This window comes from Mytilus californianus, unplaced genomic scaffold, assembly GCF_021869535.1.
Source record: "Mytilus californianus isolate M0D057914Y unplaced genomic scaffold, xbMytCali1.0.p SCAF_6, whole genome shotgun sequence".
NCBI lineage: Eukaryota > Metazoa > Mollusca > Bivalvia > Mytilida > Mytilidae > Mytilus > Mytilus californianus.
Window position 1 is genome coordinate 104866951 of NW_026262712.1, and position 144179 is coordinate 105011129.

The following is a 144179-nucleotide window of genomic DNA, read 5'->3' on the forward strand; positions in this document are numbered from 1 at the left end:
CTAAATCTACCACTTTTTTTAATAAAAACCCCGATAAAACAGTTATGTGTGGTGTTAGAACTTTATTATTCTAATTTAAAAATTGAAGCCAAATAGTATCATGACCAATTTCCAACGGAGCTTGTTTATGTTATCCATGCCCACCGTCATTTTACACCAAATTTATGAAATTTTGGAAGCCTTTTCGAATAATTCTCTAGAAAATATTTCAATAGGTTTTAAAATTTATATTGTAAATATACACACTGCAGTTATTCATAGATAAATAAAAATATATATTGTACCCTTACATCCAATCACAGCGCTCCTAATTTGACTTCCTTCACCTGCCTTGGTTACACAAAAGGCCAACCTAATGCTGGGAAAATGTAATAGTACCGTTTTCCCTATACACGTCATCTTGAAATAATTACTAATCACATAAAGATTCTGATTGGTTGCTTTATGATGCGGCTGAGATACAGCAACAGCTATTGGCTTAAATGAGGTAAATAATTACAGACTTTTCTCGTCTCAGGATAAGACATCAAATGCCGGAAAATTAACTATGTGTATTTCAGTTCCGATAAATTGTCATTAATTCATGTTCGTTTTATCATGCATATATTGCACACTGAAATTCAATATTGAAAAATCAATTATTAATACGTGTTTATTTGCTTTGTTAATCTGCAATATGCACGATTTGTTTTGCTAACCAATGTTCCAATAAAATGTTTACAAAAAAGCATTATCTATATTTTATAACTTCTGCCAATCTAGGCACACCTCCAGAATACTAATTCAACAACCACGTGCACATGCACACATATTACCTTAAATTTAGAAAGCTCAAACTTGTTACAATGTCAAGACGATCACTGAAACGACACACATAAACATCCAATGGAACACGACTGAGACTTCATACACATGAAACAGACCAAAACAATTGAAGCATGGTAGACAAACAAAACAAAACTATATATACCTCCCAAAATATTGGGACTGACAAAAACGCGTCGGAAAGTTGACGTACACTGTTCATGCGCATTGACAGTAATGAGAACAAGTTATAAAATACATCCGAAATGATAGAGAGAAGGAAACGTCATGGATGTATAAGTCTTCAAATATGAGTTATAACATTTGTTTTTCTTATGTGTCAATTTCGTTTTCATTATTTTATAGTAATCTGTCAGTATAATGAAATTGTTTTGCGCTGTTTTCTATGGCTATTACTGTCACATATTGACAGAAAATTCATTAATCAGACTCTCCCTTGAGATTATGATCGTGCAAATTTGACAGACATGAAAAATAGAGTTTTTTTTACACTCGCTTTTGGACTGAGACCTATATACGATTAAAAAACTATTAAAATTGCAAGAGAATAAGAAAATGTTTACTGCAATATCTCGCTATTTTCACGTGGAAAACTTGCACAATCTCTGTACAACCCTTCCAATATTTAAGGCTACGTGTAATAATAATCCAGTTTCACCAGTCTCCCTTGAATTTCATTGACAATTGAACATGATATGTCGATTATCCAAAATTTTGATAATTATATTCATGCTGTGTTTCAACCAGTTACCTTAGATCAGCAGACACAATTAAATCCGTAATTTTTATTGACTTCTGAAGATGGTAGCAACGATTTTATGCATTGTTGCAAGGTCACCTTCATCTGACGTTCCAAAAGATATTCGAATATATCCTAAAATTATGATTGGTCGGTTTGCGTGCATATGTTATACCGGTGTGTCAGTTTGAATTTATTGGCATATGCAAACATAAGCGTATAACATTATTGTACCATGAGGAAATATCGTATTCGGATGTTATCTATGTGCAGTAATATTTAATTTAAATTTGATTCCATTAACGATACATACATGGATTTTAGTATGATCTCTTGTTGATACATATTGTCATTGGCAAATTATTTTTTATCAGTGATATCAGTTTCATTAAGTTACATTAATAACTGTAATTTTAAATTGAAATTTGAACGGAAAGTAATTTAGATATTGGGATATTCAAATAATTTGAATATTGCTTTCTACAATCAACGTGGATTAGTAGCTGATATATATTAATAGAAATATGTATTGTAATTCAGATTATTTTTCCATCATGTGTATCGAAGGAAAAACATGATCCTTCTGATATTTTCTTCAGTTGAACAAAACAACAAATATGTTTGAATCTAGCTTGAAAAAAGTAAGTATAAAATTATTATATTATATAAATAAAGATCGCTATTTTACGAAATTTTCCTTTGATCTTACTGATTGATAATTTCTTTTCTCAGCACAGTATACATTATCGCTAGAAACTAAGGGCGCACGTGCCGTTGTCAATGAAATTACTAACGTTGTCATAGGTAAAATAGCGATAAACAGATTATCATTGGTCATCTCAACTCGATTGCTTTTCTCACTTTAGCCGTACCGGCTCAAACAAGAAAATCAATCTCTTTGAGATTACTAACGATAATCTATATATATACAAGTTTTAAAAAGGTGCAAACAGTAGTTTTGGTAGAGTTCGTGTTGTTCAGTCGTTGTTTTTGGTCGAGTTCGTGTTGCTCAGTCGTTGTTTTTGGTCGAGTTCGTGTTGCTCAGTCGTTGTTTTTGGTCGAGTTCGTGTTGCTCAGTCGTTGTTTTTGATCGAGTTCGTGTTGCTCAGTCGTTATTTTTCTGTGTAGTGTTTTGTGGACTTGTTTGTCTTTTCGACGTAACTAGGGGGAGGGGCTTAAAATTGTCGGGTTTTCTTCGACATATGATGTTTTACTGTCCCTTTGTTGTATCCTGAGAACCTTTTTTTTAACCAATGTTCTAATCTCGTAAATTCATAAGGATAAACCAACTGATAGAAAAAAAACTAGCGGAATCGCATGAACTACAAACGGGGCGATCGGATGCGTAGAAATGGTAAGCGTCTCATGATATGCATGCATTACTCGCCATGCGAAGCCAGACTCGGTCTAATATGTCAAAGCGGGAATATGACACAATATGTAAACTGTTCGATCAGACGACTTGTTTGTGTTTGTATTAGCGGTTTCTTATTGGATCTTTGATTCATCCAATTGTTGAAAAATTGTTAAAAATAGCAAAATATTATCATTAGCATATCTTACAATGAAAGCAAGAAATGATCTCAACCATTAAATATTTCCCTTGATAATACTTATATGCATATCCCTTATGATATCACTCCGTCTTCTTATAACAAAAATGTTCTTTTTATGTTGTGAATCATGGATCAACTGGATCGATCTAGTTCCCCCCCCCCCCCCGGAAAAAATTGGCATTGTCCCAGTTTTCCCATTAATCATAATGGTGGGGGGGGGGGGTACCAGGACAAGGCCAATTTTTCCCCTCTAGTAGCACGAGAAGCTAATTTTCCCCCTCTTGTAGTAACGTCGGCAACGTCAGTAGGAAATCAAATATAGTAGGTCGTAAGTCCATATAGTCAAACCCATGTTCTAGTTAAAGCCCGCATGAAAGCTGGAAGGAATTTTATCGGATGGTAACAGTTGTTGAAACATATGATGTGCCCTTGGATATGATTTCTTTATATATTTTTCGAGACCGTCAGGATATGACTGCTTATTATAAGAGTCGTTTACTGATGTACTGAAATCCATTTGTATCTTGTTTGCGTGTTGCATTGGGTAATTTTGTGCCGTCTTCGTACCATGGCACCATATCCGTTCCATTTCACATTTTACCCGCAAGAGAATGGAATTACAAATCAGCGTAATTTAAAGGAATGACGCCATGAAATATAAGGGCGAAAATACTTTTTAGTTGAAAAAAATCAAATTAAAATTTAATCACATTAAAGAAGACATCGTTTGACATGCCGTATATAAACTTGTAAGTACATATTCAGCAACTATAATGCGTACCCCGCGTAATGAGTTTGTTGCAACCACGGCGGTCACTTCCTAAATAAGTTATAGACGGCCATGGTCACCGATGTCCGTTTTTCAGGATGTTAAATATATGAATGGATGCAATTTTATTTAACAATATATCAATGGGTCAAAATATCTTTATGAATATATAATACCTTTATTTCCAGCGGTAAAAAAGTGTTACTCCCAAATTTTACGGTAGCATTTTATCATTCACAGTAAATATGAATAGGAACACATGTTTATGTCTGCCATACGAATAGGTCGGATTTTTAGGCAGAGTCAATAGATGAATGGGGGTATTTATTCGAATGCAAACAGCACCCTTGTAACAAAATATAGGTGCCAAACATATACTGCCTGACCCTAGACCATTTAAGTGATACGCGTATCGACAACAACCGAACACAATTTGTACCAGAAATTTCTTCTATGCAACTGAGATCTAAAGAAAATACCGTGAAAATATATGCAATAAATGGCAGTGCAATTTTGATGGTTATAAAGTATCACCTCCTCCAAAATATCTAAATATATGATATACTTATATAATATGAATGTTGGTTAACTTTGAATATTGTATGTTTGTTAATATTGTCATGTTTGTCTTGGTAACAACCCAATATTTGGATTTTACACAATTACAAAGACTTGATTTAATTCGATTTGGTTAAATATTCGGGGGAAATGTTGGCAATGGGGAAAAGTGGCTACATGTATACGTATTGTCAACTTTCCGTGAAGGAAGAATGGCAATGATCCAAAATTTCCCCGGGGGGAAATGGCTATATAACACGGGCACTCAATTGATTAGACGCCTATTTAATATCCTTGTAATGTACGTATTCGTCATCAAATTATTCGTCTCTAAGGTAATATAAACAGAATTGTTTAGAAATATGTGTTTTATGCACGGAAATGACATCATATTTTGTTTTCGACGCAGTAGATATAGTTTCGGTGTGAAAACCTTTGACCTTTATGATGCTAAACTATGAAAACAGCGTTGGCGTAATCGCCGATCTGTCGTATGATTTACGAAAAAAATGTCATTGTTGATGTTCGAACATACTTTTGTTTAATATTTCGTGAGCAGGTGATAGTTTTGAATATACTTTGTATATATTGGTAGATATCTGGGATGAAATCTATATTAAAACAATGGTATAGTTTAAAAATGTGTTCGTGATAAAAAAAAAATTACTAGGATTGAAAATATTTACCAGTGGGAAAATTTAGATTTTCAATTAAAGTTGAAACCCTATAACAACAGAGTATAACCGTTCAAGTATATCTCCAATTGATTTTTTCTTCTTGGATCCACTGCCGATTCTGATGCCAATGTCGTCACGCCTGCTCTAACACTCATAAGGTTTAACCGGATTATTTTATTATACTTTATAACCCCCCGAAGATTGCATTGTAATTCTTAATAATACAATTGGAATTCAATGAATCCTACCAAATATAACTTTTATTGGACATTGACGGAAAACATGCACAGTAGAACGATAAGCAAATATATCAATAATTATTTTCTGTAACTCCAGATGGTGTTTCCTTAGCTTACATATATATCCTCTGTGAGACAACTGTTCAAACCGCAAACTCTAACGACTTATATAATAAATCCACTAACTCAATATTTAATCCTTCGTAGAAATTGATCCAATATCAAGTCTAAATAAGTACAAAAATTATTTAATTTATACTTATTATTACACGTGTGCGCGTAACAATCTTTAGAAGGAATAAAAGTATGTTGAAAACGAGATGGAACTGTTAAGGAAGTAGTATGGTAATAAATCTCGATGAAAGCTAATGTAAATTAGAAAAGCGCTTAAATACAGCAAAATCTGTATTATTCACTTTTAATGAATTTAGTATCGAACTATCGAGCTTTTTAGTTCCTAATTTTAATAAAGTATTCGTTGGACTCTTTACTTCTCCATCGAATAATTTTTTGAAAACAACGTTTTAGCTTTGATGTTATTCTTTTTACGTATGATTAATTTCCAAGTCTATAATTCAGCTCTTTCAAAAATTAAACGAAATGGATATATGTGGTTTAACCTTTTCAGTTATGCAGTGCTGTGTACGTACGCATTAACTACTATCTTATTTTTGGGAAATATTTTTACAAATTCAAATGTGACGTCACTTTGTGTGTTTTTTTAGAATTTCAAATGTGACGTCACTTTGTGCGTTGAGGCTTTGGCTAACTCGGCTGTGTATTTTTATGTGTTGGATTAAGTTGTTTTATGTAATGTATCCGTTTTTATTCTGTAGTTAGTCCCCACTTCGGTTTTATCATGTATATCTATTATATAGTCATTTTATAAAATTTACTGTTTGCAAAAGTATAGATTATTCTAAATAATAAGGATGTTCTTGTCCCAGGCAGAAAACTCTGGCCGTGTTAGGCGCAACTTTTTGGAAGTTTTGGTCCTCGGTGCTCTTCAGCTTTGTACTTGTTTTGGCTTTCAAACTTTTTTCATCTGAGCGTCACTGGTTAGTCTTGTGTGGACGAGACGCACGTCTGGCGTATTAAATTTTAAACCTAGTACCTTTTGTTAGCTATAATTCGTGTGTTTCTTTATCCTATATGTTCTCCCATTTATTTGTATTGTAGTCCTGTCATGTAATGTTGTCATTTTAATGTTATATTTAACATTGCCATAAAAGCGGGAGATTTGGCATGCCACAAAACCAGGTTCAACCCACCATTTTTTTTCTTAAAATGTCCTGTACCAAGTCAGGAAAATGGCCATTGTTACATTATAGTTCGTTTCTGTGTGTGTTAAATTTTATGTTGTATTTTTTTTTGTGCCGTTGTTCTCCTCTTATATTTGATGCGTTTCCCTCAGTTTTAGTTTGTAACCCGGATTTGTTTTTATCTCTATCGATTTATGAGTTTCGAACAGCGGTATACTACTGTTGCCTTTATTTAACCTAGTTTGTGCCCATCAAATCTTCCCATCTACACCCGCAAATCTGCAAATGATATACACTGTTATCGCTTAATTGGGCTAATTTTAATCATATTCTCATGTGCATAAGATGGTGTTTATGAATGGAATTAAATTTGATTGAATTTCGAGTGTTCTGTCGCATCAAAAACGCAATTTTGTTTCTCTGTTGTGAGAGAGTCAAGTATCAAATCAATAGCTTTAAAGCCTGGTAATATTGCTGAGCTTTTACAACCATTGGATCGATGCCACTGCTGGTGGATGTTTAGTCTTTTATGATATCACCAGTCCAGTAGTCCACATCTTTTGCCTTGACATGCAATATCATCTATATGTTAAATTTCTGTAAATTAACTGATATATATAATATTAATGTCTTCGAAACACTAAGGTTATTCTTACCCCAGTCATAATGGTTTACTTTTTATACATTGTGACTTGGATGGATATTTGTCTCATTGGCACTCATACCGCATCTTCTTATTTATTGCCGTAACCGTATTTGGCACAACTTTTCGCAAATTTTTTAATGCTCTTCAACTTCGTATTTAATTTGCCCTTTCACCTGTTTTGATTTGAGCGCCACTAATGATTCATATGTAAACGAGCGTCTGGTATACCCAATTAAAGGCCTGGTATCTTTTGTGATTTTTTTCAAAGTATCAAATTGATTTGTCCAAACTTTCTCTTGCACCAGGCAAAAAAGTAGTTCATTCTATCAACAATTGTCCACTTCATCATATACTATCAACACATGAAAAAGAACAAATATTCAAACGTCAAATAGTAAGAAAACAATAAGACTTTCAAGTGAATAAGCTATTATATAACAACCCGCAGAAATACAATAGGATTTAGTGTTAGAACCGATATGAGCAAGAACATCTCAACAAATGATCACTATCCAACTGCCTGATGACTTTATTAAAAAATTCAGATTATTACAGTAACTGGAGATTCACAAGAGGGATTGTATCATAATTCCAATCAAATTGTCAATAATGCATGAACATTTTCAATTTTCCCATCGTTATTTTAGATAACTATTGTCTATGTTAGAAACTGTAATTAAAATCACTTTACACGAGTACATGTCATTTAAAATTGAGTATTGTCTGATGTCAGCAAGTATGTACATAGTATATGCAGTAAATGGTATACTTATTAGTCTTCATGGATGATCATCTTTTATATCATAATGCAACAAAAGCATCTAGAAATGACACCTTTTGTTGCAATGGAAATTATATAGTTTTTATTGATGATATAACCGCGGGATTTATCCCTGATCATGTCTGAGTATAGAGCTTTAGAAAAAAACACTGTCAGATATGTGTCAATTCGTGAAGCATCAACGCCTGTAAACACTACGATATGTGTCAATTCGTGAAGCATCAACGCCTGTAAATGGCCATTAAATCATCCGCAAAGCATTTAGTAAATTCATACAAATTAAATGACATTGTTCTTGGTTTTTCATTCGAAATATAAAAGGATTATTAATTTCCAATAATTTACTTCTAATTCTTTAAGGACTGATTTTCTACTGTTGACAATAGGTAAACAATAAACAAAGGACGATTTAAATCCATGCTTTTAAAATTGTCGTAGTAGGCGACAGCGTTATGATCCAATGACGTCTCAAATATTAGTTTAATTGATGTTACAAGCAGTAAAGTGTAGATTTTTAGCTTAACGCTAACAAGCGTATGCAAGGTCAATTATTTAAAATATAATAATATGATAGTACTTAGGAAATATGTAGTTTATAAGTTTTGTCCTACAGAACTTTAAACCACAAAACATTTGACCGAATCAATTCCAATAAAGAATGATATTATACTTTTACTAATTATTATTTCTGATATTATCTGTGTGTATTTTGTACATTCTCTTAAATACTTTTCTTTTTTAACTTATAATTTCGTTTATAAATTTGCCAAAAAAAAAGTAAAATAACAAAAATACCAAACGCCAAGGAAAATTCAAATCGAAAAGTTCATTATCAAATACAAAATCAAAAGCTCAAACACATCAAACGAATGAAAATATCTGTCCTTATGTAGAAAATGATGGATTAAACCTGGTTTTATTGCTAGCTAAACCTCTAACTTGTATGACAGTCGCATAAAATTCCATTATATTGACAACAATGTGTGAACAAAACAAACAGACATAATAGGTAAGAATGTCAAAAATAGGGGTACAGCAGTCAACATTGTTATAATTTAATCACTATAAAAACAAACAAATATGTCAACAAAGAAAAACAAAATAGCATATAGACAAAGCACATACGCAAAAATGAAAGACAAGTATACAAAAAATGACCACAGCAACACAATACATTGGCGGGATGCATAAGTACCCAAAATGATATTACCAAAAATGGACTAAACAGTAAGGGTTAATAATTTACAAAGACAAATAAAAGAACACTATAACACGTAATTAAGATGATAAACAACGTCAGTACCTAGAATCTATACTTCAAGACTATCATGTATTATGTGTGAAGTTGATACGGAATATTTATCAACAAGGTCTTGGTATCTTCCGATGAACTTTTTAAGAAAAAGGACGAGACGTTCTTTGACATAACCCTGGTTCATCAAAACTTTCTACTGAGACACTGGTGACGTTTTATAAAGTCTGGGTAGCAGCTGCAAGCTCTTGAATACCGAATGAGTTGGGAAATGTATATAAATAAAGGCAACAGTAGTATACCGCTGTTCAATAGTCATAAATCGATTAAGTGAAAAAAAATTCGGGTCACAAATCAAAACCTAGGAAAACACATTAACTATAAGAGGAAAACAACGGAACAACAGAAACACTGAACTGCAACAAAAACAAACGCCAACATACATAGAAACGGACTATTTGATAACAACTGCCATATTCTTGACTTGGTACAGGACATTTTAAAAAAAAAATGTTGGATTGAACCTGGTTTTATGGCTAGCCAAACCTCCCGCTTATATGGCAATATTAAAAATACCGCTAAAATGACAACATTACGTGACAGGAATACAGTACAAATATAATATCACATATGCAAGTGAAGTTGGTATATTGCTAATAAGGTGGAGGAAATTGATATTTAAAAATTAAAATCGTCTCGTTTGTCATGGATTATGGTACTGAGATGACCGTTTATGTCACATTCGAGGTTATAGTCTAAAAATGAGGCGGAAGAAGCTGGCTGGGTCTGTTGTTTCTTTAATTTCTAGTTATGGAGGTTATATTAATGGAACCCAATCAGAAAAGTTTGGATTGTTAATGGAAAGAACATCATCAATGTATCTGAATATGAAATTAAATAATCTGGCTTCTTTGATCTTCTTATTTTTTGACTGTGTCTGAAGGAACTATGATAGATGTGGTAGTCACCATATGCCGCGTGAGTCTGGACGGTGGCAGGGTTTACCGAGAAAAAAATAGTCTGCCGTCTTATAAGGAACAATTACTTCATGCATGTGTGAACAATACAATGAAAAAAATTCTTTCTTTTTAATCTTATAATTTCATTTATTCATTGTGCAAATATAGATGTGGCAGTCACCATATGCCGATTGAGTCTGGAAGGTGGCAGGGTTTACCAAGAAAGAATGCTGGTTTTTTTTAGCCTGAGAGAAAGAGAATATTTTTGACAAATCAAATCTCTATGACTCAAACGACATTTGGTGACGAGTACCATTACATTTGCCTAAGAGAAAGAGAATATTTTGGATACATTGTGCAAATACAGATGTGGCAGTCACCATATGCCGATTGAGTCTGGAAAGTGGCAGGGTTTACCGAGAGAGAATGCTGGGGTTTTTTTTTGCCTGAGAGAAAGAGAATATTTTTGACAAATCAAATCTCTGTGACCAAAACGACATTGGAGAAGAATACCATTACATTATGATTGTAGAACATTTGAGGTAGAAAGAAAGAAATCTTTACCACAATACTGTTGGTAAAATCCTAATATCTATAAATTTGATCAACCGAATAACGCATCCAATATTGTAATATTAGAAAAATTATGTAAATTTATCAAAGTTATGAATGTGAAAGACAATCCTCCAAGTTAATTTCATTGTATTGTTCACACATGCATGTAATAATTGTACCTTTTAGTTATGTTTATATCTGTTCTCTATAACTATGTAATTGTAGTTTTTTGAGAAATAAGGTCATTCATTCTTCGTTTTTCTACAAACAATAATGTTCAGATGTAAAATATCCAAGACAAAACAAAAAATATGTTGAACAAAAATATAAGAACAGTACTTATTCTGATCTATTTATTAATTTAAAAAGATAAATCCGATTTTTATTCACGTATTACGGTAATTTCTGTTAATTACCCAAATTACCTTTCAATCTGATGTACAATGCGTGTCTTTTAACTAGCAAATGTCTGAGAAAACATATTTTTTTCTTTCTTTTTTGTCAACTTACTACATAAAAAGTAAAAGATAATTTGGTTTGAATTATGTTTTTGAAATCATTAATAAATGGTTATATATGAACTAGGAAATTTGAATATCGGTGTATTTACACAAAATGTCTTTAGTCTTTGATCAAATCTATTGGTAATTTTATTAGATGTTTACCGGTTTCACGAATCCAATTAAATTTTCATTAATGTAGAGAATTTGAAAACAATTATGGTTATCTAAGACCTGAGGTGTAACGAGGCAGAATTAGCCTACAGATACTCTATCGATTAACGATTCCAATTTCTGTTAATGAACAAACAGTTTGACTTTTTTTCTATTCCCACGGAGAAACAGCAGACAACTTATACCACAGTTCGCATCAGTCTTGTTTAATTAAAATATAAACATTTCTGAGCATTTAAATAACAGTTGCAGTACACAGTCGTATATTGAAATATGTTCATTCTGTCAGAAGGATATTTGTCAGCAGCTTAGGAAAGATAAACTGATATGACTGTTATGAATGAGGGTCTGGATGGGGGTCCTTCATTGCTGTATTCTTTAATTTTTTAGGCCATTTTTCTGTATTCTTTATACTTTTTGACCATTATTCTCTATTCTTTATACTTTTTTACCATTATTAATAAAATTGAGAATGGAAATGGGGAATGTGTCAAAGAGACAACAACCCGACCATAGAACAGACAACAGCAGAAGGTCACCAACAGGTCTTCAATGCAGCGAGAAATTCCCGCACCCGGAGGCGTCCTTCAGCTGGCCCCTAAAATAAATTCTCTATTCCTTATAATTTAGCACCTAATTATTCTCTATTCTTTATTATTTTGCTCATTATTCTCTATTCTTTATACTTTTTGCCCATTATTCTCTATTCTTTATACTTTTTGCCCATTATTCTCTATTCTTTATACTTCTTCCCATTATTCCCTATTCTTTATATTTTGGCACCTCGTTATTCTCTATCCTTTAGTTTTTGATCCATTTTTCTCTATTCTTTATATTTTTTGCCCACTACTCTCTATTCTGTAAACGCCCATCCACACCCTTATGCATATGTGTTCCTATAATTCTTTATATAGAATTGATGCTTAACTTTATAATTATTTTGAGCAGAGCAGAGAAATAAATTAATTTAAGCTCATATGAAACATTGATTATATGAAAACATTGAGAAGTAAATAAATTGAAGTCGTTTTTCATCATTCTATTATATCACTATAATGACGGGAAAAAGGGCGGGGGGTGTCAGCTAGAAAAAAAATCGCAAAATTGCATTGTATTAAAGAAGGGAATGCTTATTCTTAGCCTTATTTAGTCAACAGTTTTATAATTTTAATGGAATATTAAAAAATCACTTAATATTTTACGATGTTTTATAGGGTTACATAATAATGCATATAGCAGTTTTAACACTATATTGTCTCTAAAGTAATAACATCACAATTTTCCAAATTACACCAATATAGTTGAAATTAAAATCGATTTTTTTAATAGTTTAGTTAATATCGTGCTTTGTCATAAAATTAATCGGTAACGGAGCTTTTTTCAAGCTGCAAGTTTTACAAAATTTATAGATTTTGAATAATTTACACATGGAAAACAATTCTGTGTGATAGAGAGAAAACTGAAGGATAGAATTTTTAGATAAAATATAAGAGATGGATGGAAAAAAAATGGGGTCAGGTACTCGTTTACTTGCTACAAAACAAAAAAGCTAAATTTACTACACATTCCTTGATAAAAGATAGATTATCTGAGTTATATCCCCTTATTTCTGCATAAGTTGGAAAAAAATGAATCAAACAAAAAATATTCTGTATTTGTAAAAACAATCGTAATAGTAAGATAAAACACATCATTTTATATATCTAGATAAACATTTGCATATTTCATTAAAGATCTTGATCTATTGTTTTCTGCTATTTTGCAATCCAATTCAATTCAATTTAATGTTTATAATAAAGTCTCATCACTGAACAAGTACAATCGATATTTATAAATTGTGAAACAATACTCCATAAAATGAGACCCATTCGATGCATAATTATAAGAGACTATTAAAATTTTATTTACAAAATATAACATTTCTACGTCTTCTTAAATTTTGGCACACACGCGTAAAAAATTAGGTCTAAGAATAAAAACACTATTTTTTGGCTACCATGTAAAGCATTGAAATTTTCATTAAAAGTTTCAGTAATATAATATAAATGGTTTCAATTTTTTGTTGTGCTTTAATTTTAGTTATGCTTCAGTTTTTGGCATGTTTAGATGTGTAGTATAGTAGTGCTTTGCATGCTGTGCTGTATCTAACCCATTGAAATATAAGCTCTCTGTTTTAATGGTATGTATATGTTATTTATATTCGGTAAAAAGTTCTCAATAGCTTATGTTTGTACTGTTATATGTAAAGCTTTCGTATTCGTATTTTGCTGTTTTATAACAATTAGGTGATGTGGTATGACTGCCATTGAGACCAATTCATTGTAATGGCTACATTCAACACATTCAGATCAGCTGTAAAAAAGAAATCTTTCAATTAAAACAGATTCACATATTTAAATTTTATAATTTTCGAATAGATATATGGTCAGGATTTTTTTTATGGGTCCGACATGACTGTTCTTTTTTTGGTTTTAGTCGAACATCAGTGGTATCGACCCACTGCTGATTTAATCCCGGAGACTGATCGTCCACCATCAGTGGTATCGACCTACTGCTAGTAAATGAAAATAAATTTTTCTAAATTAAGTGTGGCCAAAAATCATGAAACATTTTGAATTAAGTACATTTACATATACTTCATATGAGTTTGTACAAGTTTTACAAAGGAAGCATCACATTCTTCTAAGAAGATAAATGTACTTACTTACATGATATCAAACATATTAATTGAATTTTAAAATTAATTACATTTCGTAAAATTCCATAGATACAACAATTTACTGCAACATTGGTTTAGGAGACCGGGAAGACACACAATGTTTAGTAATATGATGATGAATTTGAGACTACATAATCATAAGTGAAAAGTCTAGGACAAACGAGACGATTTTAATTTAGAAATTATATATTTCCATCCTCTTACCAGCAACTTCAGCCGTGTATGGAATATACGTTTCTAAATTCATGCGATATTCAAGACCTTGCAACTGCTTCTCAGACTTAGTAAAACGGCATCGGTGTCTGAGCAAAATCTTAATGAGCCAATGTTTTGTCAAAGAACGTCTCGTCCTTTTACTCAAAGAGTTAATCGGAAAATACAAAGACATAAAAGATGAATATTCAGTGTCAACTTCACAAATGATACAGGATGGTCTCAGGTTATATATTCTATGTGCTAACGTTGTGTATCACATATCAACTTTTGCGGTTTTCCCTTACATTGTCTTTGTACAATTATGTCTATTTTGGTCGTATTACTCTTGAAGTGGTTCGGTATTTCTGCACCCGGCTTTCGAATTTTTGGTTTTGGGCGTTTTTTGGTACGTGTGGATCTAGAGAGGCGCTTTGGACGCATAAAATTACTCTATAGTGTTATTTCCATTTTGTGTACCCTCGTATGTATATTTTAATTGATTTGTACTTTATCGGGAAAATGTGCTTTAATATACTGTACTAGATTTTAATTTCTTTCAACTACAAACACTTTTTTTTGCTTCTTTGTTAGATTTATTTGTATGTTTGCTTGGATTATTTATTTTAGTTATGTTGTATATCTATGATGTATGTTTACACATTTTTTTGTCAATATAACGGAACTTTATATACATGTTCAACTGTCAAACAAGTTTGCGGTTTAGCAAGCTACCACAACCATATTTCAAAAATGGCGTGTTCAAATAACTTTCTTATCCAATCTTATAGACATTATATACGTTCTGAATATCTTTAGTGTGTGTAATTGGATTTATATGGCGTGCTCAAATAACTTTCTTTTCCAATCTCCTACACATTATGCACGTGCTGAATATCTTTTGTGTGTGCAATTTGGTTTTATGTTTGCTTGGATTATTTATTTTAGTTAATATGTTGTATTTCAATGATGTATGTTTACACATCTTTTGTCAATATAACGGAACTATATATAAATGTCTAACTGTCAAACAAGTTGGAGGGGTTTAGCAAGCTAAAAATAAATCGGGTTTAACCCAACATTTTCTTCGGCTTCTGTAAACGCCGGTTTCGTGAATTTTTAGGGACTTCCCCTTTTTGAATTATACCTTGGAAATCGGTATATGTTATTGAATTTTTTTTTGAAAAATTGTAAGATACAAATGAAACTTTCTATTAACAATTGTATTTTCCACTAAACACATATGAATAAGTACCACAACCATATTTCAAAAATGGCGTGTTCAAATAACTTTCTTATAGACATTATATTCGTACTGGATATCTTTTGTGCGTGTAATTGGATTTATATGGCGTGTTCAGAAATCTTTTTTTTTCCAATCTTGTACACATTATATACGTGCTGAATATCTTTTTTGTGTCCAATTTGTTTTCTTGTTTATTGGGGGTTTTTTTAAGTTATATTTACCACACTTCTGTAGTGTTTTGGACCTACTTTGATTAGGACATTGCACTAATTTATTTCTTACTTTACTATCTATTATTTATTCATTCTACTGATTGATAATTTGTGGACTTTGTTTATCGAAATTGGTTTTCTATCACTAGTAGACGTTTTAGGGATTTGCGAAGAAAAATAGCCCTTTATTATTTTTTTTTTTCTATCTTACCATTGCGTTTGTTTCTTTACCAAAACTGATAACAACCTAAATTGAAGCATTGTTTCTGAATAATTGGTTTTATTATAACCAATGGTTGATATCTAATATTTATATCAATCTAGAAAATAAGTTTCCCACTAATAACATGATTGTAGAAAACGTGAAAAGAATTTATACCCTGAAACGTGCACAGGTGTACATTCCACGAACATTTCGAAACAAAGCTTTGGTGTCAAATTTAACAATCTCTTGACGCTACACTCTCGCGTATCTATGCACTTTAACATAAATTGTCTCTTCTATTTAACCGGAGATGTACTTGTGCTAAAACAGGGTGGGATTCTGTTATGACATATCATTTTACGTGATAAAATCTGAATAAAATTTCACTGTGAAGAAATTGATCTAAAGTTAATTGAATTCCATTTACAGAGTGGTCTGGCGTAAACTAATGTAAATATGATCGCCTTTTTGTCCTGACATTTCTGACGAAATAGACACGCACAATGAATTCTGATATCTCATTGACTTTGTGTCCGATTTCAAAACAGAAACAAAATTAATTAATTGATAAAATGCAAATAAAATATGATCAAGAATATAGACGATACACTTGAAGTGACAAACCACACTGGATAGAAAAAATGTAATTGCTGTTTAGGAAACAGATAAGAATTACATAACTAAAATATATGTTTCACTCCGATAATTGTTCGGCAACAAATCTGGTAAAATAATACATTCCTAGATAGAGCATTGGTGTTTTACTGCGTTTGTCAGAGAGAAATATAAATAATCCACACGTTTATGGGTTCAGAATCTTGTTGAATTGAAGTGTCAGTAAACTGTTATTGACAAAACTTTTGAAGACACCACTGTTATTGGCTCGTTTTGAGGAAACAGCTATTTCGATCGAAAACATACAAGAGGCATCCTTCGGTCTATCTTTCAAAACCTACCTTTTGAATAAACTGTAAATTATGTTTGTTATCGTCTTGAATACATGCCACTAGACGATTAGCAAATAACAATCAACCAATATAAATAAAGAAGGTCCTCTTTTATTTATTATCTATATTAATGATGTTGATGAAAGTCTTATCCTTTTAAGTAGATTATTTGCAGATAACACATTTCATAGCTTCTCTGATCAATACAAGTCGATAGATCAGTGATTGGTCACAATTTGTAACAGTTGACCGATTGCTCTCAGCAACACTTGATGTTTTTAAGCCTCCACATCCACATCATTTGGTAAATTTTGTGTAAATGGTTGTACATTCAACATAACCTTATTAAGTGAATGATACTGGTCTTTTCTAGGGAATGGTGTCATCAACCCTTCTGAGTGTTATAACATTGTATCTTCATCTAACAGACGCATTAGATTGTGAGTATCTCTTTATTTGGAAATTGACATTTAATTTAAGTTCAATAATAATTATCATTATAAGAAGTATTATTTATATTGTTGTTTTTTTTGGAGTTTTTTTTTTTTTTGTTTTTTTTTTTTTTCTTATTAATATAAAATCAGTTAAAGTAATCGTAGTTGCTTCTAGTCAGAAGTTTAACAACTGAACTAAAAAAAGTTAATATTTCCGGTCATTATTTTTGTTTGCTACATAGATGCTACATAACTATAATATGTGTACTTTAGAGTCGTCCATTTTGAACTATAGTGAAATAATTTAATTTTAAAATCGTGTTTCTAAGAAATCTTTATAAAATAAAGAAAAACCTGATAGTTTCTGACTTATTTAAAGCTTGGAAGTATCTGGACATAATATTTTAAGATTAATATAACTACACAAAACGCAATACTGGAATGAAATATCACAGCTAATTCTAAAATTCAATTGATAAAATTGACAAGGAAGACGACCCATATACCATGTGAACAAAAATTATTTGAAATCAGTACACTCTAGTATATTAATATAGTTGTTATTCAGGCTTCACATGTGATATGGGATCATATTCCCTGTCAGGACCCTATCTATTATTAACATTTTAGATACACGTCATTTGTGTCGATACCATTACCATTATACGGCTGTATCATGGGCATCAGCTCGAGAAATATGTGAAAGGACCAACAGAACTTTACTAATCATCGATAGTTCTATTGAAATGACGAATATATCAGATACTATTATGCCTCATGTTGAATCAGTCAGACCAGACGCTAATCCAATCAGGTATTTAGTTTAATAATAGAATGGATGTTCACATAACAGGACTTACTTATACATAATTTAATAATGTGTAATTTGGTTATATCCAACCTACAAAAATATGAAAAGCTAACAAAATTACAAAAGAACAACATGTGACATCCAACGACGTATACACTACAATATATACGGAAAGCTTTTAATCGCTTAAAACCAGACAGGTTCATAAATAGCTCAATGGACGAATGAAGTTATGAATATTTAATTTCATGAAATAGATGAAAAAAAAATACTGAGTCGGGATCACATATTAAGATGACTTTTGGGGATATACACATACACACCGAATTATTCTCCCCATACGTATTCTGTTTTAATTTAGCTTATTCATATGCACATCTAACAGAAACAACCAACATCACATTATCACTGTCTAAATAAGAGGATATAAGTATGCCTTGTTCAGACTAATTAAGAGAAACATAAACATTTGTTGAAAGATACAAATAGGATAAAACTAAAGTATTTAAACAAAAATGCCGAACTCCAAGGTAAATTCAAAAAATGGGAAAGTCCATAAATCCTAACAAAATCAAACGCTCGACTATATCAGCCAACGGAACAAATGTAAAAACTCTCATATTCCTACTTGTTACAACCATTTTCTAAAGAAAAAAAATGGTGTGCATTTTCTGAAGAAAATGGTGTGTGAAACCTGGGTGTATAGCTAGCTAAGCCTCCCATTTTTATGACAGCTGCTTATAGATCCGTTATATTGACAAAATTGTGTGAGCAACCCAAACAGACATAATTTTCAGACGTGACAATAATTTAGATCCAGCAGCTAAAACTTTGTAATCACACATTACAATAGTATTAAAACATTTGACTTTTCTACACTTTACACAAGTATTCCCCATTCCAAACTAAAAGACAAAATGAAAGAGTTGGTATTACTTTGTTTCATTATAAAGAATGGCGAACGTAGATACAAGTATCTTGTCTTGGGGAGGGATAAATCCTACTTTATAAAGAATCACTCTGATTCAAACAAAAAATTCTCTGAAACTGACATTATCAAGATGCTTGATTTCTTGATTGACAACATATTTGTTACGTTTGGAGGACGTGTTTTTCAACAAACTGTCGGAATTCCAATGGGAACCAATTGTGCCACTCTTCTTGCCGACTTGTTTCTTTATTATTATGAGGCTGACTTCATACAGGAACTTCTTAGGAAGAAAGATAAGAAGTTAGCAATATCCTTTAACTCTACGTTCCGCTATATAGATGATGTTCTCTCACTAAATGATACAAAATTTGGTGACTATGTTGAACGAATCTATCCCATCGAACTGGAGATAAAGAATACTACAGATACAGTTAAGTCTGCCTCATATCTTGACTTACATCTAGAAATTGACAATGAGGGTCGGTTGAAAACAAAACTTTACGACAAAAGAGATGATTTCAGCTTCCCAATTGTGAACTTTCCATTTCTATGTAGCAACATTCCAGCAGCGCCTGCATACGGAGTATATATCTCCCAATTGATACGATATTCCCGGGCTTGTGTTTCCTATCATGATTTCCTTGATAGAGGATTGCTGCTCACAAGGAAGCTATTAAACCAAGAGTTCCAAATGGTGAAGTTGAAGTCATCCCTTCGTAAATTTTGCGGACGCCATCACGAGTTGGTTGACCGTTATGGAATAACCGTTTCACAGATGATATCGGATATGTTCCTTATGTCGTAACTACAATACCCTCCCTTTTCACGAACGTGACTTACCGAATTAGACTATTTACCGGATTTGTAATAACATAAGCAACACCACGGGTGCCACATGTGGAGCAGGATCTGCTTACCCTTCCGGAGCACCTGAGATCACCCCCAGTTTTTGGTGGGGTTCGTGTTTTGATTAGTCTTTGGTTTTCCATGTTGTGTCATCTGTACTATTATTTGTCTGTTTGTCTTTTTTATTTTTGGCCATGGCGTTGTCAGTTTGTTTTCGATCTATGAGTTTGACTGTCCCTCTGGTATCTTTCGTCCCTCTTTTACAGACATACAAACACAAATAAAAAAAAATAAAATTCAAACAAACATGCAAAAAAATCTGACAAAAACGCCAAACAAAAAGTTTTTATAGTTGATAGTACATACAGTATAGTAAGATTTACTCACTTATGAAGTATTTTTCTTTACATAATATAACAATTACAATAATTATATAGAACATGCGCAGTTGAGTAGATCTACCTGAAGATATTTGTAAATAGAGGTAATTTCACCCAGTGCGAAAGATAAAACCAAACATAATTAGAAAAAAAAATGAAAAAAAAAATAAATAGAAAAAAATAACAAATAAAAGGAATTCTGTGGACCCGTTGATAGTTGTTTGCTTGTGTCTTGTGCGATTATACTACGAGGAATCTTTTTGATTTTTTGATAAATGTAAAGACCTAAGTCTTCTTCACCGGTTTCAGTTTTCCTTGTATCTTAAATCTTGGCTACTCTAAGTGAGCAATTGTCGATTTAGTTGTCATTTGAATGCGACGAATGTTAGTTTGTAGATCGTTCCTAATATTGATGTATTTACTGCAAACAAAGAAGAAAAGAAAAGTATCCTAATGAGTAGCACCACATAAACAATTTGGACTATATTATATTTGATTTAAATAGATCATTATTTAGAAATGAGACTAGCAGCTGTGTCAAGGTTACGTTCAATTTCCATGGACCATACATGAAATGTCCAGGTACATGTACAATCTTTGTTTCGAATGTATTATTCAACAAAGTTCGTTTGAACTTAGATAGGGTATCAAGGGTACGGATAGAATTTTCAATTTGTTTCATTCTCTGATAGACGAATGGATAAACGAAGAATTTGCTAAGGAGAGTCTACAAAAATAGATATTAACTCATTGCCGTTACGCAGTGGATAAACAGTTGTACTTTGTATAGTTGGGGGGGATTACATCCCACAAATATTGTGGGCAAGACTATTGTATATAACTTATTTTAGTTTTCTTGTGTATCTTCTAGTATGTAAGGGTTCCCAGTCAGTCTTTAGATATAGATATTGTTTATAAATTAAAATTGGCAATCCGGTTATAATCTGGCAGTTTAAAACTTTTTAATTTCTTTGAATAGCAAAGACCACAATTGTCCCGCGTTCAAAAGCATACTGAAAGATAGGTAGAATATAGACCAGATACAATGTTTTTTATAAGTTCTGTCTGTTCATCTTAAATTTTAATTTTCTTATGACTACTACGTAGTCATTTAACTTTTCGTCCTGGGATTACCTAAGTGTTTATGACTTGGTGTGTTAGATATTGATCTTCGATTGAAAGAAAAACTTTTATCATTTGGAATCTCAATTTTTAAACAAATTATTATTTCCGTTTTATCAGGGTTACACCAAACCTAATGCTTCTAAGATTTTCAACCACAAGAGGTTATATAGGATAAAAAATCCAAACCAACCGATTGCTCTTGTGCATTGTCCCCATACAAATATTGTCCCGCTGGTCATGTTATAACTGGTGACCTTGGCATCGTAAACAATGTACAGCATAGTGAGTTGTTAGCCATAAGTCCGAAATATTGAATTACCCAGCCCATTAACTGGAAGACGATAACAAGGTTACTGATGGAAGCAGGTGAGGACTATGACAAAAAATGCGTAAAGCGCGAGCCAGATGAACCAAAACTGGTAACTGTTTCTGACCCTTTCAAGAAGAACGAGGTTGTGGATGCTTTAATCTCTCTTCACGACAATATGTTGTTGTTAAAACAGAAAAAGCCTTAAACAGTATAGTTTTAATTGCAAAACCATTATTTTGAATAACTTTGAATTCACAGCAAAACTGGGTATCCAATATATACCCCTGCATTATACTAGAAAGAGGAGATTTTTGAAAATCACAAAATCCGAGCTTTTTCTACAAAAATGAGAAACGACATTTCTTGTTTTAGGTCATGCAAAATCTTACTTTCTGAAGAACCACACTGATTCCAAAAAACAAATTCACCGAAGATATCATCAAATGTTGGACTTATTGATCAACATCATTTTGTTGAGTTTGGTGGATTGATATTTCAGCAGACAGTCGATATTCCAATGGGTACTAGTTATGCCCTACTACTGGCCGACTAATTTTTGTACTCATATGAAGGCGAATTCATACAAATTGTTCTTAAAGACAAAATAAAAACCCAACTTGCAAAGTTCTTAAAAATAACTTTCATATACTAGTATATTGATAATTTTCTGTCACTCTACAACCCACATTTCGATGAGTGCTTACATCTCATTCTTATATATCCCTGTGCACTTGTGATTCAGGATACTACCGAATGTAGGTCTGCTTCGTATCATGATCTTTCCTCGATATTGACACAGATGGACGACTAGAAACTATGACAAACATATTCCCGATTGTGACGTGATGCATGCATAAGTAGGAGACGCTTATCTTAGGCTTAGACGAAATACTAAGGATGTTCTACCCCAGGAATAGATTACCTTAGTTGCTGTTTGGCTAATCTTTTCGGAATTTTGGCTCCTCAGTGCTCTTTTTACTTTTTTATCTTTTTTAACTTTTTTTTTATTTGAGCGTCATTGATGAGTCTTTTGTATACGAGACGCTCGTCTGGCGTACAAAATGTTAATCCTTGTATCTATGATAATTTTTTTACCCTGTCGACGCACCCGGTTTCGCTTTTCGTGCAATTTCCTGGAAATTGACCATGTATGTATTTTGTAATAATTGATATTATAAAAGCTAAAAAAAACCTAATAAATGCACCTCTATTTTCATTATCATTCAAACCATCTTTTGTATATATATATATATTTTATTTACATTCTAAATTCTTTTTTTATGTTATTTATTTTTTATTGTATCAATATGGTTATTTACTCACTGTCGTTATTCTTCAAAATTAGTAAAAACAAGCACATGATATCAAACATGTTGTTTTGGAAAAATGAATTTTTATAATAATAATATTGAACAGCTCACTGGAGCCATTTTAATTTAATGTAAGGCCTCTTAATCAACTTGGAGTTTATTACTTAGAATATTAATATTTTTTTTTCTGAGTTAACTATTTGAAGCATCCTTCCAGTCAGCTATGAGGTAGTTTTGAAAAATAATTATGTGTTGTCATTATGTTTGTGTATGTGTTGTTTTGTTTGAATGTAATATATTGTATCTTGTTTTATGGAGAGGGCTTACATAGGCTTTGCCTGTTGCCCAATCCAATTCAATTTATTTGAATAAAATACTGTTTAAGGTAGCACTACAGTCTAACAATGATTTTTTGAAGATATTTTTTTTATCACATAATTTTGAAGTAAGTATTATTCTGCACAGTTTGTAAAAATCCCAAAGTCATTATCATATCACAACAGGGAGTAAATTGATAATGAACGTATGTAAATAAAAGCACATGTAATTAATCTAAATATATAGGCATTTGGGAGGGGCTAATATGTCAATCATCTGTTGGTACCAGTGTCCAGCTGTTAATCCCTGACCACAAGATAAATATCTCATTGCATTGCAACAAAACTAATTTATAAAACATGGAAGTTTAGAACAGAGAAAAAGAAAAAGATATGAATAGGAAAAAATTTAAAGGGAAAAAATCTACCAAAATGAAAAAAAAACTATGGAAAAGAGTGTGAAAGTATCTTTGAAAGCCTCTGACTGCCTGTATAAATTTCTCGTCTTTGGTCTTCTACATTTAAAAATAATTTTAGGCATTTTAACTAATTTTAAGTTTATGTGAAATTTTTTAATTCCATGAAACTCATAAATCATGTTGGACAGTCTATTTTCAAGAAGGGGATGGTCTTGATCTTTTTATGGACATGTATTTTAATTTTAATATTTTAGCTAATTTCAGTCATCATGGTCATATTATATTTCTTTTTAAAATTCAAATGAAAATTATTCTTTATTGTGAGAATAATGATGTTAAATATCAATTATGATGCAGCTGGCCAATCCTGTTATTCTCTTATCTTAGACTGTCTGGACAGAGGCGGAGCTTTGTCTTTATTCAATTACTACATCACAGATGTTGGTCAAATCTGTGACGTCAAACTCCCGCCAAATGCCAAGTTAGTGTTATACAGTGCACACAAAATGCAAATTTTACAGCATTAGAGCATCAAAGACACAATGTGTGTGGTTCTATTGATAAAGTAATGGTGTCAGAACACTCCTGGGGTGTTCCCAGTGGAATTTTTGTATTTATGTGGCATTTATAGGGGTTCTTAAGAGGAAATTCAGTTTTAAGGTCATTTCTCAGAACAATTTTTCATGAGAATTGTAAGGAAAAAATGAAAATAGAAACTTTATGGGTACCCCCTTTGGCTTGACTTTGATATATGTGATTGAAGGGAGTATTTTCTACAATACCGTGTCCCAGTTTTTGGATAATTTGTTTCTAAATGATTTTATAGGTCTCCAAAGATGAAATGTGAAATGAGGTTTGGCATCCAGCAGTAAAAATAATATATCTTATTACTGGAGGCATATATCAAAAATCTGAGACACGGTTTTGTAGATTGTGAATGGTTGATTAAAGGGATGAAAACAAGTTTTTACTACCATTTGACCTGAATGTGCCGTTTTCATCCAAGTTGGAAGACCACTTTTTTGGCAATTAATGAGCTATATTTTGAGATTAATCATACCAAAAATAAATTTATCTATAGATTAAGAAAGAGTTATATTTCAGCTTTAAAATGAGTTAAAGATTTTTAAAATCCATTGAGTAGTTTTGGAGAAATTAATCTGTAAAGACTGTTGGTTGGAGTCAGAAAATTCTGACTGTAGTGCTACCTTAAACTAAACTATGTATTTTGTATATTTCTAGCTGCAGAACCGTAGCTCTTAGGTCCTTGTGATATCTATGGTTCGCTAATTGTCAAAAAATATCACAAGGACCTAATAGCTACGGTTCCGCAGCTAGTATATTTCATAAGTTTAAGAGGAATGCCATTATGATTGGTGGTTTTTGACAATTAAATCAACATTCGATTTAATGTCCATGAGAGAGAGATGGGATGTTAGATGAAGACCGTTATAAATATTGTGTATATTTACAATAGATTTACATGGTTTTCTTTGTCACTGTTTTAGTCAAACATTATGGATTGGACTTCATCAAGAAATAAATCCAGTTCGCTTAGTATGGGATACATGTGATGAGTATACTATAAATCCTAATCAATGGTCAACGTCAACTGGAAACTCAGAAGGTTGTGTGATATTTAACTCTACAGACAACACGTTTTCTATACATGCATGTTCCAATACTCAACCATTCATATGTGAAGATACGTCAAATGGTAAGGATGGGTAAATATGGTCTCAGGAAGATGACATATTTTTACCTGCGTAGCTAAAGGCAAAAGCAGGTCTATTAACCACTCGACTCCGTCCGTCCGAAAGATCTTGGGTAGAAAACTTTCTTCGAAGTGTTTTTGGTTTCTATGAAAAGGAATGAACTCATATTTAGTCTGCAGCTTGAAAATGTTGAGTTGTAGCGAGTCATTAGCCGTGCATTCACTTTTTGTCGATCGTTGAAATTTTAGAATACTCATTGTGCAAGAAAAATTTGAGTCAAACTTTTCTTAGATAGTATTGAATGAAATGATTTCGTATTTTGTCTGTCGCTTAACAATGTTAAGTTGTAGCGAGTAAGCAATTTTTATCCACTGTTAAGTCACTTCCTGTTTGCCAATTGTTTGAAATTTTTCAAAACTCATTGTACAAGTGAAATCTTCGTCAACTTTTTCTTGGCTACCTTTTAAGGAAATGATTTAATATTTGATCCAGCTTTATAATGTTGAATTGAAGCGAGGAAGCAATTTTAACATCCGCCATGCATCCATTTCCTGTTTGTCGATAGTTTGAAATTTTACAGCACTCATTGCACAAGGATCATTTAGTGTCAAAGATTTTTAGCTTCAGTGAAAGGAATGATCAGTTATGATCAGCGTACATGTTACCTTAAAAAACTCGGCATTAGTCTTGTTTTGTATTGAATGTGACTAATTGTTGAATTCTTTACAAGTAAATCAATGATCGGTTAAAGTAACGTAACGAATATCTTATTAATCTGAGCTAAAACGAATCCCAATATGTTATATACTAGTAACTAAAAAGTTAAAGTTAACTTTTACATGTTTGTTGTCTACGAAATATCGTATGACTATATAAGTATAAATAACGTTTTTTCCTGCTTTAGATGCTGGTGATTGTTATGACGAGCTTTCGATTGAATCAACAGATGTACCCTCTGGGATAGGGTCTAATGATGATATAGATAATACCGCATCGTTAGAAGAATGTGCTAAATTGTGTTATAATGATGGCATGTGTTCAGCATTTCAACGAAAATTGGAAACTGGAAATGTTAAGTGTTACAGGCACTATTATGATATATCTGGTGGCGTATCTCTCACGAGAACACCTCAGGTTGTTTTCATAAAAAGTATGTTTTAAAATTTTCATATCGGTGTTGATACAGCTTATCATTATATTCGTCTTTCTTGTATCTTAGCACACATTTGATAGACCATATGTTTCAGGCTTTATTCCTATCTTCTATACTTGATGTAATAGAGTGACTTATTAAAACGCAAATATTCTACCACCACACGATCAATTTCAATTACAAATACTGTTGATATGTAATATTATTATAGACAAAGATTTGAGTGTTTTTGTAGAGGAAGTCATATTTGCTTCTTATGTCAATATGAATGTACACACTATAAACCCAAAGACAAAATTAACCAAAAGACATCTTGATATCAAAATACATTAATTATTGACATGTATATATGTTATAGTGAAGCTGCTAGAATAGTTACTGGTTTGTCTATATTTACAAGAACTGGAAGTCTGTATGAAGAAGTTGGGTGGGCAACTTTAGCTTGGAGTTCGATATTTTTGTTATACTTTTTCAATGCTTCGTTTTTACAGGGTTCATGTTGCTTGATATGGAGTTTCTTCGGTAGTTAGTCTTTTGTGACCTTTTTAGTCTTTTCTTCGTTCTTCCATTTTGCCATGATATTGTCTGAGTTTTTAGTTATATGTTGCTCCCTTGGTTATTTTCCTCTTTGTTCTCCGTTATATGTTTTTTTTATTTATTTTTCATATCGGCACGTTTTTAATTACCTGAGCAAAAATTAATAAACCAAATGTGTTTGTCAATTTAACTGTATACAAAAATACACCCCATAATAAACATAGAAATTCAAGAATCTTTATTTGAGTTATTTTAATTATTTATTCATGGAGGCCTAAAGGATTCTAACGGACTATAATTTGGAACACAATATTCATTAACCTAATAAACCATGACATAACTATGCAAGTTACGAGATAGCAATACCGAGTCATATTTGTCATAAACATAAAAGACACATTTAAACTTAAACATCACGCTGGTAGCTTGTAAAGTTGAGCTTTTTAAATTTGTAGACAAACTCTCTTTAATGACATACGATATAGTTTTGATCCCACGGTGAATTTTTTACGACAATTTGCATACAAGCTATTTTTCACTTAGTTAATTCAAATATGTAATAAAAATTATACCTTCATGTGCTAAATTTAGAGATAAATGGGGTCGAAATTTTAGACATTTACTTAAAATTTCGGTTTGTTAGACATTTCTATCCTTTGGACAGGCATACTTAACTTTTTTGTTTTAAAATGAAAAACACATGCGGATTTTTGTAAAAAGATTTGGAATATCTGCTTTTCAAAAGTATGCTCTTAATTTATGTAACAATTTTTTGAAAATAGTTCATTTTTATTAAAATTTCATGATTTTGGTAAAAAACGGCTTTTTTGCTGCATATTTATCTACTTTTAAAAAAACCATCGGTGATTTTTTCATAAAAACTGGAACAAATAGTCTTCATCCAGTGTTCAGTCAAATGTCCTTTTTAAAAACGAGTGGTCCTTGTACTCGTTTTTCAAGCTAATGATTTAAAAATCACTCGAAAAATGTATGTTTTCCCGATATGTCGCCGTTTGACGTCGCGAAAAATAACATATTACGTTAGCAACGTCATTTCTTCCCCTGTAACTGTATCGTATGCCCTTAATAGAAGTGTACATTTGTATAAAGAGAGGCATTCCATTTATAAGTCTTCCGTGTGTCAATCTTCGAAACTCTTATTAAAATTGCTTAATACGGCTTTGTGACGTCAGATATGCATGACCCTCACCCCGCTTGAACAATTTCGAACTGGACTCATCACCGACGTAATACTTTTTTTTATCTGAATTTCAAATAGTTTAGTGTACAGCAAAAACAGTTTAAACAGGACAAAAAAGAATTTGCTTTAAATGATGTTTCTTTAAAACTTTTTGATTTAATTCTGGAGGGTAAATGTTCCACTTGACAGAATCGTTTAGATTTTAAACACAATGGTATTGACCGTCATATGAGTATTACTGATAATCGGAACATATCTTTATGATATTGAAGTAATAAAACTGTTAATGTCATTCTTTATTTGGCTTATATTTCAGATATATTCAAATTAAATGACGCAACTTCATCCACCACACCGGTAATATCAAATTATTATTGCCCAATGTATTCGTCTTCTGTAGTTCCAACGTCATCATCATCATACATCAGCGATATAACAACGTCAACATTGAGTGAAACTACACATATTGCAGTCTACAGCTCCGATCCGACAATGATATCAACTGAATTACTCAGCAGTCAAAGTATGCATGTATAAGTATAATATATATTTTTGAATAAGAAAATGAAATCACTACACCTTTTCCTCCATTTATGACTTGTAAATGTAGACTTCTGACATCAGACTCGGACTTCTCTTGAACTGAATTTTAATGTGCGTATTGTTATGCGTTTACTTTTCTACATTGGCTAGAGGTATAGGGGGAGGGTTGAGATCTCATAAACATGTTTAACCCCGCCGCATTTTTGCGCCTGTCCCAAGTCAGGAGCCTCTGGCCTTGTTAGTCTTGTATTATTTTTAATTTTAGTTTCTTGTGTACAATTGGGAGTTTAGTATGGCGTTCATTATCACTGAACTAGTATATGTATTTGTTTAGGGGCCAGCTGGTGGACGCCTCCGGGTGCGGGAATTTCTCATTGCATTGAAGACCTGTTGGTGACCTTCTGCTGTTGTCTGTTCTATGGTCGGGTTGTTGTCTCTTTGACACATTCCCCATTTCCATTCTCAATTTTATTGAATAACAGCTGCAATGCATTTAAAATAAAGTAAACAATGTACATGTATGCGTTACAAACAAAATATAACGACTAAAACTGTTTGTAGGTATTCTTATTTGTTTTCAAGGAACGAGTAATTTGTGTAGTCAGATTTTTTTGTCACACGAAGGGTAGACGTGTCATAGGCGGATCCAGGGGCATGGGGGGCGCCCCCCCCCCCCCCCCCCCCTTTCGTGGGAAAAATTTGGTTGATTATATAGGGAATCACTGAAGCATGACTGTACCAGGCCCCCTCTTATGGCAGTCAGTGGGCCCCCCTTATAAAAAATTCTGGATCCGCCACTGCGTGTTAAGTTTGAACTAAAACGATAGCTCATCAATAACTTAAACATAGATGAATATGTTTGATATGACACACCTCTTATTGTCAAAATTCTCAAAAGAAAAGAGCAAGTTTGCTTAAAATTTTATCTAAATTTGAAAAAATGAAAAACAGCAATAAAAGCTTTATTATAGACTTTGGTTGTGTATTTTCTTAGGTTTTATGTCTTTGCACCCTGGACATTATACGATCTTCTTTGTAGATAAAAAAAAGGGGCAGTTTATCTAAAATGTGCACATTCATTTGAAGAATACACATCTGAATTAAGAGCAACTTATCGTTTCTTAGCATTTTTAGCTTTTCTCATCACTTGGTGTCCGTCGTCCGTCGTCGTCTGTTAACTTTTACAAAAATCTTCTCCTCTGAAACTACTGACCCATATTCAACCAAACTTTGTCACAATCATCATTGGGGTATTTAGTTTAAAAATGTGTTTGATGACCCCGCTTGCCAATCAAAATGGCCGACATGGCTAAAAATAGAACATAGGGGGTAAAATGCAAGTGTTGCCTATTATTTTGAAAACCGCTATAAATAGAGGAAATCTGACAGGCTAAAATGTTCAGAATGGTTAGCTCTACCTATTGGTCATGTAAGTCAAAACAGTCACACGACTTCTTGTGGGAGTTATTGCCCTTAAATGATGAATTTTACCATTTTTAAAAAGTTTTCGGCTATTATCTCGAAGATTATAATAGATAGACAAAAACTTTAAATTGCAAAAATGATCAGCATGACAAGATCTACAAATAAGTCAAAACATTGCCGAAATCCTTAGTCGACTCTTTATTAGAGTTATTGCCCTATAATGACGATTTTTATAATTTTTTTACGTTTTTTACTAATATCTTAAAAACTATATTAGATAGATAGAAACTTTGAATAGCAAAAATGATCAGCAAGACAAGATCAACAAATAAATCATCATGACCGAAATTGTTAGTCGACTCCTTATTGAAGTTAATGACGATTTTTTTCCATTTTTGCCTATTATCTTAAAAACGGTAATAGATAGATAGAAATTTTAAATAGCACAAATGATCAGCAAGACAAGATCCACAAATAAGCCAGAACGGCTGAAATTTTTAGTCAACACCTTATTGCCCATTTTATGATAATTTTAACATTTTTTGCATCTTTTGCTTATTATCTTGAAAACTATTATACTAAAAATAGAAACTTTAAAAAGGAAAAAATTTTAGCAGGATAAGATCTACTGATATTCCAACATGACTTAAATTGTCGGTTAGGTTCTTTAATGATGATTTTTACTAAAAAAAAAAAATAGCCATTGTTGAAAATGCAGGTGAGCGACACAGGCTCTTTAGAGCCTCTAGTTCAATTTGCTATACAGTGTATATATAATCTATAATTATTTCCCGCCTACAATAAAATGGGGCATTAAATGTTTGGGTTTTATTTTCTGGGTGTCCGCCGTTTGTACGTCTCGTATTATGTCAAAGTTTTTGTTCAAGGTAGTTTGAATAAGGTGAAGTTGTGGCCATATCAACTTGAAACTTTGTACACATGTTCATTTTGATGTGATTTTTTTAGTTATCCCAAATTACAGTTTTTACCTCGATTTCACGGATCTCTGATCATGGAAATTTCTAAATGGAAAAAGGTACTGCGTTCGGGGCAAAATGTCCTACTGATATATGTTCTTGCTTAGAATTATATTGAACATTTTTACAGTCAGTGTGGTTAACTTTATTAAATGAATACCTTTTTATGCTTTTCATGAGAGCGGTTAGTCTACAAAAAGATGTAGAAGGTATCTAGGGAATAATCTATTATAAACAATAAATGTACGAAATTAAAGATATTAACAAATGAATCACACATAAATCTGAGCATTAAATATTCGTGTAGATTTGGGTTGGAATATTATTGGAAGCAAATCTATTTGGTTTTATTTTTTATATAACTTTGCTTTTCCCATATTAAACATTATTTCATCATAAAAATGGATGATATTGATTCTTTGCAAAATTCTCAATTGGGCCTTCTCACACATTCAGAAGCTTGTTTTTAACCAAGTCATCTGTTGGTATATATTAACTTTAAGCAATTAACTCCTCATATTATTTGAACCGCCCATTGCCTATTGAATCCTTAAAGTTAACAGAGATCATCATTACTAGTGTGCTGACAGGAAATTAATAAAATATTTATATTTCAGCTACTACTTCAAGCAGTGGAGTTATGACGTCATCCCTTGTTGTGAGTGGGACAGCTTCGTCTACATGCTACTGTCCCTGTTCTCTTACTGTTGCTAGTAGTTCTATTACAACGGAAGAATTACAAGCAAAAATAGATCAAATACAGACAGAACTAACAGTTGACAGAAAGGAAACGTCATCGTATAAAAGAAAATTAACGAGCGCCCCCGATAACCGTGTTTCTGCTCAAAGCATTGGATATGTTGGCGTAGTGATATTGACGGTTGTGATAGGACTGCTTGTTATAATTGACATTCCTACTCTTGTTAAGGACACAAGACACTTTTTTAAAAGGTGTTGTTCCTTGTGCAAAGGCAAATGAGCATAAATGAGTCATTTGGTAACTGCTATATTCATTGTTTTGTGACCAGTATTTTGCCTGAATAATGTAAATACACCTTTATAATGTGACCTTAAAAATGTCAAAATGCGGGAGGTCGTCGGTTCGATCCCCAATCAGGTCAAACCAAAGAATTGAAAATCGGTATTTGCTGCTTCTGCGCTAAGCATGCGACATTTAGAAGGGAGAGCAAAGACTGGTCGGCTCGCATTCAGATAGATGTTTCCTGAGTGACATGTCTTCCTGTGGACTGTTGCCTTCTGAACTAGCACGTTAAAACTCTGGCTCAGCGTGTTAGTCTAGTCAGGAACAGTCTATACTAAAGTTAGTATAGAAAGTCCCTGGTCTAGTATATAGTAGGTTTTACATTCATATAAGATTAACATGTTTCGTCCTGATAAAGCATATACTATATGCCACTGGACGTTAAACACTCAATTCAATTTTCATCATCATTACCATCAACAGAAACAAATTGAGCCAATACGAGCACCGAGCATAGCTAACATTTATTACCCAAAACAAACTCAAGCATAGATAAAGTATACAAAACCAAAATAATTTACTTCAGAAAGATAAAATATGAGCGGTATTAATCAGCGAAGAAAGTGATAGGTGGTATACGGTGAAAACCCGAAGGTAAATTTCCTATGGATAACTGCGCTTCGTTGTTCTATTAATATTAATTCATTTAATTTTGTGAACACTGGAATATTTAATTTTGTTTAGTTACTAATAATTAGTATTGGAATAAAAATTAGTAAAGTATTTTTATTTTTATTTTTATTTAATATAAATAAAAGTACATAATTTCCCCTAATGTCATGATTGTTTAAAGATTTCAAATAGAATACGATAAAGAGAAAGATTTTAATTTAGATTTATCATTATACGTGTCCGTTAAATTATTGTTTATTTAAGGAATGACTGTAATATTTTTACTGTCTATGAAGAAATAACATAAAAAATGTGGTGCACACTGATTAACCTGCGTAGCGGGTTATTTAAAAGTGTGCACCACATTGTTTAGATTATTTCGAATAGACAGAAAAAATATTACAGGCATTTCTTAAAAAATTAATTCTAAATTCCATTTTAAAGGAGTAAATCATGAAAAAAACTTTAATGACGTCACGGTCACATGACATCATTATGTCTATGAGCTGATTGACAAAAAACTTTCAGCCAATCAGATGGTGTGTTGCATCCATTATTAAATTATTGATTGTAGATAGACATGTTAATTATTCTTATTTGAAAAAACAATGGAACTGTTGGCTATTTCAAATTAGAATAAAACGATCGTATTTATCTCACGAAATGATAAAACGCTTTTAAATGAAATATTTATCTTATAAACCTAAAACATTACAAACTCTAGAAATCAAAATGACACTAACGAGAACGCCCAAACTTTAATATTGGAAAGACAGGGATGTATAGATACGCCACTGGACGTAAGGCAATCAATAATCAATCCATTAATCATTTTCAAAATCCTTTTTTTTTCTCCTATTGTTACGCTGTTTTAGCCTGCGTAAATGTGACATCTTTAGAACTCTCAAAATTCTCTAAATCAATAGAATGATTTTCTTAAGGTACCGACCATTCACTTTCGGGGGACAAACCGTATGATTTTATTACTTTAATAAAAAAAAAATCAATAACATACAGGAACATCAAAAAGTCTTCAAAGGGATTTAATCAAGTGTACGAACAATTGGGCTAAGATAGAATAATTATAAGGGAAAAAAGATAGATAAACAGCTGCTTCTAACATGGATGCATTGTCCATAATGTATACCACCAAACATTTATAATGCATACTTTTAGTCTGAGATACATGAGTTTTTGTATTAGTTGATATGGGCTTTGAACGAGTTTTTAGTAATTGCGAGTACTCTCAGATCTGTAATTTATGGTCTTTTGAGTTTTTATTAGTTTTTTGTGCTTTTTATCGATCTGATGAGTTTTGCCCTTTTAAACTGATTTTTAAAATTCGTTCTTATGTTGAAATGTTACACCTTTGTCCCAGGTTAGGAGGCGGGTTTGGTGCCAGCAAACATGTTTAACCCCGCCACATTATGTATGTGCCTGTCCCAAGTCAGGAGCCTGTAATTCAGTGGTTGTCGTTTGTTGCTGTATATCATATTTGTTTTTTGTTTATTGTTTTGAACATAAATCAGTCCGTTCGTTTGAATTGTTTTACATTTGTCATTTCGGGGCCTTTTATAGCTTACAATGCTATTTAGGTTTTGCTAATTTTTAAGGGCCTTACGGTGACCTATAGTTATTAACTTCGACGTCATTTGGTCTCTGGTGGGGTGTTGTCTCATTGGCATCTTCTTATTTTTTATTTAAACATGAGCTGCGTCGGATAGAAATCGACCTTATGCAAATAAATATACCAATACATCTGTTAGCCTATTTCGGGTTGAAATAATCTCTACGGAAAGTCTGTAACTGTTTGAAAATTGAGTTGTTATAAGAACCCTACAATATAGACCAAAACTCATCTTCTATTTCGTATTTGAATGTTCCAAAATTAATCAAAATCTTATACATGTACATGTATACGTGAACTTGCATAAGGTCGATTTCTATCCGACGCAGCTCAGTCATAAAGATTGAATATCACAAATGCTGTCGATAACTTTTATTTCACGAAAATTTCAAAGTCCAAAGCCCGTAATTTCGGGAAAATTAGCGGAGCGAAGCCAAACGTAAACTCTATTTGTAACTCATCTATTAGACTCACATACTAAAAATCAGCTGAATATGTGAAGGCGTTCAGAAAAAAGTCCGTACAACTGTTCGTTGCGGAATGACGGAATGACAGAATGAAGGACAAGGGTATACCTGTATGCCCGACCTAAGTCGGCGGGGCCATTCAAACATTACCTTGAATTCGAAGTTAATCTGTCCTTTCATATTTTTGGCTCCATGGTGACTCAGATACCCGTATTTTGCAAGGGAAAGTCTCTGTCTATCTATTATCCTTATCGAGGTTGTACAGAATCCTTACGTCTCATATATTTAAACGATAGCAATTGAAGGTCTTGATGAAATGAGATATTCAGTGCATCTATGAAGGATATAACGCCGTATCTTACTAGAAATATGGATTGTTATTTTTCTATAGATTTGCTACGTTACACTACTAGTATATGGATTATTATTATTCTAAAGATTTGCTACGTTACACTACTAGTATATGGAGTATTATTTTTCTATAGATTTGCTACGTTACACTACTAGTATATGGAGTATTATTTTTCTAAAGATTTGCTACGTTACACTACTAGTATATGGAGTATTATTTTTCTATAGATTTGCTACGTTACACTACTAGTATATGGAGTATTATTTTTCTAAAGATTTGCTACGTTACACTACTAGTATATGGAGTATTATTTTTCTATAGATTTGCTACGTTACACTACTAGTATATGGAGTATTAGTCGGTAGCATTAAAGTAAACACATAGTATTATACTTTTACGTACTATTCTGTAAATTCAGAAATTATTGCGAGGTTTTTATTAATGCGAATAATGTGACTTGGTGACTATCGCAATAATATAAACTCGCATTCTGAAATCTGTTACATATATCTGTATGCAGATTTTCTGAAATCGCAATAATTAATCTCGCTTTTTTGTCCATTCTTCAAAATTGCAATAATAAATACATGCAATAATTTCTGAATTTACAGTATTCAATTTGAAAAGGAAACTTAATCACTAGTTTCCAGAAAATGGAGCATAACATATTTCAATGGATTGTTACCCAACTTTTCCCACTTATGTCTTAAATTGAGTATAGGTAGAAAAAGGTCGGCACTTTTACGTACGGAAGGTGATTCATAAATCAAGAGGAACAATTTCCATTTCATGGGGATAACGTTGATGCATAATAGCCATGTACCGTTTCCTTTTGTCACTGCATAATTTGATTTAACACATATTAACCAGTAATCAGTGATTCGTAACAACAAATGTACACATTAATTTCTGAATTTACATAGAAGTGTTATCGTTTATCAGCAAACAGTTCAGATTTTGGCAATTAAACCAGAAAATGGCAAGATAGTACAGCGATTCATATTGTCATACAAAAGCAGTGATAAGGTATCTATTTGATGACAGAAAATAGACACAATTAAGATTTCATTCCAAATCCATAACTATAAAACATCTTCTGGAAGTGCTAGTGCATCAGGAAAGTTTGAGATAATGACACTTTTCTTGTTTTATCAAAAGTAATTGCTCTTTTTATAACAAGAAAAACGACAAAACAATTATTTATTACTATTATGTAAATAACATGTAATCGTCTCATAGCTTCGTGGCTGACTCCATTCAGATATGAGAATGCTAACAGTAAAATAAAATGTGTTACATCAAATTATACACTGACAAAAGGAAACGGTACATGACTATTATGCATCAGCGTTTTCCCCCATGAAATGGCAATCGTTCCTCTTGATTTATAGATATCTCAAGGTAACGCTATGACAAGAGAAGTCCTCGTTGTTACTTTACATCAAATCAAACACCATTGTAAAGGAAATAACGCATGTGGATAATTGACTTTACTAGGAACATTATGAATGAACAAAATAACAATTTCACAACTGTCAATGAAACAAAAAAACAAAATGGAGAGGAATTAATCTAGGTGATTTCTAAATACAACATGAAACAACTTATTTGTATTAGGTAATGGTGATAAACATCAAACTTTTTAAAACGCTCACAATGTCACTCACTCCCACATTACTCCCACGTTTAAGAAAATATAAAACTTCACGAAAGAAGACTCAGCCCATGATATTTGTCAGGGTAAACCAGCAGATAACAAGTGTATTACAAATTGAAAAGAATAATATGGATGAACAAATATGAAACTTCTCCTCAACATGGCAATATACCGGACTGGAGAATCAATTTATATCAAATGATGTTTGTAAAAATATCAGTGTGAAATAAGGAGAAACGATATGATTGCCAATGAGAGAACTACCGAACAAACTCCAAATGACGTTATTATAGGTCACTGACGGCCTTCAACAATAGAAAAACCATACCGTTAAGGTAGTATGGGTATCTTTCACATTCTTACATTGTAAAATAGCAGAACATAGTAGGTCTAGATTTTCAATCACCAACACAGAATCAGGACATGTAAAAACTGAGAAAATACAACAATGTTGATAAATTGCTACGGTTTTTTTACAAATAATATTTGTCGTGCGGAGTTTGGTATAGAGAACGAACTCTAGATACTTTTTTTTTGTTCTGATGCTGTGTAAAGGAGCACTTTTGTGTTACACATACTGAAACAGCGTATATGGCCATTTTTTTATTGCTTGCCTTTGAACTGTTGAACACATCAGAAACAAAATTAGAACATTTTAAAGACCAGCACAAGAAAATCTTTCCCAGGACAAACTTAACCAACGTGCGCGCAAGACATTTTAGAGAATTTTTTTGAACTACTAGGGGACATTTTAGCGCAGACATTAAAGCCCATTTTAGCGCAGGATTAATCCGTTTACCTGTATTTTTGATAGCCCGTTTTAGCGGGAACTTACTTGGTTAAATAATACTCACCATTTTAAAACTATGAACAGTAATTTATGTTGGCTTAATGTGCAAGTTGTTTTATTCGTCATAGCATTTCTAGATGATCAAGACATATGCATCTAATTGTTTTGTAGACTGAGAGTTCATGTCCATTGCGCCAGAAGATATCTAAGAAATGTGTTGGAATTCGCAGATTATCTGACCAAATACAATGTTCTGAAGATACTATGTTTCCACTTAAGCTTTGGGCAGAAATTCCATGTAATTCAAAGCGAGGAAATAATAGTCCAGAGTCGTTACCTTCTCATTATAATCAGCGATTTTATAGTTGTCATCAGCCATTTACGTTTTTCTGGATACTATCATCAAATTGCAAACAACAGCATACAAATGTATATCAAAATAAGAAGTAAAGATGAATATGCATCTTAATCTAGACGAGATAAAGAGAAGATACAGTCCCTATTGCATTTTATGAACAGTATTGTGCAGGGGGTATATCAAGAGCCCGTCATGTACATTCCCTAGGATATAAATTCTAGGCTAGAACGGAATTTTGAGTTAACCTTTTAGACTCTTAGTGCTGTATTTTTAATGGACATACTATTGTTTATATTGTGGTGTCTTGATTCTATTAAAACTTATTATTCTATTACGAATTGATTTCTGTCGCTGAAATCAGCATTAATAAATACACTTTTCGCTAAAATGGGTTAAAAAAATCTTGCGTTAAAATGGATTATACTTTGGCGCGATTTTTTTTATCTAAAATGTCCTCTCATTGCGCTAAAACCTTTTATACATTTGTCTTGTTTAGACAAGTTGGCTTTCTTCCAAAGAAAAAATGTTGTTGTATTTCTGGCAAACCGCTTAAGAGACATTGTCAATGTTAGCAACTTTTAAAGCATTGCAAATGCAACCAGTTTGACCATCCAAACATATTTGTCATTCTTAAAATTGTCTACTTGATAGTAACCAGCTGCGAAAGTGAGCATTCAAATTGTGTGCTCATTTCCTGAAAATGTTTTGCGTGCATAAATAGGCGAGAAAACACTGATGCATGATATAATCTTTTACGCTTTTGCATGCAGATATCAAAGAAAAATGATAATGATGAAAAGGGTGGTTGGCTGTTAAATGTCCAGTGGCAAATTAAATGCATATTCAGAATTAAAACATGGTAATGTGATATGCATATAAACTTTGCTTTGTACTAGAGGTGGACCGGTAGTATGCTACAAATGCATACAAATAACAAATAAATAAAGTACAGAAATCCTACCTTTTCTCTGTTTGTAGTTGGTCCGTCACCGTACCGGATATTAGATACTATCTAGATCAAACATTTTTTGCCGAGGTACTTTAGACACAGTGTGATTTATGTATAAAACAATTAAAGGAAAATAGATATGATATACAGAAACAAACGACAAACACTGAATTACAGCCTCATGACTGGGACAGGCACATACAGAAAGTTGGGGGTTAAAATGATTCCAGACGCCCAACCCATGAGGCGGTTCCAGAAATTTTTCAAGGGGTGTTATTAAAACGAATTTTCAAAAGATTTCAATTTTTTATTGAAATTAAGGTCATTAGGGTAGTAACAAAACAGATGGTAACACATGATGGTTTACAAAACTGATTTTAATTTCAATTTTTTACCACCTCGGTGGTTTTGTTGTAGCGTGCTAGTACAGAAGGGCGTGGTAACGAACCCAGGCGGATGAAACCAAATATTTGCAAATTTGTATTAGCTGCTTCTCCGCTAAGTACACGGCACAGGATGTTTTTTTTCAGTGATTGGAAACATATGATGGATTCATGTCTTGCAGTAATTATAAAAAAAGTATCTGAATAAATTGATCACAAACCGAAAACATAAGAAATAAAAGTGGAGCATTATTTTCTTTGCTTTCGCTTCGAACGTCACAAAAAAAACTGATTAAAAAGTATGTTGGCTCTAGTAGAGAATATTAATACATGTTAGTCTAATAGACATTAACAATATACCTACAGATAACGGTGCTGTTTCACTAGTTTCGTAGCGAATGCTAATGCATCTGAAATTTTCCGTCATTGCATGTGTATTGGGGTTTTTTTCTGCAATTTATTTCTTCATGCTGAATTTTTACTGAGTTTCATAATTCTCAGCTGTTGTCCTTATTTTTTAAGAGAACTCGACATCGCACCAAAATTATATATGGCGTTAAAAGTAATTTGAAATTTACAATTATCTTATTATAAAAGCGATATACAAGGACACTACATTGTACGATCAGTCGTTTAATGATATTTTTACCTGGACATTATTATTAGTTGATTTTTAGAATTATAAATAATAAAGGTAATTTCTATATAGACTGTTGATGTATACAATCCGCCTTAATACCTCCCACAAATTTAATATCAAGTCTCGTTCATTGTGGGTGAGTTGGTCAAATTAAAAAAAAATCTTCAAAATAACTGTTTAGTCATTTTGCTATGATTACTCTACAGTATATTTGTAACTGTTATTTGCCAAATAAAGGGCCGATTGCAGAACAAAACTAGTTTCTAGAAAGTTCATTTAATGTGATATTTTGAAGACAAGAAAAATAATTTAACTAAAATTAATATATAACTTGTTGAAAATACATTTTCGCTTTGGTGGATCATTTCTATCCCGTATAATTGTAATTTTGGCTTGTATGTCATTCATATTTGATTCAGATATTGTGTACGTATGTGTTACATATTTTATCATTTGACTATTGAATATAAGAAATTATATTTTTTATGGCGTTCCAAACTTTTTAATAAATACCTCTAATTTGTGTAGAAAATTATCCTTTGAGACATACATCAATGAAATTTCAGTACATTTTAGAATTGTAGCACATAAATGACCTTTCGCATTAATATAATACAAAACTTAAAGCAAAGAAATTCATTTACACCCATTTCCCTTACTGGGCCTCATACTTATATCATGCACGCTGTTATAATACGTAATTAACAAATTGTTGATTATATACAACACTTTGAGTGGTGAAGTTTATTTGTAAACGCGCGTGGAAGTAAAGATGACTTCCAGAGAATATAAGAAAGTTATATGGACAGCTCTGTTAATCTTGTTAGCGTTTATAATAGGCGTTTTGATAGGTTATTTTTCACGAACAATAGTGTTTCAGCCGGATTCCAGGACGAAGTTATTAGACAAACTCAATCGAGACGGGGACAATAGTATAACACAAAAGTTATTTGATAAAATAGATACAGGACAGATAGACAGTAATTTAAGGTATGTTGTTTTAGTTTTTGAAAGCCATACAAGTAATAACAATTCTTTAAATTTAATTACAAGGAAACGTGAGTTATTCTTCAAAGAGACACAAAAACACAACAAAAAACATAAGTGACCATACAATCTTAACATTAGACAATAAAATTAACGGTACCAATATACATATATATATACCTCTTGTCCAACTCTTAGGTGCTCTGAATATAGACCAGTGGTGAATAGATTTAACACAGACTCCCAAAAAAAATTCTGCTAGTTTAAACAATATTTTATTTTTCAAAATTGCAAAAATGACAAATATACAACAGAAATACAGAATTGCTAAGCAAGAAAAACTCTTATAAATCCTATGTATTACCCTCAAGAGTATTTTCAATATAGTAGCATGAAACCACTATTATTGCGCATAATACGTATTTCTGGACTCTCAAGACCAAAATTTCTGAAAGCCAAATATAAAGCGTTAAAAATCACTAAATACGAAAAGAACAAAGCGAAAGCAAAATAAACAATGGATCATCTAGAAATGGTTGGTATGGCAAAAAAAATTCCATTTACATGCATTTGAAATGTCATATGTTTGTTACATCATCATTAACACGCTATTGTTCTGATAGTGTTTATTAATCCATATTCTGCCAGGCAAAGGAATTTGCATTAGTGGTACTGTTTCAGAATACTAACAGGAAAACCCCGGTTAGCAGGGACAGAGAACAATAGAGAGAGTGGCGATTTTGTTCACCGACAGTTTCTTCAGTATGGCTTGCAGTCTGAAATTATAGAATATAACGTTACTTTATCATACCCTGACAAAACTGCTGATAATTATGTAAGTGGAAATTTAGCTCATACACATACTTTTTCCTACAATTTTATTTGATAAATGGTTAAAACATAGTTTTTTGAATTGAATCATAGTTTTTGATTTGTTCATATTCAAAATTTCATTTCAGATTCTTTCGTTGAAAAAGTAGTTTAATTTATCCGTTCACTCCATTAATATTTCTATTTTCAAAAAGTCCTAATTTTTAATTCCCCCCGGAAATATTAAGTTAACAAGAATGTTTAATTCGTGGAGATAACAAAATGCACAAATAAAATTAACAAAATTACGACACAAGAAACTAAAAGATTAAAACATAAGTTAAGGTAGTAGTGAATTATATAAAATATCAAATTGAATGATAGACTTCAATGATACTCCGTGTAATCTGAATTTCTTTTACTTTTTTTCATTTTAGGTTTCTGTAATCGAGGAAGACGGGACAGAAACATTCAAAACAGTTGTTATTGTTGAAGGAGATGAAGTACAACCATACAATGCATTCTCACCATCTGGAAATGTTATGGTAGGCACAAAACGTTGGTTATTTCATATTGGACAGCAAATTCGTTAACTTTATTAGAGTCACCCGCCTCAATAAGAGAACACAAGTTTGAGCTTTCTAAAAAGCTGGTGACTGCTTCGCTCTATCCTAATTTAAGGTAATATGTGTGCATGTGTTTGTTGATTTAGTGTTGGAAATGTGGTATTTTTAGATATTGATTGATATAAAATTGATGTCTTAGACTTGGAATATCAATTTTTGTATATATATTAGGATGAACTTTTCTGAAATTTTAAACTGGCTATTCAGTGTTTAGTTGTCAATGTGTTTTTGTGGAGTGTGGTTTTCTAGTTCTTTCAGCTGGTCATTGACATGCTATTTTGATTTCTAGTTCTGTAAATAATTTATTTATATATATATGAATGTTTAGGTATGTTGATTAAGAGTAACATGATTTCGAGTGATGAAGACAATAACAATCAAAACCAAGGAGTAAACAAAGACCTGTACAACCAAAAGATATTTACAGCAGTTAAAATAAATAAGAAACAGCAATAAATATTTCGTTTCAGTGAAAATGATGTTGTTCTACTTTGAGTATGCGTTATTCACCCATGCTTTTAACATTTTGTTCAATTTACTTGTTGAAAATTAAAACATTTACAAATAGACACGACTGTGGAGGTGTGCCTCTCTGGAGTTGTGACTAGATTGGCAGAAGTTATAAAATACAGATAATGCATTTTTGTAAACATTGTATAGAACATTGTTTAGTAAATCAAATCGTGAATATTGCAGATTAACAAAGCAAATAAACACGTATTAATAATTGATATTTCAATATTGAATTTCAGTGTGCAATATATGCATAATAAAACGAACAAGTTGCTTTCTTTAAAAAAGAAATGCAATCATGAACCTCTATGCCTGTTTGGAATGAAAGATCAGATAATTGTTCTATAAAGATACATGATTTTACGTCATTTCTTTATATATATATATACAAGTCTAAATTGAAAACAACGTTCAAACCTATGATTGCGTTGGATAAAAACCGCAATTTTTATACGTATATATATATATATATATATATATATATAAGATGTAGATAAACTGACATGGATTCTTTATGAAACTGATGTTCTATGTTAGGCATAATTTTCTTGTTAAAGAAATAATTTCTCTCTTTCCCACCCCTCAGTCGCTTCCGATAGATAACATTACAACATGATAAATAAGAGGCAAACACTGTATGTTAATTCTTTTCTGATGTGCTATTTTGGGAATTAGAGGTAGCTTCCTGGCCGAAGTCGAAATGTAACTGTGAAAAGTGTCTTTGTTGTAAAGAAGTTTAATGAAATGAATCATGATTATAAGTTGTTGTAGCCTGTTTGAAAATAGTTCAAAACCCTAAGTTATATTCTTATTTGTTAATCCCGAACTAAAACCATTTGGGAAAACCAATTACACTGGTTTGTATGGGTTGGTAATTGGCTATCATATTCAAGATATGCTTGATCTCAATTTATTTATACCCAGGCAACATACTCCAATCAGTCAGGTATTTAGAGTAGAAACAGTTTGAAACCTCAACTTTATACTTAAATCAGTTTGTTCAAACAAATCTCACTTTTTCATTTCATAACATGTTCTTTGTAAATTAGCCAAAATATAACGAAGTTGTTCATTTTTTGTTTTTATACGAGTGTGCGACAGACAGAGGGAAGCAGGAATAATAGTGCCAATTCAGTATAGCCCATGTCCAGTACGCAATTGAAAAATCATGTTTTTGCAATCGCATGTACGTTGAATACGGATATTGATTTTAAGAAAAAAAATATTTGGTTACTAAGTTGTGCTATTTTTTCTTATGAATACAAACGTTTTTGTATTGTCTTATTTGTTATTGTATCGTCCTATTTTGTCGCCAAAACGCTGTAGGCCTCTGTTTACTAGACACTCTAAATTCACTTATGAATACAGATTGCCTCGACTTCTTGAAAACAAATTGACAGAATTCCAAGAAACTTGCACTGATTCTTCTTTAGGGTGGACATGAAGTTGTGCACCAGCTACTTCAACTTTAAATCTGATTTTTTGGGGGGTCTACATACCAAAATCAAAAGAATTGGGTTTTTTTTTTTTGGGGGGGGGGGGGGTGTAACATAATAAAAACAAAAGAATTGACTAGCTATGCCATTTATAACTATATTTTTTGGAGAGAGTAGTCGACACACGTGCTTTTCCTATAAACGATTAACATACTCATCTCTTAATTTTATAAAATAATCTGGAATAGATAATATTCATCTCACTGTTATTATAATTCTTTGGACAATTGCTAATATTTTTGCAATCACATACCGTTAGTAACTTAAGTAAAATATTTTTCAATCCAAACATCGAGGAATATATCAGACCTCATTTTTTTTATTCCATAGACCATAAGTTTTAAATAAATAGAGAGTCATCACCTCAACTCCAAAGAATATCACTCAGTGTCAGAATTATTCTAAGGACTCAAACGCATATTCATTTATGAACTGTTTCGATATGACATATAATTTCTGCATTTAACACACCTAAAAGGTGCTTTAAATTTCGTCATACTTTCCAGTGTTGACTAGTATTTTGCAATAAGATTACGTATGGTTTCTTTATATAAAAAAAGAAAATGTGGTATGATTGCAAATGATGGTATGATTGCCAATGAGACAATTCTCCACAAGAGACCAAATGACACAGAAATTAACAACTATAGGTCACCGTATGGCATTTAACAATGAACAAAACCCATACCGCATAGTAAGCTACAAAATGCCTCGAAATGACAAATGTAAAACAATCATATGAGAAAACTAACTGCCTGATTTCATTGCGTTGTCTTTTATTCTAATTGCTTTTTTCCCCTTATTTATATTTAAGTTTGATACAAACGTAGAGCTTTAATTAATATAAATAGAAATTCATTATCTTATCTCTGACTGTATCTATCATCACCCAGTCTCTATAAAAGACAATCGTTATTTTATCTCTGAACTTGTATTAGTATTTCACTCCTGCTATTGCATAATTTATGCATAATCAACTTTTCTGTTATCCGTCATCTCAGATATGAAGCCTTAAAATTTAATTATTCTTTCAGAATCCTCATCATACCGCTAAAAATATTTTCATAAGTTAAATGTTTATCAGAAATGAAATATCTCATATCTGCATTTCACACATCTCAACGATTCTTTAAGGTTCAGTTTGTTTTTCTCTAATTTATTTTCTTTTTATTTCAATTTGTATTTTGATAACGATAAAAGATATTTTGTTCCAACATTTTAGCAATTAAATAAATTAAAATAGGAACATTTTTTTTAAAACTCCTTAATTACTGCATAACCATTGACGATAAATTTTTCGTTTAAAATCTAATGTCCAATAGATCGGAACTAAAATACACATTGTTAATTTTCCGGCATTTGATGTCGTATCCTGAGACGAGAAAAGTCTGTAATTCTTTATCTCATTTAAGCCATTAGCTGTTGCTGTATCTCAGCCGCATCATAAAGAAACCAATCAGAACCTATATATGATAAGTAATTATTTCAAGATGGCGTGTATATCGACTGAAACTAATAGCTCTGCAACGTGATGCGAAGCAAAATGAAACCGTTCCCTGAAACTGTGACTAGCTGTTAAACAAGTTTCAAGTTAGGCGCCGTACACTCTGGTTTAATCAATCACTCATATGCGAAGTGTCTTAATTTACTCTACAGTATAGCATATTATAATGCATTGTGTTGTATGTGACAATTGGTTGAAAAGGTTTTCATAAATTGACCAGTATATACTGGTATGTAGACAGCTATATTAAAACATGAACATATATACAATAGCTCATAGGTATAAACAAGAGATTACAGAACACTTTTACAAATATTTCAATGAAAGTAGGAAAGCATTCAATAATATCCGATTACAAATTTGAATTAATTTTTAGATTTAATTAGTCCTATCAGAATATTGAAATTTTCGTTTCAGGGAAATTTGGTTTTTGTCAACTATGCTCGGGAATCAGATTTTCAAAAACTTAATGATATGAACATCAATTGTTCCGGTAGTATTGTTATAGCAAAGTATGGAAAAGGCTTCCGAGGTAACAAGGTAAATACATAAACAAAAGTGCTGTTATTCTTTGATCTCTGCATATTGTATCTGAGGTTAGAATTCTCTAAATGAAACCCCATTGGAGTTGTAGCAGCTTAATTACAATTGGGAAATTACCGTAATTACTACGGATGTGACTAAGTCAATTCCCCAAATTGTACTGATATGACTGCACACATTGAAAATTCAGTCGGCCTTGCTAACTGAAGTTCTATCTGAAGTTAAGTTAATTTAGTGTGAACCTCTCTTTTCCTCTGTGATTTTGTAGGGTGAATGTAAAATCAATTCTTTGAAATTTTGCCTTAATGGTAATTTCACAATTTTGGCACAATTTACCCGAATTGAAAGTGGTATGGATTTGATAGAGGTATTTTGTCAAAAGTCCTTTGATTTCACATTTTAGATGTTGTGTGTCGATCTTTTAGAATTGAATAACATGCATTTTTTCTTGATTGATTTTAAATTAAGTTGCGAACTTCAATAATCATATTCAGTTGCTTGCGTCTATTATGTCATACATTGTTTATTTAATGGCTACGAAGAGCTTAATACATATACCAAGTGCAAACGTCTGTTCATCAATGGTGGTGATACCGTTAACAGATATAAGAAGATGTGGTATGAGTGCCAATGAGACAACTCTCCATCCAAGTCAAAATTTATAAAAGTAAACCATTATAGGTCAAAGTACGGCCTTCAATACGGAGTCTTGGCTCACACCGAACAGCAAGCTTTAAAGTGTCCCAAAAATTACTAGTGTAAAACCATTCAAACGGGAAAACCAACGGTCTAATCTATTTAAAAAACGAGAAACACTTATGAACCACATCAACAAACGACAACTACTGAACATCAGATTCCTGACTTAGGACAGGTGCAAACAATTGCAGCGGGTTTAAACGTTTTAATGGTACCAAACCTTCACCCTTATCTGAGACAATAGTGTAACATCACAACATAGAAAGACACACTATAAAATATCAATTGAAATGGCTTAACTCAATCAAAAGACATATTAACACCAGTAAACATACACTGAACAAATAAATTTGATCTATGATACAATGCAAATACAAAATAGATAAACTAAGGGAAGAATAATTAAAGTAACATGTTATACCGCTGTGAAATGTTAAACAATATGCTGCTTGAACAAAAATTTGCAATAACTTTAAACACGGGTAAATGAAATTTTTTGTTAGGTATACGTGTACAGTTCAAATGGAGAAAGGAAATATTTTTACAAAATAAATAATTTTGATGTTCATAGTACGAAGAAGTGAAAATTTATAGTAATACCAAACACTTATCAAAGCTGGTATATAGACCAGATATAACCCTGAATAAGTAAACATTAAGTAACAAAAAAGCATTACAATTAGTATCAACAGGTCAAATAAACAAGAAAGTACGATTTGAGAGTACTCACAGTTACTGACAGCTAGTTAAAAGCCCAAAACAATTAATAATAACAAATCATGCATCAGAGACTAAAATCAACTAAAAACATCCCAGGGATTTAGTATTTTAAGAGACCTATTTGTTCATACTTGTTCCAAGTGTGTTTTAGTGTGTTTTTACGTCTACCGAAAATTGTTTTTATTTTATTTTTTAATTCATTTTAAAAACATGTTCTCTATTATTTCCGTCGGATTTCATTGTGTACTAATGTAATATGTTGAGGGTCAACGCAAAGTTTGCATATACAGTTGTAAACTGCATATGCACATAAGCTAGTATAACAGTTCAGTATTTGCTATTCAATATTGGTTCGAATCTCATGACTAGTGATGCATGTATTGGAGGAAGGACATACCATATTGACTCATCTGCCCTTACTTCATTTAGAGTTCATGGTATTTCGATTGTTTCGGTAATGTTTGAAATATTTTTACTGACGTCTGTAAACAAAAATCTTCATATCTTAACTTTAAATTAAACACCAATAATATTTTAATATTAATTATATATGCAATATCTATCACAAATACAAGGAGATGTAAGAAAACGTCAAACAGCAACCTATCAACACAAAAATGGAAGACATCTTAAGGTTAACATACGGTCTTTAACAATGGTCTTTTTCCTACAGGTTAAGAATGCATATGAAGCAGGAGCTGTAGGTATAATACTATACTCTGATCCTGGTGATTATGCCCCTTCTGGTACAAATTCAACATATCCAGATACAGTTTTCCTACCAAACGACGGATCACAGAGAGGAAATATTGTTCTTAATAAAGGGGACCAGAGTACACCTGGATATCCAGCTAATGGTGAGTTTAATGTTGATTTTTTTGTAAAAAGAAACTAAACCGCTGATTTGTTGACAAACATATACTTAGACCGATTGGTGTAAGATTGTGCACGCTACAGTCTTATTCATGGAGCAAACGGATCTGATCCCTTCAACACATTTAGTCGATCAATAATGTTCAAAAATATTCTTTTTAATTAGTTTATTCCTTAGTAGAACTTCTATGTAAAAAACAAACCGAAACACAACTAAAAGTTTACTACAGTGTTGTGATTTCAACGGATACGTATTTCTTATACTGTTCTAAGTTGTAACGGCGTAGTTACCATCAGCTAATCAATTTCAGCTCAGATCTGAAACATTGACAGCAGTGTCTTCTTACGTCAGCATTACATGTCTACCGTCAACTAATCAATTTTAGCTGAGATCTGAAACATTGACAGCAGTGCCTCCTTACGTCAGCATTACAGGTCTACCGTTAACTAATCAATTTTAGCTTAGATCTGAAACATTGACAGCAGTGCCTCCTTACGTCAGCATTACATGTCTGACAAGAACATTCTGAACAATGATTGGTATCAGAAATAAAATGTCATTCTCGATTTTTACAAAAAAGTTAAAATTGTGATCGAAAACATTCTTGTCGTTATTGATCCAACGTAAAATGGAAAAACTTGTATAATAGTCATTTGAATTGAGTTTGTTATTTGTAATTATTGTTTTCAAATTACAGAATATTCTTACAGATTAAGAGAACATGAAATAAATGCTCGGCTACCAAAGATCCCGTGTTTACCCATCAGTTATAGTAATGCGTATAGCCTGCTGAGGTATAAGTGTGTACTATTTAATGGCGTTAATGACAAAAGTATGTGCTTTATGTAATCTTTGCCAAAATACTATGTGTAAATGACTTAACTGTTTTGTTGTCTTCTATCACATTAAGCTTTGGGAATAAGCTTTGGGAATGTCGATATTATTCTCGTCAGTCATATCAATTTCTGTTGGCATTGTTGTTTATTATCAAATTCGGTAACTTATCCTTTCGAATGCGATAAGCAAAATACAAAAATAAAATTGTCCTTTCAAAATAATGAAACGTATAATTTTTATGGTTACTCAAATCATGAATCACAAAAGTTTCCTAAATCTTCAACTTATGAAAACCATAATTTGAAACATCAACACAATCAGTATCAAAAACCTTTAAATGTTCGTCCCAGTTGCTATAAAATTTACTTTGCATAGATCATCCATTTAGGAAAATGTCTTGTTGTTGTGGATACGTAGATGGTGCTTACAAAATAGCAACCAAATTTATTAATTATAATTATGATAATAACATTACAATTCTAAATTACAATCAGTTTGTCCATCCGTCTATCTGTCCGTTAGCCTAACAAATATTTTCCTCATATTTTTCTTATGACTTGTTACGCGAAAGCGCTTTTCGGACTTGTCAAACGCTTACTCCCTGCTTTCCGATACTTTGAATTACGACTGTTGGTATGCTAGCATGTCAAAGCGTGCAGCTTCTTGTTGAATAAACATATCATATAAAGAATCAAGAGTTTGGAAATATATCCAGAAAATGAAGCGGACAGCAACAAAAGTAAACCATTTTCATACTGACACAAATAACCGTAATGTATGCTTCAGATAAAACATAAAAACGCTGTCATTTCATCTATATGTACTATTAATTAATTATTTCAATGCTATGTCAAAGTCTGATGACTGGTGACCAAGTACCAGACGAATGGAAAGGTAGTCTAAATATCACCTATAGAATTGGTCCAGGTTTAACTAATAAAAGGTAAGCTATCTAAGTTGAATAACACATTTCCAGGTGCTTTTAACACGAATAATGCATTTCAATTGAAATTTGCAGGAATGTTTCATCCTTGTTTATTTCCATGTTACTGTATTATTATTAGCAGTAGTATATTTTTGGTTTCCACTGTGAAATCTGACTGTCAACAACAGTAATAATAGATAATAAATTAGAGACAACGGTTGTTTACCGATGTACAAATATCATGAACCCATTAAGAAGATACAAATCAAAAATCAAAAACTGATGGAATCGCACGAACTCTAAAAGGGAATAGACCGGACGCGTCGACAGGGTATGTGTCATTCGAATCCACACTCAGTCAAAATGTCACAATCGTTAATTTATGGATCAGACAATTATTGTGGTATATAAAGATCTAATAAGATGTTCAACAATTATTTGATAAAAAAGACACCATTTGGGAAAAATCGAAAGACACAATTCTCTATTTATAAAAAAACCTACAAGGACGTATAAACCATCAATGGTCAATTAAACACACTAAATTAAAAAAAAAAGAGCAGACTAGAACTCACATTGTCTAAACAATTGAACAGTTCCTGCTCTATTATTATCACCCCGTCTTGCAGATTATGTTAAAAATCCTAAAATGAGTTATATTTGACGCAACAGCATCATGCAATAGTGATTGGTAAAAGTGTCTTTTATAACTTGGATTTTGTAATTGATTCAATAATTTGCATTTGTGATCGCTGTCTTCAAATAAAATTTATAGTAAAGATTATCTCCTTACTCAGGGTTTATCTTGAATTCAAGTTATTTTGTTGATTAAATGTTTTCAAGAATATGTTTTCTTCATTTGTTTTTGTATTCGATGCTTCATTCATAACTGGCCATCATTTAAAGGGGACAGTCAAATTCTATTCAAATTTATGTGAGATAAAAATGTGTTTATTATTCTAGGAAAATAAATCTCAAAGTTAGTAACACACTTGAATACAAACGTATCTTTAATGTTATTGGGAAAATTAAAGGTGAACTAGAACCGGGTGAGTCAACTTTATATATCTTAATATTATTTATGTATATTCAAGAAAGCTGATAATTTAATGAAAAAAAAGCAATAGGCAATATGTCAATCAGAATGAATATTAGCAGCCAGGAGTATTTAAAATTAATTTTGAGGGCTGTTAAGTAACGTTATCAAGTCTTACATATGGGGATATTTCATACATACATAGCATATAGGATTTCCTCAAGTATATCCTAAAACAGATTCAAATGCTTATCAAAGTATGTTATGAAAGCACCTTTTATGTTTCAAAAATAAAAATACAAACTGAGGATCTAAGCTATAGTGAAGTTTTATGCAAAAGAACGTTGCATTGAAAGAATATCATACTGTTCAACAGAACGTCGCAAACAACTTCATTATGCTTTCAATTTATATTAAAATGTAAATGATTTAATGTTCATATTTCAAGTAATTTATATTGATCATTGTCATTTTGCTTATTCTAACATCGGACTCTGACTTCTTTTAAACTGAGTTTTAGTGTGTGTATTGCTGTGTGTTTGTTTATTTCACATTGACTAGAGGTATAAGAGGAGGGTTGAGATCTCACAAAACACGTTTAACCCCGCCGCATTTTTGCGCCTGTCCCAAGTCAGGAACTTCTAACTTTTGTTAATCTTGTATGTTTTTTTTTTATTTGGTACATTAGTAAGTTTCAGAGTTTAGTGTGACGTCCATTTTCGCTGAACTAGTATACATTATTGTTCAGGGTCCAGTTGTAGTCCGCCTCCGGGTGCGATATTTTCTCGATGTGTTGAAGACCAATTGGTGGCCTTGAGCTGTTTTCTGCTCTTTGGTCGGGTTGTCTGACACATTCCCCGTTTCTTTTCTCAATTGTATTGTCAGAAAATATAAGGGCTCAAAAATTGTTGCGCCTGACTTGCGTTTCGTTTACATCAAACCAATTAGTGCAGCTGGAATTAAAACAATTGAAATGTCAACTCCAGTACGAAGATAAAGAGCTTTGAAAACCTAAGTTGTTAAGATGTTATGGTTGAAACACTTAGTGTTTCTAAACATGAAACACTTTATAAACAGTATACAAACATATACAATACCTATTTTTCACCTACGTAGAAAAATGAAAAGTCTTCCAAAATCAGCAAATTAACCTGTCTCATACAGAAAGGTGTTTTTTTTTTTATTTGTTTCATTTCTTCAACCAAGTATCAGATAGTGCTATTATTATTGTTGTTGTTGTGTTATATCTGCAGATAGATATGTGATGCTCGGTAACCACCGGGATGCCTGGGTTTTCGGTTCAATAGATCCGATGTCGGGTACCATAGTTATGATGGAAACAGCCAGGGTTTATGGACAATTATTGAAAGAAGGTTATTTCTTATAATCCATTATTCAAAATATTAATTTAAATTACCTATTAAATATAATCCAATGCACTGCTACTTATTGAAGTTTGGAACCGTTAATTCTCTCCTTAAATTTCTCTTTATCGGTTTTTGTCAGGTTTTAAAAGCCATTTATCTTTTAGGCAGCATTTTATATTTTGTATTTTTAATGTTAAGAGGTGACATTTTAGCTTCTAACAATAACTAGCCAGCATCTTACATTTGATACAAATAATATCTAATGATTTACAACTATCAAAAGAAGCGTAAGCGAATGGTTTGTACATAATTTTACTGGACCCATTTATTCATTTGTTCCAGCATTACAAAAATTTGGTTTCGTCTCTCGATTTACAACACAATAAAACAATGAGAAAGTTTTGACATAACAAGATTGCTCTATATTCGCAAAAGTTGCTGCTTATTATGAATATTCATAGCTTTGAAAATGAGTCAATATCGAAAAAGCATAAGTAAGGTAGATGTTCATAAAATAAGATGTTCACGCATCGTTGTAAATATAACGGAATTTGATAAGACTGTCGTACAAGTGAGAGGTTTAGCGCTATAAAACCAGGTTCAATCCACCATTTTCTACATTTGAAAATGCCTGTACCAAGTCAGGAATATGACAGTTGTTGTCCATTCGTTTGATGTGTTTTGTCATTTGATTTTGCCATGTGATTAGGGACTTTCCGATTGAATTTTCCTCGGAGTTCAGTATTTTTGTGATTTTACTTTTTATATATGAGTATCGTAAACAGTATATTTATTGTAAATTAACTGCTTTCTTTTGTTTATCATAAATTGCCTCCGCAGTTGTTGGTCACATATGCCTTAATTACCTTTTTACGATCTAATTACAGTTGATTATTTCTTAATCACTTTTATTATTTTTGTAAACGGTCTGCCATATTCAATATATATTAGTGATGGACTATTAACTGGTGTTGTACTTTTTAATAGGATGGAGGCCCCGACGATCGGTGTTGTTTTGTAGTTGGGATGCCGAAGAATTTGGATTAGTAGGATCTTTTGAATGGGTGGAGGTATTTATAATCTTTTTATATATTTGTTTTATGTTTCGAACACTTCAGGTCCTTCATTAAATAATTAAATTGCAAAAACATAGTAAAATGGTCATAATAGGAGGAAAAGATACCAATGGATCAATCGAAAAGCAGAAGTCCAACATGGACAAAGGGAAAACGAAGAAAAATAAAATAACAGTCAAAAAACATAACTTATGTTCTTCGAAGAACACTAGTTTCGGCTCCACTAATGTCACCGTTTTGTATTTATAGCAAGTTAAAGTTTGTTACATTGATGTTCTCATTATCTATATTATGGACCATTTGTTCTAATTATAAAAATATGGAGAAATGATCTGAAGGCCAATAAAACAACTATGCAGAAATGACCAAAGGATGAAGATATAAACAACTATAGGTCATCAGTGGAAAATTATTATTAAATACAGTTAGACATTTTAAACTGGGGTTGATAATTTTCCCCCTTATTGTGATTTTAAACTTATATGCTTAGTCTCAGTTATGATAATGTGTCAACCAAGACACTCGTCACTTATGCTACCATCACTGATAAAAATAAATTCAGAAACACTTATACCAACATTTACATTAAGAATATACACCGTTGGACAATTTTACGCTTATTTAAAGTTATATGCATTTGTGCCATTTTCGAAGCTTTTAAATAGCTTTTTTTTTATTGTATATTCATTTGAAAGATATCAAAAAGAAACATATTCTGTCACTGAATGTTCTATGGTGTATTTCCTCTTTATTTTATGACACCACAAAACATAAAAAACGATTGAATGAATTACAAAATTGCAAAATAATTATACATTTAGAATGAGGACTGTTTTACAGGATAACAGCAAATGGTTGACATCTCAAGCTGTTGCATATATAAATGTAGATAGCGCGGTATCAGGTAATATTATATACTCTTCAACGTAGTAACCTTCATCCTTAACTTTATAACATTCTTTTAATAATTCATATATCATAATTTCATTAAGTGCATATTGTTAAATTTAAAGTACATATATATCCAAAAAGGAAAGATAATTAAAGTGCTTCCAAGCACTGACTTAGATAATCCTTATTGAACAATAATAAGAGAGAGGCGGAAGATACCAAACGGATATTCATAAGACCATGACAAACTGACAACGCCATGGTAAACAACATCTTTAAAGTGATTTGAATACACATGAACTATACAGACCGTACAGATTGTAAATGTGACTGTCTCGAGTAGGCTTAATCGTTATTTATATTTTTATCATTATTTTATGATTGACCGTTCTGTTATAATTTTTGCCATTGTAAATTGCATCTGAGATTACCCTCGGTTTTTGGTGGGATTCGTGTTGCTCAGTTCTAGTTTTCTATGACGTATTTTGTAGACTGTTGTGTCATGTGTGTATTTTTGTCGCTTTTCATGTTATGCCATATCATTGTCGGTTTTTCTTCGACTTGTGATTTTTAAATTTTTTCTCGGTATCTTCTGCCTCTATTTTCAATATAAAAATGGTATGGTATTTACTCTATTAATATGTAATTTTCTGACAAGGTCTGTAACATACATCTTGGTATGCCTCCTGGTATTGTTTTTGAATTTTAGATTTAGAGTGTTGGTCAATTTAGAGAATTATTTGTTAGTTTTCTGTGTCAAAAAAGTAATAACAAAAATAACGGATCCAAGGTAAATTCAAAAAGGGGGAGTCTAATAAAACTGACAAAATCATACTTAGACTATATCAACCAACAGACGAATGGAAAACAACTATCATATTCCTGACTATAGAATTTTTTTATGTAATGCCGTTCTCTACAATGCACGGATGAAAAGAAATTGACATTTAGTAAAGAAATCCGCTCGAACTGTTGCTAGAGATATTGAATTTGCAATGGGCGGAGAGATTTTTGCTCCATGTTTAAGTCCTCTCAGTGACTTTGAGATGATTTTGAAATACATCAGTAAAAGTGTTGCGTGGAGCTAATAAAATGGATATAAGCAAAATTGAAGGTGGCAACTGTTTTCATACAAAACTAGGAAATTAAGAAAAAAAAGCTTTGAAATATGCAGGAAACATCGACTGCATTCATTCAACAAAATTGTAAAATAACGTAAAAATGTAATAAAACTTTGATTTTGTTTTCGTAAAAGAGAGGCAAAAGATACAAAAGGGACATTCCAACTCATAAGTTGGAAATAAACTGACAACGTCATGGCAAAAAAAAGAAAAGGATCAAAAGACAAATAACACTATACAAAACACACCATAGAAAACTAAAGATTGAGCAACACGAACCCTATTCTAAACCCGGGATGATCTCAGATGCTCCGAAATGGTAAGCATATCCTACTCCACATGGAACACCCGTCGTGTTGCTCATGTAAGTACAAATCCAGTGATAAGTCTAATTTGGTTGGTCACATTCGGGGTTACAACAAAAAAAATGTTTTTCTAAATGAACAAAAAAATACAATATGTACAAATATATGATTAGTAAACTTGAACACCATACTAGAGCTCTTAAGAAATGCTGATTGTAAAGCACAACACATCGATTTTTAGTTTGAAAGAACCTGCGTATGATTAAGTCTTGCTGAGCTGAAAAGCTGAGAAAAACTATGAAATAATTTAATGTAATTTTGTGACGTGCAGGGAATGACACAATTCATTTAAAAACGGTGCCATTGCTTCAAAAGGTGTTTGAGGATGCATCAGATAAGGTAATTCATTTCTTAATTGTTTTGGCATGTTATTTAACCATTCTTTGAAAGTATCTTATATCAACCTAAAAAATCGATATTTTACAGTACATGGACGAAAGTTATTCCTTTTCAGTATTTTCCTATATATTTTGATAATATCAAACATTTCATAATAATGAGTTTATAACTAACAATTTTTTGTAAATTGTCAAAACAATAATTTTAACTCACCAATTCGTCTGTTTTGACAACTGTTTATTTTTTCTTGTTATGTTTTTTTTCATAGTTTTGTTTGACATTGCTTTCAAAATTTTAGAAGTATAATATGGACCTATTTTTTTTACGTCAAGAGTTACTTAAGGTATATAGGATTATTGTGTGTAAATCCGATAAATGTCCGTGCTGATATTTGAATCCTGATCTCGCGATAAAAGATGTATTTTACAGACATCTTAATCAGTTATAACGTTTGTTTCGTTTCAAATAGATATTGAACTTGAGGTGTCGAAAATTCTGCAACTTTGAGCAAGAAAATATGTTTCTTCAATGAGTTTATATTATGAAGAAGAATATATTCTTATGTACTTTTAAATATGTGTAACACCCGCGCGCACAGACAAAAATAAGAATTTAATTTCAACGTTACTCGTTGTCGATGATGATTTTAGTGAAATGTTTTGTGCTGCTTTGTCGCATTAATATCAAATCTATATAAATCATCTTTAAATGTATAAACATGACCAAATACTATATCAAATAAAACATTTTTACCTTTAGTTGAACCACAAACTTCATAAGCCGAAGAAAAAATTGACATATATTTAAAATTGAGTGCAAATATTTCATATAGAACTGACACTCATTGATATAGCTTTTTTATACGCAGGTACCTGACCCTTATGGCAAATACAAAAGTGTATATGAAGCTTGGAGTAGTCACCCAAGGTTCAGGTTTGTACATTTTAATTCAAATGTAATAACTAAACGCATGTGTTTCTCTCCGATCAATCAAAATACCGGACATCAGATTTCACAAAAAGAAAAAGGAAAGAACAACAAGAAAACGTTTGAGTCATACACAACTTTCGAGCACTGCAGGGCCGAGGACATGTTAACATATACGTAACAGCACAAACAAAACCATCTATACTACTCAGTTAATCGTACATTTTTCATAAGGTTCATCTTCATTCTAGATTTATACATATACTCAGTTCAATAAACAACGTAAAGATCACTTTGACTCGACTCTTTATTTGTTAAAGAAATAGAAATATGTCAAAACTCAAATTAGGAGAAAGAAGAACACACAACGCAAAAGCAAATAATAAGGACGAAGCAAAAAAATCTTTAAAATATTATATATTAATCTAAAGATTACGCGACAAGAACACCTTTAAGGGTGTTCGCTCCTCTTGTTTCTGAATTTTTGCCAGATATTTGGAATCCTCTGTTTTTATCCATGTACTGCCATTAAAAAAATATTTCCCCGCTAACCCCTACTTTTCTTTCCATAATTTTATTACATATAGTTTTCAAAGCCATATTTGAAAATGCTATAAAATCCTTGCTATTTTTTCATATTGTTTTAAAGAAAAAGGGTGCCAATGTTAAATATATGAAAAATCTAGAGAGAATTATTTCCCGCCAAATTTTCAATGGCTTATATCTCGAAAACATGCACACGGACCCTTCATTTTTTTCTGCTTTTTTAGTTCCTTTATTTATAGACTATCAATTTATAAAAGTCTTTAAAAAAGCTTGTTATTTTGAAACAGAGTAGCGAACATCCTAATACACCGGTGACATTTTGATATATAGTTTTGTTGAATGCTTATATTTTAATTTTTGGTTCAAAGAGTGTACAAAATGGGTGGTGGTAGTGATCACGTCCCTTTCCTCGCAGGACTTGGAATACCATCTATGTACCCAAAGTATTCGTACTTGGTATGTATACTTCTTTTTAATAATTTTATCATTTACCCAGTCACGGTAAAGTGTGAGTAATACGTGATGGAGTTTCACAATTTCTGTATTATAACATATTACCGTATGATTCCGCTGGCAATACGCAGAAGTGTTACTGAAAACACCATCATTACACATGCTAGAGATCAAATTGAATAAAAACAAAATGTGGAAAACGTTTAAAGGATTAAAAATTGTTAAAGAGAGGCGGATGACACCAAATAGTGTAATTAGTATACACAGTTGCTGTTTAATCATATAATAATGTTGTCTAATAAAATCAAACGATACCATATATACTAATAGCCAAAAATGGACAACGAATCAGAGAGATATGCATTAAGGAGATACATTCCTTAATTACAAAAGATTCTTTTTCATAACAGCAAATTTCAATAAAACAATATCCACAGTTCCTAACTGAACTACTTAACTGCTGATACCATCTAGCGTATTTATCCGCTGGGTACTGGCATTCCGCAACTACTGGTATCTACTCAATGGTAGTAGCATGAACGCTCGATACTAATTTCAATTTGGTATTTCTTTTGGTACACTAGAGACCAAACTATTTGATAGCAAAATATATAAAATAAAGGGTCTTTACCGAACAGCCAAAGCTTCTTAACTTAGTGAAAGCCGTTTATTTATCCACAAATCCTAAATCAGCGCTTAACAGTTCATGATAACATTTTGTTTCCATTTTATGTATATTATACTTTGAACGGTTTTCGGAGATTTTAACAGATTCATTTGTCTACTTGATACCTGTATACAACGGGTTGCAGTAATATTAATTTTAGCATTGCTGATGGAACGAAAATTAAAATTCTTTTACCGCGGATATTGTCAAATCATCGAAACAATATGTCATATTTCGTCGACTTTTAAACGGATTCGTACATGCCATGGCAAACAAGACGGTGTCAATAGTAGAGCAGGTACTTCTTATCTACTTCCTTGGACGCTTAAATTTCCTTTGGGGTTTTGTTGGAGTTTGTGTTTGCTCATTCTTTGCTTCACTGTGTATTGTTTTGTAAGCTGTTGTTTTTCTGTTAATCGCTTCTCTTTTGACAGTGGTGTTTTCTGTTTTGTTTCGACCCCGGGAGTTCGGTTTTCACCATCAGAACCTACCCTTCCTTTTTACGCCTCTGATGAAATTGAAAACTAACAATTACCCTCTGATAGACACTAAAAATTAGATATTTGTCCATATGTCTGTATTTTTTTATGTACTGTTTGTTGAATGGCCTCCTTCAAACATGTAAAATGTTTCAGAAAGATATTTGGGACTCTACAACAACACCACTTTATCATTCCCGTTATGAGAATTATCATGCATTCAAAATGATTGATCCAGAACTGAAGTTTGCAAAAACGATGACATCCATTATATCTGAGAGCATTAGAAATTTGGCTGATTCCCGAATAATTCCGTTCGACGTTGATAGATATCTTGAATATATTTCCAACGCAGTGGAAGAACTATTGAACCATTTAGGACAAGTAGTTGGACCAAAGATGGAAGGTTTGTATGGTATTAGTTTACCTAATGTAGAAGGTTAGTTTTGTTTTATCAAGTCCGGTAAGTTTTGTCCCATTATGTATCTCAGGTTTTAAGATCAGATTGTTTATAAAACAATTAAGCGTACCATCAACTGTGAAGATAAATGATAACAATGAAGCTATGTAAGGCTGTTTGTATATCCATGTATTTTAGTTAGATTGTTTTGTCGTGAATATCCATTTCATACCGCTTATTTCTGGATAAATAATGTGTTCAACTGCAACTTTTGATAGTATAACGTCTGAGATCGATTACATAGTTAACGGTCTTGGTAATTGCAACAACTTCGTACACATGAAAAAACGCCAATTTCAAATGTATATAAATATGTTCCGAAATGCCTGTTCTATTGCCTCTGCTCCGCTTCGCCATTGAATTTGCATTTGCGACCGTCATAACACAGATTGCCTGATTTATTTCGTGAATCATTGACATGTTTCCTGACAAATGTTAAAAGAATGTGTCAGTGATGTTTTGTTTTTATGTATTAAGGATATGTTACGATATGTCTCAAGTGTGCCATTCTATAATCTCATATCATGTATACTACCCATTCCGTTTATGTATGTATTTTTGATTCATTTAAACTCATTGCATAATGACCCACTATACCGTATGTAGTAAGCTATAACTACAATTGCTTGATGGATTAAATTGGAATAGCTAGGAGCTGTTGTCGTTGACGAAAACTAAGTCGCAATATTTTGCTCTATTTCGGTTTTCTGCTATATGATGGTGATGAAGAATTAGTAGGTCTACTGAACAAATGCCATGGAGTGTTTTCTTTTTTTGCAGAGTGGATACATAGATCTGTTAACGCCTTTCATGTATCAGCTTCTCGTTTGAAATCGATCATCGCAGCAATAAACAATGACAATGATGAGTAAGTTCATATATTGTATATGGTTAAAATTAGAGTCAGTATAAATCAATCAAAAAAGGGTTAGAAGTTTGTAATGAACATACAAACATTATAGTAGCAAAAGTTATCTTACTGCAAATGTTGGGTTTTTTTTAATTCAACAGTTCATTATGTTTCGATACAATAAAAATTTTCAGTTTCAACATTGAATGCCCTGTAGTTCAGAGCCTACAAGAAATGCGTAGTAAATTTGTTTCAGAAGAGAACAAAGCTTATGCGAATGAAAAAGGTCACAAATCAATTCACAAATCTCATTAATTAAAATCAAACACCAACATACGATTCTAAAGCTAATGAACTATATCAGTTGGATCTTACCCTTTTAGAGGAGAAGAGTGTACCGTATCATAAAGTTACGACATTGTTGGTAATTATCATCTGTCATTTAAATGAAAAGAAGAAATAAGAAAAGATACCAAGAGGAAATAAAAACCACAAGTTTGATACATATATTTAAAAGAAATGAACTAACAAATAAACAGTAGCCACCATGAATAAAAGATGCACAGAAAACTAAAGATTGAGCAACACGAATGAATTCCGATACTTCAGAATGGCAAGCTGATTCTGTTCCACTAAGGTGAAATATTCAAAGATTGAAGTATATCATCAAGACTGTTAATGAAGAAAACGTTTATTTCATACGAAGTGTTTCATTTGCCTTTATTATATCAGCTCTTCATACTTAAACATTTATATGCCAATGAAATATGAGCAACTGATTCGTATATTAGGAAATCTACTTTTATTCCATCTGTTTCTCGTTGGTCAATATAATTGATTATTTGACAAATACCCTTTTTTTGACTTTATATATTTTTTTAACTTTTCACAGTCCTTTGTATGCTAGACAAGTAAATGACAAGTTGTTATGGTTAGAACGTACTTTTTTGATCGATGAAGGATTGCCAGGAAATTCTATGTACAAGTGAGTAAAACAAAGATTAAGGTGATTGCATGAATAATATAGATACGCAATCTAAAATAAAAAAATACAAGTGCATCATAAGGAGTTAAGATTTTTGTGAGCCCTCGAGATTTAAAAAAAAATGAAACAAACAAATATTAGCAAAATTTACATATATATGTTAGTGTTAGAGATAACTTAAAAAAGATAATAATTTCAGATAAGACCCTTTGTCATTAATATCAAACAAGTCCGTTAACTTTTACAAACATCTTCTCTTCTAAAACAACTAGGCCAAATTTAACCAAACTTGGCCACAATCATCATTGGTTTCAAAAATGTGTACGATTACGAAGCCGGCCAACTAAGATTCCAACGTGGCTAAAAATAGACCATTGGGGAAAATTACAAGTTTCAACTATTATCTTGAAATCTGCTTAAAAAATAGAGAAAATCTGACAAGTGCAGAAATGTTCAGAATGTTGAGATCTACCTATATTCTATCTTCATTTAAACTGTCAGACGACTTTTTATAGGAGTTATTGCCCTTAAATGACGATTTTCATCAAGTTTTTGCGTTTTTCCTTAATATTTTGAAAACTATAATAAATAGATAAAAACTTAAAGAAGCAAAAACGATTAGCATATATGTAAGTCAAATGACCGATATTGTCCGATGACCCCTTATTGGAGTTTTTGGTCTTTAATGACGATTTTTAGTGTGTTTTGGCCTATTATCTTGAAAACTAAAGTAGATAGATAAACTCTTTAAATAGCAAAAATCATCAATATATTAAAATCTACAAATAAGTCAACATGGCCGAAATCGTCAGTAGACTCCTTACTCTTCACAATTTTTACCAATTTTTGGTGTTATTGCCTATTATCTTGAAAATTGTTAAAAAATAGATACACACATTAAAATAAAAATCAAAGCCTTAAAGGCTGTAAAAGCAATTGCTGCCATGTTAATGTTTTGGGGACTTTTATTTTTCATCCACATATATATAAGAATTAAACCTGACAGGAGTGTTGTCTAGTGAGAAGTAAGAAGGTTTTAACTTTATATCAATAAAAGACTTTAGCAGAAAGTCATTTGTTTTATATTTCACAAGGAGACAACACGTTTACCAGGCTAAAGTTGGGGTCAAATTTACATGTGCTGAAACATATAACTCAAAAAGAAATTATCCCCTGGTAGTGTTTGTAACTGGGCAATAATTTCCTTTATTGATTTAATTTTAACAATTATCATAATTAATTTAAATTTAACCATTCAATTAAAACATTTCAACTTTCCAGACGCAAATGTTGAAAAACGGGAAAGAAATAAAATATCTTTAAGGTTCATCTATACACTTAAACAAAAATGGCTGTTTTCACCATGAAATTTTCTCTGCGTACAGACAAAACTGTGTAATTTTAAAAGTTTTAATGCCTGGCAGCACCTATATAAATTTATGTTCCATCCAATTTATGTTCTAAAAAGTTAAAACACTTTATAGATTTTGATGAACATTTTCTTTCCTTGCCACAGAAGATGGTGAAATAAACAAACACCTGAGTTCTCTTTGATACAGTCCACTCATTTACACTATTTAAATCACCTGTGTTGTGAGTAGATTTCTATTGTCACTCTATTATCCATATCAATCAATATGATACAATACAATCATTACCTGAGGGGGACCATCTCAAAGATTTCACATGACTTTGTAGATTTTTACACCACCTGTGGCAAGGAAAGAAAATGTTTAGCAAAATCCTCAAAAGTTTTTTTATTTTTAAAACACAAAATGAATACAACTTGTATATATCTAGGTGCTGCCAGGATTTTAAACTATTAGAATTACACAGTTTTGTCTGCATTTAAAGACAATTTCATGGTGTAAACACAGCCATTTTTGTGAAAGTGTATAGATGAATCTTAATACAAGACATAAACATGTAAAAAATAAATATATATTTCAGCTTACTAAAAATATTTTCATAATGTTACTTTGTCTTCATTTCTTACAACTAAGTCCCAAACATTATTGCTCAGTTGATATGTGTCATCCTCATGCGGTACGAGATAACTATAATTCTCAAGAATCCCGAAAAGGTGGGTCATCACAGACAAACATGACATTAAATCGTCATTATACGAACAAAAACAAACAGCTCTTCGTTGCTTTGATATTTATCAATTTTCAGGAAACATTGCGAAAAATTATCTTCAATATTTCGAAAACATGTGAAATAAAATTGTAAACACGGTGGACCGTCGAGTGTCAACACACGTAGTAGACTCGTCCACTGGAAAGACGAGGATAATGGTTTCATCATTTGTCATGCATACCCAGTTTTGATTATGATATCCAACAGGACGTACTTTTTTCAATCTATGAATCTATGAAACTAGAAAATTCCAAATTGTAAATATCTCTTCATCTGGACTTGGAATCTACCACTTTTTGACGGGTCCATTTCATTAGTAAGGTGATCGATAAATCTTACGGAGTTATGACAAAAAAGGAAAACGAACTTATTGTTATGTGTTTTTAATAAGGGTTTCGTTCCGCTAAATTATTTGCGCAAACAAATCAACAAAATAGGTCAGTTAAGTTTGCCTATTTTTCATATTACAGGTAATCATTTGACACTACGTATAACCTGTGTAGTGATTTTGATTTTACGATAAATTTATGAATGAACGATAATTTTATGAATGAACAATAGCACCTGGCCTCTTTCTTAGAGAAACACCAATTAAACATATAAAACCGTATTTAATAAGAGATAATTCAGTAAAATTTTCAATACTGAATCAACAACTGAAATTATTCCATATTTTGTTGTAACATCGTACGAAAAGAGAACGGAATCGCAGGTATAAAAATGCACTTTTTTTCACTCGGACTTATATGTTTTTTGTTAGTCAAACGGTTGTCCCCCTAAATACAAAAATACATCTACAAGAACATATGCTGAAACCTCTTAAATCCACTAACGTTTTTCAAAAGTTTCAAGCTATGTATTGCATTAGAAAACATACATAGTTGTTTAAGAATGACAGACCAGGAGACTGTTTAACAAAATACTATGGCTTGATCTTGGCGGAGTCTCTGATTTGCGTCACAAAGATGGCCATACGCGATGGCATTAAAGCAATTGCTTTGAAAATGACCAGCAAGACTAGATCTACAAATAAGTCAAATTTTGCCGAAATGGTAAGTAGACTCTGTATAGGAGTAATTGCCATTTTTTTTAGGGGGAGGGGGGGGGGAGGCAAAAACTTAAGAAGATAGAGAGAAATTGTAAACAGAAAAAATGATCAGTAATACAAGATCAAGATTTTTTTTTTTGTGTCATCAATTCTATTCTAGTCCTTTATGTTTGAGGGTCTATTGTTGAAGATGTACATAGACCTAAGTGAGCGACAAAGGCTTATTAGAGCCTCTAGTTTTATAATGAAGAGCTTCAGCGTAATTTTCGTATCATTTCTATGATGTTTGAAAAGGAAATTGAAATCTAGACTGTATGTGAATATTAACTGGAAAAAAAATAAATGCACCTCTCATTTAAATAACGAAAAATGAAGAAAAAACCAATGTATTTTTAAATTTTGCTTCCGATGCTATCTCTAAATGAAAAAGCTTCTGTCCCAAGTAACAACAATCCTAAGAAGGCGACGGAATGTAGGATCGCTTGGTCTCGCTTTCCTGACTTTCATCGCAGCCAAGACAAAAAATTGAAGTTATATGTGTCCAATTGGTATTTCATAATATACCGCTTTGAAATTTTAAAAAGATGGTGGTTTTGCACTAACTTCTCTTTCGATCTTTTTTTCAGACATTTATTACATTCCCCTGATTCAGCAAATTATTACGGTGGTGTGGCATTCCCTGGTTTAGGTGGAATTACTCAATGTATTGACATTCAAAATACAACTGAGTGTCATGTGGAAATTCATAAACACGTAGCTAAGATAATACAATGTATCATTGATGCTGCTAAAACTTTAAACAGCTAAACAGACAATGTTAAAATATTCTGTATAGAACTTCATTGTCTGATATTATATTTGAACATAGCTATGAGAGGGATGAATTATTTTTTTGAATCTTCATCATTATTCATAATCATGCCACTATTTGGCTTTCCACGATAATGAGTGTCTATTTACCTGCATGCAAAACCCGATAAAATATTCGTTTTGCTATTTCTGGTTTAACAGGCCTATAAAAACTGCACTTACATTTAAGTTAGTTCATTTTGTTGAAAATTGTATCGTAATTGTTATACTTGAACAAATAAAATTCGTTCCACAAAGTGTATTTGAGGAGTTTCCATATTCAATATACTTTCAAGATTTATTTTCAAACTTATAAAACAGAAATTAATTAACTTTACGCGAGTGACATGAAAACACTTCAAATTCTTTATTTCAGTACGTCATAAATGTATGGAACATTATATAAAACACTTCAAATGAAGGTTTACACTCGATGATGTAAGACTGTTATTGTTTTATACAATCAATGGAAAATTTTCGCAGATTGAACATGAAAAAAATATATTTATTAGTTAATCAAAAAAGAACGATCTTTGTATCTTAGATTTTATTGAGTTTTACTGAGGCACGCATGTTCTTTTGTTATTGTAAAGTCCAACTTTTGCTATGTTTTATATGTCCAAATTGAACTTGTATTAATAAAGGAATATGATTTTAAATTACAAAATACGCTGGCATGTATACCAGCACATTCAGGATATTGTGGTGTATTCAACACAAAGATATATATCGATTATCAATTTATAAACGAAAAATGCAAGGTTCATTTAAAGTTTACATGAACTAATTGGAACTATCTAAATATAACTCATACTAAAAGTAGAGTTAGAAAATGAAATACTCAAAAGTCTGTTTAATGTAAGGAACTCCTGATTGATCGTAAACCAGTATGATTTGTAAACGCACGGTAAATAACTTGTGTGTAAAGAGTTACAGCAAACGTCAATAATGCGAAAGCCTACACAACTCAACTAATCCAAAAATAAAAACATCCAGAGATCAGCATAGGGTCATTCAAGGTTGACAAACATTAATACCATAAAATTAATTTTAAATTACCAAGATTCAAATTCAAACAGCTTCTAAAAACAAAGTTGTAAGTGTTTTGTGGATATATAAATTTTGCCTTCTAACACTAATATAAATAATTCATATAGATTTACGAGATTTGTACATCAGTTAACTACTTTTGCTTCTAATATATTGGTTTCTATATTTCTACTGTATGTCATCAGTCATTGAAGGTTGCTGCAAAATACTCTCTTTGATTGACATTATGTGATAGCCATTTAGTCATTTCAAATGTATAAAATAGTTTGCATTTTATTTTACATATACATATATGTATGCTACCGATTTCAGTGCATATTAGTAATATGCATGTCACGTCAAATAACCCTCACCTGGTAAAATTGAAAACAACAGTCTGGAAACCCAAGAATATACAAACAAATAAGTATATACATATCAAAACGATTCTAAACACTAAAAATTGTTTCCAATATCATATTTGTTTGAAGGGGTTACAACATTGCTGTGGTTAACTTATATTTTCAAACTGAAATTTGCAGTATAAACTTCTATTTAAATCATGCCAGTCACGAAGCATTGACTCCTAGACTGATAGTGCCCTCGAAGGATGATAGTTCAACAAACACGGCAATACCAACTGTAGTCTTTGCATCTGAGATAAGGTTGTGTTTATTCCTTGGACATGCATTTCTCTTTTAATCGAACATTATTTATTAGTATACATACTAGAACATAGCATTTATTAAATATGCATGGCATCACCTTCCAATTTCCATGGGTAAAAATTAGTAGTTTAGTTTGATTGGTCATTCATTGAGATTCAGTGAGATTATACTACAAAAGAGAATTTCAGCACTGACGGAACATGTATACATTTCTGTGGGAAAAAACTTAAGCATGTATGTTCGAGATCAATTGTTTGTAAAGTAAACGACCCAGTTGTAGTAGTAAAACCGTATGATGCCAACTGTATACCTTTTAACTCTTCAAAATTTCCATGGGGTTTTTATCAAATGCATCTCTTATTTCTGATATAGTGTTTTAATCAAATACTCCTTGTGTTTGAATGGGTATTTGTGTGATGAAATAACATTTCACTCCTTTGTAATCCTAATAAATTAGGAAAATTGGTAAATTTTTAGTATTTTGCTTATATAATATTTAAGAAAAAAACAAAAGGTGCGTTTGAGACCACATTATTGGAAGGCCTAAAAATTAAACATAAAAAGATAATAGCGTCAAATTAAAAAAAAAACGATATAAGCAGATGCAGTAAAACGATATTTCCTTCTTAAAGCTTTCTAGTACAACTTTTCAAGATGTCGCATTAGTCATTACGACATTCATGTGGTTTGAAAATTTTAATGCAAGCCATCATACTTCATTGCCAATTACAATCCCTTGTTGTTTTTAAGTTGTTATAACTATAAGTTCTTATTGATACAGACGCAAACAAACATTATGAAGGTTACCCCATAGGTTACTCTTGTTGTTTCAAAGAAAAATTTTAAAATCAACAAATATAAATCGTCTCTCACATTGATTGAAAATGAGTGTTTGTATTGATAAATGTTTACCGTTTTAATCGAAGCTAGGGATTGTCTTGATCTTCAAATATGGAAAACGGCAACAAAACCTCTGTTTGTTTGATAGATTGATCATGTCGTAGTATTTCAAATGGTCATTTCAATTACATCCCCACTGGTTTTTGGTGGGATTCGTGTTGGTCATTATTTGGGTTTCTATGTTGTGTGTTGTATACATTTGTTTGTCTTTTCATCATTTTTGTTTTTGTCATTGTCAATTTGTGTTTGACTAATTAGTTTGAATGTCCTTTTTGGTATCTTTCGCCTCTCTTTTAAATCTATTTACTTAAATTAAGAAATGAACATAGGCAAAACCAATTGCAATGTATATCAATTTGCTTCATCAGCTTCAACTCAAACCATTGTAGTTTTGCATGGTAGCAGTTTTTTTTTTAGAGTTTATGCAGCTGTCCTTACTGTAACATCATTTGTCAATAATTAAATACTGTTAAAACCTACAATGAATACATCTGTAAATAACATTAAAGGTCAATGCATCAAAAAATTTCCTTGCTTTCCAAGATAAAAATCCATACAAGATATACAAGGTCCTACAACAATCGATATAAAGATAGAAAATTCAATGTCAACTGTGACAAGTCAGTGAAGTATGAAAATGGGTTAAACGGGCCTTTTTGTGTTAAACTGATCAGCTCAATAAGAAAGAACGCTTTCATACATGTAACGATCAGACTTCTTCATTCAGAACGAAGGTTGATAACTTCCTCGGAGAAAAAAAAACCCTAAATCAATGAAAAAAAAGATGTTAGAAGTAGAAAGTTGATACTGGTGTGATAACTGATACTGTAATCCACAAAGCAACAGTATTATTTTTCCTTTTTTTGTTTTGAAATTTTTATCCTTTAAGCAAACATTGTAATAAAATACATTATTATACATCTATACTTTGTATGGAATAAAACGAATAAACTTTGATACAATTACCAAAAATTCGTAAAGGGCTCTGGGGAACCATGTATATCGCCTGCAATTAATGTTGTCAGTGTAATGTTTATGGCAAAATTTTAACAAAATGAACCTTTCTTTTTTGGTTAAAAACTATTTCTTGATCTTGAAAAAGCTTCTGTCAAACAAGTTTTTCAGAACATTCCATGATGCTTTGACATCGTTATTAATGTTTAAAAAAATATATCTTAAAAATTGTCCTTCAAACATTATCTCTGAGTCATAAAAAAACTTTTGCGAAAGTTCCATAAAATTAATGAAGATTTTATTGATGTCTTAAAAAACTTTAACCACAGACTATATCCAAATGTTAACCCAAACTAAGTTCCTTTATCAGTTATATATAGAAAAACAGTTTGCCCTGGACTGTGTTGATCATGAAGAAGCATAAACTTTGTAAAATTTCATGAAGGTTTGTCGAAGTTATTGAGGCCTGAAAAAGTTTAATCTTGTATTCTAATGTTAACTGTACCATTTATCAGTAATATTAAGGCGACAGTAGCTTACCAATGTTTAAATATCGTGATTATGAAGAGACAAACCAAGGTAACCAATAGACACTGAATGAAGTGCATCAATTCCAAAAGCCGAAAGACCGAATTCGTTCACAAGGTAAACGTCTCCTACCATGTATGCATCGATTGCCATGCGAAATCAAACTCTGTCAAAATCTCAAAATCGGGAAGACGACACAATCGGTAAAATTACAGATCAGACGACTATACTGGTATTAAGTATCTGAGACCACGAAAACATATCGCTGGTGAGTTGTGATACTGACAAATCGTATCAGTGATCTTATGTGGTGTCGATTTCAGTCGTTCTCCGATAACTCGGCCACAGCAGTTTATGAAGAGAAAAAAAAATCAAAAAACCGAAAGAAAAAAAACGTTTTCCACATTTTTGTTCTGGATACTCTTGGTTATAAAAAAAGCTGTCAAAGTTTCGTCAAATTCCATTAAGATTTAACAAAAGTACTGATGTTCAAAAAACCTGTAACCACAGACTGAACAATCTCTGGAGGATAGTTGTCTCATTGGCAATCAAACCACATCTCCTTACTTATATACTAAAATAGTGACGCCACCACCAAAGAAGAAATGTAGAATCACTATGGCTCACTTCTGCAACAAAAAGTCGCAGGCTCGACAATGAAAGAGATCTATGTAGGTGACAAATTTCAAAATCCTCTTCATTCTGCATACCGGAGGAAATTGTAAAAATTTTCATAAATCCTCTTTGACCAACTTTTTCTAGAATTACAAGTTTCTTTTATGCATTTGCCCTTCCATAATTCTATAGATTATATGTTACCTAAAGTAAAGATGCAACAGTAAATAACAGGCCTAGGAAGTACATTCTCTTATTGCTTTCGTGCGATTATAATGTTTTTAATTTTCTCCAAAGGAGATAACCTTAAACTGAAAATACAAAACAAAATTAGTTCGAAATCTCCATATGACTTTCACAAATAAGGAGTATCCCCTCAACTAATCAATATACTCTTTTCTTTATTATGATATACTTGTCTTGTTCTTGTGGTCTCAAATCTTAAGATGCCAGAATAAACGTCTGATCTTTAAATTTATTGATGGTGTCCTATTCCCTATCATGACATTTTGATAGAGTCTGGATTCACATATCAGAAGATGCATGCATAGCAGTAAGCACTGAACATGTCAAAGCACCAGGTCTCACTCCATTTTGAATTCATGTGATTCCCTCAATTTCGTATATTCATATGGATTTACGAATTTGGACAACAGTAAACTACGTTTACCTCTTATGTGTCTTCCATTAGCTTGCACATGTCAAAAGTATCCTTGGGCTACTAATCTTCTTCTGAGGGTACGACACCTCCAAAAAGGCACCATTTGACTGAGTTAGTCATACAAATGAATAAATACACAGCCACGTCTGGTTGGGAAAGAGATATTAAATCTAATGCCTCATGTAGAGAAAGTGCCACCCACTGTATGTTAAAGAAATTTGGCAAAAACTATATGAAGGATCTTCAGGTAAAATAAACACATTTTCAAGTGGCAGTCAAAAATCATGACTTTTCCAATGATATTAGGTTAATGACAATCAATTAAATGTAAGGTTAATATTTCTGAAAGCATTCATAGTTCTGCGTCAATTACTGATTGTTTTAAAACAAGTTTTGTATATATCAAAATTAACACTATTTAATAACCCCCTACATGGTAGTATATTATTATTTTAACAAATGCTTATAGGGCATGTAGTTGTAGGCAACATAAACACATTTTTGTAATTCCTTTATTATGCTTTTTCTAAAAACCAATAAACAACATATTTGTCACTCATTGGTTGAGACTACATAAAAATTGACCAATCAGACATCACACTGCAAATTGCATACAATAACAAAACTTTTGCCAAGTATTCAGTTTGTTTTATTAGTACTGCTCAGTTCCATGATTATTCTTATGCATAAGGCTCAATTTACTTGTCTAATCTTCTTAAGACAGTCATACACATAAACAACATAGTGTAACTATATAAACATATCAAGTTCAGATCGACTTGCATTAACATGAATATGAGAAGTGAATTCAAGGCAATGTGTAAGACTGTAGAGTAACAAATAAATTAATACCTGGTATATTTTTTGTTTCTTTTCTAAATTTAATTTTGTTGATTTATTATTTATTTTCATATTTTTTTACATGAATACACAGCAACAAATAATTTGGAATTAAGGCATCAATTTATTCTAAACAATATTACAAGTAAATGTTCCTACTGATTTTTTTATAAAAACTGGGAAATATTATCAAAACAAACTGAAAACTTTACAAAGCAACAACACAATAACCATGGATTTAACAAATAAATAATAATGAACATAAATGTATATGGAGATACAGAGAGTTTTATTTGTTCTTACAGGAGACAAAGACAACATGGCATTACAAATTTTTATCATTAACCTATGTATTATACCTTGTCTTAAAATCCACCTAAATGTATCTTCAATTCCCTATCAAAAAATCTAATGGAAAGATAAAGGGAACTGTTATTATAGGGATACAATTTGACTACTTACCTTTTTTTGGTTTAATTATTAACCATGTCCCCGTATATACATTGTTCCCGAGTGAACAACAGATTATTGTCATTACCCCATATTGTAAAAGTTCAAATTGGTTAAAAACATTTGTGGCAAAAAAAAGACAATTTTCTAGTTTTCTATTATATTAAATGAGGTAGGTTCATCATAAATTATTATTTATTTTCTGTTTAAATTTTATATAGTTGGTTGTGTAAGAATGAAGATTATATATAGGATGCAAGTTGTATGAATGTAAAATTTGAGTTCTTACATAAATGGTTATGTATAATATGAAAGGTGACTGAACTGGGATGTCATGGATACTTATTTTTTCAGATCTTGACATTTGAACTAAATGTACACTGAAATGTAAAATTTGAGACGTGTTTTTCTGATGTCAGCACATTTCCCTTACTACCTTTAGTAATGATGATTCTGCACTTCACAAAAAGAAGCCTGAAACAAATTTCTCATTATTTTTGTGTTTAAACTAATTACCTGAGTGTACACTCTATAATCTATTGCAAGTTGTAGGAAAATATATTCACTGAAAGTATGTATGATGACTGATATTCAAATATCCTATTGCTACAACTATAATTTCTTATTGCACAGAGATGTAAGCATATAAATTAGAGAAATGGTGTTTTTACAAAATTCATGAAGATATTGATGGTTAAACCATGCTGACAGTGGCCATACTGGTTCCAGGGCAGGTTAGCAAACATAATTATGAGCAGGGACTATAAAAGAACTCAAATCAACTACACAAGGTTCTCCTTGGCTGTATAACAGCCAAGAATTAAATCTCTGTTCATTTATAGTAACCCTTACCCTGTTGGTTCTTTGGTTGGTTGGTTGGTATGATTGAACTATAAGTGACTGTTAGAGAAGATAACAACAGGAAATTAAGATCAGAATTTGATTTCAATTGATCCAGGATACAGACCAAGATACATGCATAACAACCAACAATAACAAACAATGGACCCCAAACTAATGGTAATAGCTCACACTAAGGTATTGTAAAGGTTGAAATAAAGTAAATGTAAATAAAAATATCCATCTCTTCAAAGGAAAGCTGAATTATTCACATAACATTTCTGTCTGTCTGCTAATGGTGATTAAATAAATAAAATGTTACCTGCCAAAAGAAGCACTGTAGGTAATTCATATAGTTACAATTCATCCATAAGTTGTAGTGAAAAAGACATCAAAAAGTAAGTTATCGCTAAAGAGTTTGATTTTTTCTAAAACACTTAAATATTAGGGGGGATAGACTTTTACTTAATAACCAATTAAAATGTGATTGAAAAAAACAACATATAAAAATTTGCATGGCATAGCATCACATCAACCGGTTTTGAAATCAAAAACAAATTTCATAAATGAGTACTTTTTTCAATATTATCCACATTCAAAGCAATGCAAAAAATCTTACTAAAACAGTTAAGGAATGAAATTTGTGACTAAATGTTTTCAACTTAGTTCAGCTACATGTCCAGCAAAATGAATATATAAAGTGAATATTTTTATTACTACACAAGTTTACAGTAAGATTATCTTAGAGAAGAATGGCTAGAAACCTCTGATTTTTGTAACATTTAGTTTCTGATTTTGTTACATCGAAAGAGGTAGAATTATAAGCCACAAAATTGTAGTTCTCAACTCAAGCCTACACAAAAGCGAAAAAAAGTAAAGGAGCGAAATTTCACAAAAACAGAAATAAATATATGAACTAGAATCAGAGATTTCTGATGACAGTGATGACCCTGTGAAAATGCATACAAGAAATTTTATTATTATCAACATATATTTGTTTGAAAAAAATGCAACCAGAAAAATATTTGCTATACTAAAATTGGCACAGTGTTAAAATTCCCTATATGGTGCATTTTGACAAATATATTTCACCAAGCATAAAACAATTATGTAAATCTATCTATCTAGAGAAATATAAATTCCTTTTCATTAATTTCCCATAGTGTATGACTTATACAACAAATGAATGCTTATTCTTATTTCTAAAGCTCCTGGAATACGCTTCCATTTTTATAACATAAACCACCACCGTCAAAAATGAACTAGTGTGTACCTGTCATAGTAAACTATTAAAGAATATTCTATGATTAGATCCATTTTTCTGATTACTATAAATGCTTGTCTTTTTTTTTTGTTCCAATATGTCATTATTGCATATTTTCTTAAAGCAAAAAATGTGTTTCCTAATGAAGACCCAAGGGAAAATCTCTCTTCTGTTTCTTTAATCAAAGCTTCATATAAAACTGATGAGAACTAAGTTACAGCATAAATCATAATAATATGACACATGGTGTTCAGTATAAAATAAATTGGCAAGCAATGTAAACAACATACAATGTTAGAGATCAAATTACTGCAGTATTCAAGGTAAATAAAAATATAACAATTAGATTAGTAATCTTCATGTTAGACAAAAGTCTAAATGTATGGATAGGGTTATAAAATTAACACCAATACTGAAAGAGAGGGGTTTGTTTCATGTAGGGGAATGTTGAGATGGCAGAGGATAAATTAAATGAATTCAATCTGTTAGAAATATATCCATTTTTTCATTATTTTACAGCTTTTTATGATTTTTTAATTTTTTTTATGTCTTTTTTCTTTGCTTTTTCTCTTTATTCTGTAATAACTCTAACATACATTTACTTTTGTCTATTTTTTTCATATATAGTCTATACGTTTAATTTCATTTTTTTTTTTACAGTACATAAATAAATAAAATACAAAAGATTTATCCTTTGCCATCTTATTCGATTTAACATTTTATCTTTCAATTCTCAAGGAACTGACTCATTTCAAGATGTCACACGCATAACATTGTATTCCCAAACTACCATTCATTTAATACATAAACCTCTAAGCTGTTTTCTTGGAGTAAATATATAGGGGAAAAGGAGGGCTGGAAATCACTTCATGTTTTGCCTTACAATTAATTGGTTCTTAATATTTCATTTTGTCCTATACTTTATCCCACTGATTTCTAAAAAGACCACTTCTATAGATAACCTGAAGTGACCTCTGACCCTATTATACCATTGCATAAGTAACAGCTTTAATTAAAATAGCTTTGATAAAAGGAAACATTTAGATCAACCCAAATGAAACAGACTAAAAAACAACAACAAATACAAAGCTGTCATGCATTTGATTAACTTAAAAAAACGTTTGCATAATTTTTCATTCTTTGTTTTAATGTTAAAACATTGCCATGAGATTAAACCTCATTAAAATGTATAAAAACATTTTCATATTCCAAAGCAGACCAGTGTATCCTATTCTGGCACATACAATAATATATAAATAGATATGATGCAACATGTCCTTGCAAATGATAGCAAGTAAAATGTATGATATATAAATAACACAATTCCATATTTCTATATCAAGACATCTGGCTCAATATAGGAAATAAAATCTCAATGAACTTTGGCTGGAACTAAAAACAAGGCTTGTCTACTTTCCCACATGTACAAGTCTTGGACGAGCACTAAGTCTGGTTAATGGTGTATGAATATTAAACAGGACATGAAAAGCACAAGCTCTGGTTCTGTATCACATAATAGAGCATCTTGATCACATGATAATCTTTGTCTAATGAGCAATCAGTTGAAATTTTCTAATGATATCAAATCTGTCATGTGAAAATGTTGAGTTGTAAAAAAGAAGCTCAAGCTCTCCTTTACTGACAAGTCTTCCATAAAAAGTAAGAAGTCACCCACTAACATACATAACATTACAGTAAAATATGATTTTCTGTTTTCACTGTAAAAATTGTACCATAATTAAAAAGATATGAGACACCTAGATGATTTATTTTCATATAAAACTATGTATTTTGTCTATCCAGTCCTGTGCTGTTTTTGCATCACTAGCATAGAAATGGTACATCCTTTTACTGGTTTTCAACTGAAACATATAAAAATAACATGTCAACTATACTACTTATCTTTCTGATACTGTTCCTTCAAAAGACATTCAGTTTCAAGAAAATACATAGACAATTAAAGTACAGAATTCAGGCTTGTATAGTCTTCGATTTTATTCTCCAAAATTGAACCTGCTTTTCGTTCTGTTTTGGTGTTTCATACTTACGCAGGTGTTTTGTTTTAGCATAAGATCCTTCAAACATTAATGTGATAGATATGTTAAACATTATTTTACTCAAGGATAGAACTGTTTTACTTTCAAAGTCGTATTCTAGTGATATCTATTAAGTACAAATTTTCCGTACACTCTCACCGTATTTATTTTCATTTACATGTGCTATTCGAACTTCCGGTTTAAACATATACAAGTTTCTAAATTGGGGTTTTTTTTTTGGGATTTTGACCTATTTTAACACTCGTGAAGTGTTCTAGAATCATTTACAAGCATTTTCAACTTCTATTTGATGATGGAAAACGGGTTTTTCCTTGAAAATACCGCAAAAAGATCATACACGTTTTGAAATTACCGGAGTTTCATTAGACGTTTTCTAAGTTACAAAAAAAATTTTTTCCTGAATTCTCATGGCGAGAAGGGGGTGCAGAAAATGTACCAGTGCAAACTATACAAGGCCGATTAAGGTATCCATAGTTCATTTCTGGACAATGTTTGCTTTATCCCTAGAAATTTCTGACATAAAAAACAGGAGCAAAACATTGTACTGTACCTTCATCTTATCCTTTTATCCTTTTATATGCACTAAACTTATTGAATCCTTTAAAAATTTTCACCCTCACAATGTTTAAAATTGATATAAGCACAAACGTGTAGGACTTCATTATACTGGTGTAGATTGTTGTTTCAAAATTTGGAAGGTATGTGGGTCTTCTACACAACACATTTTTATTAAGTTATGATAGCTTCATAACAAATAAGTATTCTATTAACAAGAGTGCAAATGCTGAAATGTCTTGCCTGTTTTACTTATCACATAAGTCAGTTAAAACATGCAAGTCAGACATGTATCACATAGGTCAGATGAAACATGCAAGACAGACATGTACACCTTACAATCATTCCATACATTAAGTATAGTGGTCCTATCGCTAATGGCACCTCAGAAACAGATCAAACCACAAAATCGTAACATTAACCAATGAACAATGAAAATGGGGTCAAGGTCATATGAACCCTGCAAGACATACATGTACACCTTACAATCATTCTATAGTTCCTTACAATCATTCCATAGTTATTTCTTTTTAAACACAGAATGTTTTGAAATTGATTAAAAAGAATAAGACAAAGTTATTTAAAATCATCTCTTCCTCAAGAATAAGTGTGTGTAGAAATGTTCTTTATTTTTACCATGTGTGCAAGCTCTACAAAAATACTGGCAGTTTTGCAAGTGTTTTTTTGTAATTGACTTTTTTCATTCTGCAGTATGTCTTACCAACCTTACCTCAAAAGCTGCATTTTCATCTGATTTCTTCAGTGGTCCCTGAACATTTTTTATAGGATGGACTGCCTGTACATCAAATAAGTCAATATAGCCTTTACAAGTAGGGTCATCTTTGTAATCATAATATCTCATCTGAAAACAATGATCAATACTATAAATAAACGGTGAAGAGCACTCTCACAGCAACACAAGAACATATTTAACCAAAGATATCTACAGGTAAACATACAGTCTTTATCAATGGACAAATGTATATAAAATAGCTTGACAAACTAAATATTGAAGTCTGATGAAGGTTATTTGTTAAATCAAATATTATGTTAAAATATCTATGTTTCCTGTCCCAACAATCACTTGAAATAATGGAATAAGTATAGGGGTTTCAAGTAGAGCCTTATCTGCACATACATCAAAATTTTTTTACATAAGACCCACCAAAAAATAAATGGTTAAAAAGCAAAGCATTGCTGATAAAAACAAGAATGTGTCCATAGTACACGGATGCCTTACTCCCACTATCATTTTCTATGTTCAGTGGACCGTGAAAGTGGGGTCAAAACTCTAATTTGGCAATAAAATTAGAAAGATCATATCATAGGGAACATGTGTACTAAGTTTCAAGTTGATTGGAATTCAACTTCAACAAAACCTACCTTGACCAAAAACTTTAACCTGAAGCGGGACAGACGGATGAACGGACAAACGAACGGACGCACATACCGAAAAAACATAATGCACCTCTACTATCGTAGGTGGAGCATAAAAAACAACTATGTTTCCAATAGCATGAAATCTGTTACAAATTTGAACAAGACGATTCCTGGTTCTTGACCAGAGTCACTGCAAGCAATTCATTGAGGAAGCATGTGTACTGAAGCAAAACTGATGAAGATGACTTCCATCACTATGTTAAATTGGACTTGAATAAAGAACTTCCATTAATGTAAAACTCTGAGGAAAATTTCAAAATATTGACAAACAGGAAGTGGCTGCATAGCAGATGTAAAAATTGCTCATACAATTCAACTCAACATTATCAAGCTCAGACCAAATGTAAAATTACTGGCTCCACAGAAACCAATAACAAATTTTACAATAATCTTCTGTGTTCAATGAGAGCTGTAAAATTTGAAACTTTCAGCAAAAAATAATGGTGGCTGCACCTCAGATGCAAGAATTGACCTACATGCTACAAATCAATATTATAAAGCTGCAGAACAATTTTAAAATCATTCCCTTTCATATAAGCAATGACATTTTGATGAACGTTTTCTACTCAAGGTCTATGAATGACAAACAGAGTTGAGCAGTTACTATACCTCCTTTTGCTGTTGGTGACACAGGTAAAAAAAACACTTGATCTTATGGAATATTTCGCCCACCCCTCTGCCTTTTTTGTTATAATCAACACTTTTTGGGGACCAGGACAAAATTCAAGGGTTGCTACCTTAAACAACTAGGTAAGTTAAAAGGTATAAATTCTTTCTACAGACTTAACAACAGTATTTATAACTTTTTTCCCCTCTATAAGAAATGGTAATCTTTGGACAAAAAAATTGGGGTGGTTGATTTTTTAAGACTTGCAGGCCAAAGATGTCTCTACAAGCTGTCACATGTTAAAAAAAGTTCACCTGGTGTTTAGTTGAATCCAGTACAAACCACCTCTGCTTCCAGCCTTTTAGTAGTGCTCCCTTTTTGTACAGATACCCCTCTAATGTTCTGTGTTCAGTATTGCTATTGGTTGGTGTAAAGTTCTCGTAACTTGGGTGTGCTCCTGTTAAAGTTGCTATAGCTGGAAACATGAACAAAAGATAAAATCAACAATTACCATTATCCAAGTTAAATTGCTGCATTACACTAAACGTTCAATAAACATAGGATTTTAAATGACGGAAACAGAAAAAATAAACTAACAATTAAGGCTGACAAGACAATCACAATTTTATTCAGACCATGGTGTATATTTACTTCTAATTAATAGTCTAATTTTACCAGTCAACTCTGTTTGTATGTATGTATGTATGTATGTACAGTATGTACATAGATCCCTCCATTTTCGGAGCAACCCTAGGGAGCTGCGACGTACAGTGGAATCCTGGTATACACTCCTTATCAGGATTAATGGAGATGTGTCACTAACATATTTACAACAGTATCTACAAGGACAATCCCCACCCCAACACAAAGGGAGTGCTAGGACACGGGGCAGTCTGTTATTATGGTGGAGGAAGCTGAAGTACTCGGAGATAATCACCGGGCTGCTCAGCAGAAACAGACAAACTGAAGAGACACCAGAAGTTTGATCTCCAGGTCAAAGTCAAGGGCACCTTTCATCAACTGAGGCCGCCAATGTACCCATACTAGATTTAACTCCGGTCTTGGTACCAGAGATGGGTGTAGGAGGGTGAAAATCATCCTTCTGATGAACTGAAATTTCCAGCACCCTCAGTCAGAATCACACTCTGGACCTTCAGCACTGAGGCCATCTGTCTTAACCACTAGACCACAAACCCACATATTGTATCTGGGACTTTTTTAGACTACTATCAAGTCACTCTAACATTTAAGGGGTCTCTGTGGCTGAGTGGTCTAAGAATTCATCTACTGTATCACTAGCCTGTCAACACTGGGATTATGAGTTCGACTCCAATCTTAATTGACTAGGATTGTCAGTTTTCCTACCGAAGGTCAGTGGTTCTCTCAGAGCGCTCTGACTTCCCCCATCAATAAAAACTTACCACCACCATATAGTCAATAGTGCTGAAAGTTGTATTAAACATTCAATCAATCCATCCCTAACATTTAGAAGTGAATCTTAAACATATATATCTAAAATATCAAACTGATAAGAACCCCTTGCTGTTTAATAAATTTCACAGAAAATCATTTTTTTTCCTCTTTTAACTGCCCGTTTTAGTGCGTTATTCTTGGAATATTTGGATAATTTAATGTCTTTGTGCATCCTGTATAGTTTCAGCCAAGTGTTTACATATTTCACTTATTGTACTTCTAATATGTGATGTACAAGTAATATCATTACTGTATCAGATATTTTTAACTTTGTACTTAGACATACCTCATGACACAGAGCTTGTTTCTGAGCCTCCAGCTCGAGATACATTAGAACTACTATTACTAGATTTAGCTACTATTTATTATTTTGTACTTGCACATGCCTCCTGACCCAGAGCTGCTTTCTGAGCCTCCAGCTGGAAACACATTTAAAACTACTATTACTAGATTCAGCTACTATTTTTAACTTTGTACTTACACATGCCTCCTGACCAAGAGCTGCTTTCTGAGCCTCCAGCTCAAGATACATTAGAACTCTTATTACTAGATTCAGCTTCTATTTTTAACTTTGTACTTACACATGCCTCCTGACCCAGAGCTGCTTTCTGAGCCTCCAGCTCGAGATACATTAGAACTACTATTACTAGATTCAGCTACTATTTTTAACTTTGTACAGTTCTTTGGGACATGAGACATACATTTTTCATGGCAATTATATCCACAATCACCACAATGCATACCTGTAAGATTAACAGTCAAAATATATTGATTAAAATTTTTCATGGCAATCATATCAGTCAAAAGTAAAAGAGGCAATAGACAGCAAAAATATGGTTTTGAATATTTCTTGGGTTACTACAGCAAAATAAACGTTCAAATTGTCATGATCTACTATGCAAGTACTTATCTTAATAAAATACAGTTGATGTTTTATTTTTGCTGGTACCAATCTTTCATAGATTGAGGAAAATTTGTATTTTTGGTCCATATTCAATTTGTGGTTTTGCCAAAGTCTGCATTCACTCCTATAGGAAGTTTGTACTTTGTTGAACATTTAATATTTGTAGTTAACCTTTACCCAAGAAGTCCACTAAAATTGCTATCCCATAAATAACAAGCATTCTGAGAGTATTGCATGGCAATACATAGTCCCCTACCAGTTAAAAATTCATTGTAATGGAACAAAATGCTAACTTGATCTATAACTTATCATGGTGTAAACTATATAACAAATATCAAGTCAATATCTTCAAGCATGACGAAAAAAAGTGTGGAAAACAGATTAATTAAGTGAATTTTCTAAGTCCAAGGACCATAACTCTGCACCAAATCATCAGACCAGAACAAAATTCGAACTTGATCTGTAACTTGTCATGATAAAACTATATGCCAATTATCAAATCAATATCTTCAAGCACGAAGAAAAAAAGTGTGGAAAACTGATTTGCCAGACTGACGGATGGATGGACAGACAGACAGACAGACAGACAGACGGACAGAGTGCAAACCTAAAGTCCCCTTCGACTTCTTCGGTAGGGGACTAATAATTCATCCACAGTTTACTATCAATGATGCATTGTATATAATGAGAAAACAGTAATGCATACTTTTATTCATTTCTGTCAAAACATTCTTTGCTGAACATGTCTAATCTAGTTGATTAATATTTTCATCAATCTTATGTACCTCATCAATAAAATTTCTTTTCTAGCGTCAATGTGTTAATCATTATTCTTAAAGTTTTAAATGATATCGAATAAATTTACATTGTATCAAGGATTTAATCACTATAAAAGATCTAGACTAAAGTTCTGTAAATATCATAAATACAGAAGACAATTTTACATGATTCAGTCTAGAAAAACATGATTTATTTATCAATTGTAATTGGCTTTCAACTAGCTTTCAGTAATTGCAAGTACTTTGGATCAGAAATTTGTGTCTTTTGTCTTATGTTAGTTGTTTTTTGTGCTTCATGCTAATCAATTGAATCAAGCCATTTGCAACTGATTTTTACAGTTTGTTCTTGTGTTTTGTTGTTACACCACTGTCCCAGGTTAGGGGAGGGTTGGAAGAGCCCTATCATTCATACCTTACCACACCACATTCTTCTATAATTCAGTGGTAGTTGGTGTTGAGGTCTGTCATAATTGTTGTTTTGTTTTTTTTTTTAACGTAATTCAGTTGTCAGTTTTCTATCTTAAATTACTTCACATTTGACCTGCAGAGGTTTTTATATCTATTAATGACGATTGTACATTGACCTATAGCTGGTTACATCCTCATCCTTTGGTTTGGATAGTTGTCGCACTGGCACTCATCATACCACATCTCCTTATTTTTAAAATTAGTAAAGTTAAAACTCAACAATTTTAAGGAATCCCCATAAATCCTGAGACTCTGAGATTAGGTTAACAAACTTACCCATTTTAAGGAATCCCCATAACACCTGAGAATAGTAAGATTAACAAACTCCTCCATTTTAAGGAATCCCCATAACACCTGAGAATAGTAAGATTAACAAACTCACCCGTTTTAAGGAATCCCCATAACACCTGAGAATAGTAAGATTAACAAACTCACCTGTTTTAGGGAATCCCTATAACACCTGAGAATAGTAAGATTAACAAACTCACCTGTTTTAAGGAATCCCCATAACACCTGAGAATAGTAAGATTAACAATTTCACCTGTTTTAGGGAATCCCCAAAACACCTGAGAATAGTAAGATTAACAAACTCACCCATTTTAAGGAATCCCCATAACACCTGAGAATAGTAAGATTAACAAACTCCCCCATTCTAAGGAATCCCCATAACACTTGAGAAAAGCAAGGTTAACAAACTCACCAGTTTTAAGGAATCCCCATAACACCTGAGAATAGCAAGGTTAACAAACTCACCTGTTTTGAAGAATCCCAATAACACCTGAGAATAGCAAGGTTAACAAACTTACCCATTTTAAGGAATCCCGATAAATCCTGAGAATAGCAAGGTTAAAGAACTCACCCGTTTTAAGGAATCCCCATAACACCTGAGAATAGTAAGGTTAACAAACTCACCCGTTTTAAGGAATCCCCATAACACCTGAGAATAGTAAGGTTAACAAACTCATCCATTTTAAGGAATCCCCATAACACCTGAGAATAGTAAAGTTAACAAACTCACCAGTTTTAAGGAATCCCCATAACACCTGAGTATAGTAAAGTTAACAAACTCACCCGTTTTAAGGAATCCCCATAACACCTGAGAACAATAATCACAAAAAGCAGGTGTAGTGTATGTAAATTTCTCAAAACGATGTGGCTGACCGAACCTTTTTGCTGCTTCACCGAGCATTTTTCCTTTCACTAGAATTTCTAATGTCGAACGTTTATGAATTGATCTGCCATGTGATCTGAGAACAGATAATGAGACATCTTGTCTCTTAGAGTCACGTGATGGTCCTTCTAATTTGTCCCAGATTATCCGCCATTTCTGTTGCAGGTGCCCTAAATCTGTTTGCACTCTATGTACTTCCTACAAACAAATCAAAATATAATATAACTGATTTTAATAGTTAAATAAATCTGGGATCAGACCTAATCACAGGTGTCAAGTATCATACCTCTAAAAGAAAATATTCAACATATTTTGAAACGATGTACACATATCCAAAGTTTATCAGAGGTTGCTGGTCAAAGTTGGCCATACAATGTACCATTTTTCACAGGAAGCAATCTTGAGCTTGTAATTCAGTGGTTGTCCTTGCTTGCTGTCAGTCATATTTGTTTTTTGCTTGTTTTATCATAATATCTCATTTGAATAGTTTCACTCTTTGTCATGTTAGGACCTTCTATAGCTTGCTATGCAGTACGGGTTTTGCTCATTGTTGAAGGCCGTGCAGTGCCCTATACATGCTATAGTTGCTTATTTCTATGTCACTTGGTCTCTGGTAGATGGTTGTCTTATTACAAAACATACCACATCTCCTTATTTTATATTCAAGCCGATTAGGGACAATATATATCCCATACATATTAAGGTAAACAATAGTTTGATTCTGTCTGTTCAACATCAGCTGCCTATGTGAGTCTACTAGTTATTATTCTTCCATAGATGTAAGTGTAATGTTAAAAATGTTTTTTTGGGCAATGACCTTCCAGTTTTTTTCTTCTTCTAAAGTACATTTGAGCCTCCATGTGGTGTAAGCACCTGTTCTTTATTGAAGGCCATTCTGTGAAATTGATATTTTGTATGGAATATATTGTTTGGTATTTACCACATAACTCTTTCTGTTCAAACTGTGTTTTAAAAAAACTAAACTATGACCAATTCACTCATATTTTAACTGATAATACTGTACCTGTAACAAAACTTTAAATGATTCAGGTTCCTGAATTTGTACATTGTCGAAACATATATTGACAACCCGACTAGAACTTGCATTCCCTTCTATAGTCACGTCTTCATTTAAGGCCAGTTCTTTCTGGACAGTCTCTATCTCATAGGGTGGACCATGGGCCAAATCTTCATCAATGTAGTAGTCCCAGATTTTCATGTTTGCCAAATTTGAATATGGTCTCAAAACCTGCAATTATTTCAACAGAATATTTTCTTTGGAGAATATGAAAAAAAATGTGTGCACAACATTGATTTTATTGGAGACTGTGCTTTTTGAAACTTTACCAAAAAAATCATGTGACTTTTAAAAGATCATATGCTATAAATCTTTTATTTTTTTCTATTCATTTTTTTAATAACGATAAATAATATCAATCAAGTGTAATCAAATCCATAAACCTAAATTATCTTTATCTATATTTTCAAGACATAAAAATACTATTTTCAACAAGATCTATGGTCATTCCACTGAAATGATGTGGGGCAGTAGAGAGGGACATAAAATGAAGTGGGGCGGTAGAGAGGGACATAAAATGATGTGGGTCGGTAGAGAGGGACATAAAATGATGTTGGGCGGTAGAGAGGGACATTAAATGATGTTGGTTGGTAGAGAGGGACATAAAATGATAAGGGTGGGTAGGGAGGGATGTAAAATGATGTTGGTCGGTAGAGAGGGACATAAAATGATAAGGGTGGGTAGGGAGGGATGTAAAATGATGTGGGGCGGTAGAGAGGGACATAAAATGATGTGGGTTGGTAGAGAAGGACATAAGATGATGTGGGGCGGTAGAGAGGGACATAAAATGATGTGGGGCGGTAGAGAGGGACATAAAATGATGTGGGGCGGTAGAGAGGGACATAAAATGATGTGGGGCGGTAGAGAGGGGTTTAAAAATGAAGTGGGGCGGTAGGGAGGGATGTAAAATGATGTGGGGCGGTAGAGAGGGACATAAAATGAAGTGGGTCGGTAGAGAGGGCCGTAAAATGATGTGGGGTGGTAGAGAGGGATGTAAAATGATGTGGGGTGGTAGGGAGGGATGTAAAATAATGTGGTGCGGTAGGGAGGGATGTAAAATGAAGTGGGTCGGTAGAGAGGGACATAAAATGATGTTGGGCGGTATAGAGGGACATTAAATGATGTTGGTCGGTAGAGAGGGACATAAAATGATAAGGGTGGGTAGGGAGGGATGTAAAATGATGTGGGGCGGTAGAGAGGGACATAAAATGATGTGGGTTGGTACAGAGGGACATAAGATGATGTGGGGCGGTAGAGAGGGACATAAAACGATGTGGGGTGGTAGAGAGGGACATAAAATGATGTGGGGCGGTAGAGAGGGACATAAAATGATGTGGGTCGGTAGAGAAGGATGTAAAATGAAGTGGGGCGGTAGGGAGGGATGTAATATGATGTGTGGCGGTAGAGAGGGACATAAAATGAAGTGGGTCGGTAGAGAGGGACGTAAAATGATGTGGGGCGGTAGAGATGGATGTAAAATGATGTGTGGTGGTAGGGAGGGATGTAAAATGATGTGGGGCGGTAGGGAGGGATGTAAAATGAAGTGGGTCGGTAGAGAGGGGCATAAAATGAAGTTGGTCGGTAGAGAGGGACATAAAATGATGTGGGGCGGTAGGGAGGGATGTAAAATAATGTGGTGCGGTAGGGAGGGATGTAAAATGAAGTGGGGGGGTAGAGAGGGACATAACTAGAGGCTCTCAAGAGCCTGTGTCGCTCACCTGATTCTACTTTGGTTTTGGAAATCATGTAAAAATAGATTAAAATCATAACAGATACCCTAATAATGAGTGAGGCCAAATTTGGTTTAATATTGGTCCTGTAATTTAATAAAAAATCCTGGTGGCCATCTTGAACAGTAAATCGGCAACAAAGTAGCAACACTTAATCAGCACCTCATAAGAAACATTTATGCCATGTTTTGGTTTCATTCCATTCAGTGCACCTCTAGAAGAAGCATTTGTATGTATTTCCCATAGGTTCTTATGTGAAAGGAAGTCCCCCGCTGGCGGCCATCTTGGATTATGGATCGGCTTCAAAGTAACAAAACTTAGTCAGCACCTCATAAGGAACATTCATGCCATGTTTGGTTTCAATCCATTCAGTATGTGGTTCTCTAAAAGAAGACATTTGTATGTATTGTCCATAGGGTCCTTTGTTAAACATTGTCTCCATCTGGCAGCCATCATGGATGAAGGATCAGCTTCAAAGTAACAACACTTGGCCATGGTCAGCACCTCAAAAGAAACATGCATGCCATGTTTGGTTTCATTCCATTCAATGGTTCCCTAAAAGAAAACATTTGTACGTATTTCTCATAGGGTCCTATGTTAAACTAAGTCCTCCACTGGCGGCCATCTTAGATTATGGATCGGCTTCATAGTAACAACACTTGGTCAGCACCTCATAAGGAACATTCATGCCATGTTTGGTTTCATTGCATTCAGTGGTTCTCTTAAAGAAGACATTTGTATGTATTTCCCATAGGGTCCTATGTTAAACTAAGTCCCCCGCTGGCTGCCATCTTGGATGATGGATCAGCTTCAAAGTAACAACATTTGGTCAGCACCTCATAAGGAACATTCTTGCCATGTTTGGTTTCATTCCATTCAGTGGTTCTCTAAAAGAAGATGTTTGTATGTATTTCCCATAGGGTCCCATGTTAAACAAAGTCCCCCGCTGGCGGCCATCTTGGATTATGGATCGGCTTCAAAGTAACAACACTCAGTCAGCACCTCATAAGGAACATTCATGCCATGTTTGGTTTCATTCCATTTAGTGGTTCTCTAAAAGAAGACATTTGTATGTATTTCTCATAGGGTCCCATGTTAAACTAAGTCCCCCGCTGGCAGCCATCTTGGACTATAAATCGGCTTCAAAGTAACAACACACGGTCAGCACCTCATAAGAAACATTCATGCCATGTTTGGTTTCATTCCATTCAGTGGTTCTCTAAAAGAAGACATTTGTATGTATTTACCATAGGGTCCAATGTTAAACTAAGTCCCCTGCTGGCGGCCATCTTGGATTATGGATCAGCTTCATAGTAACAACACTTGGTCAGCACCTCATAAGGAACATTCATGCCATGTTTGGTTTCATTCCATTCAGTGGTTCTCTAAAAGAAGACATTTGTATGTATTTCCCATAGGGTCCCATGTTAAACTAACTCCCCCGCTGGCGGCCATCTTGGATTATGGATCGGCTTCAAAGTAACAACACTCCGTCAGCACCTCATAAGGAACATTCATACCATGTTTGGTTTCATTCCATTCAGTGGTTCTCTAAAAGAAGACATTTGTATGTATTTCCATAGGGTCCTATGTTAAACTAAGTCCCCCGCTGGCGGCCATCTTGGATTATGGATCGGCTTCAAAGTAACAACACTCGATCAGCACCTCATAAGGAACATTCACCCCATGTTTGGTTTCATTCCATTCAGTGGTTCTCTAAAAGAAAACATTTGTATGTATTTCCCATAGGGTCCTATGTTAAACTAAGTCCCCCGCTGGCGGCCATCTTGGATTATGGATCGGCTTCAAAGTAACAACACTCCGTCAGCACCTCATAAGAAACATTCATGCCATGTTTGGTTTCATTCCATTCAGTGGTTCTCTAAAAGAAGACATTTGTATGTATTTCCCATAGGGTCCTATGTTAAACTAAGTCCCCCGCTGGCTGCCATCTTGGATGATGGATCAGCTTCAAAGTAACAACATTTGGTCAGCACCTCATAAGGAACATTCTTGCCATGTTTGGTTTCATTCCATTCAATGGTTCTCTAAAAGAAGACGTTTGTATGTATTTCCCATAGGGTCCTATGTTAAACAAAGTCCCCCGCTGGCGGCCATCTTGGATTATGGATCGGCTTCAAAGTAACAACACTCGGTCAGCAACTCATAAGGAACATTCATGCCATGTTTGGTTTCATTCCATTTAGTGGTTCTCTAAAAGAAGACATTTGTATGTATTTCTCATAGGGTCCCATGTTAAACTAAGTGCCCCGCTGGCAGCCATCTTGGATTATGAATCGGCTTCAAAGTAACAACACTCGGTCAGCACCTCATAAGAAACATTCATGCCATGTTTGGTTTCATTCCATTCAGTGGTTCTCTAAAAGAAGACATTTGTATGTATTTCCCATAGGGTCCAATGTTAAACTAAGTCCCCTGCTGGCGGCCATCTTGGATTATGGATCAGCTTCATAGTAACAACACTTGGTCAGCACCTCATAAGGAACATTCATGCCATGTTTGGTTTCATTCCATTCAGTGGTTCTCTAAAAGAAGACATTTGTATGTATTTTCCATAGGGTCCCATGTTAAACTATGTCCCCCGCTGTCGGCCATCTTGGATTATGGATCGGCTTCAAAGTAACAACACTCGGTCAGCACCTCATAAGGAACATTCATACCATGTTTGGTTTCATTTCATTCAGTGGATCTCTAAAAGAAGACATTTGTATGTATTTCCATAGGGTCCCATGTTAAACTAAGTCCCCCGCTGGCGGCCATCTTGGATTATGGATCGGCTTCAAAGTAACAACACTCGGTCAGCACCTCATAAGGAACATTCATACCATGTTTGGTTTCATTCCATTCAGTGGTTCTCTAAAAGAAGACATTTGTATGTATTTCCCATAGGGTCCTATGTTAAACTAAGTCCCCCGCTGGTGGCCATCTTGGATTATGGATCGGCTTCAAAGTAACAACACTCGATCAGCACCTCATAAGGAACATTCACCCCATGTTTGGTTTCATTCCATTCAGTGGTTCTCTAAAAGAAAACATTTGTATGTATTTCCCATAGGGTCCTATGTTAAACTAAGTCCCCCGCTGGCGGCCATCTTGGATTATGGATCGGCTTCAAAGTAACAACACTCGGTCAGCACCTCATAAGAAACATTCATGCCATGTTTGGTTTCATTCCATTCAGTGGTTCTCTAAAAGAAGACATTTGTATGTATTTCCCATAGGGTCCTATGTTAAACTAAGTCCCCCGCTGGCGGCCATCTTGGATGATGGATCCGCTACAAAGTAACAACACTTGGTCAGCACCTCATAAGGAACATTCATGCCATGTTTGGTTTCATTCCATTCAGTGGTTCTCTAGAAGAAGTTCAAAATGTAAAAAGTTTACGCCGACGACGGACGACGGACGCCAAGTGATGAGAAAAGCTCACTTGGCCCTTCGGGCCAGGTGAGCTAACTAGAGGCTCTCAAGAGCCTGTGTCGCTCACCTGACTCTACTTTGGTTTTAGAAATCATGTAAAGATAGATAAAAATCATAACAGATACCCAAATAATGATTGAGGCCAAATTTTGATTAATATTGGTCCTGTTATTTAATAAAATATCCTGGTGGCCATCTTGAACAGTAAATCGGCAACAAAGTAGCAACACTTGGTCAGCACTTCATAAGGAACATTCATGCCATGTTTGGTTTCATTCCATTCAGTGGTACTCTAAAAGAAGACATGTGTATGTATTTCCCATAGGGTCCTATGTTAAACTAAGTTCCCCGATGGTGGCCATCTTGGATGATGGATCGACTACAAAGTAACAACACTTGGTCAGCATCTCATAAGGAAGATTCATGCCATGTTTGGTTTTATTCCATTCAGTGGTTCTCTAAAAGAAGTCATTTGTATGCATTTCCCATAGGGTCCTATGTTAAACTAAGTCCCCCGCTGGCGGCCATACTGGATGATGGATCCGCTACAAAGTAACAACACTTGGTGAGCACCTCATAAGGAACATTCATGCCATGTTTGGTTTCATTCCATTCAGTGGTTCTCTAAAAGAAGTCATTTGTATGCATTTCCCATAGGGTCCTATGTTAAACTAAGTCCCCTGCTGGCGGCCATCTTGGATGATGGATCGACTACAAAGTAACAACACTTGGTCAGCAACTCATAAGGAACATTCATACCATGTTTGGTTCAATTCCATTCAGTGGTTCTCTAAAAGAAGACAATTGTATGTATTTCCCATAGGGTCCTATGTTAAACTAAGTCCCCGCTGTCGGCCATCTTGGATGATGGATCGGCTACAAAGTAACAACACTTGGTCAGCATCTCATAAGGAAGATTCATGCCATGTTTGGTTTCATTCCATTCAGTGGTTCTCTAAAAGATGACATTTGTATGTATTTCCCATAGGTCCTTTGTTAAACTAAGTCCCCTGCTGTCGGCCATCTTGGATGATAGACCGACTGCAAAGTAACAACACTTGGTCAGTACCTCATAAGGAACATTCATGCCATGTTTGGTTTCATTCCATTCAGTGGTTCGCTAAAAGAAGACATTTGTATGTATTTCCCATAGGTCCTTTGTTAAACTAAGTCCCCTGCTGTCGGCCATCTTGGATGATGGACCGACTGCAAAGTAACAACACTTGGTCAGCACCTCATAAGGAACATTCATGCCATGTTTGGTTTCATTCTATTCAGTGGTTCTCTAAAAGAAGACATTTGTATGTATTTCCCATAAGGTCCTATGTTAAACTAAGTCCCCCGCTGGCGGCCATCTTGGATGATGGATCGGCTACAAAGTAACAACACTTGGTCAGAACCTCATAAGGGACATTCATGCCATGTTTGGTTTCATTCCATTCAGTGGTTCTCTAAAAGAAGACATTTGTATGTATTTCCCATAGGGTCCTATGTTAAACTAAGTCCCCTGCTGGCGGCCATCTTGGATGATGGACTGACTGCAAAGTAACAACACTTGGTCAGCATCTCATAAGGAACATTCATGCCATGTTTGGTTCCATTCCATTCAGTGGTTCTCTAAAAGAAGACATTTTTATGTATTTCCCATAGGGTCCTATGTTAAACTAAGTCCCCCGCTGGCGGCCATCTTGGATGATGGATCGGCTACAAAGTAACAACACTTGGTCAGCACCTCATAAGGAACATTCATGCCATGTTTGGTTTCATTCCATTCAGTGGTTCTCTAAAAGAAGACATTTGTATGTATTTCCCATAGGGTCCTATGTTAAACTAAGTTCCCCGATGGCGGCCATCTTGGATGATGGATCGGCTACAAAGTAACAACACTTGGTCAGCACCTCATAAGGAACATTCATGCCATGTTTGGTTTTATTCCATTCAGTGGTTCTCTAAAAGAAGTCATTTGTATGCATTTCCCATAGGGTCCTATGTTAAACTAAGTCCCCCGCTGGCGGTCATCTTGGATGATGGATCGGCTACAAAGTAACAACACTTGGTGAGCACCTCATAAGGAACATTCATGCCATGTTTGGTTTCATTCCATTCAGTGGTTCTCTAAAAGAAGTCATTTGTATGCATTTCCCATAGGGTCCTATGTTAAACTAAGTCTCCCGCTGGCGGCCATCTTGGATGATGGATCGGCTACAAAGTAACAACACTTGGTCAGCACCTCATAAGGAACATTCATGCCATGTTTGGTTTCATTCCATTCAGTGGTTCTCTAAAAGAAGTCATTTGTATGCATTTCCCATAGGGTCCTATGTTAAACTAAGTCCCCCGCTGGCGGCCATCTTGGATGATGGATCGGCTACAAAGTAACAACACTTGGTCAGCACCTCATAAGGAACATTCATGCCATGTTTGGTTTCATTCCATTCAGTGGTTCTCTAGAAGAAGTTCAAAATGTAAAAAGTTAACACCGACGACGGACGACGCCGGACGACGGACGACAGACGCCAAGTGATGAGAAAAGCTCACTTGGCCCTTCGGGCCAGGTGAGCTAAAAAGAAGTGGGTCGGTAGGGAGGGATGTAAAATAATGTTGGTCGGTATAGAGGGACATAAACTGATGTGGTTCAGTAGCGAGGGATGTAAAACTTCTCTTCCTACACTTTAACATTCATTATAATGGATCAGCCATAATCTATTGACTTTGAACCTTTTTATTGAAGTTGAAACTGACTGCCACTTAGTGATGTAAAACTTTTACTTATCTACCTTTAATGAATAATTGAGATATACAAACCATTTCTTGATCATGAAGACTATACATAAAGTTACAGAACACTGTAGATCTTCTGTGATGTTTCTCTATGTAATCCCATACAGACATCCCTGGGTTGGACTGGTGCTGATGTTTGTATACAAATCCTGAAAAATATTACAGTACCAATTTCACCAACTTTATAATCTAGTTAACTTATTTTTATACAATAACATGAATATGTATCCAAATCACACTATCTTATTTCCATGTTAAGTGGACCTTGAATTCTTGGTCAAAACCTAAATTTAGCAAAAAAACTTTAAAACCAGTTCACTTCATAATGAAAATGTGTGCAAAGTTTTAAGTTGATGCGACCACAGACTAACCTTACTTAACCCTAACAAGTCAGGAGTCTGTAGTGCAGCTATCATATTTGTTTTTTGTAAACTGTTTTGTTATAAATGAGTTTTTTGTAAATTGTTTTGTTATAAATTAGGCTGTTAGTTTTCTTGTTTGAATTGTTTCAAATTTTTCGTCTCAAGGCATTTTATAGCTGACTATAGAGTATGGGTTTTCTCATTGTTGAAGGCCGTACTGTAGCCTATAGTTGCTTACTACCACTTCATTTTAACTCTGGTGGATAGTTGTTTCATTGTCAACCATACCACATCTCCTTATTTTCATACTAAAACAAAACAGGACCAATAATTAAAGGAAGAACAGACTAACAGATGGACAGACCAGTAAAATTAGTGCCCCTCTACTGTGGTAAGCAAGGCATAAAAAATAAACATACCTTGTTCCGATTTGTGTGTCGGTGAAACCATTTGAGCATTACCACCTGATGATGGTAAATCAAGAATGGCACTTCGAACGCACCAAATTTGTAAATGATTATTTTCATTGTCATGAACCTATGATCAGGTTTTCTGCTTTATGATACTGTAAAGTATCAGCTGCAAGTCACAATATGAACCTATTTTGTCAAGTGAGCAAACCAAATGTTCAAAAGATTTCATATTGTATCTAGCAGCAGATATCTTACATTATTAATATGACGAAAATCTGATAATCAATTTATTTGACTGTACTGGTGTTGGTTTATATTTCCATGACAGGAACAATACTTCTGCTTTGTTTTACCATTAAATAAAACAAAGACTTGACAAGTTCAGGTCAAACTTATCAACATCAGGTCACACATTACGACATCAGTTGATAAGTCCAGGTCAAGGTTGGATGAAACATATTTGACGTCACAATGTATTACATATATTTTTGAAGAATTTTTTGGCTCCTTTTCACTTTTTTTTTTAACTTTAAATTTACTGTGTATGCAATTCATAAAACTTTTTTTGGTATGTTATAAGGAATAGTAATAGGAGTGAGGAAAAATATTCCTATAATATTGAAATGTAGATAATAATATATGAAGATAAAAGAGGCTTGCTGATGGCACATATAAACCCTACCATCTTCATCAGGGTCATCAAACTTAGACGCTTTCTTTTCATCCAGGATCCAACCACATTCAAATCTCTCATATTCATTGTCCATCATGAATGTTCTGAATCTGTTTGACACATAATGATAGGCCAGGAACTTCAGAAAGAATTGGTTAAACTCAAATGACAATGGAAACTGATTGTGTATCTGTTCAAAACAAAACAAAAAAATTATTTTCAATTTATTTAATTTCCAAGTAATCTTGCATGTTAAAATTTTGCTATGAGAATTTATTACACAAAGTTCAAGATTGCAATATTTATGAAAAAGATTTCTTTCAATGAGAATATTAAAACAAATTTGTGTTTAAATCTTTTTATAAATGACTATAAAACTTCAAAACTATAGAAAAAATCAAAAGTGCTTGTGAGCACTGAAAGGCAAAGGTTGCATTCATTTTGCAGTGGAAACTAAAAATTAAACATTGCCACACAAGGGTTTTGATAGCATGAATGCAATATTTACCCCAATTATCATTACAGTGCTGCAAACATATCATGTTTTATATTTTGACCAAGAAATGTTCCATACTAACCTGATGGACTACATCAAGGAACTGTAGAAATAGAGGTGCAAATCCACTGGCTTGATTGGCTGCAGTCTGGTTACTACGGTGAGTAAATCTGTGACCAAATGACAACCATTCCTTTTCAACGAGACACTTGAAGCCTTCTATTGTTCTGTAGAAAGGATCCAAGAGTATTTGTGCTGCAGAAACCACCTTTGGAAAATAAGGAATGGTCCAAATAAAAAAAATTATTTTGATTCAATATCAATATTACATCTGGATAAAAGGTAAAGACAGTTTACTGTGAATTCATTTTTGTGGATAGAGAAAATATTGTATTTCGTGGCTTTATCTGAGTCTGCATACAAGCCTATAGAAAATTTGTACTACTTGAACATAATTTGTGGTTCACCTACACGAAATCCAAGAACATTAGTATTCCATGAATTATAATGAATCCTCATATTGACTGTATATATTAACTAAAGTGTGTTATTTTTACATTATTCTTAAGAAATATGAATTTCATAAGGAATTCATCCCCAACTACAGTTACTTCCCTATACAGATACTGACTCATTTTAACTGTGGTGGATAGTTGTCTCATTGGCAATCATACCACATCTCCTCATTTTCATATGATTCATTCATTAATATATATTTTGGTGTATGTTTTTAATTGTGAATTACCTGAGTAGTGATATCCCAACCATCTTCCAGACAAATCATTACAGAAGATCCCTGTACATCTAAAAGATCAACAGTGGCACCAGCTAACTGCATTATATTCTGTACCTATAAACAATAAAGTAGTGCATCATGACATGCTAAATTCATACTAGATATAGAATAAATCCTGAAGAGATTATAACTGGATGGTTTGATTCAATCCACAGCATTTCTCAGTCAAATGAACCACATTCTCTAGATAAAATAAAAATAATTCATCACAAAAAGAAGTTGAAATAGTTTTATAGAAATCAACATGTCACAAAAATTCATGTTTTTCAAGTTTTGGATAGACTTATCTGTAACAACCATTCCAAAATCCATTCAGTTTTGTATAAACTTTCCTGTTAAAACTTTTCAGAGTCCTTTCACACTAACAGTAAGTAAAATCGAAACCAAATTTAAATTTATCAGTAGTATAGTGATGATCTGCCATTACACTTTCATCAGTTTGGAATTGTGTATTTTATAACACATTTACATCGGTAAAGTTTCCTAGTCCCGTATTTCGATCTTGTTTTTGGTGAACATGTCCTTGAAATAAGTAGTCCAGTATAAGGGTTGTGATCATATTCCTTTCTATGAAAATCTCTTTCCAATTCACTTCTCCAATATGTTTAAATTATGAAGTATTTTATAAAAAAAAGTTTCTTTTCTGGTATCGCTCAATGCTGGGTATGTAGTTATCATATGTGGGAGATCTTCTGTTTCTTGGTAACACAATTGACAGGTTGTGTTATATCATATCATTTAATTTATGTCTATCAGCTTCTCAGGTATATGTTCTTGTCATTATTCCACTTTTACGAACGTCAAGAACTGTAGGTTGTAGGGTTTTATCCTGCAAACAACCTTTCTATTATACATATACAGGTGAACAGATAACATGAAGTGATAAATCTTTATATTCTCCTAGTATCCTGCTTCTGTTGCAAGCAAATGTTTATGAACCAATTACTGTTTACATCACAGTTCAATTTGGGGTCCTCATTGTGGTCCGCGATTAAGTCATGTCGATTTCATTCAAAAACAATATCAACGATTGTGATGGAAAAAAGACTATATGTTTAAGCTAAATGTTAAATTGCAGTATACAAACAATATTTGTACATTATAGAAATTTTGTTTAAAAATTTGCTTTTGCTACGAAACAAGAGAAAAGCTCTGCGAGCCTCATGTTTCTCTCTGTTTCTAAAGATCATCAAATGAATTTTATATTTTCCTACATTGTACAAATTTTGTATATGTATATGTGGAATGCAGAGTTCCGACTCTAAGGTATTTTATGACTAAATATCTAAGGGATGTATTTCGATCTGCATCCATTTGGATCTGGCGTTATTCCAGTATCAGTAAGGACCTTTCAGATTTATCTGGAGTTTTGAATAGAATTACCTGTGACAACCATTCAGATATCTCTAGATTTGTATTATCTGTAATAACCATTTGGATATTTCTAGACTTTTCTATAGAATTACCTGTAACAAGCAATCGGATTCCTCTATAGTTTTCTATAGACTTACCTGTAACAACCATTCAGAATGCTCTATAGTTTTCTATAGACTTACCTGTAACAACCATTCGGACTCTTCTACAGTTTTCTATAGACTTACCTGTAACAACCATTCAGATTCCTCTACAGTTTTGTAGAATGTGGCATCAGCTGAGGGAGTATTACTGGGTACACATGCCCTACTTAACTTCTTGAAGCTCGCCTTCACATGTCTAACTTCATAGAAGTCTACAGGTATGAAATCACATTTGGGAAAAGACTCCATCTTTATTCCCTGCAATGGTATGAAATATAACAATGACAAGAATTGACCTTTGAGCATACCAGACAGATCATATAACTAGATGTGTTGGAATTACACTAGGCTATAGTTGCCAACTGACATGATATTCGCGTGTAATACACGCTTTTTCAACGGTTTACACGTGAGGATTTTATCACATGGCGTGTACACGCTTTTCACCACTTTACACGCAATTACACGTTTTTTCGTTGTTTTGATTTTTTGGTTGTTAGTGATATTGCGATTCTCAGGTTTTTTCATTATAACACGATAAATACCGAAATTTCGAAGTAATTGTTTGGTGGCCATTGTTCATTTTTCTATATGGACAAATAGCAAAAGGTAAGTAGTTTGTGATTAGTTTTTACGATTTTGGGACTTTCTTTCTTTCAAATTCACTTAGGGGAAATGTCCACAGAAAGAGGTAGCTTTCAGGACCTGTACCGTCGTCTAAAGAGCCGAGTTCTAAGCAAAAACGATGTGTACGTACCACGATAATTTCAAGATTTATAAATTATATTTGGGAGTTCGAGTTTAAATCATCGAGGGATGAGTAACGCATTGTGATCTCTATGTTGCAATCATAACAATACATATGAGAGGAGAACTAAAATACATAGCTATTTGATTAAGCATTTAACAATTATAAAATATTTTTCTATTTCAGTTTCAAATGTAGCCAACAGATTTCCACAGGCCATTGGGGATGGAAATATCACGGAACTGTTGGATCAGTTCTCATAGTATTAGCTGTCTTCTGATGAACTACCCAGTTTTGACCAGGCAATAGCAATATATATTGTATAGTTTGTTGGGAGCAATGGCAGAGATCATAGATGACATTTTAGATGGCAAAAAAACATTATGACACTCTTTCAAAGCTTCATGAAGCTATTTTAGTTCAGCCAAATATCAATTCTGACTGTGAGAGATCATTTTCAATTATAAAGAAATTTACACTGAATTCTGATCAGAACTCGACAATTATATATTGTGTGCCTTGTTATCAAGTAAATGTAACAAAACCAGCAGGTGTTTTGACTATGTGCCTAGTGGTGTTGCTTTAAAAGCAGCAAAACAGACCACTGTTGAATACAATAAAAGTTTACAGGTGAATATTGTTTTTTATATTAACAAATTTGCATATAATGTGAAATTATGAACATTGTTCATATTAAAAAGTCTGCATCTACGTCACACGTTTTCACACGCTTTTTGACATGTCATGTCATGTCATGATATGATTTCTCATTGTCAGAGGTTGGCAAGTATGCACTAGGCCCGTAGCCAAGGGGGGTTACATGGACTCAATAAGCTCACTTTAACAGTTACAATTCAAACAGAACGTTGACTTTAACAGTGCTTATTTGTTTTCAAGGAGGGGTTCGTACAAACCCCTCGAACCCCCCTGGCTACGGGTGTGTACACGAATGGCCCCACTCACAAAAAAAGCTTGAAGCCATTTTTAGGAGTATAAATTTGAGAATGAAAGTCTGTATAACTGTTATTTTCACGAAATTTTCAAATTCCAAAGCCCGTAACTTCAGCAAAAATCAATGGAGCGGAACTGAACGTAAACTCAATCTGTAACTCATCATAGTAGACTCATATACTAATAAACAGCTGCGCCATGAGCGCATGATACGTCCTTCGTCTTGTGTGTGAATTTTTATGCAATAAGCATAAATAGTTTCTGACATACGGCTTGACATGCGAAAACCCCCTTTTTTTTTTCCAAAAAACTCAATATCTCAAAAATAAAATTTTGAATCAAAACCAAAAAGTATACAGATCTTGAGATTAATATAACTAAGAAGTGTGTAAAATTTTCAGCAATAATCATAAATCGTTTTTTGAGATACGGCGCGACATGTGAAAAACCCCTCCCCCTTTTTTAACAAAATACTCAATAACTCAAAAATAAAATTTTGAATCATCACCAAAAAGTATACAGATCTTAAGGTTAATATAACTAAGAAGTGTGTAAAGTTTTAAGCAATAATCATAAATCGTTTTTGAGATATGGCGCGACATGTGAAAAACCCCTCCCCCTTTTTTAACAAAATACTCAATAACTCAAAAATAAAATTTTGAATCATCACCAAAAAGTATACAGATCTTAAGGTTAATATAACTAAGAAGTGTGTAAAGTTTTAAGCAATAATCATACACTGTTTCTGAGATACGGCGTGACATGTGAAAAACCCCTCCCCCTTTTTTAACAAAATACTCAATATCTCTAAAATAAAATTTTGAATCATCACCAAAAAGTATACAGATCTTAAGATTAATATAACTAAGAAGTGTGTAAAGTTTTAAGCAATAATCATAAATTGTTTTTGAGATACGGCACGACATGTGAAAAAAAACACACACCTGTTTTAGTTACTAAGTCCCGTAACTCAAAAAGTTTTAATCTTATTTTTACCAAAAAGTATACAGATCGTTTGACCATCATAAAAAACAACTATGTTAAGTTTCAGGAAATTTGGATAAGTCATTCTCAAGTTACAGTGCGACATGTTTACGCCGGACAGACAGACAGACGGACAGACAGACAGACAGACAGACAGACGGACGGACGGACGGACGGACGGACGGACAGACGGACACCGAACATTTGTATACCATAATACGTCCTGTCAAAAATTTGACGGGCGTATAAAAATCAGCTCAATATGTTAAGGTGGAGTGACAGAATGACGGAATGACAGATAAGGGTAAAGCTATATGGCCCCGACAACTTCGTTGCGGGGCCATAAAAATACAGATTACTCATACTGATAATGTTCAGAAATGGTTCTGAAGCAGGAAAGTTTTCTCTATGATAAAACTTTCATCCAAAATTAATAATTCAAATACAAATCACACTGCTGTTAACCTCTTGTTTAAAATGTTTGTGTATGAATAAGTCACAAATTTATGTCTAAGTATACGATTACTTCTAGTTGAAACACTTTATTCTGATATGGGATGGACAGATGCACAACTGAAAACATAATGCACTCTGCTATCATAAGCTTGGCATAAAAGGTAGCTTTATGAAAATTCTCAATGATACTAAAACATTATCTGAGAAAGAAGACTGAACCAATGATTACTTATCAATTAGGACTATATACCTTCATCTGAGCTTTCTCTCCCAGTACATACAGAGACACTCTCTTAAAACCTTGAACTGAGGAGTTGATGATGTCACCTTGATTAATCGACATACCAGACGACACAGATAAACGTGATGGGTCTACTGTTGTTCGGGTTTTTTCCTTGATACTACCAATTCTTCCGAAAGCTGAAATAAAATAAAGTTCATCTTAGTTTCAGAATAACAAGTACCACATGATGTCAAACTGACCAATTGAATGGAGAATGGAATGCATGGTTTTTTTTGCAAACAAATCAATGATCAGCAAGATTCCATAGTAAATATATAATCAGATGAATTACAAATATACTTAACAAAGAGCCCAAACTATCAAACATAAGACATTTTAAAAATGAAAGACACAACAATCATTTTCCTTAAAGAAAAAAAATTGCTAAATATCATTCTTATCAACTGTTATCTGAAATTAATCCTTAGAAAAATAGTGAAAAAATTTCTGTGTTAATATTTCTCAAAAACATAACCCACATAATAAAGAATTGAATTCATCTTTTAATGTATATGAAAATGTTGATTTAAAAACAAAGCTGAAATTATTGCTCTTTTCAGAAGTACCATATTTCAACACTCTATCCCCAAACACTATCTAAGGGCACTATCTTTCCTGTACATGCCAAACTTCCATACTCGTTAGTGTCATTACAAGTTATATGAACAACAAGTCAATCATTATAATAACTTGACAATTGTACATGTGGGCTGCTATACACTTGTTAGTAATCTTGTACATGTAGACCTTATCTTTTATAATCAGTGCTGTTAAGTCTGAAAATGTTGTGCCTATACATTCAAAAATTTAAATAAAATTTTTTTTTTCTCCTATTGGAATTTCTATGCATTGTCACAATAAGAACAGATAGCATTTTCCCTGTAAAATCAAAAGAATCTTGCAAATTGAATTTTCCTATACAAATTATCTCTCTTACAAATTCTGTAATTTATTGTGGCACAACAAAAAATCAAACTTAATGTAGACTGTTTACCAACTGTGACATAGTACTAACACTCATGTGGTATATGCTTTTTATAATTTCTCAATACAAGGTACTTTTTCTAAATAACTTTAAAAGCATAGGTTTTGAAGATTTTTTGCATTGATATATATCATAAAATTTCACAAGGAGATGCTCTGGTTAAATTTCTGAAAGGTTCTGATGATGTGTATAATATGGAAAAGAGGTGTATTAAGCTCTGGGTTTTATTAAGTTGTGAAATGTACTACAATTATGTCTGAAGTGTTGTTAATATCATATTTTTATCTCTGAGCTTTGAAAAATTGAATTTGAAAATATACTTTTATTGTTGTCTATGAAATCATGTGTTAGTAAATAATAATTTACATCTTCACGATCATTTCTACTTTAATATTTTCGATTGAGTTATGTAATGTTTTCATGTTCAGAGTGATCTCAAACAAAAGTTATCAACTTAATACTTGCAATATTTAAGTTTTACTAACATTAATTAGTCAATAAATAAAATCTATTATTTAATTAGTAATAACAATTAGTCAATTATTTTGGCAAAAAAAATGTGAAACTACAATGAATTATTTGCTGCACACGCAGTACACCGTTATAACATATATCTAAGCATGACACACAAAGTTCTGCAGTCATTTTATATGGGCAGATAACTCTGCAGAGAAAATCTAAGTCACTTCAGTGCATGCAGCATTATATGTTAAGCATATACTTTGCCATGAGCCTCTAGATCTGGTTCTCCTAGGCAATGTTAAAACTGAAATATATATATTATATATGGTATACTTAAGTGAAATATAAATAACTATGCCTGAATCATATGTTATAATAAAATGCTCCGCAGGGCGCAGCTTGATACGACCGCAGAGGTCGAACCCTGAACAGTTGGGGCAAGTATGGACACAACATTCAAGCTTGATACAGCTCTGAATTTAGATTGTGATTAAATATTTGACACAGCATAGGTTTCTGACACAGAATGAATGTGGTCTAAGAACTTAAAAATTTTAAATTGGACATTCACCTATTATGGTCCAATATCCAAAATCTAAATACATGGTTAGATTCAGCATATCAAAGAACCCCAAGAATTCAATTTTTGATGAAATCAAACAAAGTTTAATTTTGGACCCTTTTGATCTCAATGTGGACAAAAATGATAACAGGGCCCAAAAATCAAAAATCTAAATACATGGTTAGATTCAGCATATCAAAGAACCCCATATATTCAATTTTTGTTGAAATCAAACAAAGTTTAATTTTGGACCCCGATTTGGACCAACTTGAAAACTGGGCCCATAATCAAAAATCTAAATACATGGTTAGATTCAGCATATCAAAGAACCCCATATATTCAATTTTTGTTGAAATCAAACAAAGTTTAATTTTGGACCCCGATTTGGACCAACTTGAAAACTGGGCCCATAATCAAAAATCTAAATACATGGTTAGATTCAGCATATCAAAGAACCCCATATATTCAATTTTTGATGAAATCAAACAAAGTTTAATTTTGGACCCTTTTGATCTCAATGTGGACAAAGTTGATAACGGGGCCCAACAATCAAAAATCTAAATACATGGTTAGATTCAGCATATCAAAGAACCCCATATATTCAATTTTTGTTGAAATCAAACAAAGTTTAATTTTGGACCCCGATTTGGACCAACTTGAAAACTGGGCCCAAAATCAAAAATCTAAATACATGGTTAGATTCAGCATATCAAAGAACCCCATATATTCAATTTTTGTTGAAATCAAACAAAGTTTAATTTTGGACCGTGATTTGGACCAACTTGAAAACTGGGCCCATAATCAAAAATCTAAATACATGGTTAGATTCAGCATATCAAAGAACCCCATATATTCAATTTTTGTTGAAATCAAACAAAGTTTAATTTTGGACCCCGATTTGGACCAACTTGAAAACTGGGCCCATAATCAAAAATCTAAATACATGGTTAGATTCAGCATATCAAAGAACCCCATATATTCAATTTTTGATGAAATCAAACAAAGTTTAATTTTGGACCCTTTTGATCTCAATGTGGACAAAGTTGATAACGGGGCCCAACAATCAAAAATCTAAATACATGGTTAGATTCAGCATATCAAAGAACCCCAAGAATTCAATTTTTGATGAAATCAAACAAAGTTTAATTTTGGACCCTTTTGATCTCAATGTGGACAAAATCGATAACAGGGCCCAAAAATCAAAAATCTAAATACATGGTTAGATTCAGCATATCAAAGAACCCCATATATTCAATTTTTGTTGAAATCAAACAAAGTTTAATTTTGGACCCCGATTTGGACCAACTTGAAAACTGGGCCCATAATCAAAATCTAAATACATGTTTAGATTCAGCATATCAAAGAACCCTAAAAATTCAATTTTTGTTAAAATCAAACTAAGTTTAATTTTGGACCCTTTGGACCTTTATGTAGACCAATTTGAAAATGGAACCAAAACTTAAGAATCTAAATACACGGTTAGATTCGGCATATCAAAGAACCCCAATAATTCAATTTTTGATGAAATCAAACAAAGTTAAATTTTGGACCCTTTGGACTTCAATGTGGACCAATTTAAAAACGGGGCCCAAAATCCAAAAACTTAATACACGGTTAGATTCAGCATATTACAGAACCCCATATATTCAATTTTTGTTTAAATCAAACAAAGTTTAATTTTGGACCCCGATTTGGACCAACTTGAAAACTGGGCCCATAATCAAAAATCTAAATACATGGTTAGATTCAGCATATCAAAGAACCCCATATATTCAATTTTTGTTGAAATCAAACAAAGTTTAATTATGGACCCCGATTTGGACCAACTTGAAAACTGGGCCCATAATCAAAAATCTAAATACATGGTTAGATTCAGCATATCAAAGAACCCCATATATTCAATTTTTGATGAAATCAAACAAAGTTTAATTTTGGACCCTTTTGATCTCAATGTGGACAAAGTTGATAACGGGGCCCAACAATCAAAAATCTAAATACATGGTTAGATTCAGCATATCAAAGAACCCCATATATTCAATTTTTGTTGAAATCAAACAAAGTTTAATTTTGGACCCCGATTTGGACCAACTTGAAAACTCGGCCCATAATCAAAAATCTAAATACATGGTTAGATTCAGCATATCAAAGAACCCCATATATTCAATTTTTGTTGAAATCAAACAAAGTTTAATTTTGGACCCCGATTTGGACCAACTTGAAAACTGGGCCCATAATCAAAAATCTAAATACATGGTTAGATTCAGCATATCAAAGAACCCCATATATTCAATTTTTTTTTAAATCAAACTAAGTTTAATTTTGGACCCTTTGGACCTTTATGTAGACCAATTTGAAAACAGAACCAAAAATTAAGAATCTAAATACATGGTTAGATTCGGCATATCAAAGAACCCCAATAATTCAATTTTTGATGAAATCAAACAAAATTAAATTTGGACCCTTTGGACCTCAATGTGGACCAATTTAAAAACGGGGCCCAAAATCCAAAAACTTAATACACCGTTAGATTCAGCATATTAAAGAACCCCAAGAATTCAAGAATAAAACCCCATTGAAATTGATCAAGAAATAAGCAATTTATACGAAGTATCTTCTTTTGCACAATACTGTGCAATTGATTATTTCTTGCTATTGGGCAATACTGTACAATTGACAATTTCTTGCTATTGCGCAATATTGTGCTATTGGATATTTCTTGCTATTGCGCAATACTGTGCAATTGAAGATTTCTTGCTATTGCGCAATACTGTGCAATTGAAGATTTCTTGCTATTGTGCAATACTGTGCAATTGAAAATTTCTTGATATTGCACAATACTTATTATATAATAATTTACACATCCTGTTTGGTGTGTATCTCCTACCATATCATTATTATTTGCTTTTAAATATAAATCAGAAATAACCAAATTAAAATTTTAAATTTTAAAAGAAAAAAAAAAGGAAAAAAAGAAAAAAAAAATCCCCCCCCAAAATTTTTTGAACCCCCTTATGATTCATCACCCCCAAACTCAATCTCAGCCTTCCCTTTGTGGTATGGTACCTTGCAGTACAATTTCAGAGAGATCCATACACTTGAACACAAGTTATTGTCTGGAAACTAGAAAAATGCTTATTTTTGGCCCCTTTTTGGCCCCCAATTCCTAAACGTTTCGGGCAATTACCCCCAAACTCAATTCCAGCTTTCCCTTTGTGATATGGAACCTTGTAGTACAATTTCAGAAATATCCAAACACTTACACACAAGTTATTGTCATGAAACTAGAAAAATGCTTGTTTTTTGCCCCTTTTTTGGCCCCTTATTCCTATCATTTTGAGGCAATTACCCCCAAAATCAATTCCAGCCTTCCCTTTGTGATATGGAACCTTGTGGTACAATGTCAGAGAGATCCATACACTTACACACAAGTTATTGTCTGGAAGTTACAAAAATGCTTATTTTTGGCCCCTTTTTGGCCCCTAATTCCTTAACTGTTGGTACCATAACCCCCAAAATCAATCCCAACCTTCCTTTCGTGGTATTGAACCTTATGGTAAAATTTCATGGAGATCCATTCACTTAAACTAAAGTTAGAGTGCGAAAACCAATGTGTCTTTGGACGACGCCAGACGACGCCGGACGACGACGACGACGACGACGACGACGACGACGCCAACGTCATACCAATATACGACCAAAAAATTTTTAATTTTTGCGGTCGTATAAAAATTATGTCTGAAAAAGCAAAATATATGTAATAGCTATCCTTCAACCATCATATTATATTTGTTATAGATATATGGTCAAATTAAATAAAGATAAAACTCCCAAGAGTTTGAACTGAAATGTACATTTCAGTTTTCCTGTTAAAAAAAATTTAAATCAGTTCATGCAGTTGGAATTATTTTTAGCATGTAATCTACTTTCTTATACAGGCTTCACACAGAAGATCTATTCTCAGTTGGTAGGCTTCACACAGAAGATCTATTCTCAGTTGGTTTGATTCTCACCAATTTTTATAGGATTATAAATACCCTCTGAATTTAAGTGTTTTTTTTTTTTACTTTTAGTTTTATTTAGGATGATATTCTAATTTTAATTTACACTGCTTTTCATTTTGAAAAAAATAACATTTTATAAATACTGTAAGACTTTTACCTGATATATTTGTTTTTTGCCCATGCAAAAAATGAAAGCATTTAGAGTAAATAACAGACATATTGTAAGAACCTTGGAACCATTGTCTCTCACCATACATTAGAACGAATGTCTAATGCTGCATTTAGAGGACTTTACTCTATTTCATCATATACACATTTATGAGGTGCAATGTATTTGGTCACTTCATCTTTCTGTCCAGAGCAGCACAGTATTGTTTCATGTCTAATGCTGCATTTAGAGGACTTTACTCTATTTCATCATATACACATTTATGAGGTGCAATGTATTTGGTCACTTCATCTTTCTGTCCAAAGCAGCAAAGTATTGTTTCAATACTACTGTAAACTTTTCTTAAACTTTGGAAGTTAAAAAAAATATCAAATATGCATCATTCAAGTATTAATAAATTTACTTGGGTTGATGTGTTCCATTATTGTAGAGATGACAAAATGTGTGTAAAGCTATATTAAATGCATACTAAGTGTACATTTATATCAACCAAAATGCAGCATTAAGATTATGATTTGAAAAGTACAAGCAGGAAGTAAAACAAGAGTTAATATATACAATAAACATCACCAAATCTGTATAAGGAGGAATAGAAGGTTTGTATATATATCAGTATATTTACATAGATTGATCACTGGAATAGAAGCCCAGTGAAAAGGATTAAATATAGAACTATGCAAATATGTGACTTTTAACAATAACAATTTGAAAAAAATATATATTTGTCAAGACATGGTGATATAGTAAATTTGCATATGAAACAAAATAAAGCCAGCTTTATTCCTACTTTAAGCAAAAAGTGTAATATTTATATAGATATACCAAAATCTGCCATGCATGTTCAAAATAAAAGCAGTCAAACCCTCCCTTACATTGCTTGCATACATGTTCCATAACCAATTTTGAAGGATTTACATAATAACCTGCAATATGGACACTTTACACAGGAAATTTACATAACTTGAAAACAAAACACAAAAATAATGAAAATAATATAAAGTGCATAAACAGAAAGAATGAAACTGAATTTTACCACAGACCATAAAATAGTAGAAAATAAAATAGGAAATTACTTGTAATTTAATATTTTACTGTTAAATTATCTGAAATTTATTCTTATTTCCAGCATTTTTATACTCAATAAATCTTTTCAAAAACTGATGATAAAACCCTTCACAAGATAAAAGATAGATAAAGTTAGTTTGACTGCAAGCTGATGATGATCGGAGATGTTAACATAAGATTGCTAATTATCAAGGCTAAATCAGGACAGCTTATGGAGAAGTTCCCAATATAATGTGAGAGCATGCCGCAACCCAAGATTATCACACGCAGCAACATACTTGAACTTCTCCATGACCCACTAGCACGAAACGCATTGGCAGCCCGTGTAAGCATCGTACTTCCTCGAGGGGATGATCTCAGTTGGACTTCATCAATAGAGTCAAGGGAATCGCGACTTGCTAGAGAAGCAAAAATATGAACAACACATAAGTAAGAAATAACTGTTTTCTTTTCCAATATGAATAAAAAAGGCTGTGCATTAAATTCCATGAAAAAGCAACCCAACAACACAAAAAAATAATAATAAGATTTAATTTTTTTTTTAAACTAAAAACAGTTATTTCTATTTCCAATGTATAAGCAGTAAACTTGTCCCCAACAATTATGTATGTTTTTCCAAGTAACAAATCCAGTTGAAAAAAAACAATTTGAAGCAAAAAGATATAAAAATCCATTGATAGGAGAAATTTTCAAAGTTTAAAAAAAAATTAAACTGCAAAACCAATAATTTCCACTTAAAAACATGTTACTCATAACTGAGTTCATTTCATGTTTAGTTTACTGAATACATTGGAATGTATAAATCATGAACTCACTCAATTTTGTATGCAAAATATTAATATTTTTTTCTTTGAACCTGAGAACTGTGATTCTAATACAAATTTCAAAAAGTACTGTCATGACATGTAAATATTTGTTACAGTTCATGATTTTTACACATAGCATCATAACAAAACCATATCTGTCAGTTGATATCATACAATTTCCCCCTAATTTCAAATCTTGATAAACACCAGTAACTTTAATATTGTAAAGCTAATAGAAACAACTTCTCTCGTTTATCCTATTAATCAGTTTCATACATTAAAGTATTCATTAACCTGAACCAGTTGATAATTTTAATGACGTTTTTGAATTCCTTTGATGTTTGAGCTCCAAAGTTTACACATACTACCTAACAACTGACAATTACAGTATTAACTACGTTGTTTATTCCATTGAGAATGATTTGTTACCAAAAATAGGATTCTATTAACAATTTCCATATACTGTGGATTCTTTTATTTTCGTGGATACCAATTATCGTGGACTGAGGACGAATTGTATTTTTGCTAATTCATGGTTTTACCAAAGTCATTACCAAAGTCAAAGCATATAGAAAATTTGCACTTCAATCAATATTTGAATTAGTGATCCACCTTTACTTGCAAAATCCACGAAAATTGATATACCACGAATAATAATGAATCCCCAGTATGTCAAATAATTTTATCATCCTGAATATGCATCAGATATTTGGCACTGGACATAAGGTAACCAACAATAATCATATACAATTCTTATTTTTACATTCAAATGGAACAAACCCATGCCTACATCAATCAAGCTCTGTTTATGTTTATTTCAGTATTGAAACACATACAAATTCAAGCATAAGCATACTTATATATGTAAAAATCGCAAATTTTGTGATAAAAATAAAATCACGAAAATATCAACTCTCATAACTTTGATCTTCAGGAAGATCAAAATCAAAGACAAGAAAAGTGGCAAAATATGACTTTTCTAACAGGTTTGACCTTTGTAATCACAAAATTTAATCTCTGTGAAAATAAACCACATAAGTATCTGTTTTTTTCCTTTGTCATTTTTAGTGTCAAAGAGACAAAATTCTTCCCTTATCTAAACTGTTCAATTTACACGTATATGACTTGAAGGTATGGCACTTTTGTAATAGTATAACAACTTCTAGAAGCAATTGAAGCATTTCTCCATCATTTTCACACAATAAACGATTATATGATAAGCACCCATAAAAGCCCTTTATATAGTTCCATTAGTGTGTTTCAATAATGTTTTAGTAAGATCATTTTTAAGGCACCTATGTTTTTAGGTAATGCAGAAATCTTATACTGTTTATGATCTAGAAAAAAATATCTGTAAAAAAATCTTGAGCAGACTTTCATTAGGTCTACACAAGAATTTATTTCTGTTTTCTAATTCAAAAGGCTATTCAAATTGCAGATAATTTTCCTCAATCAAATAAAGTTATAAAAGAAAATTAAGAGAATTTTAAAATAAATACAAAATGATGAAATGTTTTTTAATTAAACCATTTCCTTGGAAATTTTTTTATAAGAAATCAAACTACAAACTTATAGCCTATCAAATAAGCATTTTGTTCTAATTTATACTTTTCCTAAAATAGCAGCAAGAAATTGTGCTCTAGGGGTCAGAACTCTTTCAATGATGACCTCAGCTTTGTATGCACATTTCTAGGCTTGAAACATTTGACTATAATGTAGATATAAAACTCAGAATGTCTTATAATGCTGATACATATGTTTTCAGTAAAGCTTATCGTAAGAAGTATCTTGAAGTATCAAAGTATAACACTAACTATTTACGTCTTAATTTTTTTTATAGAAACAAATTCCGACAAATCTGAACAGAAAAATGTCATCAAAGATAGAGAACCTTATTAAGTGAAATTGAATATGATTGGATGCAGGATTTATATGTCATCTTATTTACTTACTGCTATATTCATAGTCATAATCATCTGAGAAATAAATGACAATATAAAATATGTGTATAAAATATTAATACTACTTATACATATGTTTAGGACAAAATTAATCAATTGCACTAAAAAAAAAAATTATAATAATTGCATGTGTTCCCCAAAATTGGAAATTAAAAAATTTAATAAGTCATATATGAAAAAATTTAAAATTAGTACATTTGTTACTTTTCAGATAAAAATTTACACAAAAAATTTTGCAAACCTTGTTCTTTTACTGGGCTTTAAACTGAACTTTTTTTTTACAATCTAAAAAAAAAAGTCTTTCACTAACTTTTTTTCTGTATTTTGCACACAGTGCTAAACCATGCTAAAAAATAGATTAAGCTAAAACAAAACAAAAATAAACCGAACCCACAAATGAATAAAAATAAATGCTAAGTCAAAAAATAGGTGCAAAGTAGAAGATAAACATTCTGAATAACATCTCTACAATGCTATAAAGTGGAAAAGTGACAATGTTCATGCTACTCCTACACATTTGAGACATCAGATTGCCTTCCATGTTTTATTTAATATACCGCTCTCATGAAATTAAACAAAAAATTCATTTGGATGTTTCAAAATTACATTATTATCCGTCAATGCTTGACATGTGAAATTTCATTTCTGGAGACAGGAATCTAAAACTTTGTCAGTTAAGAAGGACAAAAAATATATTGGTGGACTGGAAATTAGTTTTGAATTTTACTGATCATACCAAGGTCTTTTAAATTCATATAAAAAGCTTTGACACCTTAAAAACTATATCAAAATATAACTGACAGAACAATCTGTTTGAATTGACAAAAAAAACCTCACAAAATAAAAACTATTTCAAAAACATTTGACATAAAACTACGAAATGAGATCTTGGTTAGGAATTTTCAATATAAATGTAATTAGTTTGGGCAAACCTTGTTGCCTGCTCATAATTAGAAACAATCTAATTAAAATTTTTTTAAAGATTTAAAAATCCACTGTATTCAACACTGCTGTGCTCATTTTCATAAGTAAATCTTACATGATTGTGATTTAGGTTTAGTAACCCTTTGTAAACTCCCAGTCTTTAAAGCTCTTCTGTTCATATCAGGGGTCTCTGGGACATTAATCCCTGCCATCATTAGTGAGTCTAGACTAGTCAGAGAGTCGCTACACGATCCACGATATCTCTCACTGTTTGGTGTAGCTGACACAAGATTGGAGAAATACCTCTCCTGTTCAATACTAGAAGATGTTTCACTGCCCGCTGTTCCTGTATAGATATACAAAATTTCTTCAATGTTATAAATACATTATTTACTTAAATAGATCAAAACATGATCTTATCATTAAAATAATAATATCAGTCAGCTGTTTAAATTGACAAAAACTAAAAAAAAATTACAAAAGTTTTCAAAGATGTACAAAATCATTTAATATGGTTCAACTACAATTATGGACAAAGGAAGATATTCTAAATACTACTTTAACAATGACATCAGTGAAATTTTTTGAACAGATACTAGATGCACAATTTATGTAATTTTCTTGGCAAGTTTGATTAAATGCATTATCATGTAACTTGAATACCAGAATATATATTTCACTGATAAATTTTTTGAACTGTTCATGGATAGGATGTACGTATTGTTGTGCTCAATGTAGTGTTTTGATATTCTCAAAAGTAGTGATAAAGTCTGGAAAATTTAAAACTGCCAAGCCAGGCAAATGAGGGTTTTGATTACATCAATGCAATCATTACCCACCCCCCCCCCCCCCCCCCAAAAAAAAAAAGCAAGTAATAGATGTCCCATTCCTCAATTCTCTTCTGTGTAAGCCAATAGTCCTTACCTGACGTTGTGTCATGTTTTAACATTCCCATTAATCCTCTACTGTGTAAGCCAATAGTTCTTACCTGACGTTGTGTCATGTATTAACATTCCCATTAATCTTCTACTGTGTAAGCCAATAGTCCTTACCTGACGTTGTGTCATGTTTTAACATTCCCATTAATCCTCTACTGTGAAAACCACTGGCTCTGATCAGTAAAGCTTTCGTCCTAGGATGCCGCCACGTAATTACAGGGAATCTAAAACACAGGAATACAATTGCATATTCATTCAGCAAAACTTTGTTTACAATATTGTATTTTTCTTTTTATTCCAGAAATCTTCTTTAAATCATACATCCAGTAGTTTGATTTCTGTATAGGTGGACATGAATATTCAAATAAACACATGTGTGTACAGGCCTCTACAATAACTTTTTTTTCAACTTGTCCAGTAGGACAAGTACATACCAAAACTTACTTGTCCGAATGAAATTGTAACTTGTCCAAAAAAAATCTTAATAATAACCTTTTTTGCATTTTAAGTTGATTCAAGGCACAAAATGAATTAAAACAATAGAACAGAATTTGATTTATATCTTTTGATATACTTTTCAAAAACCTGAGTCGAGAACAACTGAATCTAGTCATGTCACAGAACGTAGGTTCTAGCTTTCTTCAATGCCAAAGTCTCATCAGACTCTGCACATGAGGCACCGTCTGATAGGCCTGTCAATGTACACTCATTGGATTTGTATCTTGGTTTTTAAGTTGAAAAAAAGTTTTTTTCAAATGCAATCAATAAAAAAAAGAAGATGAGGTATGATTGCCAATGAGACAACTCTCTGCAAGAGACCAAATGGCACAGAAATTAACAACTATAGGTCACCGTATTCCAAGTATTGTTTTTTTCTACATATGATCAAATATGATTTTGTGAGTTTTATGGTAAATAATTTCTTCATTTTTATTTAAAAGATTTTTTGGTTAAAAAAATTACCGGTATGGTATTTATTATAAAGCAACAGAATAAGGTCGGAAAACAAGGTACTGATTTGTCTTGGTCCCGAAATGTCTCCTGCGTTGCCAAACTGTCTATTAATCATGTCTATGAAATATGTCTCCTACGGTGCCAAACTGTCTATTAAATTTGAAGCCGAATCGTTTCCCAGCTGGCGACGAACTGCCTTGAAAAGTTACCTACCTACAAAGCGCATCGCTGATTCGGATCAGTAAGACTGGTTTCCGAGAAAAGTATGCCTTTTACATCTTAAAAAGTACCCGACAAAGAACCAGTTTTAAAGTATCGATTGCAAGTAAACATGTCAAATTAATACTTGTTTTTATCTTCTTTTCTTGTTTTTTTGTTTATAATTACTTTGTTCAACAAAGTTGGATTAAATTTATTTTCTGCAGAATAATTTTACTTGTCCCGTCGGACAAGCTTGATATAGCTTTTACTTGTCCGACCTTTTTTTCCTCTGGTACCGGACAATCGGACAAGCGTTATTGTCGAGGCCTGGTGTAATTTGATTTCTATATAGATAGACAATACTTATTCCAATAAGCAAAACAGTGATTTTTTTTTTATACATTTGTAAATTTCCATCATATCACTTGTTGATGTCTTGTACCAGATTTGTTTGCTTCATGAAGATCTCTTCATATACATTATACCCGTGTGTGAGGGTTTATTAAAAACCATCAAATAGTTTTATAAGAGTTCTTACAATGTCAAAATTTATTTTGTTTCATGCTCATCTTCATATGGTACTACCATATGTGAACTTTCTTTAAAATCTATCAAACAGTTTATAAAGAGCTGTGTTTAAAAGGTCAATAATTTATCAGCAAGTTTAATTATCTCCCCTTCAAAACGTTTGACCGGAATCATTTTGCCTCATACAACGAAACATTTTTTTTATATATGTGAGAAGTTTCATTGAAATAATCTCACAGTATTAAATGAAGGAGTTGAATTTACAGTCAGTATCATATTGTGAATAACATATAAATGTAGGTGCAAAAACCTGTCATTCCTGCTGTCCACCTTCAATTATTTTGCTTTATGCACTCCATGGTGTTTATGCCTTTGTGTGAAGTTTCATTTGAATTTTGCTTTATGCACTCCATGGTGTTTATGCCTTTGTGTGAAGTTTCATTTGAATCCATCCAACAGTTTAAAAGTTGCAGTATTACATTCATGGACTGACAGTGTCATTTATTTCCTTTTGATATAATGATTTTAAATTCTAAATGAACAAACTTAAGTTTGTGACTAAATGAAACTGGTATTTTACTCTAAATAGAATATTATGATACACTACCTATATTGTCTGTGGGTACGAGCTAGTTTCTTGATACTGTCATCTGTAACACTCAGAGGTACCACTATTAAAGCTGGGTAACTGAAAAATAAAACATTATCAACTGCTTTAGCCAAAATCTGATTTTTTAATGCTTATTTTTGTCAATAACTTGTACATAGGTCAATTTTGAGACCTTCATTTATATTTCTTATATGTTTTTCTTTAATTTGTTTTATGATTTTTTTTTAATCACAAGTATAAATGATGGAAATAGTCCCTGTTTTATATCGTGTCTGTTTTTACTTTCTTTTTTAAAATTGTTTTTACCTGTATTACTGGCAAGATGATCACTTAGAAACATACTTATTGTTGTATAAATTACTGTGGATTCATTAGTATTCATGAGATGCCAACTTTTGTGGATTTCTTGGGTAAAGGTAAAGCACAAATTTAAATGTTCAACTTTTTTATAGGCTTGTATAACTATAAACAACTGTTATACAAGAGGGAGGTTTAGCTAGCTATAAAACCAGGTTTAACCCACATTATCTTCGGAAAATGCCTGTACCTAGTCAGGACTATGGCAGTTTTTTTTTCCACTTGTTCCATTGATTGATAGTGTTTGATTTTGTCAGTTTTTATGGAAAATCCCTTTTTGAATTTGCCTTGGAGTTTGGTATTTTTGTTATACTTTTTTGTATGCAGACTTCGGCAAAACCACGAAATCAAATATCTACGAAAATACAATTTTTCCTCATCTTGTCAAATCTATGATCCTCAATTTTGTATCATATAATCAGTAAAAACATCTTTCCTTAGCCTATGAAATATGCATATTATTAAGTGCCAATCTCTCCAAGAATCAGGCAGTGGTGAATACATGTTAAACAAAAACCCACTTAAGCATGAATATAACATTCGTTTCCTTTTCATGTTCTGGTAATTCAAGATTAATTTGGTTGAAATGCACTAGGAATTAACAATTAAGGGGAGCTAACTCTGTAATTTGCTATCATTTTAACCAAAATTTATCTAGAGATTTCTCGAATTATCAGAAAAGCAGAAACGAAAGATCTACTAACTCAAGATGAGGGTAACTTTAAAATAGGATGGTTAGGTCGTTTGGTTTTTTTTTCTGGCATGTTTTGATTTTTTCAATTTGCCTGATTCTTACAAAGACTGGCACTTAAACATATAATTGTTTGACACATCCTACTGTGGATTTCTTAGTGGACATCAATTATTTTTTTAAGTGCTTTGAAGTACCATAGTTAATTCCTATCCTTACATAATAATGTTAAATCATCTATCTGGATCGATATTACCAAATAGTTACATACATGGATAACCCCCATTTGAATTGACAAAAAATAAATGTGGATAGTGTCCACATGTGGACACAGATGATGCCCCCGCTTGCATATCATATAGTTATAAAGGGACATAACTGAAGAACGGTAAAAGTGACGCTACCCAAATTTGAACTTGATCTGAGTTTTGTGGTAATAAGCATTGTGTGTAAGTCTCATAACATTTGGTTGAGGCTAACTTAAGTAGAGAACAGAAACTAAAAATTCAGCAATTTTTCTATTTGTAAACACGCATAACTCAAGAACGGTTGAGTATAAGTTTTATAACATTTGGTTGAGACAAACTAAAGTTAGAGAACGGAAACGGAAAATTCAGCAATTTTTATGTTTATAAAGGGACATAACTCAAGAATGGTAAAAGTGTCGCCACCAAATTTCGTACTTAATCTGTATTATGTAGTAATAAGCATTGTGTATAAGTTTTATAACATTTGGTTGAGGCAAACTAAAGTTAGAAAACGGAAACAAAAAATTTGTACTTGATCTTAGTTTTGTGGTAATGAATATTGTGTATAGGTTTCATAATGTTTGGTTTGGGGCAAACTTAAGTTACAGAATGGAAACTAAAAATTTTGCAATCTTTCGATTTATAAAGGGGAGTAACTCAATAATGATTAAAGTGACACTACCCAAATTCAACTTGATCTGTGTTTTATTAGTGGAAGTCAAAATTAAACAAAGCATTAATTGATGTTGATTCAACTATAATCATGGACAAAGGAAGATAACTCCAATTTTAAAAATTACTTGATATTTAGAAGAAAATAAAAATTTTGCAATTTTTCCATTTATAAAGGGGCATAACTCTAGAACGGTTAAAGTGACGCCATCAAAATTCTAACTTGATCTGTGTTTTGTGGTAATAAGCATTGTGTCTAAGTTTCATAACATTTGGTTGAGGCAAAAAAAAACATCCTCATTAGGAATTATAAAAATTCAAAGTATCATCAAACAGCAAGTGACTGGATAAGTAATTAGAAAAAAGCTTACACAACTCAGCATCATAGAGTTAAAGACCAAATACCATGAAAAATACTATGTTCAGTGGGCATAATAAAAATTCAAAGTATTGTCAAACAGGTTGTGACAGCAGATCTGTGAGTGGAGATATATAAATAAGTATGACTCCAAACTGTTTAATGACTGATACCTTCTACAAACTGCAAAGTTAGCATTAACAGTAGATATTCTAAACTGCTCAGACTTGGGCTCCTGTCCATGATGTGAGGAAGACAGACTGTTTAGACCAAGTCTCTCGTAGTCATGGTAACCTGGTCTCTGTAGTAACTTTTCTATGGTCTTTGGATCAGTGGTCCATGAGGAAGCATATTCAGACTCATCTACAACTGTAAAAAGAACATAGCATTCACTAAATGTTTTCCCCAGGATTTTTATGATTAAGGAATTAGACCAATGTGAAAATAGAAGTATCCTAAGCACCTGAGTTTCTGATTAACACAGAACCTGAGTTTCTCAATGACAAAAATAAATAGTTAATCAATGTTTTATTTTGTCAAAAAAGAAAGTCATGGAGCAAAACTTTCAATGTTGTTTACAATATACTACAGTTAATCATTTTAAATGATCAAAGATTTCCACTTACTAGACAAGTCATCAAACATTTCACTATTGGGTCGTTCTGAGTCGCTGTCTGACCCTGCAGAAGATGACCTTGGTGACATACTTCGTCTTTGCATAGATGGTGGTGGCTGAAGTACATATTTCTGTTTTCTGGCAGACTGTTTTGGTTTTATTCCAGCTTTTCTAGCAGTCTTCATCAATGTTTTCTTTGCAAAGTTCCTAACAAACAGTAAAATTTGTACATTTTAGAATTATTTTTTTACATGGTTCTGATTGTTTGACATATTTAAGGAATGACTGTAATATTTTTTTCTGTCTATGAAGAAATAACATCAGAAATGTGGTGCACACTGAATAACCCACGTTTTTTAGGTTATTTTGAATAGACAGAAAAAATATTACAGTCATTCCATATAATTTAATTCTCAATTCCACTTTTAAGGAGTAAATCATTAAAACAAATGCTGATGACATCACGGTCAAATGACAAAATTATGTCTATGAGCTGATAGACAAATAACTCTCAGCCAATCAGAAGACATGTTAAATCCAAAATTAAATTATTGCACTTTGTCAAAAATAAATAATGTTCTTTGCTAGGTTTGTGTTTACTTTCTATATATTTATACAACATCCTACTGGTTTCTGTATGTATTCCAACAAAAAGATTTTCATTTATGTTACAGTGACCCATCATCAAAGCTGTTTCAGATATAGACCAACATAGCTTGTTAAACACATTCATCATTGTAAAATGGCTTACTTCAATGAAGCATTTTTCTCCTTATGTTTAACCATTGTTGGCTGCATGATCACTTGTCCAGTGAAAGCAAATGCTTGGAACACTGATGCAGGGTTTCTATATTTGTTAGCCAACTTTCTAAAGGTGTCAACATCTTCTGGTATTACTTCTTCATCAAATGCCAACCTCATCAACTGTAAAATACATGCAAATTTAAATAAATGGGGTTTAAATCAAAATAAACTGCTTCGCTATGCACAGCTGGATACGCCCGCAGAGGTCCAACCCTGAACAGTTGGGGCAAAAATGGACACAATATTCAAGCTTGATACAGGTCTGAATTTGGATTGTAATTAAATATTTGGCATATTAAAGGTTTCTGAATAAATGTAGTCAAAGAACTTGAAATTGGTTATATGAATTGAATTTATATTCAATTAAAGATTTCTTGCTGTTGTGCATTTTGCGCAATACTAAGTAAATCTGTTGTCAGACTATAAACAAATAAAGTTCAATTTCTTCTCAATGTCATATTTGAAATTTATGAAAATCAATAGGGAGATTACATCAATAGCTATAAATAATTCACCAAAGTTTCATGAGAACTGATGAAAGCATTTTTGAGTTATTGTCGAAAAACTGGAAAATCCCCTCTTTTTTAATGAATAAAACCCTATAACTCAGAAATGTAAAATGTAAAATTTATAAAATTCTAAAGGGAGCTTACATCAACAGATATAAATTTCTTGCAAGTTGGTGAAAGCATTCTTGAGTTATTGTCGGAAAACTGGAAAATCCCCCCTTTTTTAATGATTTAAACCTCAAAACTCGAAAACGGTAAATCTGAAATTTATAAAAAACGAAAGGGAGCTCACGTCAATAGATATTAACAATTCAATAAAATTTCATGCATATTGGTTAAAGCATTTTTGAGTTAATGTCCAACATGTTGACGACGGACGGACGGACGGACGGACGGATGGACAGACGGACGGAAGGACAGACAGACGGACAGATAGTCAAAGGTATACCAAAATATGTCCCGTAAACGAGCGTATAAAAAATTAATGTACAATATAGAGCTGACATTTATTCTACTGATGTGAACACACCTCAAAATATTTATTTCATCGTACAATTTTAAGGACACATTATATCATAGTTAAGACTGTCTCTAAGAAGTGGTTGCTTCTATTCAAAGAATTTGTAATTTTATCTTAACATTTATATATAGGTTAAGGATGCAAAAGTTACACATACTGCTATGAAAAGAGGAGAGTAGTTGAATATACCTCCACTAAATGTTAAATAAATTTGAGGAAAATTATGTGTATGTGCATGCCAGTTTGAAGATTACATTTTTTTTTTTGGCAAACAGGAAGTGGGAATATCAAAGGAATAGAAAATGTGTCACTCAGTATGGCACAAGATTGATTGATTTTTGGGGGTTTTCAATACAAATTTTAGCACTATGAGCTATTTCATGGTGGTCACTTTTTATTGGTGGGGAAGCAAGAGTGCCCGAAAAAACTGGCAGTCCTAGTCAATAGACAACTTTCCAGTTCGATGCATTTCCGTCAAAAACTCTGGTTTTAGTGAACATCATTCGTGCGTTTAGGGGCATTGTCACTTCCGTTCCAATGTTGAGCAAGTGGCTGGAAAACTATAATGCTATATTGCACGAATTATGAATTATTCGGCAAATCAAATTCTCATAATTGACAATCAGCACTACTGTCATTAGGGAATTGTGATTAAGTACTTACAAAACAAACATTATTTCTAGTTTATCCTGCACAATGACGATCACTAAGACGATTGATGAACGTTAATAGTGCAGGGATACAGGCGATCCCCTCTATCTGGTAAATGATGTCATAAAGGCGCGCATAATTGACAAGTTTTTTTCCGTTGAAGGATGAACTCGAAAGTGGTCTATTAATATTAGAGTTGATGCACCTCTCATATGCTGGGTTCACAACCTCAGTGTTCACAGGCTAGTGATACAGTAGATGAACTTCTTGGACCAATTGGCCACTGACGCTCTGTTTAGCATAAGAAGACTTAGCTTAATGCCATATATCAAGAAGCTATGACTTATTGTTGTCGAGTAAAATACTACAAAAAGGTGTTATGGAGGGATGGATGGACAGATAGAGGTAAATCTGTATATCCACCCACCACTTTTCTTTCGATTGGAGGTATAATCAATGGTGCATCATATTGGTTTATAATCTTATTCACTGAAATAAAACCTGTATGTGTAAATTAAAAATAGTATTTACCTACATAGATTATCTAAAGTCTACACTGATGCAGTGTCAATTGAGTACCACTTCAACCATTTTTATGAAATCAGCATAAACTAATGATTCAATTAGATCACTCAACTGTTGACATTTGTCCCTCTTTGGACTGATGAATCTTTATAGGATTGTTATCTTATGGCATAAAATAAATGGTATTTTGAAATGCAAACATTTACCTACCACCTATATTGATATTGTAACAAAGCCAAACTTCTATATCATTATATACTTTTCCCATTCATTTGCAGGCTGATAAACAAGACATGAAAATAAATATCTTACCTGGAATATATTAGCTCTGATTTGAATTCCATCCTTAGGAAGTTGATCTATATGTGGAGTATAACCTAGTTTGATTTGTTTTTCCTTTGTCATGGTAGATACTGGAAAATATCTCACAACCACTTGTTCACAAGCTGAAAAATATTTGAACATACATTACAAAAAGTTTATAGATTACTTACTAATGACATTAAAAGATAAATACTTTTCTAGATCATTTCTGGTAAATATTTAACAATTAAACATGCATTTGAATATTTATAGATGACAAATGGCATTAAAGAAAAATACATTTCTAAGTCACTTCTAGTTAAAGTTTCAACTAAACACATCCATTAAAGTTATCAAAAAGTTATATTAAAGGACAATGATTACCTCTTCAGATTTCTCCTTTAATTTCTATGTATACTAAATATCCTGTTTAATACAAAAACCTAAGATTTTTAGAAAAAAAACTATCCTTCGATATTGAATTGGGCAAAACCACCCAAGTTTCTTCTATAGTTTGTAAGGAACACTGCCCAATCAAAACTTACCAACAGGATCACATGGTATTCCTTTAAATATGATTCTATAATTTGTCAGGAACACTGCCCCCTCTGCAGGTAGTAGAGCAGGACCACCCAGGTTCCCTCCAGTTCCTTCCTCCCTGCCATCAGGCAGCAGGTATACTCTCAAACCATCCATCACTACTTCTTCTCCTTGTAATAGTGTAGGCTTCAAAATCTTTGGCTGAAATGAAAGACATTTTGTTGAGTTTCTGTCTCATTGAGAACCAAAATCAATTTAAGCAATTATGAGGAGATCTGATTACAAGGCACATCGAAATAAGGACAGATAGGGGGATTCCTATATACCACACCCTCCTCCAAAATAAACAAACTTTGTTTGCCAGGGTAAAATTAATTATAATTTTATCTGAAAACCTTTTTTCTATATAAGCAGATAAATGAGTTAAATGAGTATTCAATAAAAATTTTATGAAATGTTTCCAAATATGAGATCCTCGTATTCAAAATCAGTTTTCACTGTTGGGTTTCTGTCTTCACTACTTTATACCCTATTCCCTCTTGATAATATAAGTCTATTTACCTTTTGTATAGGGGGCAATCTCTTACTCTCTCTGTGTACTGCCTCTAATGTTTCAACATGCATGGCTACCACACCTAAAAAGTCCAATAAAACAAATCAGAAATGCATATAGTCATCATTAACATATTTTCAGACACCTATAATTCCCATTCACTATTAATCCATTGTTTTGCCTTGCGTAGGAGTGGCTAAGCCTGCTACATGTACATCATTGAGGAATGTTCTTTTCAACAAAAGCCAAATAGTTCTACTTATTTCATCTGATTACCTTTTCTGGTATATTGATTAATTGATTGATTGATTGTTTAACACCACTTTCAGCACTATTGGCTATTTCGTGGCTGTCAGTTTTTATTGGTGGAGGAAGCCAGGGTGCCCAGAGAGAACTGCAGACCTTTGGTAAGAAAACTGAAAATCCTAGCCAATTAAGATTGGAGTTTAACACACCTGCCACGTACGGGATTCCAACTTACAACCTAAGTGTTGACAGGCTAGTGATACAGTAGTTGGACTACTTAGACCACTCGGCCACTGAGGCCCCCTTTTTCTAGAATAGAACACTTCTCAGTTATATAGCCATATATGCCATGATTGATCAAATCAAATAGTTTACATCTAATGAATCTTTCAATGTAAAATTTCATCCTGTTTAACATCTTCCTAAACCTTATTCACAACGATAAATTTTCATCACAGCTAAGAATATTTTATCTAATTTAAACATAATACAACATCAATGTAAAAATGTCTATCCAAATATTTTCTAGTCTATGACTTTTTCTCAAACAATTATATCTGCTGAACAGACAGAAATTTACCAATTTGTATTACCTGGAAATTGATGGTATGCAGGGTTGAACTTGGATTTGTACTTTCACTTTCTATTTGTATATCATAACTAAGACCTTTCTGAATGAACTTTTCGTTAGTTAAGATGTCAACCTTTCGATACCATCACCCAGTACTTCAGGGACTCACATTTCTTTGCACCTTTTCCAGAAGATAGGAATATAGTTGGTGAAACATGTTCACCAATAAAATTATGCAGTTTAAGTGTTATTGTTAAATTAATGGCTTTTCTTTTCTTCAACACTTGCCGAGAGACAATTTACCTTAAATTGTGCTCAGCATCATTCTTTTCCTATATTTCATATTGACTGACAAAATCTGGTAGACTAGATATGCTTAACAGGATAATCATCTTTATTATAACTTACCAGGCACCATGGTATGTAGAGCTTTGATGTGATCCTGTGTCACTTTACTGTCATTACATACTTTTTCTACAAATCTGGTAACAAACTTGATCACACCTGCCCCTACATCAGATATTTCTGTTTCATCAAATCCACTCTCTGCATCCACACTATCACTCTCTGCAATGCTGAAATATACATTTAATGAAACTATTATTAATTCGGTTTCAAATTTAAAATTCAGATTAGTTTTCTCCCCAAGACATATTATATTATATCGCTCATCAATTTTTCGCTTTTTACCTGTTTTTTTTAAGCTTTGTAAAAAAAGTTCAGTTCAAAACTGTTTCTAAACCTTCACTGCCAAAAAAACGAAGCCTATTTATTATACACATATAAACACAGAAAAATGAAGAAAAATATTTTCAAATGCTCTGGATATACCATATATCATAAAAAAGGTTCTGTAAAAAATTCTTAAAACCCATGAATGTTTTGACAAAGTTACTGAGGTCTAAAAACAACTTTAACCACAGACTGAACATAAATGTTGACTACACAGAGGACTTCAGACTATTTAATATACAAACCTTGCTGTTATGTTACTGTTGCTATTACTCTCCCAGTCAGTGTAAGTTTTAAGATTTGTCTTGGTGTCCAGAGGAACCCTCATGTATACCATACGATTGGCATAATGTATGGCTTGACTGTAAACTGTTGATTCTTCATTGTTTATCATTTCTTCCTTCTTTTCCTTTGTCAGACTTGGCCATATTCGTAACTGAAAGTTATTAAATCAAGATTTTTATTTTTATACTTAAATATAAGTGATTCCATGCAGCCAAAATTTTCACAGAATTCAGAAAAAAGAAACTTTATCAATTTTTGATTTCTTTAAAATTTCTTATTTTAGCACAAACCAATGATAAAAATATATTGTAAATTTTCGTTGACTATACTAAAGTTAAAAGAGATACAGTCTATAATTTTACCCCTAAAGTCAGAAATTCTTATTAAAATAAAAACAAGTCAATAATTAAAATTGTGGTTTATAAAAAAATAAGCTGCTTCAGCCTAACTGTCAAGGAAACAGTTATCCAGCTCAGAAAAGATCAAAGTAAGAAAAAGTGAATATCTACACATTCATATGAATATAAGATGCCGGGTGTAGGTTACCATGAGGTATTAGATAATGAGCAAAGACTTTAGTGTAAGTTATAAAAGGCCCATGTTTAACCAACTACAGACTTACCTGTTCAGCTGCAATTTCTAATGCACCAATCTCTCTGGGTCTAATCCCTGATCTTCTTTTTGTATCTGGAGTTGTAGTTTGTGTTTTATTCCACACTATCCCTAACTCATTTGGCTGAAAACAAACATAGTAGTATACATCAGTGTTTCTGGTCAACTTGTAAATTGCATACACCAAAATGAGATGCATGTCAAATTAATGAGGAAACTATTAAAGATGATTGATTAGATATAGGACTGAGTTCTCTATTAAAAGCAAACTTGTTGTATACTAAGTTACGTGAATTTCATGGGTTAAGGTGAACTATGATTCTAAATGTTCCACAAAATATATATTTTCTATGTGCATAACTTGTTAAACCAAAAAATCCTGTTTCCGCAAAAGAACAGTGATTGGTCTCAGATATAGAACAAATGCATCTTTAGAGGGACTGTTTTCTTATCAAAAGTATGTCATATACCATAATTTCAAATGATGTATGACTTTATTTATCTGTGTTTTAGGAAGCATTAAATAACTTCTTATAAAGGATTACTTTCTCTGTCCTCAACTAGATACTATGCTCTTTATTTGGATCATTAAATGATTGGACTTGTATAAAGTTTAAAACAAGACTATTTACCCCTTACTGATTGAGATTATTTATCTTATTCTTCAATATATTGGTGACTTACATTAGATGTAGGACTATATGCCCCATCTTTTGCTTCTTCGTAATGAGGAGCATACAGCTGTCTGATTTGTTTTTGTACATCCTGGTAGAATGCAGCCTCCCAAAACTGTAGAGTGGCCCACACAGCATGTTCCTGTACACAGGTATAGGCAAACTGTATAACTCCAGTGCATAATTTCTGTAAGGAAAAGGTTGTATGTCATAAAATATTTTCTCAAACAAAAATTTTCTCAAAATACATGAGTCTAAGCATTGGATTTTAAGCAGTATCAATGAAATGAAAAATTCTGTACATCTATACCTGCCATATAAACTCTGGTTTTAAAAAAAATCATTTATTAAAACTATACAATCAAAATTTTCTCAATAAATAATAAATACTCCATGAAAAAAGGGGCAAGACTTTAAAATGGGAGCTTTCTCTGGAATATAAATAAAGACAATACTTACCCTACAGAAGGAAGTGGCCAGAGGTAATATAGCTGCTGCCACACCATTCTCATCCATACTAGAATCATTCTGTAATAAATCAATGTCAGGTATTTACTCTCTAACTTCATAATACACAAAGGATTAGAGTATAATGCATTATGAATTAAAGGCAAACTTGTTAAATGAATATTTGGTTAAAAAGACTAACAGTGATTGTCCTGTTTGAACCCAAATATCAAATCCAATAAACTGTTAACACAGAGATATGTCTCGCCTATTTGTTATTTTGATAATGCAAATGTTGAAATTAAAATTACAATACTTTAACATGTAAGTTATGCAAATATTCAAAGTCAATGAACCATGACTGAATGTACAGGGCTAAACAGTCTCCATGGAAATGAGATGTGCCAATGCTAATACAACTGCAAACCAAATACCATTGACTTTTCATAAGTCGTTCCCTTTAAACAAACCTAAACAAAAACATTAACTTGTAAACTATGTAAAAGTTTCAAAGTCAATGAACCATAATTAGGGGGTGGGGTTATATAATCTCCATGGAAATGAAACTTGCAAATGCCAATACATTTGCATACCGAATATCATTGACTTAACATTAGTGGTTCATCTTAAACTGACCTAATCACAAACTAATACATGTAAACGAAGCAAAAGTTTCAAAGTCAATAGACCATGACTGAGAAGTAAGGACCAAATATTCTCCATGGAAATAAGAGGTGCTAATGCTTCTACAACTGCATACCAATTATCATTGACCTACCACTAACGGTTCCCCTTAAACTGACCTAATCACAAACTTAATACATGTAAACTAAGCAAAAGTTTGAAAGTCAATAGACCATGACTGAGAAGTAAGGACCAAATATTCTCCATGGAAATAAGATGTGCTAATGCTTCTACAACTGCATACCAATTATCATTGACCTACCACTAACGGTTCCCCTTAAACTGACTTAATCACAAACTAATACATGTAAACTAAGCAAAGTTTCAAAGTCAATAGACCTTGACTGAGGGGGTGGGGCCAAATAATCTCCATGTTAATGAGATGTGCCAATGCTTATACAACTGCATACCAAATATCATTGACCAACCACTAGTGGTTCCACATAAACTGACCTAATCACAAACTAATACATGTAAACTAAGCAAAGTTTCAAAGTCAATAGACCTTGACTGAGGGGGTGGGGCCAAATAATCTCCATGTTAATGAGATGTGCCAATGCTAATACAACTGCATACCAAATATCATTGACCTACCACTAGTGGTTCCCCATAAACTGACCTAATCACAAACTAATACATGTAAACTAAGCAAAGTTTCAAAGTCAATAGAACTTGACTGAGGGGGTGGGGTCAAATAATATCCATGGTAATGAGATGTGCCAATGCTAATACAACTGCATACCAAATATCACTGACCTACCACTAGTGGTTCACCATGAACTAGACCTAATCACAAACTAATACATTGTTGACGCCGCCGCCGACACCGGAAACAGCATACCTATGTCTCGCTTTTTGACTCCGTCAAGGCGATTCAAAAAAGCAATAAAACCAAAAATGATGCCAAACTATTGGAAGAACACTTGCAGGCCATAATCTTGCCGGCGAAATGACGATTTAAGTCGCCAAAGAATTTTGAAAATCGCTAAATCTCGCCGGCCGACTGACTTCATAGCGAAGTCCAATCGCTATCAAAATCGGTAAAAGGGAGACAACTTGTGATTGACAAGCCTCACAGGTAAAAAAAATGGCGGCTGACAAGGAAAATCGAGATTTTCGAAACGACCCAGGACTAATACTGTAAACGATCAAATTAAATAAATACAACGGCGACTTTGAACATCCTCGGATATAACTTTCAAAACTGTTCAAACGGAAAACTGACCGTCTGTTTAAGTTATCGTTTTACGATGATTTTCATCTGAGGATGTTGCGTAATCACTCAGCTGATTTGTTTTATTTTTATTACCTACACGAGTCGATCAATTTTACTATTCGGTTGGTAAAGGGTGGGAATTAACGGTAGATTTATTATATTCATTGAATAAAAATTGAAATATAAAAGTAGAAAGACAACTGATGGATAATGTGATTGCAAACGTACGACACTCGACCAGATTGTGATCAGCAGTGGATTTTTTCTCATGACCACATCGTTGATATGGATGACATTTTTAAAAAATGATAGAAATTAGCTCTTTATCGGATAATTAACTTGAGATTGAAAGATATTTTCATTTATAGACTTACAATCTTTAAAGATAATCTCAATTTACTACAACTAACATAAATGTCCTGTATTTTACAAAACAATGACAAGTAGTGATATAAATTAAATCGTTCACAGTCATGTGAAATTCATCATATTTTTCTGGAGTTTAAAAATAAATTGAGGCAGATGCACATGAATTTAATGCATCATAATCTTGATAATATTACTAGGCTACTCCCTCATGTCCCAATCAACAAATTTTATTTAGAACACATTATGGTATCAATAAATAAATAACAACTATATATTGTTTAAACCTTTTTATTAAGAACTTTCTATAGATACATTGTGTAAAATAACATATGAAAAAACTGCAAGTACATCTTTTATTGAATATAAAACAATTTCCTTAGTGATAAGCTTGAAAACACGATGCAACCGAAACGGTAATGGAATCTCACTTCTCCAAGAAGTTGACCACTTCTCCCTTCTCTCTCATGGAAGGAGAAGTCACTTCTCCCTCTTCAAAATCCTAGATTAGGCCCTGACTTGTACATCAGGAACCTATCTGCAAAGCAGTTAAGTAACATAAATATTAAATCAATCAGTCATCTGGCCATTGTAACCTACCTGTAAAGCACAGTTAAGTAACTTGACAACCAGATCAAATTGTTGATGTTCTAACATAGCCCTATTGCTACGTATATGGTAGCTAAGTTCCTGTGTTAACGCAATTCTAGCAACTCTACTCTTCAGTGCCCTCAACACTGCTGGAAATATCTGTAATGTTAAACAATAGTTATTATGGCTACAATCTCTGCTACAAATTTTACTTCGAAAGGTCACATCTATATAGTTTTTCATCCATTTCTGTAGACTGGTACCTGAGACTTATAAGTCCAAATCATTGATATCAATTACTATAATATATATTTTATTAATAGACATCACTTTTTGTTTGTTGAAAATAATATTCAGTGAGTTCTCCTTTTGTTATTGTGGTGTTGAAATTTCTTTTCTTTTTTTTTGGAGAAAAAAAAATTACAACAACTACACAGGGTACTTCATCTTATGATTGCAGGAATAGTTTACATTGTAACAGATAATATTTACTTTATTTGTACTTTGTTGTTTATTTAAATTTGTTGTTCACCTTTACCCACAAAATTTACAGAAATAGGTATGCCAACAGATCTACATTGTAACACATATTTTACATTGTAATAGATAATTTACATTGTAACAGATAATTTACATTGTAAAAACTTACAATTCTGCCATCTGAGATCTTATTTTCAAAAATAAAATTAACACAATTCCTGAGGACTTCTAGCCTTCTAGCATTGTTATCTACCATCCTCTGTCTCTCTGTCAGCGTGGCTGATGGTGGACCTATAGGCACTATCCGTAACTGATGTGGCCTCATATTGCTAAATCTGTTAATAAATAAAAACTCTTCTAAACAAAAAACTTCATCAGCTAAGATGATCATAATTTCTGTTTTCCTAGGAATGAAAAAATCAAATATGTGGACCAGGATATCTAAATTTCCATGAAATACCAGGAATATTAAAAAAATAGCACCAATTTGTCAAAATAAATGCAAAATTCAAAAAGTAATAATAATGAAGTTATCTTAATAAAGTTTTCTTAAAGCACTCATTTTATAACAAATATGTTTTTGATAATTCTGGCAAAAAGACATCAATTGAGCTTGCTGACTTTCTAATTCAATAGTTGGTTATTCCAGAATTTTGCAACTTAACAACGTTTGACTATAACATTGCCAACAATGACTTTCATATCTTTAACATAATATAAACACTTACTTAGATTTAAGATTGTTTTTCGCAATGCCCTCATCAATAACTTCTTGAACATGTAACCAGTCAAGGTAAGGAAACTGTGGCTGATGTATTCTCTTGTATGCTTCCTCTGTTGGTTTTGGCACTTTCTGGACGTATGGTTGAGGATTCGGATATTCCTGCACAGATTTAAAACACAGTTTTCTGATCCATATTTTTTTAATTTCTATAATCTTGTTAACAAGAAGCAATATGTATGAAATGCTTGAACTAACCAGGCACCAAAGTTGAAACTTGTTTGTATCTAAACTGATGTTTGAAAAATATCTTCATGTGTTCTAAATTGTCCCAGCCACTAAAAGCTTATTTCTATTACTATGTCTGCTTTGAATTTGATTCTGACCTCAGACCATTTCAAGTTCAGCTGCTAATAGTTTTAAACAGTGGATTTGAAATGCATTTGAAAATCCTGAGAAAATATTTTTTTCTTCTGTAATGTTATTTACAACAAAAATATGCAAAATTTTAAACTTAAACTGGTCATAGTAATATATACTACACATCATATACTGTTGTATTCTTTTTCTTTCAATGCATAATTTGGGGAAATTTCATTTGTTGTGACAAATTCAAAGTCCCCTAAAAATTGAGTACAAGGCAATATATCCAAATAATCCAAAGTCTTGGTGACTAAAAATCTTCACATAAACAAGTACTCATATTTGTATACAGCTGTTTTTGTCTAATTCTTTCTTATTAAACATACCACTAATTTATAAAATACTCACATTATTATACAGCTGTTTAGCTAAATCTTTAATGTTTTCTAACATTTTGTTTGGATCAGATCTTTCTTCTGTTAACAAATCTTGTATATTTGCATAGATCTAAAATTGAAATTAAATTCCTTCTATATGGCAGTTTTTGCAATTTGCCAGAATAAAAAAAATCTAAGGGCTATTCCATTAAAATGTATGTGGGAGGGTAGGAAAGGACTTTCAAAATATCCCTACAACCAAGAACCATTTTTTAGATAATTTTGCATAATGGTAATAGACGCATACTGAAAAAAGACCCATGACCCACATTCAATAATTAAACTTACATGGATACGGCAGCAGAGGTCCAACCCTGAACAGTTGGGGCAAGAATGGACACAATATAGATTTCTGACACAGAATAAATGTAGTCAAAGAACTTGAAATTGGTTGTATGATTTGAATTTATATTCAATTGAAGATTTCTTGCTGTTGTGCAATACACTGTGCTGTTGCGCAATACTTAGTAAATCTGTTTGCAGACTATATACAAAGAATTAGTAAAATAAATTGTGACCCCCAATTTTTTTCTTTGGAAAATTGACAATTTCTTAAATCTTGAGGAAAAAAAAATTGAATGTGGTACAAATTAAGAGACATCCATACACTTAAACACAAGTTATTTTCTGAAAACTAGAAAAATGCTTGTTTTAGACCCTTTTTGGCCCCTAATTCCTGAATGGTTTGGGCAGTTACCCCCCCCCCCCCCCCCCCCCCCCCCCAAATGAATGCCAACCTTCTACTTGTGGTATTGAACCTTTTGGTACAATTTCAGAGCAATTAAATTACTTATACACAAGTTTTTGTCCTGAAACTAGAAAAATGCTTGTTTTGGCCCCTACTTCCTAAACAGTTGGGACCATCACCCCCAAAAACAATCTCAACCTTCCTTTTGTGGTATTGAACCTTTTGGTTATATTTCAGAGAGATCCATACACTTAAACTAAAGTTATTGGCTGGAATCCAAATGTATGATTTGAATTTATATTCAATTGAAGATTTCTTGCTGTTGTCCAATACACTGTGCTGTTGTGCAATACTTGGTAAATCTGTTTTCAGACTATATACAAAGACTTAGCAAAATAAATTGTGACCCCCAATTTTTTTCTTTGGAAAATTGAGTTTCTTTCTTTATACATATTTAAAAGCAGTGTAAGGGAGGTAATCAAAACGTTGTGTTTGGATTACCTCCCTTACACTGCTTTTAAATTGTCCTACTTTTTTGCCCCTAATTCCTAAATGGTTTGGGCCATAACCCCCCAAAGCCAATCCTAACCATCCCTTAGTGGTATGGAAACTTGTGGTATAATTTCAGAGAGATCCATACACCTTTCCACAAGTAATTGTCTGGAAACTAGAAAAATGCTTATTCGGGCCCCTTTTTGGCCCCTAATTCCTAAACTGTTAGGATCATAACCCCCAAAAGCAATCCCAACCTTCCTTTTGTGGTATGGAGCCTTGTCTTAAAATTTCATAGATTTCTGTTTAATTATACTAAAGTTATTGTCCGGAAACCAACTGTCTTCGGACAACGAAGATGACGACAACCTTAAAAGTCTTTATCTAGGGATGTTGAGAAGAGAGAAAAAGAAGTCATGATCATATAGGTACATGTATTTAATCTGTATGATTTTCAGAGAAAAAAAGAAAATCATATGTTTAAATTGTTTGGGGTTTTTTGGCATATCATGTCTTTATTAGAGGTTGGCTTCCATGATGTCTGTTTTAGCATTACACTGTTTAAATTATTTTTCAGGTGTAATATTTCTATGAAGTAGTCTATTTTTTTATACTATTTACAAGTACAAATAAGATTTAAGCTTTACATTATGGTTAAGAAAGCTAATTTTCCTGATAAAAAATGGTCAAATGGTCACTATGTTTTTTTCTGGACAAGTTATAATGTCTCTCTTGAAATACTTACCTCATCAAAAATATCACAGACACGATATGGGGGACCTCTTTCTTGCACAAATCCACCGAAAGCCATACAATCTAAAACTCTAACTAGAAAATCATCTTCTATAAAACCTCTGTGACACAGGAAATTGGCCTGAAAGAAAGAAATATATCAATGCTAAAATTTGGCAAAAAATTAATTCTTCGAAATCAAATTAGCGTTTTGACGTGTTCACTAAAGTTATCAACATTTGAATCAGTTTGAAAATATACAATAGATCTTTGGATATAAGCACGTTATTTTTGAGAAATAATTTCATTTTGTAATCCAATGATGATTAATTATAACTTTTCAGACATCTAAATCAAAACAAGGAGTTTACAGGCTAACTTAAGGAATATTTGATATCTTAAAATATTCTGATTGATTAATTGTTGGTGTTTGTAAATGCCACTTTCAGAACTATTCGCTACATCATGGTGATCACTTTTTATTGGTGGTGGAAGCCAGAGTGCCCAGAGAGAACAAGGACCTTTGGCAGGAAAACTGACAATCCTAGTCAATTAAGATTGGAGTGGAACACACCTGCCACGTATTTTGCAGTTTTTATTGTTTACTTATTGTTCTTTATATGATATGTTAGACAAACAACTGAACTTTATAACAATCCTTTCAACTTTTACTTATATTTCAAAATAGAAAAAGTACAGGATATAATAAAATTGAGAATGGAAACTATACAGAAAAAAAACAAACAAAAGTAGGAACTTACAGGGAATTTTTTTCCTGGACTTGTCAAAACAACATTTAAGAACATTAATATAATGGGGAGCACATAGAAATTTTACAGTGGGATGTGGCAAAAAGATAGCATCTGGTAAGACAAATTGCACAGTAAAGTATCTTTAGAAATAATTGGCCTCTGGTATAAAAAGGCTGTTGTAAATGGAAAATCATCATTGTTAGGTAAATTTTATTCAGCAATACCCATGCAAATATGATATGAATTTGACTTTTCATAATTGATTATTATCTGACCTTATGAAAAGTGATGAATGGTTCTGGATGTATCCTTATCACAGTAAGACATGTTCTGTACCCTGTCAATAATTCGGCAAATAGACGAATAAATACTGCACGAATTTCCTTGTCCTGAAAATAAAATAATATTATTAAAAATATAAAACAACTAAATAATAAAAAAACTTCTTCATTTACTCTATATCTACTAGAAATATTTATATTTTCACTGAGACGAAAGTGGTGGTCAACTTTACCAGATTAAATCCTTGTAATAATTGTATTTGAAAGAAAATCTGAAGTCTGATCCTGAATGGCATTTATCTCTGTATAGTTCATTACAACGCTAAGATGGATATTCTTTTACTAGTACAGAAAGTTAATGCTTTTTCAAAATAGCTTATACAGGTTCATGTCATCCACAAAATTAAATTTTGCAATATTTTGTCTTTGATCTAGTTAATCTTTTTTTTTTATTCAGCTATTTCTATAACAGATTCCCACAGCAGTTTTGTTATGTTACTGTCAATGAGTCCATTGATTACTGCAATTGTTGAATAATGGACAATTATGAGAGATAAATTATTACAATCTTAGGAACTGCTTCATATAAATAATGCTTTCTAAATTTAAAATGTAAGTGCTTATTTCTGCTAAACCTATCCCTTTGCATTTTTTTTTCAAACAGTAAGCAGGTAAGCGAATTGCAAAAAGCGCTGAATTTACAGTATTTTTAATATTTTTTCACCTGCATATCATTGCAGAGTTTGGATAGAAAAATTTTCTTATGAACCAATTTCAGTATTTTTGGAAGAATTTCTCCTTTAAAATGGGTAATTCTTAGGGACTGCTTATAAATTCATTTTTATCTTTTTGTAACTTCAACGGTTTAAATCTTGGTCCATGCACATTTTCTTCTAAATCTAAAAATATCCTACTCAAGTACGAGTTTTTAGCTTCAATGGACTGTGTTTCAAGTAACCTCATTAAAATGTTGTACACTTTTCTTGACACTAAATCTGTCTTGATTTTTGTTATTAAACAACAAACTTATCCTAAGCTATAAGCCATACCTTCATGTCACTACTAATCTGTTTCTTGGGAGGGGATGGAGGAAACGCCTTGTCAGAATTAAATAAATCCATGTTTAAAATCTGAAATCAAATATATATATATATATATTATACAGTAGTGAAATAGCTTGAATAATCCGTAATATTAATGGTTTACAGGGAACAAGAGATTAAATCATCTCTTAATATCACAGAAGTATATAAGGCATAAAGTAAAAATCATCTCTTAATATAACAGAAGTATATAAGACATAAAGTAAAAATCATCTCTTAATATCACAGAAGTATATAAGGTATAAGGTACTGACTATGTCAAAAAAAGCTGCACTTTAAGATGTTGAAGTATACTTTGTAAAAGTAGACATAAACACAGATTTTAGGATACATAAAATAGAATACAGAGAATTATCAGATCCCATTATAACAGACTACAAAAATATCTGAAGCATACAAGATAGATATTAATTGATGCTATCATGAAATTTACAAATAGTCAGATTACATTTTTTAAAATGCATAATTTTTTAACATGTGTACTCCTTTGCTTTTTACAAATAAAGAGCTCAAGCTTTTATGATAAGGCATTTGAGATGACATACTTGGAAAGATAAAGTTGAATTTATTATCATTTTAGCAAGACATTAGATTAAGCTGTTTATGACAAGCTTTAGAGATGAATTAATTGGACAGTAAAGATTGATTTCCTGTCTGTTTTACAAACTTTTCTTATATGAATGGACTCTCTCTCTGTGGATTAGGTTAAGAGTAAATATGTTTATTTGCGCATTTTTTTAAAATTGTAAATTTGAACTTTCAAACAGCGAATTCATTCTCCTATTCTGGGTCTGTAAGTGGCATGTTGGAAGGTATAATTTCTATCCCTTTCTAATACACCCTCATTTTCCAGTGACAGTCCAAATTTCCTGATCTTCATTCTGGTTGACTCCTTATTGCAGGACATTACCTATTGTATTAATCAATAATTTGTTCTCATCCTGTTCATGCATGAAATATTTGCCACTGTAAGAAAAGTAAACAAAAATCAATCAACCAATTCCTTCTACTTTTAACTGTCAACTTCTACTTTCTTCCATTTTTCATATCTGACTAACTTTGTATATATCTACCTTTATATGATGTACTATGTTAGTGTAAAGTTTCATTTAAATCCATCGCAGAAGTTAATCTGAGCAGGAATTGTCCTACAAGATTCATGGTTGGATGGATGGAGATTGACAAGTTGATTCATATAAACAAACCCAACCATAGTATGCCCAGGTATAGATGCCCAGATGTTGCAGATTTTTTTAACACATAAAAAACATCTATAATAGATACATGGCAAATACTGATTTGAGAAAACAGCAGACTTATATAGAAGAAATATGCATTATACCGCATTCATCAAAAGCTTTATAATATCAAAAGTTTCAATTTCAAATTTCCATTCATTTCAAGCACACATTGAATTCTAATGAAGACCATTCAGAGACACTATACTAATAGACAGCAGATTGTTTTATAATTCACATAAAGCTGAGAAATAATTCAAAATCTGTTTAAAAATTCACAGAATAAACAAAGAGTTCATATTGTAATGCATAGAAGTCTTTTGACAATACATGCCGATTTATGTTAATTGGGTGCCTTTTATTCTTTAAAACATTTATTAAAACAATATTTACCTCAGTTTCTGGTATACAATTATCATTCGCAGAAACCTGTTTATTGGTTTCAAATGAATTATTCTAGAAATGTCTGGCATGAAAATATATATAAATATATTTTTTCAAGGCCAAATCTCTGTATTGTGTTCTGCTTTTTCATAAGAAACAGATTCTTTAGAATGAGGGAAAAGCCTAAATAAAACATTTAACAACTAAAATATAATTGATAAATTATGCAACTGTGATTTTGAAAATTTATTTCCTTTTTATATAAAATATGAAAAATCAAAAAAAAAATTCAAGAAATTCTAAGAATTTGTAGAATTTAAATAGATTTTACCTCATAATAAAATAAACCTATCATTCAATTTTTTCTTTATCTTTTTTTTATCTTTTGATTTCACAGAAATTGTAGTGTACATTTGTTAATATGTATATCTAAAAATGTTACCTAAAACACTTTGTATTAGAATAAATTGTTGACATAGAGATATGTCTTGCCTGTTAGTCATTTTTATAGTACCATACAAAATGAAATTTAAATGGCAACTCTTTAACGTATAAACTATGCAAAAGTTTAAAAGTTAATGAACCATGGTGGAAGGGGCAAGGTCAAATAACCTCAGTGGGAATACTTATACAACAGTGGTGCCACATAATCTTAATTACAAACTTTAACACTAGTTGATGCTAGAGACGATAGAAACAGAAAGCCCAAATCTTGTCTCCACAACTTTGTTGAGGTGAGACATAAACTAGATAACCCCAAGATCCTGCTAACAAAGCCAAAAACGTTAACAGAAAATGGGTTTATGTGAAACATTTTGATGATAACAAGATAGAATAAAGTTATGAGTCAACTGAGTACAGGAAAGTTGAGTCTGCTAACATTCAATAAAACATTACCAAATGAAGTGATTTCTTGGTCCGACTGAGTATTGGTTCAGGAATCATGGGAATATTTACACATTCTGGAATCTTTATACTTCCCCCATCTAAATCGACAATGATCACATCCAACTGAAAAATACAAAAGAAATAAGTACATGTACTGTAAATTCAGAAATGTTGGCGATATTTTTATTATTGTGAAAAATTGGGTCTGGGCAGGTTTTGCAAAAAGAAAAACTTATAAGAGCATTATTTGTATACAGCATTTCATAACATTGTAATATTTAAACTCAAAATCTAAGAGAGTCCCTAGAATTGTTAACACCACTAGTACAATAATTATTTGAACAAGTCAATAAATTTAGACATTCTACTGACATATACTAATTATATGATCTTTCTGAAGGTTGTCCATACCTAGAACTGCACACTACTTTTGTATTCCCATCCCAGACATTCAAGCAACCAGATGGTCCCTGTCAGTGAGGATTCCTTAAGGAAAGGCTTAGTAAGATAAATATACTACAGATTTCCTCCAACCTGATCATAATCCACATGAAAAAACTGAAATGCAGGTCAAATCTCATTTAACCATTATTCAAATTAGTTTAGTTGGAAGCGTCATCTACCATGTAAACTATATTATACAATATATAGGGTAAAAACTTACAAATTCATCAGTTTCATCAGCTAATGATGAATGAATGCCTGCCATGAATGGTGTTGGTGAACTTAATACTTCCACGAGATGAGCTGGTAGTATTGGTATATATACATAACTGAAACACATAAGCAATAAAGTAGTCAATAAAACAGAACATATATTTCATCATCTAATACTTTTGAAGTTCTGTTTCTAATGTGTTATTGTCATCATGAAATGTATCGTAATTTTTTTTTTTCATATAAGACTGAAGAATTTATGTAATTCCAAGTTCTAAGATTACGCACACATGACACTTAGTTAATTTTGTAACATGTTAATTATATTTGTAACACGTCCACAACACTTGATTAATTTTGTTACATGCCCACAATACTTAGTTAATTTTGTAACATGTACACAACAATTAGTTAATTTTGTAACATGTCCACAATACTTAGTTAATTTTGTAACATGTCCACAACACTTAGTTAATTTTGTAACATGTACACAACACTTAGTTAATTTTGTAACATGTCCACAACACTTAGTTAATTTTGTAACATGTCCAAAACACTTAGCTAATTTTGTTAACATGTACACAACACTTTTTTTATTTTGTTACATGGCAACAGCGCTAAGTTAAGTTAACAGTACATGAGTTAAGTTTGAAACAATTACATGATGCTTGGATTTTGCAACATAGAAAATTTGCAAAGTTATACATTAAAAAACAACATTGTCCTTGTAAAAATCTAAACTTATGGCAGACAAAAATTATTTCAATTGTTATTTGAAATTTTTGTATTTGGAATGGAAACTCCAGGCCTCCTCAAGTAACAATTATTTAATTTTGGCTCTGCTCAGTACAACACAAAATTAGAGAACATTTGTAAAGGGGCATAACTCAAGAACGGTAAACGTGACGCCACCAAAATTCAAACTTGATCTGTCTTTTGTGGTAATAAGCATAGTGTTTAAGTTTCATAACATTTGGTTGAGGCAAACTAAAGTAAGAGAACGGAAATGAAAAATTCAGCAATTTTTCTGTTTGTAAAGGGGCATAACTCTACAACGGTAAAAGTGACACCACCAAAATTCAAACTTGATCTGTCATTTGTGGTAATAAGCATAGTTTATAAGTTTCATAACATTTGGTTGAGGCAAACTAAAGTTAGAGAACGAAAACCAATTTTGGGACGTATGGCGGGGGCATAAAAACATTTGATCAAATCACTTTTTGGATTGTAGAAAGTCCTTTTGTTTTACTTCTCCATTATGAAGATTTACTTGACAATATCCAAAACAATTGTTTCAAATTTTGATTAAGATGTCAAGTGCATGCACATACATACAAAAGCACTAAATTAAATATAAATTAGATTTGCCTAATCTTTAATCAGTCATTGATGTCGATTCCCTGTATTGGTATTTACCTAAATCTGAGTGGATAATGAAGTACTACTATTGCTTGACAAGAATCTGTTAATCGAGAAAAACTCTGGGAATGAAATAAAATCTTGTGGTCAGTCAAAGCAGCACAAAATAACACCAGTGTGTTCTGGATCCCTGCAAGAAGAAAATAGATTACAAATTATTAGGGGGTAACTTCAGTTAAAATGTAAACAGAATGTTTAATAATTTATCACATATTTTTTTACAAAAAAATAAGTCTCATAATTGAAACATTCACAAATTAGATAGATTCTGTTATAAAATGTATTTGTGATGTCACATACAACATGAAAATTTTTTTAATATGTTTCAAGCAAGTAAGATGTAGTATATGATGAAAAATGAGGTGTTTTAAAATTGTGACACTTCTAAAAAATCTTAATGACTGTGTTTCGTCAATTATATAAATTTTAAACTATCTGTCCAAACTGTCCTGATAAATTCTAAGTTTATGATAAAAGTTTTACCTAATTGTTGAAATAACAAGGCTACACAATTTCTAGATGAAGGTAAACCACTGTTGAGTTTAGGTTGTAAAGCTTGTCTGTCTCCAGCACCTATTGAAAATCTTATCTGTGGTCCACCTGTAAAATACACCAGTATAAAAAGTTACTGAGAATTCATCTCATCTTTCTGCTCTTTTCATACTTACTGGGAGAATTAATAATGTAATGTGATATGCTATTTTTGTGTTTAGTTTTATCAACCTGAAGTCCTTGTGATTTATTTTTGCAATTTTGAATTTTAAAAATTTGTTGATGTACATACATTATAAGAAAATATAAAAAAAATTGACATATTTGCAGGGATGAACATGTGATATTTTCTTCTTATCAAAGTCTGTTAATAAATTGTTGTGAGAATAAGCTGATTTATAGTATTTCCCTAATGTCATGACAAATATTTCAAAACAGCCATTTTAGCAGTCATCAATGAATTTCAATCAAATGTGAGAGCATATATAATGTCTATTATGGGTAGCCAAGAGCCTGTAATCTAGTGATTGTCATAGGTTGCTTAATACCATTATTGTTTTTTTTTTTGTTGTAGTATAAGTTGTTGGTTTTCTCTTTTGTATGATTTTACATCTTGTATGGTATGGGTTTTGCTCATTATTAAAGGCCATACATTGTTTTGCTTATGAAAAGTTGTCTCATTGGTAAAAATTCCACATCTCCTTTATTTTTAAATGGAATAATTTCTGCCTATAACTTACCTGGGGGAGGGACATAAACACTGCCTATAACATACCTGGGGGAGGGACATAAACACTGCCTATAACATACCTGGGGGAGGGACATAAACACTGCCTATAACATACCTGGGGGGAGGGACATAAACACTCCCTATAACATACCTGGGGGAGGGACATAAACACTCCCTATAATATACCTGGGGGAGGGACATAAACACTCCCTATAACATACCTGGGGGAGGGACATAAACACTCCCTATAACATACCTGGGGGAGGGACATAAACACTCCCTATAACATACCTGGGGGGAGGGACATAAACACTCCCTATAACATACCTGGGGGAGGGACATAAACACTCCCTATAACATACCTGGGGGAGGGACATAAACACTCCCTATAACATACCTGGGGGAGGGACATAAACACTCCCTATAACATACCTGGGGGAGGGACATAAACACTCCTTATAACATACCTGGGGGAGGGACATAAACACTGCCTATAATGTTCCCCACCAAAACCTCCAACTGAGCATCAAGTCTGTCTACATATGCCGTGTAAATGATTCCTAGGCAGTTCTGAGGAAAGAAAACTAAAATGTCATGAGATATGTCTTAAAAAATTTGAGCTGATGTTAATTTATGACAATTTGTGAAAATGTGAATATGATTACTGTTAACAGAAAAATTTTCGCACTGTCTTTATTACGCGATTTACTAACTGAATCTTAATTCAGGCAGTTTTGAATTCTCGATTTGTAGAAAACATGTACAAAATTTAGTAATGATTTTAAAACAGAACAGTTGTACATGTGTCGTAAAGCAAGGGTTGAAAATCAATCAAAAACCCTTTTTGTCTAAGCAAAGAGAACAGAATTCTGAGAAATGAACATGCCAAGACATTCCTCTCTGACAACACTAGTACTAAGGTCTATATTGAACTTTAATTGTCTTAAAGCATAATTTTCAACTAAAAGTGAGTTAGCTTCTCTTGTACCCGGAATATTGTTATCTAAGGAATGTGTATGGTGTGTAAGAAATGTATAATGAAAACTAACCCAATTAAGGAGGGTTAGCCATGCATGCATCGCTAAAGAGGGTTACTTTGTTCATATTGAAATATCAGTGTAAGTAACTTGAACCTAAGCCATGCGTGCGTGCATGGCTAACCCTCAATAGTTTGGTTAGTTTTTATTATACATTTCTTTATTAATTTTCCAGAATTAAAAAATATTGCAGATTGAAATAATTCCTTTTTTGTAATATATTTTATAACTGACTGTGAGTAAATGACTGCTTATTAAGTATTACCCCTTAATAAACATCATTTTCAAGGTAATATTCAGAAACCTCACCCTAAATGTTTCAAAGTAATCCAATCTTGATACTAGAACCAGACATTTTGGTGAGAACATTAATGATTGAGGAGTTATTGCATTTTCTGTTTCATCTGGGTCTCCGTCATCATCTGGTCGTGGTAGTGTAATGGAGACAGACTCTGAAAATGACAGACATGCACAGTAATGGCGGTCTGCATCCATGTCTGTCAGAACAGCTATAAAGAACTCTGGGGGACATCTTTGTGGTGACAGCTTCCATCCTGATGGCTGACAAAACTACAAGAGAAACACATTGTTATATTTATAAATACATGGAGTAAATATAGAGTACTGTCTACATTTCTAGATAAATTACATCACTGCCATAAAACCCATTGTTATACGTTTATAAATACATGGCATATACCTGTAATAGATTTGTTGCATATATTTTTAGATAAATCATTTCACTGCCATAAAATACAAAATATCTCTTTAGATAACACATTTAAGATAGTCATATTATTTCTATATATAGACAAAAAATTCAAATGTATAACTTCTCACATAATGTAACAAGTACAGCAGACTGAAAATATTAATCCAACCTGATATCTTTTACGCCATTATGTCTGCTGTCAACTCATTATGATTAATTAATAATCAAAATTAGAAATGGGACCATTCCAAGACAACTTTGTCAAAATCCAGTTGTTACAAAATTTTCACTTCATATAAAATTGCTCAAAAGTTGCAGAATACACTACTACCATGACCACATGGGTGCTTAAAGACCTTAACTACCCATGAAGGTCTTGCACAATAATTTTTGTAACTTTCTTATAAAGAAGCAAAGCAATCAAAATTTCTCATTAAAATTGTATATAGATCATACTGCGTCTGCTATAGATATCTTTTAAACTTTCAATTCTGTCATACAACAGGTTGGCGTGTTCCTGAATTTGTGGTGTTGTGTGTGTGCTTATGATTCCTACAATTTTTTGGTCCTTTTTTACCGTTAATTTCATGTAGCAAGCTTCATTTCTTGTTTTCATTTACTCAGCATACATCAAATAATCTGTTGTCATATATATGAACAATCTACATGTAACAAATTTGGTGAATTTTTCTTGTACATTTATAAAGAAATTAGAATAAGATGATCTAGTGCCAAAACCATTAAATTAAATTTGACCTGTATTAAATGGCTAAAATCTAAAAAGATTTCGTCAAGTGGTACTTTACTTATCATCAGGAAACCAAGAAAAAAATCCCAAATTTTTAAGACAATTACGGGGCATAACTATTGAACTGTAAATGCCAAAAGCAACCATGACCTGTATTTAATGTTTCAAAACATTGTGTTTTATCAAAGATAACTAAGGGGTATAACTCTTGAATGGAAAAAATTAAAACAATCAAAATCAAACTACACCTGTATTGTATGGTCCATTGTATTTTATTCAAATTTCAAAAGATTTGGTCAAGCTGTACTTAACATCTCATCCTGAAAACTAAGAAATCCCAATGTTTCAGTTAACTTAAACAGTATAACTCTTCAACTAAAAATGTCAAAACCATGAAAATTGAACTTGACTTGTATTCTATGGTCCAATATATAGTGTCTTAAAATTTCAAAAGATATTGTAAAAGGTACTTTATATCCTCCAGACACCAAAGAAAGCTTAATTTGTAAGAAACAAAATATG

General features: G+C 32.5%; 3 protein-coding genes and 1 long non-coding RNA gene across 16 annotated transcripts in view; 2 read left to right on the top strand and 2 right to left on the bottom strand.

Annotated features, from left to right (window-relative positions):
- The first annotated feature begins 2105 nt into the window (after nt 1–2105).
- On the top strand, nt 2106–33206 carry LOC127706244 (uncharacterized). The gene is made up of 7 exons (XM_052210743.1): nt 2106–2205; nt 17387–17453; nt 18078–18261; nt 25405–25613; nt 26516–26761; nt 28819–29025; nt 32065–33206. The coding sequence occupies exons 1-7, from the start codon at nt 2182–2184 to the stop codon at nt 32424–32426; spliced, it is 1299 nt and encodes a 432-aa protein (XP_052066703.1). The 5' UTR covers nt 2106–2181; the 3' UTR covers nt 32427–33206.
- A 7830-nt stretch (nt 33207–41036) lies between these two features.
- On the top strand, nt 41037–66713 carry LOC127706237 (glutamate carboxypeptidase 2-like). Its single transcript, XM_052210734.1, has 18 exons — nt 41037–41314; nt 41993–42146; nt 42559–42666; nt 46678–46800; nt 48896–49079; nt 49794–49890; nt 50790–50876; nt 51822–51907; nt 53148–53267; nt 54249–54331; nt 55178–55241; nt 56986–57053; nt 57922–57986; nt 58895–58982; nt 60282–60531; nt 61366–61453; nt 62328–62420; nt 66234–66713. The coding sequence occupies exons 1-18, from the start codon at nt 41097–41099 to the stop codon at nt 66412–66414; spliced, it is 2157 nt and encodes a 718-aa protein (XP_052066694.1). The 5' UTR covers nt 41037–41096; the 3' UTR covers nt 66415–66713.
- A 5592-nt stretch (nt 66714–72305) lies between these two features.
- LOC127706234 (myotubularin-related protein 13-like) overlaps nt 72306–144179 on the bottom strand; it is a 92141-nt gene continuing 20267 nt past the window's right edge. For 3 of the 11 annotated variants that reach the window (XM_052210716.1, XM_052210726.1, XM_052210727.1), the window contains 43 exons: nt 142507–142767; nt 141628–141730; nt 140422–140538; nt 139936–140068; nt 138527–138635; nt 137872–137985; nt 136984–137019; nt 135299–135379; nt 134244–134357; nt 133230–133358; nt 131276–131374; nt 130512–130666; nt 129953–130118; nt 129313–129462; nt 126459–126527; nt 126010–126186; nt 125336–125449; nt 124674–124864; nt 124105–124271; nt 122888–122961; nt 122332–122527; nt 121796–121929; nt 119226–119398; nt 118485–118681; nt 118032–118227; nt 115530–115610; nt 113354–113463; nt 112417–112647; nt 111369–111392; nt 108889–109008; nt 103073–103117; nt 101334–101503; nt 98029–98202; nt 96377–96481; nt 95714–95899; nt 95145–95325; nt 93712–93836; nt 85684–85908; nt 84560–84857; nt 81919–82080; nt 80179–80339; nt 78548–78679; nt 72306–77067 (listed from right to left, as the gene is read on the bottom strand). In XM_052210716.1, the coding sequence (XP_052066676.1) occupies nt 76978–77067; nt 78548–78679; nt 80179–80339; nt 81919–82080; nt 84560–84857; nt 85684–85908; nt 93712–93836; nt 95145–95325; nt 95714–95899; nt 96377–96481; nt 98029–98202; nt 101334–101503; nt 103073–103117; nt 108889–109008; nt 111369–111392; nt 112417–112647; nt 113354–113463; nt 115530–115610; nt 118032–118227; nt 118485–118681; nt 119226–119398; nt 121796–121929; nt 122332–122527; nt 122888–122961; nt 124105–124271; nt 124674–124864; nt 125336–125449; nt 126010–126186; nt 126459–126527; nt 129313–129462; nt 129953–130118; nt 130512–130666; nt 131276–131374; nt 133230–133358; nt 134244–134357; nt 135299–135379; nt 136984–137019; nt 137872–137985; nt 138527–138635; nt 139936–140068; nt 140422–140538; nt 141628–141730; nt 142507–142767 (6075 nt within the window). In that variant the 3' untranslated portion in view covers nt 72306–76977. The remainder of the gene's footprint in view (nt 77068–78547; nt 78680–80178; nt 80340–81918; nt 82081–84559; nt 84858–85683; nt 85909–93711; nt 93837–95144; nt 95326–95713; nt 95900–96376; nt 96482–98028; nt 98203–101333; nt 101504–103072; nt 103118–108888; nt 109009–111368; nt 111393–112416; nt 112648–113353; nt 113464–115529; nt 115611–118031; nt 118228–118484; nt 118682–119225; nt 119399–121795; nt 121930–122331; nt 122528–122887; nt 122962–124104; nt 124272–124673; nt 124865–125335; nt 125450–126009; nt 126187–126458; nt 126528–129312; nt 129463–129952; nt 130119–130511; nt 130667–131275; nt 131375–133229; nt 133359–134243; nt 134358–135298; nt 135380–136983; nt 137020–137871; nt 137986–138526; nt 138636–139935; nt 140069–140421; nt 140539–141627; nt 141731–142506; nt 142768–144179) is intronic. The other 8 variants (XM_052210718.1, XM_052210717.1, XM_052210720.1 and 5 more) reach the window with 8 other exon arrangements.
- On the bottom strand, nt 89070–93381 carry LOC127706261 (uncharacterized). 3 transcript variants are annotated; one of them, XR_007984337.1, is made up of 3 exons: nt 90626–92226; nt 89299–90459; nt 89070–89132 (listed from the first exon to the last, which is right to left on the bottom strand). It is a non-coding gene; the product is annotated as an uncharacterized LOC127706261 (long non-coding RNA). The 3 variants fall into 3 exon arrangements; XR_007984338.1 differs by lacking the exon at nt 89070–89132 and adding an exon at nt 92971–93381 and having other exon boundaries at nt 90371–90459; nt 90626–92804; XR_007984339.1 differs by lacking the exon at nt 89070–89132 and adding an exon at nt 92639–93380 and having other exon boundaries at nt 90371–90459; nt 90626–92306.

Excerpts from the sequence above, each read along its gene's own strand:
- LOC127706244 (XM_052210743.1), top strand. The coding sequence starts at position 2,182 with ATGTTTGAATCTAGCTTGAAAAAA. Across the intron at positions 26,762-28,818 it reads TCAGGTTGTTTTCATAAAAA|ATATATTCAAATTAAATGAC; the intron begins GTATGTTTTAAA and ends CTTATATTTCAG. Across the intron at positions 29,026-32,064 it reads TGAATTACTCAGCAGTCAAA|CTACTACTTCAAGCAGTGGA; the intron begins GTATGCATGTAT and ends TTTATATTTCAG.
- LOC127706237 (XM_052210734.1), top strand. The coding sequence starts at position 41,097 with ATGACTTCCAGAGAATATAAGAAAGTTATATGGACAGCTCTGTTAATC. Across the intron at positions 41,315-41,992 it reads CAGATAGACAGTAATTTAAG|AATACTAACAGGAAAACCCC; the intron begins GTATGTTGTTTT and ends GTACTGTTTCAG. Across the intron at positions 46,801-48,895 it reads AAGGCTTCCGAGGTAACAAG|GTTAAGAATGCATATGAAGC; the intron begins GTAAATACATAA and ends TTTTTCCTACAG.